The following is a 107944-nucleotide window of genomic DNA, read 5'->3' as shown; positions in this document are numbered from 1 at the left end:
TCGCAGCTAACCAAAAAAACATCCATAAGTTGCTAATGAACTGCTCGGTGTAATTATTTTTTCCCTTCAAAGGAGTATGAAACATATGCTCTTTTTGGGCACGCATCTAAGGTTTTTCTTTTTTTTTTTAAGGCATAATTTTCTAGCATCAATTAGTGGAGATAATTAGTGGAGATCATTTTAATTGATTTAAATTAGTTCTAATGTTTTACTTCTAAGGGGCATAGTGTAGCTGGTCTTAATTGGTGTGCATTAAAATGCCACATTCCCAATTCAATTTTTGTGGGTGCTATGTTTTTATGCCAAAGATGAGCAAAATTATTGTGTTTGCTAACACATATTAGGTGAACACCAAGCACCAATCCCATTTTGGGGGCCTTTGAGGCTCTTGTCCAGGAGTAGGTCATATAAAACAAAGAAAATAAAGTGACCCTCAATTATACTTACTTGCTTGCATGGTCAAATCTTATCATTTAGCAGAACAAGACGTCCTCTTCCATATTGTTCTAGGAACAACAAATCAATCGTAATCGAGGTCTAAATTGAATTTTTATTCTTCTTTTTAATGGGAGAATGTAAATTAATGAAACTCCAAGCTTTTATCCACTGTAGATGTGTTAATCACTAACCTGGTAAGAACCAATTGATTAGGCTCGTTAAACTCTCCAAAACGCAACAAATTTAAACTAGCTTTTCATGAAGGTATATGGCCAACAATTACCACTTAAATTGATGGTATTTGTAAGTGTGGTTGATAATCGAAGCTAACGCATTCAAGTAGAGTGTTTGTATTAAAAAAAAATCCATTTATTAATAACTTTAAAATTTTGAGTCAGTATTTTCAAGCTTATGCTCTTTATGATAAAGGACGTGCGTGTCTTGCAATTTATCCATAGTTACAAATAACGTTTTGGAGTTTTAAACAGTGTGGTTTGTCTATGGTATAATAAGGTGAACTTGAAAAAAACAGAAAAAAACATGAGAAAAATATGGTCAATTTTTTGAAATAAAAAAAACTAAAAATGAAAAAAAAAATAAAATAAGTGAGAATAACACAAACAAAAGATAAGTATATTTGTAACAAATAAAAAATGAAAAAAAACCTGTTTGGCATTAAAAAAAATGAAAAAAGTGAATTTTTTTTAAAGACACGTTAAAAATATTTTTAACGTTTTTTTAAACATTTTTTTAAAGTTTTAAACACCAATTTAATCTATCAGATTTTTTTTCACGTTTTTTTTAAAAAGCGTTTTTTCCGATTATGGTTTTATCCAATGGGAAATCCCAATTTATCGGGACTTTGGTTAAAATCACACAGATCACCACAAGGGGCCATAGTCTAAGGCCCAAACTATGTAATTGAATACGTCATCCTCCTCCTCTACCTGTTGTAGGACAATGAATTTTTTCTCTTTCTCCTTCATATTCCAATTCTTGTTTTTTATATAGAAATCTTTAGTCAGTGATAGGCGTAATATATAACTGATAGTTTGGACCGAAAAAGCAATCAAACTGACTGCATTCAAAATTATTCCAGAGTGTGCATGGAAATGATACAAAAAATATTAGTGTGGCACTTGCACAAGGATGACACACATTTTGAAATGATGATCTCATATATAAAATTTATTGCTTCCTACTGAGCATTTTCCATTCAAACACTAGCTAAATCAATGAAGTTGCCAGTTCGGTGAATCACTTCTGAATTAACAGAAAGTATTGAAAAAACATCTTAAAACTAAAAACATAAAAAACTAATAAAAATAATAGAACTATTAAAATACTGTTTAACACTTACAAGAAAATGCAAACAAAAGTTTGCCCCTTCGTACAACCTACAACAAATTCTCCCAATTTTGTTTGAAAAAATATGAAGAAATGAATTTATAACGTAATTACACCAAATAAAAAGTTTCCAAGAACCTCAAACATAATGTAATCATACACGTAAAATCAGACCCAACAGTAAATTAGAAATACGTAAAAACCAACTTGGATCTAACCATAGAACTAATATTTATTTATGATCATGTTCTCCCAAGAAAAGGGGATCTCTCTCTCAACAAGCCTAACGAAGCTGTGTCTCAAAAAATTCCGTCAACAAAACTCTCTGTCTCTCACTGACAACCTTTGCTCGTAGGGTCTTGTTTGGACTTTGAGATGCAATGGAAGTGCTTCGCCAACAGTGTGCTCCCTTACCAGTCAGCCTCCTGAGGTATGATCTTTCAAGCATGTTCTGCATCGTCGACCTCTCATTCATGGCTGGTGGTGTTTCCATTGCGCTTACCTCAACTTAGTTAAGACAGGTTGTTTGTTTGTTTGTTTCCTTGAGAGTTTGTTTCCCAGGTGCCCCCTGGTTTGCAGGTGCTTCAGGAGCCGTTCCTTCCCACTGTCAACTTGTCCTCGACATGCCAGGGTTATTGATATTGGTGTTGGAATTAACGACGGCAACACAAAGGAAGAACTATAAAACACAATCGCAAGAGGAAGAACAAGAGATTCACGTGGACCTATGCCCATGGTAAAATATCTCTCAAAGCTCTCAATAGTGAGCTATGTCACATGGGTGCGGATGCCATACGGGTGCGGATATGGGAATATGGGTACGAATACGGTAATTTTCAAATTTTTTGGATACGTGGACACGGCTACATTAAATATTATAAAAAATGATAAGATTAAAAAAAACATTAAATTAATAGTTCACTTTTACAATCTTGTTAGAAAATGTGTTTTATCACAAAAGTACTGAATATTTGAAATGATTGTTCATGAAAATAATGGAAATAATTGGATGCATCATAAAAAATTGATAAAATGAAAAAAAATTAAATTAATGACTTTTATTTTTTGACGTGTCCTAGCCGTGTCCTCACCCGTATCCCCGTGTCCACGTGTCAACATGGATACGTGGGCTATTTTGCCGGATCCGTGTGACATAGATCGTGAAAGATACATAACTTCATTCCATCTTTATAATGATTACAACTTTTTGATAAGGAGAGAAAGATTTTCTTACTGCAACAAATGTGAGAAGGTAACATACTATATCCTTCCAGCTTATCCTTTGTTGTCACGTAAAACAAGTATTATTCGACATATAATATTCAAGAAATAAGTCACGTGTGTAAAACAACAATTAAATGCGTCCTTTAAAAAAAAAAAGGAAATAAAAAACGTGAAAAAACCTGTATTTTAAGTGTTTTTGTTTGCATTTTTATTAATTTTTATTTTTCAATAATTTTCAAGATTTACTAAATATTTTAAATTTTTTAAAAATTTGATATACAACTATGCCATATTATACTCAAAAAAATTCCTCAACATATAATATAATACCCGTATATGACAATGCTTTGTCGTTATCTCTAACTTGATCTTTTCCGCTTTCATCGCAGCCTTCAACTTCTTCACCCTTCCAACTGATCTCTGCAAGAGTCAGCTCGTCTTTAAAATGCTGAAACTTTGCTTCTCCCACCTGTCATTTGCAATGTCATTTGCAAGTTGGATCCAATAAATTTTATTTAAATATATCATGCAGGAACTTGCCCTTTGACGAAATAAAAGTCTATTTCAATGCGTCTTGTCAGGGCGTGAAAAACAGGGTTTGCAGCTAAGTTGCACCAAGTTTTTTCTGTCTCCTTAATTCCAAGTTCTGAAAGAAGTTTAATCCATAATGCCTTGGAAACTCTTCCAACTATAGCTTTATACTACGCATTTGGATTGGATTTAGCCACCGTCTGCTTCTTACTAGACTCCCACCATATCACATTTGATCCAAAATATGTGAAGTATCCACCAATCGACTTCCTGTCATCTCGGCATCCTCCCCAGTCAGTGTCGGTATAAACATTACGACTCAAATTTGGATCCTTGAACATTCCCATGCCATAGTTCACCGCTCTTTCAAGGTAACAAAAGATTTACTTCACATATTGTCAACACTTAACATGTTAGGGGCGGAGGGAGGGGAGGACCCCTGCCTAGGCCATGGCCTCGGGCCAAAAAAAAAAAAAAAATTATATTGAAAAAAATAAAATTTTTTAATTGCAACATATATTTTTTAGATTTGAATTCAATTTGGTCATACTCGAATCTAGAAATTGGCCTGTCGGCCCACCCCTAAAAAAAATCCTGCCACCTCCACCGCTGAACATGTGAATCATGCATAAATTGGTACATTTTATTCACCATGTAAAAGATGTCGGGCCAGGTGAAAGTAGAATATGTAAGGTGCCAACAACACTGCGGTACTTGCGTGAATCTAGAATTTTTTGAGTCCCAATCTTTGAATGAATGAGTACTAGAGGCTTTGATCTACTCATGCCAGTCCTCTCAAGAACGTCAAAAATATATTTTCATTCTGAAAGCAGTCTCCATCGTGTAACAACTCTATGCCTAGAAAATGATGCATTTGTCCAAGAAACTTGATTGAAAATTCATTTTCAATTTTTTCAGCCATATTTGTGGAGCTCCCTGTGTAATCAGGATGTCATCTACATAAACAAGAATAAATACCATATTAGAACCATTGTGAAGAAAGAAGAGAGAATTATCTCGCTTGCACTCTTGGAACTCAAGAGTCAATAGATCTGCCTAATTATCTTTTATATATTTTGCCGTAGTAATTATAGGTACTATTGCATGTAACGTAGGTCTAGCGATTCTAGAGCCATCAATGATTGGTAAACCGGCAGATCCATTTGCAAGTCCTTTGAAAATATTACCTGAATGTTACTTCTTTCACACATTTCAAATACTCTGTATAGTACTGAATAAGTTATTGGGTGTTCTTTTTAATGGTTTCGGTACCAGCAAGATTATTGACAATACCGTTTTTCGAAAATGTTAATAAATTCCTAAATCTATTCTCTGTCACCTGGTAGTCACAACAGATTTTTTGATTGGTACAGCAGTATCCCTTTGGTTAGGTATTGAAGCAACATTACCTATTGATGAGTCTCTAACTTTAGGTCTTTTTCAAATTCAAATAGATCTTCAAATACTAAGGTAAGGCGGGAATGTTACATGTGCATCTAGAAAGGCATACTTCAAAATTTATCATCGTAGATACATCCTTTTGATTTTATTATGGATCTATTCTAAAGAATCCACGTATACAGACTATAAGTATGCTGAAGATTCAAAACCAACTTTGTTTCTTCTTTTTTCGGTAGTGTGCATATTTTAGTATGTATAATGATTATGTATTATAAATTATTATGCAATTCAAATTGAATAATAATTCGTAATATATAGGAAAAATAATTATAGTATGATTTTATCGTTAGCTTGGTTATAAAAAATAAAAAAATATTTTCTTCTAGTTAATAAAGTCTTTCATTAATTTTTTCATTCGAAATGAAAAAATTAATTTCAATGGGATTCAAACTGATTTGAACTTTTAAGCAAGTCTGTTGTGAAACTCTTTTGTAAAATGTTGAATATTTGTTTTACGTCTTCTATGCTAAAATGCTCAATTCTCATAAGATTTTTTTTTACTTTACTCAAAAGGTCCAGCAATGTATTTATATTAAACCTTTTGAGACAGCTATGTCCTAAGAGGCAATTCTAATTGATAAAAAAAAAAGAAAAGAAAAACGTTTCAAATTTCAATGTGATTTTTCTTTTCATATTATCCAATCCATCATCAAAGGTGAAAGAGAGCATATTAGTGCTTGTAGATTGTCCTCCACATTTCTATTTTATGTTCTGTTCCTCCGCATGTAGAAAAGGAATAAATAAATCGATCAAATTACGGGAAGCTTCATCGTGTGCATTTTCAGAAGTTAAAGTTCCATTCGTTGATATTTCAAGAAAAAGTATCTCGTTTCTCATTCTCATTCCCATAAGAATAAATATTATGGTTCACATTTCCAAAGAGGCATGGGTACAACATCTATGGTAGATTCTACCTTGATAGTTATTTGGGGTTCTCGTACAATGTCCACGACCCCTCTGGATTTTTAATTAAATGCACAAATCAATTGGTTCCGTTATGGCAGCTATATGCTGTGTAGTATCAACTATTTCTACAGAAGGTGGTGAGGTGATGTCTTGAGCAATTATGTGTCTAGGGCTCCTGACATAGATAGATGCACCGAGAGTTCCGTACAGATCACTTTTAAATACAATTTTTTTTTAAATTCAGTAAAATTTCATGGACCTACTATCGTAGAATATTCAAGTGGTACCTTATTAGATTTTGCGCGGGTAATACATGTTCCTTTTAGTTCCCCAAGTAAAGCCCTTAGCATCGCAATACCGATTGTATCGGCTTGACCCTTCATAAGTTGAGATAAAACATAACGACCACAATAAACGTGTTTGCTATGCGCGCTTGATTCAACACACTTTTACTTTAGCGTTTGAGTAGATAGTGGTACTTCCTTTCGAACCATATTAATATAATATTATTTGGTCAGAACATTTAAATATTTATTTCACGTATAAAATTTAATAGTATACCACTTCTACGAATCACTCGTAATGCTGCATCTCTCTCTCTCGAGACCAAAACCCTTTTTATGATGCATTACCGTTTCAAACGCTCAAACCATGGGCTTGTTTAATCCCTCACAAAGCTTTATGCAGATGACAAACTGAATTTTCCTTCTCTTCAAATCTAGGGGCTACGCCACTTTTATTGAAGGTCCCATGAAGGAAAACATTATTGGCATCCAACTACTAAACTTGCCAATTCATGCTCAAAGTCAAAGACAAAATTAGACGAATAGTTGTTAGGTTAACCACTGACAAAAAAGTCTCATTGTAGTCAATTCCTTCAACCAAACTAAATCCGTTAGCAACTAAGCATGCCTTAAACCTAACAACAAACCCGTCAACATGTATGTTAACCTTAAGACCCATTTACATCCAACAGTGTTATGAGTATTTTCAGCAGGAACCAAAGACCACATTTTATTTCTCTTGAGGGCTGCGATCTCTTCTAGCATAGTTGTTTCCAACGAGGGTCTCATAGAGCATCTTCATAGGACTTGTTCAACAAGTTCTTCTTTAGAGACAGCAAAGGCTTTGGCTTACCTAGTGTCCTCCATACTTCATGTAACCCTATGGTGGGTTCTAACGGGCTGATCTGGTTCATTAGGATAGATAGATAGATCAACAATGTGATCATGGCTAAATGAAGAATTTGATGATGGGGAACTAGGACTTATGTAGGGTGAGGAAGCTCAGCAGGTGACAAAACTTCAGAACTTGATGATTAATAAATTCTTCAATGGTTATTAATGGTGGTAATGGTAGAAAAATGTGCTTTTGGCCTAGCGAGTTTTGGCTATCGACTATATTGCTCTCTCTAATTTCGTACAAGGTCTTGGCTTATGACCTAACATCCTCCAATATAAGGACATGGTTTTTTTGTTGAAAAAAAAAATTATTCATAAAATATGCCTAAACATGAGTGCTCTTTGAGTTATTTATGAGATTGTAACAAATGTATCTCTTATAGTTGATCCCATATCCTATAAACACAAACTTCTTAGGGTGTCAAAAGAAGAAACAAGTACACGCAAACATTTTTAGATGATCATAACATGGGACCTTGTTAAATAGTATTTAAAAAGGGCTTTTGTCACTAAAGGTTAAACTAGGCAGCCTACTGATCAAGTAGAAGGTCATCCTAAAGGCATCGACCCAAAACTTGATATGTGAGGACACATAAAAGGAAAGAGATAGCCGTGTTTCAATCACATGTTAGTGTTTGACGTTCAACAATGTTGTTTTGTTTTGGAATATGAAGACATACAATACAACATTTTATACCATTCTCAACCAGAAATTTGAAAAATGATCTCCCAAAAAGTTCACCTCCACCATCACTATGCAAGATTTTAATTTTCTTCTCAAGTTGGTGTTCAACCACCTTTTTTAAATTGCAGGAACATTCAAAGACATCAGATTTTTATTTAGAGGGAAAAACCATGAAAAATTGGAGTATTGATCCACAGTCACAAATAAAAGGGACATCCTTGGCAAGAGGGGCTGGCTGGTGGCCCCCAGACATCCACATGCAAGACTTCAAGAGCATTTTTAGCAGTAAAATCTGATTTGCTGAAAGGGAGACGATGATGTTTATTTATAGCACAATTCCATACACATTTCAGAACTACGAAACCTATCATTGGAAATTAATTCCTATTTTTCAAGAAACTCAACAACCCTAGTATTAGCAGATCTTTAATGCAAAAACCATTCGGTCAACCAAAATCAAATTCTGAATGACTGTTAGAACATGCAAGACATGAAGTAATTTAAACCTAGACTATCTCTGTGTCAAGATATTCTTATCGGCATTAGCAATTGTCAATTGATCTCCATTGTCAACCGTGAGTCCATCATGATGGTCATGCGTCTGTCTGGAAAACAGATTAGATGCTTCTGCTATATCACATGGTGGGAGGCTCCCGTGTCAGGAATCCTTGGGACTTTGATGATCTTTCGAGCATCAATGCAGTGAATGCCTTCGGAATGTCATAGCAGGTTCTGGTTGTATGGTTCTTGCAGCCATAGAGAATTGACAAACAACAGAACCTTGGCCATTATTTTGATTCTCATTGTTCCTGCATCCACTTCCTATGAGTACACCTTCGATATGAACCTCTTCCCCTTGTTGGGAAAAGAAAGCCACCAAAGAATTTTCAGAAGCATCGGATGTGGAGTTGGTCATTGTCTTTAGGTGGAGAACATCAAGTCTTTTCTCTTGATTTATGAGCAGATCAAAAATTTCGGCAGGGTCTTCAATGTCATTACACTAGTAATGAAACTTCCATGCTCACTCGAGAGATCATTAAGAATAAAAAGAAGAATATTTAACATATTCTCCAACATCAGCTGAGGAATTAGTCAGTGACAGACTTCTCACCTCTTTTCACGTTTTGAAGGTCCCTTTTTAAATAAGGAATACAAATATTTAATTATGATGCATAAGTTTTCTCCGACGCAAACCATGCCTCACGAGCTGTGGGGATGCCAAACGGATGTGTTCAGAAATGGTGGCTTTAATCCAACTAAGTTTAAGCTGATCAGCGTGGATCCACTTAACAAATTCTGGATTAACTTTCTCCTCCTTTCCTTTTCAATATACTCAGTAGGAGCAGGAGAAGTACCGTTAACATACTTCATTATACCTTTACAGGCTATCACCAATCTGATTTAGGACCTCCATAAAGGATAATTGTTTCTGTCAAGTTTAACAGAGATGAGAGAAGCAAAAGCGTTCCACTAAATGGTGGGATGCATGATGGACAATGACTCTGATGCCATGTTGGAATTAGTATGATAACACAAAGGAAGAATGATAAAACACACTCACAAGAGGAAGAGAAAAGAGATTTACATGGTTCGGTGATCAGCACCTACATCTACAGTAATGCAACTCTCTTAACTCTCAACATGAGAACTACGTTAATTTCCATTCCATCTTTATAATGATTACAACTTTATGACAATGATGGAAGATTTTCTTAACGCTTTCAATGGACCAAATGTTAGAAGGTAAGATACTAAAATCTTCTCTCTTGCAATCTTATCCCTTGCCTTATATCTAACTTGATCCCTTTCCACTTTCATTGCAGCCTTCAACTTGTCTGGACAAACACATCATTTTGAGTTGGATTGCCGACGTCCTTAGACGTGTAAATTGTCCCGCTGTAAACTTCGTTAACAATTGGTTCCCTTTGGCTCCCTCCTATGTCTCTTCCACCGCTGCTCCCTTCTCCCCATTTTGTCATGCACTTATCCTTTTTTATTGTGCACAGTCTCTTACTCTCTCCTTCTTCCTCTTTTGTACCTCCTTCACTTTTGTCTCCTCCACCTTGGACCATTTTTTTGCTTCCTATAAGTTTTCACATGCTTATTCTCCCTCTAGCCAGTGGCAGAGCCAAAAATTTCTGGCTAAAGGGTACTAATGGTTTATATTTTAAATTTTAAGGGGCACTCCAATGTAAATCGGTAAAAGGTAGATAGGTATAACATGAAATAAAGCCCAATTTTTGTAGACTGCTGTGAGCAATGAGGCACACCAAACCACATGTGCCTTTACCACTGCCTCCAACATCTGTCTTCCTTCCCCCTCTCTTTTTCCTTGCTTTTTTGGGTTCTTTTTTTTTTCTTTCGTCCTTGTTCTTCATGTCGCTTCTTGTCCTCTCTTTTTATTTATCCTTACAGGCCTACCAAATCATCAATGATAAATTCTCCAAACCCTAATCATCACTTTGTGTCATCAATTTTCAATCACCTACATTCTCTAACATATTATGTGGAAGATTGTTTGTCAGCATTTTGACAACCATTTTGAGTAAATTCAGTCCATTTCCATGCCAAAAGCTCCCTTACTCCTATTGAAAGGATTTTCCTCTTTCTAAAGCTCTTTATCACCTCGTTCCATGCCAATGTTGCAACCTGACATTTCAAAAGGACATGAAATCCACTAATCTCCTTATTTTTGCAATTAGCCAGTGATTTTGTTGCATCTTATCCTAATTGAGAAGCTTATTCTTACACCCAGATAAACAAACCATTTTCGTCTTTCTTGTAGCTTTACTGTCCTAGATTCACTATCATCGTCTCTTCTTTGGGCCCCATTTCTAGACTTCCTATTTTCAATAATGAAATTTCACCTTTCTAACCTTTCTCAACCTCCAAACAATATGGTTAGGCACGTGCCTAGAAACCCCCACTTTCTGGTAATCATTCTTCACTTCTTTCATCAAGGAAGGACACTTCACTAACATCATATTTCTTCAACCAAAGTTCACTAATATCTCCCTCAATAATTCCACATTAAACTATTGTTGGGAATACGAGCACAAACCAAATGATTGAACTTCACAATTGAAGACGGTGACTGACAACAACTCGTAAATGAGTACTTTTATCCCATGCAAAATTTAAACAAAATACTTCTTCTACCTCCACCCTAAAAAATAGAACCCTTATCATGCAAAGGGATCTCACAATATATATATATATATACACACACACAATAATGAAACAAGTAACAAATTGATAATCTCAAGCAAGATAAGAGAGACACCGATGTTAACATGGAAAATCCCCTCAAAATAAAAGATAAATCATGGAGTTGAGAGCAAACCAACAACAAATCTACTATATAATATGAAAATGGCTATAAGAGGGTAATATATGATGCCTACACTCCCAAAGCTCATGAATCACCAAAATAGAGAAAAATGAAGAGGAAGAAGTGGAAAAATATCATCTAATTAAGAATGATAAGATTTTCACAACAAAAAACCTTCTTTGTCTTGCCCTAATTTTCACTAAATAAATAGTAGAAGAAGAACCCAAACAATAATGGAATTTTCCTCCTTCTCAATTTCTCTTTCTTTTAAATCTCTCTAATGACTTCAAAAATCAATGGAGAAAAACTCTCTCTCTCTCTCTCTCTCTCTCTCTCTCTCTTCTCAAGAAGCATCCACAAAGAAAAAGAAGCAGCCTCAAAACTCAGCTACACACAAAAATAGGGATCTTTCTTTTCTTTAAGCTCATATTTGAAACTTTTCAAATTTAGTCCATAAAATTACCTGAAATTGCTCCTTTTTTAGGTTTTGATAGAACCTCGGTGCCGAGGCACTATTGCTACCCAAGATCACGCTCAGAAGGGTGGATTGATCTCAGCTTTGTGGTCTGCCACAGCTTCTCCTCCTATCGCAGGATCACGGGAGGCAAATGTTCGTTCATCGGTAGATGGTCGTGTTGCTACTTTGGAAGTCTAACACCATATCTATTGGCGTGCTCCTTCGCTGCAGCCTTTCTGGTCGTGTTTCCGGCCTCTAAACCTTCGTGGATATGCGCCCGCTCTCTCCATGGGATCTGAACTGTCTTACCTTTTTTTGTATTCCCATGCTTCTACATTTTGGCCCTCCCTTCCAAGGCATTGGAACAAGGTCCTTCTTTGTACAGCCCGACATCTCCTTGACCGGCTCTCCATGATCAGTTATCAAACTCGTGACTATCTCCCATGTTTCTGCCCTTTGTAGACTGTTCAACAAGCACTTCAAAGTACCACTACAACCCTCCTTAAGCTTGACCATACACTGAGGAGTGAAGGACTATGGTAACAATGACCCTCTCATGGCTCTGGTGTCAGTCTCAATCGTTGAACCCATGGCGATTTCAGCTTGCTTCCATTTTGCTTGCTGCCCATCGATGACCTCAGTCATTTTCTCACAAAACTGCTGCATTGCTTGTGCCTCTGGACTTTCCACGTACGACTCTTGGTGGTTGTTGTCATGGCCTCCTTTTTGCTCGTGGTCATGATCTCCCAACAATGAGGGAGTCACCTCTAGCACCAAGCTCTGGCTTGAGTTCCCAACTTGGAGAGCCTCACCCGGATAGATCCTCATTGTTTGTTGGGGTCTTATGCTATACCCTGCCACACTTAGTTTATCTGTCTGTGTCACATTGGTCACCCAATCTTGCTTGCTCCTCTTGTCGATCTCGAGCTCAAAGTGGAACCCGTGGATGCTCGGGTGTTGGAGCACCAAGTCGCAATATGTAAATCTTCCCACAGTCCATACCTCTACTCTCGGTCCTTGATTGATCTCCGAACCAGGAATCAACACTATATCTTGTAGATGTTTGTCCTTCGCATAGATGCCAAGAACTAAGTCCATTGCATGGGCCATATGCAAGTCTTCTTATCGGCTGAAAGGTATGACTTCTTGCTGGTTGGTCCAAGATTTATGAAATTGGTGGATGTCTGAGGGAGTCCAGCGACTTCAAGTTCACTGTCTAACTCATCCCAGGTAAAAGGGATGCCTCAGACAAGGTACTCGATTGTATTTCAATTGGAACTCAGTCACAAGATGCTCTTCAAAACAGTCTGCACTCAAAATTTCACTGCACCTGGGTGGCTTCACCAAAAAATCTAAAAATTTGTGAAAAGATAGCCAAGACGAAGACGATTCCAACACATGTTTGCTCGACCCAAACGGAGGTCAGAGCTGAAAAGGTCAGTGGTTTGAAGTTGATGCAGATTCGGGATTTCCAAGCGACTAAGAAGAAGAACTCGGGTGAGAATCGATCTTGGACACGTGCTTCAGGAGGTGGGACACGATGACACGATGTCACCCCCATTGAAGAGAAACCGACACGTGTAGAGTGGGATTCGTTGGGTGCCTGGACTCGTGCAGAGCGGGACTCACAGCGGGACACGACGAGAATGCCAGATTCTGTTGCGTGAGACACGACGGGACTCGCATATCCTGGTGATTCTCGACTGCTATGGACATGGAAACACGCAACACCACCGGGGATCAAAGAACATGGCATCGGAATTTATCGGATTCGCCAGAAAATAGCCTCTGTGCCATAAAAGCAGCAGGAAACTCCAACGAACTTCTACTAACGATTCTAAGCTCGTTTTGGACGGAATTCGACGATCTTGGGCTCGATTTGTTCGAAAATTCGTCAGGAATCTTATAGAGTGATAGAACTTTGCTGCCGAGGCGCTATCGCTTCCAAGATCATGCTCAGCAAGGCGGATTGACCTCAGCTTTGTTACCTGCCACAACTTCTCCTCCTATTGTGGGGTCAGGAGAGGCAAATGTTCGCTCGTCGGTAGATGGTCGTGCTACTACTTTGGAAGTCTAACACCAGATCTACTGGCGTGCTCCTTCGGTGCAGCCTTCCCGGTCGCGTTTCCGGCCTCTAAACCTTTGTGGGTATGCAAATGCATGCACCGTGAAGCACTTCTTCGTGTTGGTTTGGGTGAAGCGTAGGCTATTGATCACTTAGACGGCTGGAAGCAGCCCCTCGCAATCTTCAACCTTGGATTCCTTCGGCCAATTGGGGAGAAGCAGAAAAGAGTATTGATTATGAAAGGATGAGGATTGACGCCATTGGATTGAAGAAAGACACTAGCCGTCACTGGTCAAGGGTAAAAAGAAATCATTCCAGCCGCCGTCAGGAAGACGAGTAGATTGGGTGGAGAAGAAGATGGGACGAAAGAGAAGGAGAAGTCCCACGTGGGGAGAAGAGAGAAAAAGTCACGAAATTCAATTCTTCATTATCAAAAGCATAGCTAGGGTTTCATGCATTTGAGTTTATATACAAGAGAGAATGTCTCGGTTTACTAACTCCTAACCCGAGACGATACAAGAATATAAGTAAAAACGATTCTAACACGTCTCAAACCGAGACAGTACAAAAGAGTAAATAAACATAAGCAAAAGGGTGCCTGGAATGGATCTGGTTGCGCCCGCTCTCTCCATGGATCTGAACCGTGTCTCACCTTTCTGAACCTTATCTGCTCCGCCTGCACCTCCCACTGCAGCCATATAAGTAATGCCCAAGGGTTCTATAAGTGTCGAACCCTGAACCATGCCTAGGTGCTGTGTGGTCCAACTCACTCGCGTGCGCTTGGTCCTACGAACATAGGCTGCAGCCTGCTGCTCTCGGCTCTCTGGCCGAGGCTAACCTCACAAGGCAACGAGGATATAAGCCTGTCGGGTGGTAATCGGCGTACTTAGCTGCTACTCACGCCACTAGTCAGCTCTGCTTTAGCGCTCTTGGCCAGGCCTTCGACCGTCCTCGATAGTGCCAAAATTAGGCACGTATTAGGTTTTTTTCAAGTACAGTCATTTCTTTTTCTTTTTGGCTCGGATATAGATCCTCTACATAGAGATAACCCAACACATCTCTTCATCATCGACTATGCGGAGGGTCTTGCCAAACCGGCGATGAAACAACATATTTTAATCTTGAATGACACAATTATTTGGTCATCATATTAGGATCATTGTCATTTGTATGAAGCTTCTCAAGTTCAAGTTGTGTTGTTTTTGACACATCACATGTCTAATAATGTCTCACATCAATATGTTTCGATCTTGCATGAAAGATAAAATTCTTGTGAATAATGATACTCTAACTATCACAAAACAAAACACACTTTTCTTTAGCAAAACCAAGTTCATGCATAAACTTTTTCATCAATAACAACTTTTTACAAACCTTTGTCACATTAACAAACTCTGTCATTGTGGTAGAAAGTCACACACATTTGAAGTCTAGACTGTTATGACACTGGATTACTGCTGAAGTGATTAAGTAACCATATATAGACATTATAGAATCAACATTGTTCGTCATAACTGAATTTGTTAACCTACCAAAATATGTTTCTATTCACCAAAACAAAAATACATATTGGTAGTGGCTCTAAAATATCTAAAACATTCATTTTATAACATTTTAATGCTCTTTTCCAAGATTTAAGAGAAACCTGCTAACAACCCCAATTGCATGAGCAATATTTGATCTCGTACACAACATAACATACATTAAACTACTAACAGCTAAAGCATATGAAACCTTATGCATGTCCTCTTTCTCTTAATCTCTAGAAGGACTCTCTTTTATATGCAGCTTCAACTATGTTCCAAGTGAAGCACTCATTGCTTTAGCCTTGTCCAGATTGAATCTTTTGGAGTATTTTTCAATGTACTTTTCTAGTGATAACCACCACTTCTCTGTTTTTCTATCATAAACAATTTTCATGCTCAAAATGAGATTTGTGGGTCTCAAATCTTTTATGGTAAATGTATTGCCTAATTCTTTTTTCAAGTTAATAATTCTTGAAGTATTCTTACCACTAATGAACATATCATCAACATAGAGCAACAAGATAACAAAGTTATCATTTGAAAATTTCTTAACAAAAACATAGTGGTTTGAAGTAGTCTTCTTGTAACCATGCTTCCCTATAAAAAGCAAAAACTTTTTATACAACTATATAAAAGCATTCTTTAAACTATGCAAGTTCTTCCTCAATGACAAACATAGTCCTCTTTTCTTTTCTTTTCAAAACCTTAAGGTTGCATTGTATGCATTTCTTGAAAGGTTGTCTTCACATCCATTTGTTCAACTTCTAAATTTAGATTTGTTGTTAAACTTAAGACAACTCTAATAAAAATGATTTTAATGACGAGTGAAAATAGTTTGTGGGTGTGAAGAGTTTTCATTTGTTTTACTCTAAAAACCCAATGACTCTTCAAGACCTCTTTTACTTTTAGGCAACTTTATAAACTCAAAGATATGGTTGTCATATAAAGTCATCTTTCATGGCTTTAATTCACCTTTTTTTCCACACAGAATAGCTTATTTATAGAGCAGGTTCTCTACCATCTATCAATAAAGCATATTCATGTGTATAGGATTCCTGGTGGATGGTCTTTTCTCTCCAATGGATCTATGAAATGACTTTGCATTTGAAGAAGAACCAACTTCAAACTATCTACTATCATCAACATCATCATCTGATTGATCAACATTTTTTGTTATATATATTCAATATACTCTTGTGTGTCATCTTCAATTGAATTTCGAAAAGAATATAAATGAACAAGATCCACATCAACTATCTTCCATTTACATTGAAATGTTTTATCAATATCTTCAATAGTCTAATTTTCAACAAAAATTACATCTATTCTTCTGACGAACTCCTTCTCAATAGGATCAGACAATGTGTACTTAAACTCATTTTCACTATATTCAACAAATATACACTGATGAGTTTTTGCTTCTAACTTAAATCTTTTATTTTTTATGACATACACAAATGTTTTGCATCCAAAAACAAGTAAATGATCATATGACACATTCTTACTGGACCAAATTATATTTGAAACAATGTCATTCAAAGAAACATGAGAAAACAAATTAGCTATATGTGCAACAATATATAAAACTTCACCACAAAAAAAAGAAAAAGAAAATTGTACCTCAAATAACATACATCTATCTCTCTCAATAAGAGTTTTGTTCATCTCAACTACACGATTCAATTGAGGAATTTTAGAAAGAGCTTTTTGATGCCTCATGCCATGCATATTTCAGTATTCATCAAAGGAACCCAAATACAACTTTATTAAATGATCATCAATGAAAGTAACAAAATAAAGTGTCACTATATGTACTAATTTCCAGTAAACCACAAATGTCTGAATGAACAAGTTCTAACAATTTCTTCTTCTTATGAAGATTAATGATTTTTAAATAAAACTCTCCTTTGCTTTTCAACTTTAGGAAGTTGATTTATTTTAATCAAACAATTAATACATTTCTCACTCATATGACCTAACCTTTTGTACCACAATTCAGTAAGTTTTTCATTCTCGGTCATATCCACTACATCTTTTGTAATTAATGTATGCATAATATACAAGTAGTTATATTTTTTCTCTCGAGCTATAATAAGTGAGCCTCTAATGAGTTTCCATTGTCCATCACTAAAGGTACTATATAAGCCATCATCGTCAAGCATTCTAGTTGAAATCAAATTGAAACGTATAACACATATTTGATATTCTTGAGCTTTAATATTGGTTAATTGTATGGATGTAAATTTATATCACTAATACCAGCTACTTGTGACAAAGCATCATTTCTCATTCTCAATACTCCACAACCACCAAAAATATAATGCATACAATCTAAAAACTCAAGAATCGCCAAATAAAGAAACAATGAAATAAATGAAGAGGAAAAGTGGCAAAATATTATCTAATTGAGAGTGATGATATTTCCACAACAAAAAGCCTTCTTTCTCTTGCCCGAATCTTTACTAAAGAAAAAAAAAGTAAAAAAACAACCCAAACATTAATGCAATCCTTTCTCTTCTCAATTTTTATATATTTTTCCTCTCTCTCTCCCTCTCTCTCTTCAAAAGGCATCTACAAAAAAGGAGAAGCAGCCTTAAACAGAGTCACACACAAAAAAATCAAGCTCTCTTTTCTTTAAGTCCTTATTTGAATTTTTTTAAATTCAGTTTATAAACTTACCTGAAATTGTTTTTCTAAGGTTTTCTTTCAGTACGTTTTTTTTTTTGGGTCGGATATGGATCCCACATAAAAAAGATCCAACCCAACACCTGTCCCTTCAAAATTTTATACGTGGGGAGATGGGAAGCGCTTGGGAGTCGCCACATTTCTCACTACATTGCATGGGAGGACCTGACGCCATGACACTCCCTTCTCCAATCTCCACCGAAGCAAGCAAAGATTTGGCGACTCTCCTGATATATGCAAACAAAATGCGCGTCACATTGATTCGGTTGAGAAGAAGCGATTTGAAACAAGATCTGACGCAGTGAATAGGACACTAATATCCTAGATGGTGAACAAAACAAATGACCTTTGGTCCTTTTGTGGCCAAAATCGGCCTCATTTTCCCCTTTTAATCGATTCGGGTGAAGATCGCCCGAAGCACGCACCACCTCGGGTTTTCTGTTATTTGGACTCGATCCGAATTTGACCTTGTATTTAAGCCCACGTTTTCGAGAAGAGAAGGGAGAGAGGGGGAAGGAAGTGAGTTCTACGGAGAAGAGAGGAGAGGTAGGGGAGAGAAAGAGATAAACCCTAAAAAAGGTGAGGAGGACGAGGAGAAGAGGGATTTGGTGAGCAAATGGCGCATCGATTGCTGAGGGACGTTGAAGCTGACGGATGGGAGCGCTCCGACTTTCCCATCATCTGCGAGTCATGCCTTGGCGACAACCCGTACGTTCGCATGGTATGTAATTGGATTCGGTATCCATTTCTTCCCTCATCAACTCTAATTTGCCGGCGTTTCGTTGGGTGACGGGTTCTTTATTAGATGATTAGGGCCACCGTTTCTTTTGTTTTGAATTTTGGTGTCGTTGGCTTTTGTGTTGCACAGAAGCTAAGCGGCTGTCTCGTATTTTCCGTGCCTTTCCTTGGCCTGTTCAACTTGGGAGTTGATCCCTCGTTTATTTGCTTGCCTTAATGTTTCTACGCTTTGATCTTTTTGATTCCTTCAGTCGGGGGTTCACCTTGGCAACGCATGAGAGTTGGATTCTTTCAAGCGACGTTTCCTTTAATTCTTACTGTCTTTAATTTTACCTTTGGGTCTGAGATGAACTTACTTTATCCACAGGATTCTGATTTTTGATATTCTTTTTCTTGTCTTTAAAAGATGGATTTCTCAGTAAATCGGTGCATATTTGAAGGAAAAAGATAAAGGTTCCCTTTTATCTTTTTCACATCATGTATGCATTATTTTGAGACCCTGGAGAACGTTAAGGAATATAAAACTGGTTTGTTCGTCCGCTCCCATCTGAAAGAGCTCGCTTAGAGCTCATTTCTACACTCAGGGCGTGTTTTTTGAAGTTATTTTTCTCTCAATAATGGTTGAACCTTTCTGTGCACAACAACTTATAGTTATCCAGCCATTGAGTATCGTGTAGGCAACAGGTTCATCCAACTGGACTTTTATGAAGACTAGAAGAATTCCCATCCGTGTGTGTGTGTAAAAGAGTGAGAGAGAGAGAGAGAGAGGTGTGAAATCTAAATCATGTACACAACTAGAAAGAATAACGAAAACTACTGGGATAGTCAGTAAACAAAGTGTGCAGGGACGATAAAAAAGCGATAACTTCATTTCAAACAATAATACCAGCTAAGATCAAAGAGAGAGCACAAATCATGTTCGTGACCACATCAAGAAGACACTACATTCTAGATGAACTTCTATGGCTTGGGTTACTGTTAAGATTTAGTATCGCAATTCGATGGCATCATGTTCAAAAGCGACAGAAAAAGAGGTATTTGACGAATGTTTAAACAATTTTAAATTATATCCCACTTCTACAATCTCTATGCCAATAATCGATATCCTTCATTGAGCCTTGGTGGAACTGCATGTAATGTCTAATTGTTATAAGTGTTTGTAAAATGTGGCTAACAGTTTGTAAAGTTGCCAATGCTTCTGCATTTGTTTTCCACAAGTATAATCATTCTCTGACTGGTTGGATTTGCTAGTTTATGTTTCTTGTACTTGGTGAAATGCAGTTTAAGGTATCAAAGATTTTTCTGAGTTATTAAATGCCTAAGGGTCAGTGAAACAGGATGTTTTTACTAATTATTGATTTTATCATCCTTCAAAAGCCTGGTGATTCTAATCATGTGAAATTCTGAATAGTAGTCTTCCAATAAGCTTTTTAAATTCGATGCACCTTGTCTGGTCTGGTCCATTATACTCCACGAATGTCCTCATGTTGAGCTGCTGCTGTCTTTGTTCTAGATAATAATCACATTCTAATTTTATATATCTTTTAAATCATGTTCTTGCCTGTGTGTTTTATTTAGATTTATTTTTTGGGTTTATGACTTTTTGTATATATTTAAAGTGGTTCTAGGAAACCTGTCAGGATTTCATCTTTAAAATGTTATTACTGCATCTCTGTTGCTCTGTTCCATCTATTGGAGCATAATTGCGTTAATGCTTCTTCTGTGTCTGTCCTCCACCTATTTATCTTCATGGCTTTGACAGTTAAGTGGATTCATGTGGGTATCATACCTTTTCTTCCCAAATACTTATGGTTGATAAAATTGTTAAGAATTTGCATTGATTACCATTTACCACGATTGGATTTGGAAAGTAGATGCTCAATTGTAATCTTGTGTATCTGCAGACAAAGGCAGACTATGATAAGGAATGCAAAATCTGTACAAGGCCTTTCACGGTTTTCAGATGGAGACCTGGCCGAGATGCAAGATATAAGAAGACTGAAATTTGTCAAACATGCAGCAAACTTAAAAATGTGTGCCAGGTGTGCCTGCTGGACCTCGAGTATGGTCTACCTGTGCAAGTTCGAGATACAGCTTTGGCTATAGGTTCAAATGATTCTATACCAAGAAGTGATGTGAATAGGGAATACTTTGCAGAGGAACATGATCGCAAGGTTTGTTTTACAAAATCTTTCACGTTTTCGTTTTGTTTCTCTTAGCAATATTGCCTAATGCTATCTGTCAAAATTAACCAAATTCACTAGTTCAGTTATCTTCTTTTCAACTTCTTATTTGAGGATCTTGTTCTTTTGTACGAGCTTAGTATGAAATGTTTAGATTACTGTTGATTAAGGATGGCTAAGTATCCATATCCCCAACCTTTTCCTTTAATGATTGTGACTTTGCACTAAACATTTTTTTATTGCTCTTTGATATAGTAGCTTGAATCTGCTAAAGTTATTAATTTTTTACTTCTTTCCATTGCTCTAATATCATTTTATTTGCAAAATCTCTTAAAGCTTGATTAGGTCATTTCAATCTTAATTAGCCTAAGTGGGCCTGATCGCATTTCTTGTGAATTCTGGTATCGTGTTTAAATAGGGTGAAGGTCTCAGACTCTCATGATTGTTAAGCTTTTGGTTGTGGACTTATGGTTACTGCAAAACTATTAAATAAGCAGATAGAAAGCTTGTTTGGCATTGATATATATGAGATTTAACCAATAAACTTGGGCTTCAAATTTCTGAACTTTGACCAATAAACCTGTCTCTGGGGGTTTTATTTATCTGTTGGGGGTGGGGAGGTGATGGACGAGGTTACATATTCCTAATATTTTTGCTACAATATATTCCATGGGATGGGAGGATGAGACTCACCGAATTAGAAAACAACTGAGCTGCTCATTATGAACATGTGTTGATGTCAAATAAGTTCCTGTAAAGGGCTAGTTGGGAGTCTTGGGACTAGGTTCAAGTTTCTCCAAGTTGATTGGCTAGAAATAAATAAATAAATTATTATGCAGAATACAAAAAATGTAACAAAGGAGTGCATATACCAATGTTGTAAAAAGCGTATCGTAAGCCGTATCGGTCTGGCTCTAAGATATGCCGTATTGTAACATATTGTAACCATATCATTTTTTTAAATAAATCAGAAAAAATAGGAAAAAATCGAAAAAATTATTAAAAAATCAGTAAAAATCAAGAATAATATGTTCTTCACAAAAAACATATTTTACAGAATAATAGACTTATTATTGCTATAAAGTTACGGTTCATCATTCGTAAACATCAAAATTCATAACAATATCAATCTAGAAATCACAAGTCAACAATTACATAATTTATATAATAATTTCATAACCATAGATTTATAATCTTCATCATATTCATTTTCATCCTCATCTCCATCTTCTTCTTCTTCTTCTTCTTCTTCATCTTCATGATTTAAAAAAAAAACCCTTTCCTCCCAATGGGAATCAGCCACCCACGCACAAATCCATGGTTTAATAGATGATTTCATGATGAAAATCGATGATTTTACGATGGAAATCGATGATTTCCCTCTAAGGCGGTACAATCTCTAGGTTAAAAATGAAGAAGGGGTGGGTTTTTATAAAAAAAAAACTCGAAAAAGGGGACTTTGAGCCCTTTTTTTTGAAATCAGCCCGTATCGTATGATACAGGGGCATGTATCGTACGTTTCATACAATATGATATGTATTGTATTTTGTAAACGATACGATACGTATCGTACGATACGGCCCCGTTTCGTACGATACGTACAACACTGGCATATACACATTACACACTCACAGAATTTCCAAATTGATTGGCTAGAAATAAATAAATAAATTATTGTACAAAAATAGATATAAAAAATGTGACAAAGGATCCACACGAACATACACACACACACACACACAGAGAGAGACACATGGACACACACCAGAAGGGGCTAGTTGGGACTAGGTTCGACTTTCTCCAAGTTGATTGGCCAGAAATAAATAAATAAATTATTATACAAAATTATAAAAATGTAACATAGGATCACACACACATATATACACATACAAAGACACACACTCACGGAGTTAATCACTGGCTTGACAATAGAGGTTGGTTGACAAGTCATCGGGGTTTTGACTACAAAGATGGCATGAAATACCGTGGAACATAAGAACTAGATAAAAAGAGAGAGATTGAAATATTTGGTTGGTCAACGATTAGGTTAACTAGTGTGACCAACTAATCACTAGCTTGACAAGAGAGGTTGGTTGACAAGAAGTAATTGGGGTTTTGACTACAAAGATGGCATGGGATACCATGGAACATAACTAGAGAAAAAAGAGAGATTGAAATATCCTCATTCTTTGATTTTAAATATAGCTAGATGGTAATACCTTGGAAATTGAAGCAAAGAGAAAGAAGTTACAAAAACTTGGGTCCTAGCAAAGAGGAAGAAAGGTAACAAAGAAAAGGAGAAAATGATAGGAACGAAGAACAAATGGAGAAGTGGGTGAAGAAGCAAGGGACCTTTGAACAATGTAGATGGTTGGTTTATCTGAGTTCTAATATGGCGAAAATAGCTATATCCCTTTCAGATCTATAAATATGTGTAAGAGAGAAGCGGAAGTAGGTGTACCCTGCCTTATGAAGTTCCAATCTCTAACATATTGATGCCATGATATGTTTATTCTGTAAGACATAGATTCCTAATAAGGGCTAATCACAAACAATGACCAGAGAATAAGTGATCACCAGGAAATAAGTGGATTGCATCTTGTATGTGTCACTACGTCCCTTGGATCCAATACAATCATGTCAGGTGGAAGTTATATATATTGATCATAAAGAACAAGGGAACAACATAAAGCTTTTATACTATCCGTGCCTTACCTTCAAGATGTTGTATCTTTAAATAAACGGTTTACATTAACTGTGCATATTCTGGAAGTATTTAGTGCTTTCATATGCAACTGTGGAGGTGATCTGCTGAGTCTGATTATTTGGATGCATTTTGTGTGGTTTTAATATCAAATGTTGTTTTGCTTAGTGTTGAGTAGTTACAGGTAAACAATTTACATTACACTGTCTACCTCCAGAAAATATTTGGTGCTTTTGAAGTTATGGAACCATTGAGGATTCATCCTGATTATGCAGATGAATTTTGTGTGTTATTGTTTACCATATATGAAATTGTCATTATATTTTTATGCTGCCAATGGGCCTTTGATTTTCAAAGCACTTGAACAACCAGCTGAATTCTTTACATCATCATCATGTAGTTCAAAGCTCATTTCCTACGAAGCAAATAATATGGATGACATCTTTAGGGTTAGTGTGAGTAATCAAATGATAGGTAAAAAGAACTTGTTTTGCTCATGGTTTCATACGTTCAACAGTATCCATATTTGTCTTTATGTGTCTTGTAGAAACATGCAACACACGAAAGAAGAAGAGAGGAACACACGATATACGTGGAAAAACCTCAGAAAGAGGAAAAAACCACGGGAAGCTCTGACCTAGGTGCACACCGCAACCCTAGGAGAGAGAAAATACTTTCACTTAATCACTCAATTACACTTAAGTGAAGATTATATAGGAGGGAGAGAAGAATGCCGCCTAGGGTACCGAGCCGGCCTCGGTACCCGTGCCACATGGGACCGGGTCCAGAAATGGACCCGGTTCCCCATTACATCTATTTTAACACTCCCCCTCAAGCTTGGCATACATGTCAAACATGCCAAGCTTGCTAACATTTTTCTCAAATTGAGATGTACATAAAGACTTAGTTAAAACATCAGCAACTTGATCTTCAGACTTCATGTAGGGCAGGATCAACTCCTTAGAATCTATGCGTTCCCGTATGAAATGGCGATCGATCTCCACATGTTTGGTTCTGTCGTGCAAGACTGGATTGTTTGCCAAGTTAATAGCCGACTTGTTGTCACAATACATCCTCATCTTCTCTTCCATTTTCACCCCAATATCTGCTAACAGAATTTTGAGCCATAGCATTTCTGTAACCCCCATGGCAACCGCCCTGTATTCAGCCTCAGCACTGGACCTGGAACAAACTTCTTGTCTTTTACTTCTCCATACCACCAGGTTACCTCCAAGAAAGATGCAGTATCCTGTGGTAGACCTTCTAGTATCTGTGCAACCTGCCCAGTCGGCGTCAGAGTATCCTTCAATACTGAGTTGACTTTGCCGAGTATAGAGCAGTCCTTTCCCTGGGTCATTCTTTAAGTATCCCAATACTCTTTCAGCACTTTTCCAATGACAATCAGTAGGAGCATGCATAAACTGACTTAACACCCCCACAGCATACGTAATATCCGGGCTGAGTAAGGGTGAGATAAATGAGTTTACCAACCAGCCGCTGATACCTCCCTTTTCCTTCCTCATCCAAGATCATCCCAGTTTTGATACTTATCCTTGTGCCAGACTCCATTGGAGTAAGAAAGGGCCTGCATCCCAGTTTACCTGTCTCTTTTAGAAGGTCCAAAGTGTATTTCCGTTGGCTCATAACAAGACCAGTCTCAGATCTAGCAATCTCAATTCCCAAAAAATACCTCAGTTTACCCAAATCTTTGAGGTCAAATTCAGCAGCTAACGTTTCTTTCATCTTCCTTTTTTCTTCTTCATCATCACCTGTGACAATCATATCATCAACATATACTAGTAGGAGGCTCACCAGACCATTTCTCTGCTTGATGAAGAGGGTGTGATCACCATTTCCCTGTTTATATCCATTAGTCTTCATCACAACCCTTAGTCTTTCAAACCACGCTCTAGGGGACTGCTTGAGGCCATACAATGCTTTCTTGAGATAACAACACTTTCCTTTCTGCGCATATCCAGGCGGCATGCTCATATAGACTTCTTCCTCAAGGTGACCATTCAAGAAGGCGTTCTTGACATCAAGTTGGTCCATGCTCCACTTCTTTTGTACTGCCAGAGCTAAGATGACCCTTACTGTCTTCAGTTTAGCAACGGGAGCGAACGTCTCAAGATAGTCAATCCCATATTTCTGGCTAAACCCCTTTGCAACAAGACGAGCTTTATAGCGTTCTACAGTGCCATCAGGTTTGTACTTCACAGTAAACACCCACTTGGAACCAACTAAGTGAGTTCCATTAGGAATATCAACAACCTCCCACGTATTGTTCTTTGCCAGGGCGTCCATCTCCTCTGTCATGGCCTGTAGCCATTTGGGATCCTCCCTGGCATCCTCCACTGACCTGGGAATAACAGCCATAGATAAAGAGGTAATAAAGCACTTGTAGTCTTTACTGAGTTTAGCATACGAGACAAATCTCTGAATAGGGTGAGAAGTACATGACCTGGTGCCTTTGCGTAGGGTTATGGGAAGATCTTCATTCATTGGACTTGGATCATTCGGGGAGCTCACAAGATCGGGATTGGTAACATCAACAACCTCCATCACATCATTCTTCTTCCTGGTGTATACCTGACCAAACAAATGATCACGGGACTGTTCTTCCACAGGGCCCCCTTCCATCTGACTGTCTCTGTCCTCACTGACTGTGTCAACCACACGCACACTCGGAGAACTAGCCGTGTAATCCAAGAAATCTGTGAACTGAATCAACTGATGCGAAGAATACTCGTCCACTCTCTCACCTAAACACTCCCCCTGAAGAGGATTCGCAGGAAAGTATGCCTCGTGTTCATGAAAGGTAACATCCCTGGAGACATAGACTCTGGAAGTGCTAGGGTCAACACACTTGTATCCCTTCTGAGTGGAGGAATACCCCAAAAAGACCGCTTTGATGGACCGAGGATCAAGTTTCTTGAGAGTGGGACTATGATCATGGACAAAACAAACACACCCAAACACCCGAGGGGTCAAAGGCCAGGGACTCTGATTAGGCCACAAAACAGAAGAAGGGGAATGACCATTCAACACACGAGTAGGCATACGGTTAATGAGATGAGCACTAGTGAGAAGTGCATCACCCCAGTACCGCTTAGGGACATGACGTTGAAACATAATGGCCCGGGTGACATTTAACAAATGACGGTTCTTCCTTTCAGCCACGCCATTCTGAGGAGGTGTATGGCTACAGGATGTTTCATGTATAATACCCTTGCTTCGCAAGAAGTCATCAAAGGATAGGGAGACATACTCTCGAGCATTGTCAGTACGAAGGGTCTGAACAGGGGTTTGGAATTGAGTTTCAACAAATGCAACGAAGTTTTTGACAATGCCGGGAACCTCACTACGTTCTTTCAACAAGTACACGAACGTACAACGAGAGTAGTCATCGATAAGAGTCATGAAATAATGAAAACCACGACCGGTGGGCACTCCCGAAGGACCCCAAACATCAGAGTGAACCAAAGCAAAAGGACGGGTGGTTTTATTGAACGAAATAGGGTACGAGGCCCTAACATGCTTAGACAACTGACACACTTCACAGGCGAAGGTGTCCAAAGAAACAGACCGAAACATCTTAGGAAACAATTGTTTAATCAGCTGAAAAGGAAGATGACCAAGTCTCTCGTGCCAGCGCATAATAGCGGATCTGTCCTCCACGTCAGATAATGTCCACTGGTGGCTGAAATCAAAGCAGAGGCAACCTGTACTGGCATTCTGTAGAGACCATCAATAGCCGAACCAATCCCAATCTTCTGCCCCGTCCCCAAGTCCTGCAGTAAACAACGATCAGCAGAGAATATTAGATTACAGTTTAGCTCTTTGGTAATACTGCTGACAGATAACAAATTCACGGGAATATTAGGAACATGCAGGGCATTATGAAGACAATATTTGTTCAGTAATGAGAAACTCCCTTTTCCAGCCACAGAAATAGAAGAACCATCAGCCATAGAAACACGCTGCTGCCCAGAAGTCAACTTGTATTCTTGAAACATCTTAGGGTCCCCGGTCATATGATGAGTAGCCCCACTGTCAACAATCCAATCACCGGGAGAGGAATTACCTTGATCACTTGTAGCAACAAGGGCCTGAGCTAATTTAGCTCCGTCAGACGTAGATGTGTCCTCTGACGTAGTAGAAAGGCGACTGATGTAAGCTTGTAGTTCCTTGATTTGATCAGGGGAAAGCCTTGATTTTTCACCACTTGAAGAACCACTCGGAGTTGAGTCCTGCACAAGAGGACCTCGCCGACTAGACGGAGGGCGACCACGAACAAGTCTCTTCTCAGGGTGAAGATCCCAACAGAAATCAACAGAATGTCCTGATTTGTGACAATGTGTACATCGCCTAACAGGGCGTGGTCCAGACACAGAAGAACGGCTAACAAAGGCCGAGGGACCAGTCTCGTGACTGGGGTCAATTTGCATCACTTGACGCCTTTGTTCCTCGGATTCCACTCTGGCATAAAGATTTTCTATTCCAGGAATATCATCACAGTTGAGAATTTGACTCCGAATGGATTCAAACTCATCACGCAAGCCTCCAAGGAAGAGGAATGTCCGGTCCATCCATTCCTTTTCCCAGTACCGAGCATGATCAGAACCACAGTCCCAGTTATCATTCACATGATAATCAAGTTCCTCCCACTTAGTTTTCAGGGCTGCATAGAAGGAGGCAACAGACAGGTCACCCTGTTTCAGAGAATAAATACTGCGTTTAATCTGATACGTACGCAGAACCCTTTTCTTGCGACCATACATCCTTGCAAGCACAGTCCACATATCAAACGAAGTCGGCTTCTGCAGAATAAGAGGCTGAATATCAGCGGACACAGAGCTGATGATCCATACCTTAACCTGACTGTCTTCCAACACCCACGTCGCCCATTGAGGATCAGTTTTGCTGGGTGCCGGTTTGTCGCCTGTGATATAGGAAAGACGACCACGGCTCGTTATCCCAATCTCGAGAGCAGCAGACCAAGAGAGATAATTGTCTTTAGTCAGACGAATGGGCGTGACCTGAACCGGCAAGATCTCGCTCTTGGGAGCGCTGCCCGCGTCAAAGGCCATATCACTTTTAGGTGCAAGCTCTTCCGCCATCACAAGCAGTCAAGTCAGACACAACCCCAGGCAGCAACAAGACAGCACGGCGGCGGCTGAAACACCAGCACCACCCGGAACCTTAGGTGTCGGCGACGGCGCTGGATTGCCCGACGGCGGCGACGCAGAGACGTGACGGCGCTGGACACCCACGGCAGCGGAAAGATGGGATGGCGCTGGATCGACCGACGGCGGAAAAGGAGACACCCACGGCAGCGGAAGTCACAAGCGGCAACAGGCGGCGGCGCTGGATCGTCTGACGGCGGCGGCGCAGAAGATCCCAATGGCGGCGGCACGGGAAACCCTAACGGCGCAGGCGGCTGCGGTGCAAGGGCGACTACGAAAAGACGAGACGAAGCCGAACGATCTCACGGCTCTGATACCATGTAGAAACATGCAACACACGAAAGAAGAAGAGAGGAACACACGATATACGTGGAAAAACCTCAGAAAGAGGAAAAAACCACGGGAAGCTCTGACCTAGGTGCACACCGCAACCCTAGGAGAGAGAAAATACTTTCACTTAATCACTCAATTACACTTAAGTGAAGATTATATAGGAGGGAGAGAAGAATGCCGCCTAGGGTACCGAGCCGGCCTCGGTACCCGTGCCCCATGGGACCGGGTCCAGAAATGGACCCGGTTCCCCATTACATCTATTTTAACATGTCTCAATACATATTTTTAGGTGTTTGCATTTAATTAAACTGTATACTGCCCTTAGTTGTTAAGGCTTGGACTAGTCCACGGCTCCACGCCTAGGTGTGAGTCCACACGTCTTTGCTTCAAATTAAATCTTGTAATTTTATTGTACACTGTTATACCGGATATTCTTATTTTATATGCAGTTATATTGTATAATTTTTGTTCTTTAAGTACAGTTTGTTGTACGTTAATTACATATTCTATACCAACTCATCAAGTGGAAGTTCCAGCGATATGTTAAGTACATATTCTATAAAACCAATGAATTTCTGTATATATCTTATGTGCTCTAAAACATATTTTGTGGAACCTATTCCAGCCTTCTTACCCATGTTAAAAACTTAAAACCTAGGTTTATGGTAAAAAGTCCACTAGTTTCTCTTGTTTAGTGCATATCTAGTAATCAGGCAAATATGTGCGGACCTCACTTTTGCAACCTGAATACATATTTATTTTTTCATTTGTGAGGGTGTTTTGTGTGTTATATGTACAATTTGTCGTAAACTTGTAATGTCTATTATATGTACTGATTTGATATGATTTTTGTTTGAAATGATTCAGATGAAATAGTCTGAGATCTATAACTGAAGCAGTCTATAAGAAATGCAGGCATTGTCCAGTATGTAAACAAGAATGACATGTTTTCTTTTGTGTATCAAACTAAGGCATCAGCTAGAACAGAACAGCAGAGTTTTCCAAGATGTAAACAAGCAGGAAACGTACTGTTAATCTGTCATGTAAACAAGAACAGAATAGTTTTTCATGTCTACTTTTTTTCTCTACTTACAAAGTATAACCATTTAGTCAAAACATAACAGAACAGTTTTTCAAGTTTTACTTGGAATGGAAGCTTACAGTTCAGTCAGTCACTACGTAATTTTATTATGTAATGGTTGACATAATTAAAAAGCCAAAAAAAGGTCACCTTTTTTGGCTAGGCGCTAGATGCTGCCTGGTGCCCAGGCCTGAGCACCTTGACAACTAAGATACTGCCTTCATCTTTATAGACAGGTCATCTTTCCTTGCATAGTTGCTTGTACTTGCCATGCACATAAGGTTACATTACATGTTTGTTGTATAATTTTTCCTCGTTCAACAGTGTTTGCCTTAAATCGACCGATTCATTTTTTCAGGCTAGAGCTGGTATTGATTATGAATCCTCCTATGGCAAAGCACGTCCAAATGACACTATATTGAAACTTCAGAGGACGACACCATATTATAAAAGGAATAGAGCACATGTTTGTAGTTTCTATGTAAGAGGTGAATGCACAAGAGGTGCTGAATGTCCTTATCGCCATGAGATGCCGATAACTGGAGAATTGTCACAGCAGAACATTAAAGACCGTTACTATGGGTGTGTATGCCTGCACTTGTTGACATTTCATTGCTAGTTGGTTTTCCTTATTAATCCAAATCAGGCCTCTATCTAATTTCTACCATATTTGTGCAGTTGTGCTTTCAGTATACATGGATAACCTTGAAAAGAGATATTGACTTGGCTGTTTCTTTTGTTTTCTATTAGTTGCACAAGATTGGGCTTTTCCTTCAACTTTTTTTCTGTGTTGCTTAATGTTGACAGAGTGAACGATCCAGTTGCACTCAAGCTTTTGAACAAGGCAGGAGAAATGCCATCTCTTGTTCCTCCTGAAGATGAGAGTATAAGGACACTATATGTTGGTGGGCTGGATCCTCGTATTTCAGAACAAGACTTGAAAGACAATTTCTACGCATTTGGTGAGATTGAATCGATAAGGTTGGTTCTTCAAAGGGCATGTGCTTTTGTTACATACACAACCAGGGAAGGTGCCGAAAAAGCAGCAGAAGAACTATCAAACAAGCTTGTCATAAAAGGGGTAAGGCTGAAGCTGATGTGGGGAAAGCCTCAGGCACCAAAGCCGGAATCAGAATCCCAAGATGATGATGCTGCAAAACAAGGAGTGGTGGCCCATGGTGGTATGCTTCCAAGATCAGTGGTATCTCAACAGCAAAATCAACAGCTTCAGCCTCCAGGTACTCAGGATCACGTTCCCTTGCCATATTTCAACATACCAGCTCCACTCCCCCCAGAAAGGACATTTTACCCATCGATGGATCCTCAGAGGATGGGGGCCCTTGTTACTTCTCAAGAAGCAAGCAGCAGCACATCAAGTGGATCGGCAGAAGGACAGGACAAACAGAAACAGCAGCATGCACCACCACAAGGATCTTTCAGGCCCCCAGATGGTTCTCATTATCCATATCAAGCGCCACCGCCTCAACATGGCCCGTACCCGCCATTCTATCCACCTTATGGCTTTATGCCGCCACCCTATCCACAATACCCTCCATACCAATCTACGCTGCCTCCCCAACCACCACCACCTCCTCCTCCTCCCCAGCAATATCAGGCCTAGCAATTCTAAATCTTCACGCACGTGTCCTTGCTTGTATTGTTGATCTTTAAATGCTTTTTACCCGACATGGTATACCAAGTCCTGGCCGAGTATCTAGTTGCCGAATGGATATCTTAATTGGACGTAATTATCTCGATCGTCATTGTGTTACTGAGAATTTTTTGCATGTTCTTTGCACTACTTTACGAGTGGAAGCTTTCCTTGTGCGAAGGCCATTATTCAGGCGGACACTCGAGAGTAATTGATTGTAAAATTCTGTGTTTGTTTTTATGTGAGCCTGTGTGTGTCAGCGGTTTAATGTTGATGTTGTGCCTCACATAACCCATAACCTGGGGCACAATTCGTGATGCAGCTCCCAATTGGAGAAACACCAATAGGTCCAAGCGTCGAATACGGTATTACGGTTGTGGTTCAGTGTAGGCGTTATCGGAATGGCCTCAATTGGTCTATTCGAATCGATGATTCGTTGCTTAGCCAATTCTAGAAGGCATGCAGGCGTCAACTTTTAACTGCTGTTAAAGTATTTGCTTTTTTTTTTGAAAAAAAAAAAGAAAGGTCGATTCACAACTCAACTCAACTCGCTTCACATGTTATCTGATTTTGATGTTACCGAAGGGGTGCTGCGATCTAAAGCAGGGTTTTATGTGGAGTAGAAGGCATTTGGCATCCATTGAAATCTATACACTAGAACTTCTCAAACGTTTACAGGGCCAAAAGTTGGTAACAATCACTGTGGTAACATCTCTAAAGACCAATAATCATAATGGCAAAGCAGCATAGAACTTGCCTGCTTAACTTATCAATTAACAGTTATTCTTTCAATCGAGAACCTGCATTTGCCACATTTTTCATTCTTCCTCATTTTCAGCAAGTTTCATAATCGTTTAAAGGCTTACCACAATCCAAATTCAGACGGAGAAAAGCAGGATGCAGCAAACCCGGTCAGAAGTCCGGTCATTTCTTTTTGTTTGATGAGCAGTGGTAGTTCGTCCCCACAAAATAATTGCTTAGAACAGATGGGACCCGAAGTAAGTCTGAAAAACAAGTTTCCTTTCATCTAACAGCCGAAAATTTCGGCATCTACACATGATTTTTAAGCTCCGGCTTAAACCAACAAAATGCTGGTCGTTCAAGTCGAGGCGACTGTAGGAATTCAAGGTAAAGAACTTCTATTTTTAATCGGCAACTAAATGTTGGCTTCTTTGACAACTTTTCCTGCTTATATATAGGACTGACTTCGTAGGCCAAAATATTTCGGAGAAAACATAATTTCTTTGACTGTTTTAAAGTTATCCTAGAGCCTTGAGACAAAAAGGATATATAGTCATCTGAAGGAAAGACAGATTATTTAGTTTGCGATATCATGGAACAGCCCACATGAAACTAAAACATTAAAGGTTTGATAAGAACATGACACTGAAAGCAAAAAATCAGCATACAAATAATTGGAAGAAGAATAATGCTTTCGAAATTTCTGCTGCCAGGATGCAGAAGTATCATTTTTGACAATATAATACAGTAAGATGGTAAAAATTAATAGACAACAGAAAACAGTGAAATAATTTTCATTCATACAGATGTGTAAATGCGCGGTGTGTGCGTGTATGTAATGCATATAGGATAGCAATTGACTGTCCAGAATCACCTAGCAGACCTATCCTAGCAATAGCTTTTTTCTACCCCAGCCCATGGCTATGAAATAGAGAACTAGAGTACCACCTAGGGTCCCAACAGTGGTTTGTAAGAACTCCTTTGTGCCAGTTTTAAAAAGACTGATTTTAATATTCATGCCAAATATGCCTGTAACAACTACAGCCATAGTTATTAACAGAGTTGCTATATTGATCAGGACGCCCATGTGCAGTAGCTGGTTCTGTTTGTCATCCAACATAATGTTGATGTAGTCCTCAGTGTCGTCAACATATTCTCTTAACTGTGGCAAAAAAAAAAAAGTGCTGTAGAACTTGATATAATATATGCAGTATTTCCATGAAATAGCATAAGAGAATGATCTAATGGTACTCCACACAGCAGCAAAGGTTACAAATATCAAAAAATTCAAAACAGCTCAATGACATTAAGAAAACAAGCAAGCTATTTTTCCATTTGATAATCACATCAGGCGTAAGACCCCTTCCTACTCTGTTCATTTAGGAATTGTATTCTATGCATCGTGATGGAAATAAAATGATTCAAGATGGGTGGTTTACCTTTCCCAATCTACTTCACAAAAGAAGCATTCAAAGATATTACTATTAAATGATAGTTAGTAAACTAAATGAGCAGATTCAATGATTACGCACGCATGTTTCACAAATGTGTTCACCACTGCTTGTGAACAACGGCGTCTTAAATATCATCTGTTTGTCTCTGTGTAGACTTTTCACGTTTACATCTCCCCACAAGAAAATATGCACTACATTTTACTTGGTAAATCTTGTCCAATTGTGCATTTTAGGTAGATCAAAGTGCATAAATAATTTTAGCATAAGCCATGTTTTTATTAAACAATTTTAGTACAAACTATTTCCTTAGTTGAATTTGGGTGCAATAAGGGTTTGCTTCTTTGAAGACCCTAATGTTCGTTTTCTCGGGGTTGGACATGGTACCTTTAAATTAAAGTCGAGGATTCTGTAGGAATTGCTTGAGAACGATCATGTGTAGAAGAAATATATAGATAATAGTGTATATACATCGCTCCAATTATTACCTTGTGTCCTGGCCATTTTAGCAGCTGAGCCAAACTGTGCTATGGCATCCACTCGTACTTCTTCAGTTTCTGGATGAGTATTTGCACAAGTTAAAGGAGAGGGGTATGTCTCTCAGCACAAACTGTTATAGGTCTGCCAAACCTTAGGCTGCCTAGCCTGGAATTATTTGGATGTTATTGATACCTAACGTGTCCACATATCCACAATTCTGCACGAGACTTATTTATGCAATTGCCATCTTCCATTTTTTCTGGAAAGGCAAGCAACTAGATGCATGAGCGAAGGCAGCTCTCTGGGTCGCTACCGATGTCAGGACTTTTTTTGAAAGGTCAAGACTCATTATGGAAAAGTCAGGATGAACCTGCTAAGAATAAAAAAGAAGAACGGCGGGGTTGGTTTGGTATGGTTAATGACATTTTGTTGTTCCTTCCTTACCAATAGAAGACAATGGAGTCCATGGTTAGCAAGCATCAACAGTCAGCCTACACAAACCTTCGATTATGAGAACTCGCAAAGCAAAGCTCTGACGGAAATGGCTTTCAATTTGATATCTCTCAGGTAGGGCACAACACAATAGTTGTTGTTCTCTTCTCCGTTGCATAAGCATGGGGTAGGCAAAAAAAGGCCCCCGGATCAATAAAGAAGGGAGAAGTCAGTTGATTCTTCTGAAGAACTGAAAGCGAAGCGCTATGCCATTGCGTTGTTGTTCAAGAACATTTGTAACACGCCGAGGGCTTCTTCTCGAACAGCTTTGCCAAGTGTTCGGTCACATAAGGAACTTGCTTTCCTAGCTTCCATCTCTCCTTGACAGCCTTCCCTCCTAACTTGCTCACGATTTGTCTGACCTGAATCAGTGACTACTCACTTGACCTTATAGAAAGGCCAGGACTCATTATTGAAAGGTCAGGACAGTAATGTCTCTGTTATCTTCTCCGGTCGAAATACGGGAAAACCCCATTCAATTATCGATGGAAACTTTGATACTAAACCGGATCGAGCTCGGGATCTGATTGGAAATAGGAAGATCTAGGATATGTGGCCAACCTCCTGGAAAGAGAGATGTGCATGGACCAGGGCCTCAAATAATGTGCTCAATGGTAGAAAGATCTCGTCGAAACTACCGACACCCCAAAGAATCGACGAGAAGCTGCAAGAATTCGACGCCAAGCAACTCGCTGGTGGGGATCGAATGCCCTAGCTCTCTCTGAAAAAAAGAGTTCCTACTGACCGGTCACCTTTAGACCTTTATCCTTCTCTGACAGCAAAGTCAGCGGTTTAGTCAACAAAAATCAAGTACAATACAAGTACGAACGAAGCTAACCAACCAAGCTCGGAAATCCATCGGGTTCCTAAAGACTCCTCTACTTGTACTTTGATTGAAAGGTGAAGACTAATTGCAATTCAATGCTCTTAGTGTTCACCATACCAAAAAAAGTGAGGACTAATTGCAATTGTATGCCATTAGTACTCCCTGTACAACAAAATGTCATTAGTACTCTCCCACCCCCAAAAAGATGTGTCTGTCAGGTTCGGTTCTTCTTAATTGGGTCGAAAATAACGAATAATGAGACAATTCATTTATTGACATTTCGTGTCCCTCTGCCTTGTTATTCCCATCATCCGGTAACCACAGGATGATCCACAAGAAAGTAGGGTCCCCACCATTCCTACCTCTTTCTCTTTGGGTTGACCGATGCGGAACTTGAGTTGTGCGGGAGACAAAAAAGGGGCTGGAAGGTTCATTCAAAGACGAAGTCAGCCTTCTTTAAGGTCTTTCTTTTGTCATTGCAATTGTATACTGTAGAAATACGAACAAGACGAAGAAGAAGAGAAACAATGATCACGATGTAACGTGGAAAACCCTCAACACGAGGGAGAAAAAACCACGAATGAGGAGGAGTTGGTGCCCACTAGCAGCCAGACTCTCTCTCTCTAAAGATTATCATTAACTCATAAGGATTAGGGTTACATGACTTAAGTAGAGCCCAAAACGGGCTACAAGGCGGGTCGGGTATGGATCCGGACCCGAAACCCACAATCTATCAACACTCCCCCTCAAGTTGGGCGTACATATCAAACATGCCCAACTTGGATACATTCCTCTCAAATGAAGCTGAAGGAAGAGCTTTCGTCAGAACATCAGCAGTTTGGTCTTCAGACTTCATGTAAGGTAAGATCAACTCTTTCGCATCAATCCTTTCCCGAATGAAGTGACGATCAATTTCAACATGTTTTGTTCTGTCGTGAAGTACAGGATTGTTGGCTAAGTTGATTGCAGACTTGTTATCACAATACATCTTCATAGGTCCTTCAATCTCTATTCCAATGTCAGTCAACAATATCTTCAACCATAATAACTCTGACACTCCCATAGCAACTGCCCTATATTCTGCCTCTGCACTGGATCTAGAGCAAACATCCTGTCTCTTGCTCCTCCATACAACAAGGTTTCCTCCCAAGTAGACACAGTACCCTGTAGTGGATCGTCTGGTATCACCACAACCTGCCCAATCCGCATCAGAATAGCCCTCGATTTCCACAGTCTCTTGTTTCACATACAGGAGTCCCTTACCAGGATTTTTCTTCAGGTAGCATAGCACTCTGTCCACAGCCTTCAGATGTGCATCGGTTGGCGCATGCATGAATTGGCTCAAAACATTCACCACAAAGGTGATATCAGGTCTCGTGAGGGTAAGATAAATTAGCTTCCCAACCAAACGTTGATATCTTCCCTTGTCTTCTTCACAGAGAGGCTCTCCATCTCTGAGACTCAACTTGTGCCCAGTGTCAAAAGGGGTAGGAGTAGGTCTACATCCCAATTTACCAGTTTCTTCCAGCAGGTCTAATGTATATTTCCTTTGGTTTAGTACAAGACCAGTACTAGACCTAGCAACCTCCATACCAAGAAAATACCTTAGTTTTCCAAGATCTTTGAGGTCGAATTCTGTAGCCAGTAACCCTTTTAGCTTGATAATCTCTTCCTCATCATCTCCAGTAACAATCATGTCATCTACGTAGACGAGCAGGAGAGTAACCTTGCTCTCCTTCTTCTTCACAAACAGAGTGTGATCTCCATTTCCTTGTTTGTATCCATGACGTATCATCACTCTTCTCAGTCGTTCAAACCACGCTCTGGGCGATTGCTTAAGGCCATACAATGCCTTTTTCAGCTTACAACACATTTCTGGTTCTTCATATCCTGGAGGCATATGCATATATACTTCTTCTTCGAGGTCACCATTGAGGAATGCATTCTTAACATCCAGTTGATACATCTTCCACTCCTTCATCACAGCTAGGGATATAACCACCCTCACAGTCTTCATTTTCGCAACAGGAGCAAAGGTTTCCAAGTAATCAATTCCATATTTCTGGCTAAATCCCTTGGCCACAAGTCGAGCTTTATATCTTTCAACACTCCCATCTGGTTTGTACTTGATGGTATACACCCATTTGGATCCAACTAGGTGAGCGGCTTCAGGAATCTTCACCACTTCCCATGTCAAGTTTCTTCTTAGGGCATCTATTTCTTCTTTCATTGCATCGGCCCACTTGGAGTCACTTTGAGCTTCAGCGACAGTCCTGGGAATCACAGCCAAAGAAAGAGTAGAAACAAAACACTTGTAATCTTTCCCAAGTCTGGAATAAGAAACAAAATTACCAATAGGGTGTTGAGTACATGACCTGACACCCTTTCTCAGGGCAATGGGAAGATCGTCATTCTTCTTTTCAACCTCATCATGGGTCTCCACGGTCTCCTCGGTAGGACTTGGTTCATCCAGGGAAGGAGTGGCATTGGGATTGGAAGTAGATCTAGCATCACAAGTCATCACCTCTGTCCGAGTACCTCGTCTAGAGTAGAACTGTCCAAACAACTGAGGGCCTTCCTTCTCAATGCTATTGTCACCCCTTTCCTCATTCTCAGGCACATCAACAGTATTAAGTGATTCTGTTTTCTTGTAGTCCAAAAAATCTATAAACTGAAGTTCCTGTCTCTGAGAATACTCTTCCCTGCCCACAGACTGCTCCCCCTGAAGAGGATTCACACCAAAGTAAGAGGCATGTTCCAAGAAGGTAACATCCCTCGTAACATAAGCTCGACCAGTAATAGGATCAATACATTTGTATCCTTTTTGCGTAGGGGAGTATCCAACAAAGACACCTTTGATAGACCTAGGATCAAGTTTCTTGACATTTGGACTGTGATCATGGATAAAACATACACAACCAAAAACACGAGGAGGAAGAGGAAATGGTGGACGACTGCCAGGAAGCAACGAGTGGGGAGTCCTACCATTCAAAACACGACTGGGCATGCGGTTAATAAGATAGGCACTAGTAAGAACTGCATCACCCCAATAGTGTTTAGGAAGATTTCTCTGAAACAAAAGAGCCCTGGTGACATTAAGAAGTTGACGATTTTTCCTTTCAGCTACCCCATTTTGAGGGGGGGTGTAACTACAGGATGTCTCGTGAACAATCCCCCGTTGTCTAAGAAACTCCTCAACAGGCCGACACATGTACTCACGGGCATTATCGGACCTGAAAGTTTTAACATTCGCACCATACTGGGTATGCACAAGAAGAATAAATGTCTCGATGATTCGAGGAACCTCGCTGCGGTCTTTTAACAAGTATATAAATGTAGCACGAGAGAAATCATCAATGAAAGTGATAAAATACTGGAAACCTTGACGGGTATGAATGCCCGAAGGTCCCCATACATCAGAGTGAATCAGAGAAAAAGCTTCATTAGCACAACTAGAAGAAAGAGGGTACGAAGCCCTCACATGTTTGGCAAACTGACAAACATCACAAGAAATGGAAGACACATCAAAGGAGGAACACAAGTCTGGAAACAAATGTTTCAAAATCCCAAAAGGTAAATGCCCAAAACGTTCATGCCAGTACATAAAAGACTGAAGACAATCTTCTCTTCTCTTATCTGTCTTGCGGATCGCTGTCAACAGAGCAGTAGCCACACGTATGGGAAGACGATATAATCCATCAGAAGCTAAACCAATCCCAATCCTCTTCCCTGTCACCAAGTCCTGCAAAACACAACGATCGGCAGAGAATATAAGTTCACAATTCAATTCTTTAGTAAGTCTACTGACTGATAAGAGATTTAAAGGAAACTGAGGAACATGTAAAGCGCCCTGCACATGAAATTTGTCCAACAAGGACAGAGTGCCTTCGCCTGCCACACAGGTAGAGGAACCATCTGCAAGAGAAACACGTTCCCTTCCCGAGGACAACTTATACTCATGAAACAATTTTGGGTTACCTGTCATGTGATGAGTAGCACCACTATCGACAATCCATTCCCCCACAGAAGAGTTACCTTGATTGCCAATAGCTGCAAGAGCATGATTAGCTGTAGTTCCCTCTGAGGTCTCAGTCTTGTTGACATCGAGCCTGCCCAAATAAGCCCTTAGTTCACGAAGCTGGTCAGCAGAAATGGAGACTTTTTCTCCACTAGAGGCTTGCACCTCAGACACGGGCGTTCTCCCAGTCAAAGATCTCCCTCTGTTCCCCTTCTTTTCTGGATGAAGATCCCAGCAATAATCCACAGTGTGACCTGTCTTCTTGCAGTGAGTGCACCGGCGAAGAGACCTAGATGGGCCGCCAGGACCACGACTCACGAGAGCAGATCTCTCGTTATAGGGCACAAGTTCCCTCTTCCCTTCTTTTGTAACAAGCCTTCGCTGTTCTTCCGCTTCAACACAGGAGTACACATCTTCAATACTGGACACCTCCCCTGAATTCAAAATCTGACTTCGAACACCTTCAAACTCATCATTTAAACCTGCTAAAAATAGGAACACCCTGTTTTCCCATTCATGAGCAACATAGAGCGCCTGATCATGGGGACAATGCCAAGGAATATCAGAATGATAGTCAAGCTCTTCCCACTTGGCTTTCAAAGCCCCATAGTACTCTGCAACAGACGAGGTCCCTTGTCGAATGCCATAGACTGTCTTCATTACTTGGTAAGTACGAATTGCGGTCTTCTTTTGGCCATACATTTGCTCGAGGACCACCCACATGTCTCTAGCAGTCTTCTTCCGAAGGATAAGGGGCTGAATATCGGCGGAAACGGAATTGACAATCCAAGTTTTCACTTGATTATCCTCAAGAAACCAAGTATGCCACACATCACTTGTTCTTGCTGGTTCGGGGTTGCTCCCATCAATATAGGCCATGCGACCACGGCCAGCAATCCCCATGGTCATAGCAGGCGACCACGAGAAATAATTATCCTTGGTGAGGCGAAGAGTGATGACCTGCATGGGAACATTCTCCGTTCTAAAAGCCCCTATTTCAGTGGGATTGGTGTTGACGGTTGACGAGGAAGAGGCTGCCATAATCACAGACCAGTAGGCAGCAAGGGCAGCAAGAAGCAATCACACGATACAACACCAAAAAACGGACAGAGAGCAGGAAACAGAACCAGGCAAAGCGGCGCGGCGCTGGGCGGGAACAGACCAGGCAGTCGGCGCGGCGCTGGGCGGAAACAGACCAGGCAGAGCGGCACGGCGCCGGAAAAGGACACGGCGTTGGGCGGAAAAAGACCGCCACTGGACAGGTCGTCGTTTGGGCAGGCCGACGCTGGGCGGAAGCAGCAGAACGGGAACGCCGCTGGGCAGGCCGACGCTGGGCGGAAGCGGCTGCGCTAACCAGGGCGTCGCTGGGCCGGTTGTCGCTAGGCGGAGACGGCGGAATCCTGATCGGCGTTGATCAGGGCGGCGCTGGGCGGAGACGGCGGCGGGGTGACAGACGACGCTCGGGCACGAGCGTCGGGCACGGGCGAGACGATGAACAGTGTCGGGCGATTCTCCTCTAACACGGGCAAAAGACAACCAAAAACGCCGGAACTTCACGGCTCTGATACCATGTAGAAATACGAACAAGACGAAGAAGAAGAGAAACAATGATCACGATGTAACGTGGAAAACCCTCAACACGAGGGAGAAAAAACCACGAATGAGGAGGAGTTGGTGCCCACTAGCAGCCAGACTCTCTCTCTCTAAAGATTATCATTAACTCATAAGGATTAGGGTTACATGACTTAAGTAGAGCCCAAAACGGGCTACAAGGCGGGTCGGGTATGGATCCGGACCCGAAACCCACAATCTATCAACATATACAATTAGTACTCACTTGACCTTTCTTTTCAAGAAATTGCCATGAATCCTAACCTTTTTGGTATGGTTAGTCCTGACCTTTTCAGAAGTTTGGTATGGTTAATGACATTTTGTTGTACAGTGAGTACTAATGACATTGAATTGTAATTAGTCCTAACAAAAGAATGAAGATCAATGACAATTTTCCATCAATATGAGTTCCCTTCTTGTCTGATAGTGAATTTTGTCTTGAGAAGCCCTACGCTTTGCGAGTATGTCATTAGTGTCCATCAATTGCAATGAGATGCCATTAGTGCTGACCATACAACAAATTGTATGTCATTAGTGTGTCCCATACAACAAATTGTATGTCATTAGTGTGTCATTGAAGATCAAAGAGAAAGACAATTCCAATTTCTCCTTTCTGTCAGAGCTTGACGAGTTTCCTTAAGAAAGCACGCACTCGCAAAGCGAAGCGTTCACGTCACGAGCCAATTTCAAAGTCAAGGTCAGCGTACATGTCATTCAAAGTTGCGAGTGTCAATCTGATTTGCTTTGCTCGTGACATTGAAAAGCCACAGCGAAGCGAGTGTGCCGCCAGGAAAGCTAGTGCTCTTGAATGCGCTCCTGACATGCATATTAAAGTACCAGTCCTGACGCCGGTCCTGAGGCCCCAGGAAAGCCTGAACGCTCCAGCATGAAAGTTCCATTTCGGAAGGACGACGTACCATGATACTTTCTGTTTCGTCTGGCATATCTTATATGCTACTAAAGTAGAGTGAGAATCCTGAGCTCTTTCATCTGAGGAAGAGAAACTCGGATCTGAATCGGAGAATCTTCTTGATCCCAAGACGCTGACGGCTTTGTTTAGTGATATTCGAATCCACTGAGGATGCAATAGGTATTTGTGATCGATCAGCTTCAAGTATGACCGAGGACTTTCTATCTGCATCCATAATTACTACACAAGATGGTGGTTGGTTCGACCCGAAATGGATCTTCTTCTTCTCGAACGGATCCTTTTCCGGAAACAAAATTCATGGAAAGGTCAGGACTTTCTTGAAAGATCAGGACTCATTATCGAAAAGTCAGGATGAACCATACCAAAAAGGTCGTTCTTTGTTCAGCAGAAAGCTTCCTGTTTCAAGTTGGAGGTGTCCATCACCTTTTTGGTATGGTTAGTCCTGACCTTTCAAGAAAGTCTTTTTCTTTCAAGAAATTGACCATCAAACTTTTCACTTCGCAAGCGAGAAAAGCGGTTTATGCTTTGTTGATTCAACCAGGATGGGTGCTCTCAAACCTGTCGAGATAATGTTGAATAACTCATTCAAAGAGTCAGCTGCAATTGGAGAATCAATGGATCGACGACAGCATTCTTTCAATCTGGCAAAGCTGGCATGGCCTATGCCGGCGTATTGCCCATATGCCTCAGAAAGGCCTCTATCCGGCTAGAAGCTTTTAAAGGACGAGGAAGGAATGTGTTGATTTCAACCGATCCGCCGGGCTTTTCATATTGATTGCGCACGGGTCTACGAGACATGGGACTGAGGGCAACTCTGACTCCAGCCTTTTCCATAATGAGTCCTCACCTTTCAAGAAAGTCCTTTTCTTTCAAGAAATTGTCCATCAAACCTTCTTTTTGGTATGGTGAACACTAAGAGCATTGAATTGCAATTAGTCCTCACCTTTCAATCAAGTCCTGTCCATCACCTTTCCGTACCTCGGCCTTCTTCGTTTTCAATGAAACTTTTAAAGCTCTATCTCCGCCTTCCCCCGCCCCTCCCCTCGTCGAGCCTTGACCTTTCAAGAAAGTCCTGACCTTTCCATTAGCAAGAATGGCATAGGACTTGATTGAAAGGTGATGACTTTTTTGAAAGGTCAGTTAGGACTGATTATGGAAAAGTCAGGACTAACCATACCAAAAAGGTGATGGACAGGACTTGATTGAAAGGAGTCATGATCTTTCTATAAGGTCAAATGAGTACTAAGGGCATACAATTGCAATGAGTCAGCGAGTGCTTTCTTAAGGGAACTCGTCAAGCGGTCCTGACTTTTCCATAATGAGTCCTAACCTTTTAAGAAAGTCCTTTTCTTTCAAGTCTACGCGTGCGCCCGGATACATAGGCCGATGGCCGCAAGGAACTCCTTGTTTCGAAAGAGATGAACCGCAGAGAGGGACACCACTATCATGTGGGCTCTGACATCACCCTCAACCGCTCCCATCTACGGGATGGTCTAGAAGCTAAAGAGCAAAAATTCCTATAACCTGCGCCACAAATACGAGTCCTTTTCTTTCAAGAAATTGTCCATCAAACCTTGATCCCTTCTTTCAGTATTCAAAGTTGCTCCCCCTCATGAGTTTCTAATTACGGCACATCGAATTGCCCCTGAATGTTAATGACCTAACTACATCAGGTTCCTTTTTGTTGCTCCCGTTCTGTGTTATATGCTACTTCATTTACAAGATCATAACAAAGGTGATGGTGAATAGAAGAACTTGTATAGAGGAGGATTTCCCGCGGCGCAACAGCGGAATGCTCTCGAAACCAATTCACTTGAGTGAGACAGAGGAGAGTGGAGGTTTCTTCCTCCTGCGCCCACCGCCGCCCGTGATGGAAAGGTCAAGACTCATTATGGAAAAGTCAGGATGAATCATACCAAAAAGGTCAGGACTTTTTGAAAGGTCGCGCTTGTCCTAATCAAGCCAAGACTTGATGCTCTGCTCTGCGCGCTATACTTTTGCTTTTGACCCGATCCCTCGCAAAGATTGCTCATGACTTTGCGAGTGCTTTGTGGGCTTTGCTCATGACGTTGGAGCGGATGACAACCTTTCCTTTCCATTATCATGGTCACGATCGGATCCATTCATAGGCCTGACCGGAAATCGTTTATCCTTTTTTGGTATGGTTAGTCCTGACTTTTCCCCTCTCACTACCAACCAGCCAGTAGACATCATCTGGCTAGGTCTTGCCGATATCAACAACGAGAAAAAAGCTCACCCTGACCATGATAATGGAAAGGAAAAGTTGTCTTTTTGGTATGGTTCATCCTGACTTTTCCATAATGGGTCCTGACCTTTCCATCACTTTTCAAGCTGCGAAGCGAGGATAGTCGCGAGCTTCCTTCTTGTTCATCAATCAGAAAGAAAAACAAACCGGGCACTACGGTTAAACCTAGGCACCGGGCCGGGCCGCCGCCGGGTACCCGGCCCGACTCGGGCCCGGGCCTTGCAAATTTGATTTCGGGCTGTTAATTACTGGGCTCGGCCCGGCCTGGTAATTAATGGGTCAGGCTCGGGCCAGCAGCTTAATCTATTATTTGCATTTCTTCCTCCTGCGCCCGAGAAGCCTGACATTTGTTTTTTTTCTGAAAAATGAACTTAGGGTTTAATGACGTTGATAATGAATTAATGATACTTCCTATTTCTCCCTGTTTCTCCCCGTCGAGAATGCCTCTACGTCGACTCGCCCATCGGCTGCCTCTTCGTTGCCTGCCTCTTCGTCAACTCGCCCATCGGCTGCCTCTTCGTGGCCCATCGTCCATCGGCAGTGCCTCTTCGTCGCCGTCGCCCATCGGCTGCCTCTTCGTGGCCCATCGTCCATCGGCAGTGCCTCTTCGTCGCCGTCGCCCATCGGCTGCCTCTTCCTGTGCTCCCAGTCGATCGTCGCCGTCGCTGTCCCTGTATCCCATCAGCTGCCTCCTCCGGTTATCCCAGTCGGCCATCGCCCATCTGCTATCTCCCCATCCGTCCTCTTGCAGGTGCGCCACTTTTCCTTTTCCCCTTTCTAGTTTCTCCCTGTCCGTCTCATTTCCCTGTTTCGCATCATTTTTTTCTTCCTTATACTTCGAGCATACTGTGATTGTTGGGGAATGTTGGTCTTACACCATTTCCAAGATGCTTCTTACATCCATTTGCATGTGCTTCACAATTATCTGCTGCTTCTCCCTTCCCAGCTTCCCTTACATGTTTCTGTGGAACGGACATGTGTTCATTATTTAAGCAAATGTGGACCCTCTCAAGGCTGCACCGTGTTCTTTCAACTTTTAGGATGCTAAGAAACAAGGTGTCCATCTCAATTATACATATCATGATATCAAACACCCACTTAAAATGGCTGAGGGAGCAGCCTAATTCTCACAACACGTCCCTTGGTTTAAACTTTTATATTGCATGCTTCTCTTATTATCTGATGCTTAATCTATTATTTGCATATGAGATTGTTTACCTCCGTAGGTTATGTCTCAACATAGTCCCATTAAACTGAACCATTTCCATTACTAGAATTAAGCAAACAATTCATTTAGGCTCATAAATGTCCAAGAAATCATATACCCAAGAAATCATATAGTGCAAAATGAGTATGACTGTTTGATGGCCAGCACACGTAAAAGTGAAATTGTGTCAGTGTTAGCAGAAGCCACCAAGGACAGATCTACTTCAGAAATTGATATTTGCTTTTTCAACAGCTAAAGAATACTTTGCAAGTTTGCAAATTGCAATCCTGGTTGCGTTCTTTTGTTTGACAGTTCTCCAGGCGTAAGAATTATCAGGCGTAAGAATTATTAAGTGTTAATGCTTTTGCGCTACTGATGTTCTTTTGTTTGCAGCACAGTTCTCCAGACATAAAAGTTATTTCTTTTGCACTACTAATATTCTTTTACGTGCACTACAAGTTCTCCAAACATAAGAATTATTGATTGATCCCAGCAGAATTGCAAGATGAATATTGATTGACATGTATCATGGTAGTAAGAAGGCAGACCCGCCCCAAGGCCCGGCCCAGCCCACCTCAAAGCCCGGCCCAACCCGCCCGACCCGTTAACAATCGGGCCGGGCCGGGCCTCGGGCATAAATTGAAGCCCGAGGCCCGATATTACATAAGCTCGGCCCAGCCCATTTATAAACGGGCCGGGTCTCGGGCCGGCCCGTTTCTAATCCCGGGCTTTGATTTTTACATTTTTATCGGATCGGGCCGGGCCGGCCCGATGCCCAGCCTTAACTACGGTGAGACGTGAAAACACCCGATCCCATTCCGACCTCGAACTGTGGAATCGTCTTTGGTCAAGACTCATTATTGAAAGGTCAGTCCGGCCAGGGCCTCGGTTTGTTTGCTGTGTGGACTTCCTATTCCATGCATTTCCTACAGAGTGAACCTACAGGCAACACCAGCGAGACCCAGGAAGGCAACCCTGGGAGAGCCGACGTTTCGTTCCATGTGTCAGCACTCCACTCATCACCACTGGTTCCCATCTATGGTGCCCACATATATAGAGTCAAGAGATATGGAGTCCGAAGGGGAGGGGGGCTTTCTTCGGCTCCGTACCGTGGAGCAGGTGGAACTGATCGTCAACAAGGCCTGCGAAGTCCTTGATACTTCAAATGTGAGAGTAGAATCAGCTCTAACCGTTTCAAAAGAGTCCTGACCTTTTTGGTATGGTAGGGCAGCTAGGCATTAGGAATGAAGAGTCCTCATATAGCACTACGAAACCAAGAAGCAAAGCATGAGAAAGCTTGACAAGTCACTTATAGAAGTTCTGCCTTGACTCTCGAATCTTTTGCTTCTCGGGTGGTGGCGAACAATGCAGCTTGCGTTGTGGGAAGTGTCATTCAGACCTTGATGCCCGCGTCTCAATCGACCCCCTACGGAAGATGAGCCTTTAGAAGTCCTACTGTGCCCAATCCCGAAGAATCAGCCGGAAAGAACAGATTGAAGAAGTCAAGTGGTTTGGTTGTTGTGCGCGCAAAAGTGCTTCCAACTTCATGGAAAGGAAATGATGGAAAGGAAAGGTTGCAATTTCTTGAAAGAAAAGGACTTTCTTGAAAGGTCAGCCCTCTCAAAGATGAACGGATTTTGGTCCGAGCACCGGTCAGACCCACCTCAGGTTTCGGAGGGGGACGGGGGAACCGCAGAGTCCTAGCGAGGTGCCCTTCAAAATGAGTGCTGACCATCAACCAATGCCATGAGTACTGACTATACAACAAATTGTATGTCATTCTTGCTAATGGAAAAGTGATGAAAAGGTCAGGACTTTCTTGAAAGGTCAGGACTCATTATGGCTTCGCTTTGCGAGTTCCCTTGTTTCAAAATCGCAACTTCAAATTGCTGAAGCTGATGAAGTGATTCAGGTCAGAGCAAAGCCCTCTTGTGAAGAGTGCTCTTAGTGTTCACCATACCAAAAAGGTAAACAAACTCCTCCAATGAAGAAAGGTAGATGGAAAGCCCTGGATAGTCAACGACTAAGTACCGGATAAGGAGCGAGCTCTGCAGGGGCTTCGTGGGTGTTTGGGGGGATGATTTCGTCCTCTCCCCACCTTTTGTATTCGGCTATGACACCTGTAGCAACCTTCATCCGAGCACACATACGGGTCAGACGGAATATGGGTTCGATGTACTCTGATCTTCCACGAATGGCCCAGCATTTCATGCTGGGCCTTTTTTCCCCTGCATCATAGGTAGATCTGATAGGTCCCTAGAAGTCACGCTTTCACCAGAACTCGTGGAGGGTGCATTTCCGCCTTTGAGTGCTCGTTGCCATGCCCTCCAGTAACTTCACTTGGATAGAGGCCAGTGGTCTGTCCCATAGTGGCATAAGGCATGGTTTCCAGTACCCCTCTCTTAAGAACGCCCACCATCTTCTATTTTGTTTCCACATCTGTAGCCATTCCACGTCTGTAAATGGAAGGGGTGATAATGTGCTCATACAAAAAATATTTGTAGAGACAAGGTTACTGCAAGGACAGAGATACTAATACTCATAAAAAGAATATGTGGCATCTATTTTAAGAAGAATAGGTAAGTACAAGACCACAAAAGACATTCCATGCCCCTTGAAAAAGTGAGGCTGTAGTAGCTGTTCCTTGAGTAAAAGATTTTATATGTTAGTAGGATTCTCTCTTCTAGCAGCAATCAATGGGATATTGGTGTTCTTGCATTAAAGCACAGTCATGCTCATTTTTCCATTGAAAAGTTCCAGTAATAAGCATCCATCAGAAGTATTTCTCTTCTGTACATTATATCCTATGTTATAAAATAAAAAATGGGGCACAAGTCAGTCAAGTTCCTACAAAGACTACTCAGTCCAATTCAGTTGATTAAAACAGAATCAACAGAGATCATATAATATATAATGACCCCTTGAATATCGGCATTGAAAATATAAGCACCAGCATGTTGTGACTTCAACCATCAGCTCTTGTTTGACTAATTCGTTATGAAGCCTGCCAAGGAGAGATAGGTGGTTGTGGGCTCAAAAGGAGACAACACACTTTCTTCATAAGTATTTTACAGGTCTTGGTCATGCGGATTGAATTCCTCGTAGCTGTAAGCACTACTCTCTCTCTGTAACTGTCACATAGGTGCAGGTACAATTGGAAAGCACTTTCAAAAAAAATTGGGTATGGGGACATATGACCATGTATACACACACACACACACATATATGAACAAAAATAAGATTTTAAACAAACAAAACAATATAGAAAGTTCTATTAAAGAAAACTAAGTCATTGGAAGATTGCCTGTTAATGGAAAATCTCACTGGACCACATAGAACATGAACAACCCCCCTTTAATGTCTGTCAAGGGCACTTCATTTCCATTGTATATACACGATGGTTTAAAAGAAAACCTAATTAGTGGACAAAAATGAACTTGGTCAACTTTGACCGAGTCCAAAAAGGATGGATACGATCATGGGTGCATTTGACTGCACCTGACACAGGTTTGATCATGTTTGGGTCGAGTCCAAGGCCATACCCGTACCCGTGTCGACACGGGTACCTCACCCAAACAAAGTACCCATGTGACAAAGCTCACAGACACACACACACATGTATATACTAGATTTACTCATAAGAAAAGAAAACTTATCTTAACACTTAACAGACTAACCTAATGTATGACTGTTCAAAAATCTACTAACCTTTCAAACAACTAGTTTGTGTTAATGACCCAGTCGGTCAACTAGTGCATGGTCCATGGCCAGGAAGGCAGGAACTAGTTGTTGGGCTACCAACTAACACAACCAGGCAGCTGACTAGCCGCTTAGGCTTAAAACACAGAATACATCTCTATTGTTTATGGTCCTTCAGCAGTAGTGTTTGGGAGCCTTCTCTTTGGTCTTGTTGTGTTCAGATTCTAACTGGCTGAATTGTTTATGACCTTTCCTTTTCTCTAGAATTTAAGTGTTTGATAAAAATCAAACATCCAAAAGACACTTGGGAATTAAAAGATAACAACAATTTTATAATCTTTAGCACATGCATTAGAAGGATCTAACATTGATTTCATCTGGTCTTAGTGGATCAGAAACCAGCTAAGCAAATGTCAGCAAACAAATAACTAAATAAATTTAAAGGAATTGGTCACTACTAAGAAATCAAAGTCTACCACCGATAATTTGTTTAAGGTGCCATCTATTTGCACGAAGTAAGCTTCCAAAAGCATCTCTAATTCCTCAATTTGAAGCTTAGTAACACTTGAGCTTTCATTGATGTTTCTCATCTCGTCGTTGGTGCTATTAGGATCTTGATCCCTGCAGTCAGTCATAGTGATACAAAGCACATCATCCAACAAGTAAAAACAGTAAAAGGCAATTTTAATTGCAGGTTCTACTGAAACCATGTGTTAATTAATACCTTAAGAGCTTGCAGGAGCCCAAGAAGGCTCTGTTTAGGAAGAGAAAAATAATAAATGAAAGGAAAAAGGAAATTGTATGGTAATATTGGCTTTTTTTAAGTTAATCTTTATTTCATATGTTTTCCACTGGCTGATGTAGTTTTAGTTTTGATACAAATAACTCAAACCTTGAGTGTCATGTCCTAAGGGTATTTTCATCATCTATCAGTTCATTTTATAGATCCTAGAGGATGCCTGTAACATGTAATTTGTTCGATGTTGTTATCAATGGTGCCTTTTTATGTGCATCAATTTGTTGCCGCGTAGCTTAAAAGATGGTTTAAGCATGAGACACTTGAAAAAGAAACTCATTAAGATGAAAAAGCTTTCTGAACTGCACGTGTAGAAGCGGTGATACAAATTCTTGCCTTTCATTATCGAGAGAATGTCCATCATTCTCTAGGTCATCATTTGAGGTCTCATCAACTTCTTGATGAATGGCCTTGTTGGTCAGATACATCTCAGCCATATGTGTATCATCATCCAATAAATGCTCAAGCTCATCCCTGACCTAATTAAACATGCAAAGAAATTTAAATTATTCATTAGACACATATGTCTATCAGAGGCAAAAGAGGTCCAATGTTTTCAAAATATAAAAACCAGTCACAAATATTGCCACTATGTTGAAAATATTGTGATATTTTTGGCATCTGAATCCAGCCAATAACATTGACAAAATCTCATGATGTTTTAACAATCTTGCCGGAAAATAATTTGTGACATTAATGTGAGATTTCATGACATTTTACTTTTTTCTGAAAATGTATTCTTTAAGGGCATACAATTTTTTTGCTTGTTTTACAATTTCAAGGAAACTTTTACAAATGTTTGTAAGTGGTTTGTAAGAGAAATAGTAGGAAATTCATAATTTCATATGTCATCCTCTACACAAATTTTAAAATTTTCTCGGATTGCCATGATTTTCTTGAGGAACACAAAATCTTTAAAACAGCTTCTGAGAGAACCTTCTTAAGAAATTCCCAAGAACAATATCAGGATGACAAAAACTATTGTCTTTCAAATTTTCCCTATTTATTAGAAACAATGCTCAACTTTCTACAGGAAAATGTAAAGTTCTGAAGCCTTTCAATACATGAAGTACTATAAAACCTAGTCAACACACTGTTGCCATAGAAGCCATCTATGATATTCTTCTGCACAGTAAAGGATGATTTGGAATTTCAACCTACCTTCTGCACACGACCAGATATGGCAACTAAACGACTTTTGATCTGTCTAACTCGCTCCAGGTTAAGTGTACTGATCTTACATGTTAGCTCATCTAATACTGGATAAGCTTCTTGCTCCAATGTGGAAGTCTGAGACAACAATGGATTTTTGTTAAATTTAGTGCTATAGAAAGAAAAAGTTAGTTACATAGCAAAATGCACTTGGACGAAGGCATCAAGCAATGACTGTAATATTTTCAATAAATAAAAAAGAAAAACAAGATTTAAGGCCAAAAATTATATATATATCTATATCTATACACACACACACACACAAATGTAAACTTTGTCACTATAAAAAGTCACTACATTGTTATTAGTGAGGTTTATGGTGCAGTAGTGGCGTCAGCAACAATTTATGGCTCTTTTTGATGCCTTTCTAAATTTTAGCTGGTCAGCAACTATTCACCTCCAGCAGTGTTGACTTTTCCTCTCTCTCTCTCTCTCTCTCTCTCTCTCTCTCTCTCTCTCTCTCTCTCTCTCTCTCTTTTCCATGGAGATAGCAAAGTCCTTAGCCAAATTCATAGGACAATTAGGAGCTCAATTGCACAAATTATGGCAAATCCCAATTACTCCATAGGTCCGGTGGCACAAACGGTGAGACTCAGTCTTGGAACTAGGATGGAAGACCCGGACCAGCTAGTATGGATGGAAGGGGAAAAAAATCCATTGGTAAGCAAGGAGATTTGGAAGAGGAAGAGGTGGAGAGAAAGAAGAACTAGAGGAAGCTTGGTACTCTAAAGCTCTGATGAGATATTTTTGGATGCTTTATATAATGTGTGAAAACCATGCAGGATAGACTTAAACGCTTGGGTTTTCAATTCCCTAACAGCCGTTTTTTTTTATGCCAGGAACAGGAATCAATTCATCATCTATCATTTAGTTGCAGAATTTCCAGGAGAATTTGGGACTGGATAGTTAGAAATTTGGCAAAAGGAAAGTCCCTTGGCAAGGTCGGGTTCAGGAATTGAAGTTTTGGTGGAGTGGTAAAGTTGCAATTTAGGTGGCTAAGACGATGCTGACTCCCATATGCTTCCATATTATATGCTGGAACAAACAGAATGCAATATGTATAAGATGCCAAAGGGCTTGAAGTGGAGGACTTTGAAAAAGAGTCAATCTAGGAAACTCATATGGAATTGACCTCTTTCTCAAGAAAGGTTTCCACTAGTGGTCAATGATCAAGGTGAGCACAAGATCGAATCTGATTGAAGAAAATTTTGAGTACCCCTTATTTTTCAAAGGCTTTCTACATCTATTATCCTGCCCATGATTTGCTACCCTTCGGCAATAAAGGAAAGGAAAGGGGATTCCCACTTGAGGCCAGTTGTGGGCAAGGAGGGATTCAAAGCCCCAATGCTGTAGCTCATAGTCACAAGCTCTAATCTTCTAGACTGCAAGCCCCAGCCTGACTCCACCAAAGGAATACCTGCCAAAAGGAACCTTTCTTCCCCTTAGCAATTTTGTTTCAAATTAAAATGTGGAAACACATTTTCGTTTACTCTATAAGAATAATGTGTTCCCATTTGGTTGGTTTTGGTGGATTAATTGACTACATATCTGAGAAGAGAATACAATCTTTCAAAAGAACAACTTGTATGATGATAGATAGGGTTCAGGTTTGGCATAAGCCCCCTCATCTCCACATAGTATTGGAGCCTTTTAGCTCATTAATCACACTCCTAAACTTCACAACACTTGCTCCACCACAGCCTGGCAAGGGCGTGATAATGCCTTTGTGCACAAGGAAAATATAATACTTAAATAATTCTACAATTTTTTGTTGATGGATGGTGTTTGTATTCATCAGACAATGTACATTGTTCAGTTTCAGACTCAGTACTTTGATGGATCATGCCACTGTCTCTTACTTGAGCAAGGACTGAAGTAGGAGGCAAGATCGAGAGCATATCTAGCAACAGATCTTCATAAGAGATCTTATTTTAGACTTCCGGAGCCATGATGTGGAACCACATGATTCTACAATTGCTCTTGTTGAAGAGGGTTTTGACAAGGAACTTAAATACCCATCCATCAGCATAGTCCATGTATTTCGAAGTATGATATGAAAAATGCTAACTTGATCAAAGATAGGGTCAGGCATCAACACAGAAGAATCTAAGTTTGTAAGCAATTTGGTTGTTCACTTCTTGCTGCTAGGTCTTTGTAATTAAATGACTTAATGTAACCATATAACCAGCAAAAGAAAATTAAGAATGTGAATATAACATATGAATTTTTTTATTGAATAGCTCATGTACAAGAAAGGACGTCCCTTACATAAATCTATGTTAAAAACTGGAAATATCCTGAAACACATCATATAGTTCTAACGATAACAAAAGGTGCACTGGTAAAACAAAAGAAAAACAACATACATGGTGAAAGCTACCCATGCACATATACAGATATACTAGAAAAAAGAACAACTGAAAATACCCCAAGTGGGTCTGGCATCAAGGCTGGGACTTAAGTTGTCATGAAAGCAATCAGAATTCAAAGCACGCAAGGGCCAATAACTGCATAAGTCAAAGTATGCATAGGCCATGGGTATGAAGGTAATAGCCACTGTGTTTTATGCTGCTCGGGATGTGACCAAGTCTCATTACTGGAGTGTGGTGTCCTTATGTAAAACGTGACAAACAAAAGAACAACTGAACAAAAGAAGAACCGGAAAAGACATACCTGTTAACAAAAATATTAGTATGGCCTAAGACGGTAACTTTGAGTAGCCATGAGAATATTTTTCGGAAGAACACCAACCATCACAAACAAGATCAACAAACATACCTCAGATTCAAGACACCTGCAGAGAGATTCAAGACAAACTTCCAGCACTCTGAACTCGAAAGGCAATATCATGCTGGTAAGATCACCACAAGTTTTGTAGGGGACTTGCAACCTCCCAGAATTTCTTGCCCTAGGAGGACTGGTTAATGTTGGCTCAACAACAGTTCTAACAGAACAGAGTGTGTGCTTGTCGATAAGGTCCAGGGTTGCACCAGCACTCTCAGTTCCCTTAAGAAAGAAAATTAATTCTTAACATCAAATTCAGAAAATTGGTTACATTCATATGCTGAGTACAAATGTACTAGAAAACTTAATGGCGCAAAAGAAAAAGAAATGACTTACTTTATATATTAATGTAAAAGTCCATCTAAGTTAGACCCTTTTATGCCATGTCAATATTTCTGATATATTGGCTTGATCAGTATAGGCATGATCCAAGGGTGGCACTTGAGGACAAATAAACGTGGAAGATAATTTTGACAAGGCATCATTTTTTTTTTAATTTATTTCCTTACATTGTGTAACATTAAATCTGTTGTAGGTTTTCTTTGTAACTGGCTGATCCCTAAAATTGTGGATCTACTTGACTGTTGTACTCGGTGTATACATGTCAAGCTACAATGCATAATGATGTGTGCAATTTCCAATTTACTAAAGATTTCTTTTCGTATCAAAGAGTGCATGGGAAAGTGCCCATCGGAAAGTGCCCATCTCCTTTCTGCTGCTTTGTCATGGCTGCCATGAACAACCCACCATCTGCTCCTTCATCTAACAGTGGGAATGATGACAGAGTCTATGCAAATTCTTCACCCTTCTGCATGCACCACTCAGATAATCCAGGTGCAGCGCTCATGTCTACTCCTTTGACCAAAGATAATTACTCCACATGGTGATGGGCCACGAACATGGCACTTAGTGCCAAGAACAAGTTTGGGTTCATGGATGGCTCTATTTCCAAACCAACATCAAGAAGTCCTGATTATCAAGCATGGGTACGTTGCAACAATCTAGCGCACTCATGGTTGATCAACTCTTTGTCCAAAGAAATCACCCATAGTGTCACCTATGCAAACGAAGCCCAGGATGTCTGGACCGATTTGCAGGAACCTTTTACTCCAGGTAATGCCGTCTGAATCTATCAATTAAAAAAGATGATTTTAGTTTTGCGTCAAGAACAATCTCCACTGGCTTCTTATTTTACCAGTCTGAAAGCATTATGGGAAGAGCTTGCATCTTATTCCACTATTGCAGCATGTACTTCTGGTGCTTTTAAAGAATTCAGTACTTGTGAAGATTGTGAAAAGGTCTATCAATTTTTCATGGGCCCTAATGAAGAGTTTAGTGGTCTCTGTAGTGAAATTCTTTCTATGGACCCACTAAGAAACATCAACAATGCCTATTATATAGTGTTACAAGAGGAGACCCAACACCTCTTGATATCTCAACTGGCACCATCAAAGAATGTAGCCCTCTTTGTGAAAACGTCATCCAATGAGTCCACCAGATATCCTTAAATGAGAGGGTCAGGATATTCTAGTGGCAACAAGAGTTTCAACAACTGACAACAACATAAGTGTGATTAAGTGCTATTATCAGCATGGTTATCCTCTGCACAGCTAACAGCCTATCCTGTGCCTCCTTCTGCTTAACTCTTATCCAAAACCACACGAAGCCCAGCTTCCCTCACGTAATGTAATTCTTCACTAGGGTTTAATTCCCTTAATCGTGCATAAATACATAATGTGATGGGTTGGGTTAATAAAAGCCTAACTGGACCCGACCTGTTACATAAAGAAATACTAAATTGGAAACACAGAAACAGGAAATAACAAAAGCAAGAAATAACAGAAATAACACTTTGTTAAATAAAAACTTTGCGCCTAACAATTTCCCCCCCTTTCAAGAACACCTAGTCCTCAAGGTGTAAAATCTGGAAATCTGAGAGTGATGTCCTCAGCCTTTTCCCAGGTTTCTGCGCTGTCGTTTGTATTGTTCCACTCAATTAACCATTCAATGGATTTTACTCTATTATGGGTGGTAGTGCGAGAACCCAGTCAGCGAAAAGGAACAGCTTGTGCTTGATCTTCTCTGATCGGTTCCAAAACGATTTCTTCCTCAGCTGGCAGTTGAGAGCAGGGTTTGAGTTTTCGAACATGGAATACTGGATGTATGTTACTCCCAGTAGGTAGTAACAACTCGTATGCGAGAGGTCCTACTTGCTTGATAATGTGGAATGGCCCAACGTATCTAGGAGCGAGTTTGTTGTATCTATAAATCAGGCCCAAACAAGACTAATGCTTCAATAATGTCACACTTGAAGCTTCCTTCAACACAACAAAGTAATACTCAAGAGGCCTCACCCAAGAGGAACAAAGAACATATATTAAATCCAATAAACACTACAAGAAGTTGCTACAAGGGCTGTACACCATATATATAATGGAGGGAACAAGAGAGAGGAGAAGGCTAGCCGTTGAAGACTAGTTCCAACGGCTAGATTTCTAGCCGTTGGGACTAGTCTGCCCTTTGTTAGATTTTGGGTGTCGAAGTATAACCCACGTCCAGATTGAGCAAAGGAAAGATAAGAGAGAGAATAGGAAAAGAGAAATGAGGAAGGGAGGTGAGTCTTTACATTCTCACACAACCCATTTATATAGTGATCCCTCTACACAATTTACAAGAATCTAGAATGAAACAATCACATTAATCTAGAGCCTAGAGTGAAGCAACATATTAATCTAGAGTCTAGAGTGAAACAACACATTAATCTAAAGTCTAGAATAAAACAATTACACAAATTACAATTATAACCCTACCTAGATAAATGCGCTCAAACATGGTTAGACATGTTGGATCTGATTCAATAGACATGTTGGATCTGGATCAGATTAAATTCAACATCTTATCGTCCTCCCTCAAGTTGTGTATGGTTTTGCACCATGTACAACTTGCCTTTTAGAAATCAGAATCGTTGCTTCGTTAGTCCTTTTGTAAATAAGTCTGCAACTTGTTCATCTGTATGAATATAAATAGGCTGAATCTTCTTGTCTTCCACCTTTTGTCTAATAAAGTGTTGATCAATCTCAATGTGCTTTGTTCGATCATGTTGTATGGGATTAAAAGCAATGTTAATAGCACTTTGATTATCGCACATTAACATTGACGTTTTAATCTTTTCTCCAATGTCTTCTAGCAAATGTCTAACTCATGTGACTTCAGCAACACCTGCAGCCATGCATCTGTATTCTGCTTCAGTGCTGGATCTTGCCACTGATAGAAATGTAGCACCAATATCTGAAACCAGAAAACAGCACTCACGCAGGAAGATAGAGAGAGAGAGAATGAAAACAAGAAGAAGCTGAGGAGAAGAAGCTGTGACCAGGATGGTCTGCCCATGCCCTATTTATAATTTCAATTTCAGAATTCAAAGAGTCTCCAATCGTAGAATCCTAGGAGACTCTTCACATAGTACAATGACATTAACTACCTCAACACATTCTACAAGAACGTAGAATCCTAAGAGACTTCACATGTTACAAGGACTTTGAACATCGTGAGAATGTGCTGGATTTTAACACCCTCCCTCAAGTTGTGCATGGTTTTGAACCATGAACAACTTGCTCTTCAAAAACCAGAAACGATACTTTGTTAATCCTTTAGTAAATATGTCAGCAGCTTGTTCATTAGTTCCAACAAAGACTGGTTCTATCTCCTTATTCTCCACCTTCTGCCTGATAAAATGCTGGTCAATCTCAATGTGTTTTGTTCGGCCATGTTGTATAGGATTGAAAGCAATGTTGATGGCGCTTTGGTTGTTACACATTAGTACTGAACTTTTAATTTTTTCTCCTATATCTTCTAGCAAGTGTCGAATCCAAGTCACTTCTGCCGTCCCTGCAGCCATACATCTATATTCAGCTTATGTGCTTGATCTTGCAACTGCTCTTTGTTTTCTACTACTCCAAGATACCAATTTTTTGCCTATAAAGATGCAAAAACCAGAGATAGATCTTCTTTCGTTTGGATCTCCAGCCCAATCAGCGTCAGTATATGTGATTAATTCATGATCAGCAACTTCATTTCCACTTTTACAATACACTAATCCATCTCCAACAGTTCCCCTGAGATACCTTAGTATCCTTTTAACTGCATTCATATGTATGTCCCTTGGTGCATGCATAAATTGAGACACTTGATTTACCGCATAGGTAATATCAGGTCTAGTAAATGTTAAATATTGCAAGGCAGCAACAATGCTGCGATATTTGGTGGGGTCTTCATATGTTTCCCCATCATTTATGCTCATTCTTTGGTTCAGAACACTCAGTGTTTCAGCAGGCTTACAACCTTTCATGCATGTTCTGTCCAATAGGTCAAGAGTATATTTTTGTTGTGTCAAGGTAAGATGATCTCCTTGCCTATCAACCCCAAGAAAATATCGCAGGCTTCCAAGGTCTTTCATCTTAAAGTTTCTCATTAACAAACCCTTTATCTCATCAAAGTGTTTTTCTGAGCTCCCTGTAATGATGATGTCGTCAACATATATAAGGAGGAGGGTAATAACATTTTCTTTCTTGAAAATGAAAAGGGAATGGTCGAGAGGACTGTTTTGAAATCCGTATTCCGTAATTTTGTTTGAAAAACTATCAAACCATGACCGCGATGCTTGCTTAAGTCCATACAAAGATTTTTTTAGTTTGCAAACTCATTCACTAGAGTCCTTTTCAACAAAGCCAAGAGGTAGCTCCATGAAAACTTCTTCCTTCAAGTCACCATGAAGGAAGACATTCTTAACGTCTAATTGATTTAGCTTCCACCCATATTTAACAGCAAGGGATATAATTATGCGAACGGTTCCCATTTTGATTATGGGACTGAACGTCTCATCATAATCATGCCCAAACTATTGAGTAAACCCTTTTGCTACTAACCTTGCTTTGTGTCTTTCTATGCTGTCGTCAGGTTTGTATTTGATTTTGTATACCCACTTGGAGCCCACTATGTTCTTTTCGTGTGGTCTTGGAACGATCTCCCATGTTCCACATTCATGCAAGGCATCCATTTCTTCTCTCCTAGCCTTTCTCCAATAATGTGATTTAGATGCTTGATCAAATGAAGTAGGTTCTTCTTCCTTGCCAACTTTTGCCATGAATAACTGAAAGTCAAGTGATAAAGAATCATAGCTAACCCACCTGTGAATAGGATGGCGAATGTGTTGGGAACTTCTAAGGTGGGGCATGTTGTCTTCTTCATTGTGAGCATCTTTGTCCCTTAGTCGTCGACTGTAGGTGAGACCCAAAAACCGATGTGAATTGTTGCTCTGTTCTTCATTATTGCTTTCGTGATGACTTGATGATTGTGTTGGACTCTCTTGATTTTCACTTTGGGCCACATCCGACGACTGTATTAATCTCTCTTGATCTTGACCCCGAGACACATCATTTTCTGAAGCAGGATCTGCATTGAATAACTGTGTACTGATCCAGAGATCATAAGATTCAAGAGTCATAGGCATTTCATTAGTGTCATCAAAACTATGTTCATCAAAAATAACATTTCTTGAAGTCTTGATGCGTTTAGTTGTTGGGTCATAGCATCGAAAACCTTTATATTCATCAGCATATCCAACAAATATACATTGAATAGTTTTGTCTTGAAACTTGTTCCCCAAGGCAACATCAATGTGAACATAGCATACATAGCCAAAAACCCTCAATTTCTTATAATCAGGTTGTTTGCCTAAGAGTGTGAAATATGACGATTTAGACATCAAGAGTGTCATAGGCAAACAATTTATTATGTATACAGCTGTATGGAAGGCTTCAGCCCATAAAGAAATGGGCACATTAGTATCATGCATCATGCTCATGGCGCTTTCAACTATATGTCGATGTTTTCGCTCAACTACACCATTTTGTTGTGGTGTATAAGGGCAGGAGATTTGTCTAGTTATCCCTTTTTCACGTAGAAATTCAATAAAATCAAGTGAGGAATATTCTCCCCCACCATCACATTGAAAATGCACCACATTGCATGAAAATTTGGTTTGAATCATGGCATAGAAGTTCCGAAATATGTGGAGTACTTCTGATTTGTGTTTCATGAAGTAAATCCACGTGAAACATGAGTAAGAGTCAATGAATAAGACATAATATCGTGAACCAGACATGGAATCAATAGAAGCTGGCCCCCAAACATCAGAAAAAATAATTTCAAAAGGTTTGGAAGCCATTTGATTTATATTATGAAAAGGTAAAACATGACCCTTACAAAGTTCACAACTTGAACATTTTTTGACACTTGGAGTAAGAGGTAAACTTGATCTTGGAATGAGACTATCTGTGACAAGTTTTTCAACAAAATGTCGGCCACAATGTCCCAACCGATTATGCCATAGATCATGCTCCAAAAATTGGTTAGAGACCCTTACTTTTGATTGGAAATGGCAAGAACTTGAAGCTGGTGACGCATTATGAGAAAGAGAAAATGTCTTCAATCCTATACCAAAGGTGGACGAATCCTTAGGTAGACATTCCTTGAGGACATACATATTCCCTTGACGCTCCCCTTTAGTGAACATTTTCTTCGTTTGGAGGTCTTTGACATAGACAGAAGAAGGTGTGAATTCAACAGAAGAGTTTGCATCATCAATGAGTTTAGAAATGGATATGATGTTCTTTTTTATATTAGGAGCAAGAACAACATTAGACAATGATAGAGAGGAAGATGACAATGGAATATGTGCATTTCCAATATGTGTAATGGGATGAGATTTTCCATCACCTGTTATAATGCAGTTTCTACCATAATGAGGGGATAAGTTAGTCAATTTACCTGCATTCCCTATCACATGAGTAGCTGCACTTGAATCCAAGAACCATTCTCCTGCTCATTTTGCTTTATAGTCATCTTTGAGAATGCGGTCATCAATAGTTGTTGCATATCTTCATCGGTGGATTTAGGATTTTGTCCTCGTTTGTAATCATGTCTTACCCCTTTGTTTTTATTTTGAGGATTAAACCAGCATTGTGCCTTCATGTGCCCTTTCTTGTTACATTGAAAACAAACTGGTATCCTTCTTGAAGTATTCAATTGAGGCATACCTTGATTATTTGGTGTCGGTAGAATGCCGCGACCACTTTGATTAAAGTTCTCATGGTTCTGACCAAATTTTACATTCATGGCCAACACATTTTGGGAGATCCCTTGATCAGTCCTTTCAATGACTCTTTTCATATTCATTTCGTGTTGGAGAAGTTTACCTTGTAATTTGTTGAAGGAAGGCAAAACAGGGAGCACCTCAAGAGCTGTAATAAAAGCATGATAATCATGCCCAAGTCCACTTAAAGTTTGTTACACTTTCTCCTTATCATAAATGTTATTCCCTGAAGCAGCAAGTTGGTCTGCGACAGCTTTAATGCGCCCCAAATAATCCATGATAGATGTTGAACCTTTGTTCAAATTCTGAAATTCTTTCTTTAAGTACATAATCCGAGCTTCTGATATTTGGGAAAAGGTATCAGCAAGGGTTTCCCATAATTCTTCTGCAGTACAGCCATCAGAAACTGAAAGTAACACTTGTTGAGATAGCGTAGATAAAATATATGCAACAAGACTTTGGTCACGTCTCATCCACACAACATGTTCAGGGTTGCTAATTTCTTGAACAGCAATGACCTCTCCTGCCTCATTCTTTATTTCCTGCAAAACAGATATTGGTGGAGCCCTTGTTGAACCATCGAGATGTCCAAAAAGGCCTTGACTTCTTATAAAAGGCATGATCTGCCTTTTCCAGGTTAGATAATTCTCATGGTTGAGTTTTTCGGTAATAAGGTGAGGAAGAAAATTTGAGGACATACCAGACTGCGAAAGGTTTTCCATGACAGCATAAAAAAAGGGTATACAAGTAAAAGATGAGAGGGAAAGAAGACACGATATAATAAGATGTGTCCTTAGGTAAGCAAGAAGAAAAAGGAACAAGAATTACGCAAGAGAAAAGTAAATTCAGGATCAAGACAAGATGAGAAAAGAGTTCTAACCAGATCAGACCTGTTTGGGCATTTTGTTAGGTAGAGATAACGTAACCTGGTGCTTTGATACCATGATAGAAATGTAGCACCAATATCTAAAACCAAAAAACAGCACTCACGCAGGAAGATAGAGAGAGAGAGAGAATGAAAACAAGAAGAAGCTGAGGAGAAGAAGCCGTAACCAAGATGGTCTGCCCAGACCCTATTTATAATTTCAATTTCAGAATTCGAAGAGTCTCCAATCGTAGAATCCTAGGAGACTCTTCACATAGTACAATGACATTAACTACCTCAACACATTCTATAAGAACGTAGAATCCTAAGAAACTTCACATATTACAAGGACTTTGAACATCGTGAGAATGTGCTGGATTTTAACAGCCACTGCCTTTTGCTTTTGACAACTCCAAGACACAAGATTACGTCCAATGAAAATACAAAAACCAGACATGGACTTTATCTCCAGCCCAATCTACATTTATGAATGTCATAAATTGATGTCCAACAGTTATATTTTCACTCTTACCATAAACTAAGCCATCTCCTACTGTCCCTTTTAGATATCTTAATATTCTTTTGACAACATCCATGTGAGTATCTCTAGGTGCATGCATAAATTGAGATACTTGATTCACAACATATATAATATCTGGTCTAGTGAATGTAAAATATTGAAGTGTCTCAACAATACTTCGATATTATGTAGGATCTTCATATAACTCTCCATCCTGAGCACTTAGCCTTTGATTTAGAACACTAGGAGTACCAACAGGCTTACAATTAGACATATATGTCTTTTTCAATAGATCTAACGTGTATTTCTGTTGTGTCAATGTGAGGCGATCATTGTGCCTATCAATCTCCACTCCAAGAAAGGATCATAAATCACCAAGCTCTCCACAGGCTTACAATCCGACATATTTGTCTTTTTCAGTAGATCCAACGTGTATTTCTGTTGTGTCAATGTGAGGCAATCATTGTGCCTATCAATCTCCACTCCAAGAAAGGATCGTAAATCATCAAGCTCTTTCATTTTGAAGTTTTGCATCATCAAACTTTAACTTCTTCTATGTGTTTTTCTGAATTGCCTGTGATAACAACATCATCAACATATATAAGAAGTAAAGTAAATATGTTTTCCTTTCGATAGATGAAAAGAGAGTGATTTAAATTTTAAAGGACATCTCTGAAAACCACATTCTTGAATCTTGCAGGAGAAACGATCAAACCACAAGCGTGAGGCCTGTTTGAGTCCATAAATAGATTTTCTTAGTTTACAAACCCATGCATGAGGATCTCCTTTCGTATATCCTGGAGGTTGTTCCATATATACTTCCTCCCTCAAATCACCATGAATAAAAGCATTCTTTACGTCCATTTGATGTAGTCTCCATCCATATTCAACTGCCAATGATATAATCACACAGATTGTTCCCATTTTGATCAAAGGTCTGAATGTTTCATCATAATCTCTGTAACATGGGTACGGCTCCAAAGAAGGAGTACCCATCCGGTACCGATACGGGTACGGCACCCGGTACGCCAATTTGAGGCGTTGACCGTACCGGGTATGGTCAACGCACTGGAGGCCGTATCCATCCATTTTTGGACACGGTCAAAGTTGACCGAGTCCAAATGTCTGTTTTTTTATTTTAATGATTATTTGATTTTATCTTTTAAAACTATGTTAACGTTAAAAAACCTTAAGTTCGAAACCCGTTTTCGTTTTTTTAAGTTTTCTCCTCTCCGGTGACGGCAGCGACAGGGAAGGTAGGGGTGGCGAACGCAGGGTCCTCTCCGGCGACGGCAGCAGCGAAACAAAGACGACAGTAGCGGCAGAACGGCAGCGGCGACGGCAACAACGACTGTGATTTTGTACACCCATTGGCAACCAATGGATTGTTTATGAGGGAGACTAGTAATTGTCCATGTGCCATTTTGCTCAAGAGCCTCAATCTCTTCAGCCATGGCATTCTGCCAATGGGAATGTTTCACTGCTTCACCAAATGTGTGGCGTTCAACATCACTTATAATGGAAGACAAGAAAACAGAGGATGAAGGAGAAAGTTTAGACTCATTTAGACACTTCTGAATAGGATATATGGTACTTGAAGATGACTGACTAGATCCTGGAGAAGCTTCATACATTGGATTATGTGAAGACATTGGGGCAAAAGTAGGCCTAGAGATAGGTTGGTGGATAGCATGTGTTGAACAAGAAAAGTTTTATGTTTTAGGAGGTTCCTTGTAATATTAAAGAGTTATAAGATCTCTTTAATATTTTCCTTATTTTCCATTGAGTTATTTTGTAAATCCCTTTTTACCCTAATCTCTTTTATAAGAGAGATGAGGGTTATCGTAAGAAGGTGTTCTCAAGGTTCAATCTCACGGCAGCTTCTCTCTCTCACTCTCTTCTTCTCCGCTGCAACATGGTATCAGAGCTACGGACGTGACTGGAGACTTGAAGCACACAGCCAGCGCGCGGACGTGACGCACACCGTCGGCGATCCTCCGTCTCCTTTCAGGCTTGATCTCTTCTACTTCCTCCGTCTTCTTTCTCCTTCATCTCTCGCCTGTTCTAGTTGCTGTTTTCCAGCAACGGAACAGTGTGGAGGAGTCTATTCACGCTAGGACAGATGCGTGAATAGACTCCAGCCGTGGATTTTTCAGAAGTATATATAGTATTGCAGCTGTGTGGGAGTCTGCGCTGATTAATCGCCTATGGTTTGATATGTTATATGATCAACGCAGCCAAGTGGAGGACTGCTATCTATGACGTCTATGGCAAGTTTATGTTGATTGTTTTATTTGCTGTCATTATTCATGATCTGTGAAGGATAAACTGTGGTACAACAGCGTTAGATGCATAAATAGATAAGTCGTTGGTCAGCGCAAACAATGCAAACAGTGGGGATTCGTTTTCAGTTGTGGGCTTGCTGGTAGCAGCGTTTTTCTGTCTTCAGATTGCAGTCTTCTTTGTTGTGGTATTGCTGTCAACAGTTGGACAGCAGGTTGATTGTTTCTGCGCATCTAACGTTGCCGTGTGGGACGTCGGTTCTTGTTGATCAGTTTCTTTCTCAATAGAAATATATATATATATATATATATATATATATATATATATATATATATATATATATATTCTCTCGCTATTGGTGGTTGATCTCTTGTGGACAGATTTATGATGGCTGAAAGTAATAAATCTGATTTTTCTCATGAAGTTAAAAGTGGAGGAAATCCATTTTCGTATGGTTCTACTGTAAAGTTAGATGGATCTAACTATGAGATTTGGTCTCGTGTGTTTATGATGTCTGTGATTGGACATCAAAAGGAGCATGTTATAGAAGAAAACGAACCTGTTGAAAAGAGTGGAAAATATAGTTCATGGAAGGGAGATAATAATATTGTCATGTCATGGATCATGAATAGTGTGCAACCCCAAATTGCATCAATTATTGCATACTACACCTCGGCTAAGCAAATGTGGGATTTCTTGAAACAGACTTACTCGAATGACAGGAATATTAGCAAAATATTGCAGGTAGAGGAGGAACTACTTAATCTGCAACAGGGTGACCAAAGTCTTGCTCAGTACTTCGCTTCCCTTAAGTCCATCTCTGAGCGACTTAAAGCATTACGTCCTCCATGTCCAACATGTTATAAGACCCATGGTGAACAGTCTATGGTTGCGAAATTCCTACAGGGTCTCTCCTCTGAATATGCAGTAGCAAAGGCTCAGATGCTGACTGGAGCAGAAATCCCTGATCTAGCTGAAGCCTACAACAGGCTTAGTCGTCTTGTTGTGACCCTCTCTTCACCTGCCAGTGATATCCATGCCTCTGCCTTAGCAGCTTCAGGAGGACGTGGACGCGGTTTATTCAGGGGAAGAGGCATGGGCCGTGGGTCAGGAGGAGGTCGGGGGAGATTTCAGTGCACTTATTGTGGGAAAATAGGTCATTTGGAAGACAGATGTTGGGATAAACATGGTCGTCCTACTGCAGCGCCATCCTTAGGCAGAAATGTTACATCAAAGCTAGGAAAGAACTCTTTACAGTCTTCTATTGGAGCGGCCCAAGCAGCGTCATCAGTAGTAGATGAGTCTTTATCTTCTTCTCAGTCTGAGACAATGACTGTGAGTATCAATAAGTCAGAGTATGAGGACTTTCTAGCACACAGATCTACTCAGCCATCGGCCTCCACAGTTATGACTGACAGCGCTATGTCTGTTGACACTATCTCACATGATACAGGTACTACTTGGATTATTGATTCTGGGGCATCGAGGCACTTTTGTAGTACGCCTTCTATGTTTACTGTGCTACACTCACTACCTCAGATACGTCATGTGAGACTTGCAGATGGTAGATTGTCACCCATTATGGGATATGGAGATATCAAGATCTCTCAATCTATGACTATTCCCAATGTGTTATATGCTCCTAAGTTTCCCACAAATTTGTTATCTGTCGGACAATTGGTTAATGATTTACATTGTCGTGTTACGTTTGACTCTGGTTTATGTTCATTTCAGGACTTGCCTACTGGGAAGACGATTGGTGGAGGCTATGAGAAAGGGGGCATCTACTTCCTGTCGGATCCCGTGGGTATTGCAGCATCATCGATCACATCGTTGTCCTCCTCGTTCCAGTGGCATCTCAGACTTGGTCATCCATCTGTCTCCAAGCTCCGTCATCTCCTTCCACATCTCTCCTTACCAGAGTAGTTCCAGTGTGAAGCTTGTCAACTTGGCAAACACACTCGTAGTAGTTATTCATCGAGTCTTAGTACGTCCAGTTGTGGACTATTTGATCTTCTTCATGTTGATGTGTGGGGTCCTAGCAGAGTTGCTAGTAGGTCAAGATTTCGTTATTTTCTTATCATCGTAGATGATTATTCTCGAGTCACCTGGGTTTTCCTTTTGAAGGAAAGGTCTGAAGTCGTATGTACTCTCAAAAACCTTATTATTGAAATAAAGACCCAGTTTGGTATTCTTGTTAAAAACATTCGCACTGATAATGCTCTTGAGTTTAAAGCATCTACCTTAATGAAGTTTTACTCAGATAATGGCATTTCTCCTTAGTTTACATGTCCCCATACTTCCCAGCAAAATGGAATAGTTGAGCGAAAACATCGTCAACTTTTAAATGTGGCTCGTTCCCTTATGCTTCATACTAATCTCCCTGCATATTTTTGGGGAGATGCTATTCTTACTGCTTGCTACTTAACCAATCGTTTACCCTCATCCTCCATTGATAACCAGATCCCCATTAAACTTGTGCACCCACAAAGATCTTTGTTTCCAGTGGCTCCCAAAGTATTTGGTTGCACATGCTTTGTTCACATTCTTGGACCCACACGTGACAAATTGGGAGCCCAAGCCATTAAATGCATTTTCATTGGCTACTCCAGAAACCATAAAGGCTACAAATGCTTTGATCCCTTGACCCAAAAAGAGTATATCAGTGCGGATGTCACTTTCTTTGAGTCTCAACCTTATTATAGCCTCACTCCTATGTCTACTGAGATGCTACGGTCTCCAGACCCACTACCTATTCCTCCTATTCCTTTGGAGTCGTTCCCTGTTGAATCTCCTTCGTCTGTTGTGTCCAAGTTTCGTGATCCACCGCTGGTCTACACACGTCGACAGGACCCTTCTCATAATCTTTTGCCAACCGTTTCTCAGGAGGTAAGTACATCTGAAGCGCATAGCCCTACTCATTCTGATCCTTGTCAAGACTTACCTATTGCTCTTCGCAAAGGCAGACGACAATGTACTTTACATCCTATATCTCATTTTGTGTCTACTGATGGGGTTAGTAAAAATATGCAACAATTCATTCATGCTTTGGCTGCTCATACAGTTCCTACGTGTCACCAGCAGGCCTTATTAGACACTCGATGGAGACGGGCTATGCAAGATGAGATGGATGCCTTAGTGCAGAGGGGCACTTGGGAACTTGTTGATCCTCCTCCTCGATGTGATATTGTTGGCTCAAAGTGGGTATTCACAGTTAAGTATAATTCTGATGGTTCTTTGGAACGATACAAAGCTCGATTGGTTGCTAAGGGCTACACGCAGACCTACGGTGTGGATTTCTTTGAGACCTTCTCTCCAGTTGCTCGGTTGGGAACCATTCGTCTTATTATTTCTGTGGCTGTCCACCATGACTGGCACATGTATCAACTGGATGTCAAAAACGCCTTTTTGTATGGTGATCTTGATGAGACTGTCTATATGCAACAACCACCGGGATTTGAACGACAGGGGGAGTGTGGAAAAGTGTGCAAGCTGAAGAAAGCTATTTATGGACTCAAACAGAGTCCTCGTGCGTGGTTTCACAAGTTTTCCGAGGTAGTCTCACAGTGTGGCTTTGTGAGATCTCCTCTTGATCATTCCTTGTTTATCAAGAAGGCTTCCCGAGGTATAACTGTTCTCGTGGTTTATGTTGATGATATTATCCTGACAGGTGATTCTGATCAAGAAATTTTTGATGCAAAGTTGTTTCTTCAAAAACACTTTGTGACGAAAGATCTAGGTCATCTACGATACTTCTTGGGAATAGAAGTTGCTCGCAATGGTGAGGGTGTTGTTCTCTCTCAACGGAAATATGTCCTTGATTTATTGCAGGACACAGGGATGCTAGGAGCTAAACCGGCAAATTTACCTATGAACCCACGTATACATCTTCATGATGACCAAACAGAATTAGTGGATTCTAGATCTTACAGATCCCTTATTGGAAAACTTCTCTATGTTACCGTGACAAGACCAGACATTAGTTTTGCAGTGGGAAAACTAAGTCAATTTATGGAAAAACCAAGGAAAGTTCATTGGGATGCTGCTTTGATGGTGGTTAAATATCTGAAATCTTCTCCTGGCAAAGCCTTTTGTTCACAAAAGGCAAGACTCTGGAAGTGGAAGCCTATAGTGATGCTGATTATGCTGGCTAAGTAGAGGACAGAAAATCTACCACAGGATTTTGTGTATTTGTGGGAGGAAACCTCATATCGTGGAGAAGCAAAAAACAAGGTGTGGTGTCAAGATCTAGTGCAGAATCCGAATACAGAGCTATGGCTCAAACAGCAGCAGAAATGACGTGGGCTAGATCCATGCTATCCAGCTTAAGTGTGTCAATCACACTTCCCATGAAGGTGTATTGTGACAATCAAGCAGCCACACACATTACAAACAATCCAGTTTTCCATGAAAGAACTAAACATATTGAGGTGGATTGCCATTACATTCGAGATCTCGTTCAAGCAGGAACCATTGCCACTGCTCATGTTCCTTCAGAAGATCAAGCTGCAGATATCTTCACCAAAGCTCTTCCTATTGGTGATTTCTCTAGATGTTGTGACATGCTGAGCATGTTTAATATGTATGCTCCAGCTTGAGGGGGAGTGTTGAACAAGAAAAGTTTTATGTTTTAGGAGGTTCCTTGTAATATTAAAGAGTTATAAGATCTCTTTAATATTTTCCTTATTTTCCATTGAGTTATTTTGTAAATCCCTTTTTACCCTAATCTCTTTTATAAGAGAGATGAGGGTTATCGTAAGAAGGTGTTCTCAAGGTTCAATCTCACGGCAGCTTCTCTCTCTCACTCTCTTCTTCTCCGTTGCAACAGCATGTACGGGTAGATCAGCACAGTTTATCAAAGGAAGAACCGGTAGTAGGGATCGGGTTTGGAAATCGTTCTAGGTTCTCAGATGATGATGGCTTGGCCCCATGGGAGTTTGGGATTGCATTGGTGAAGATGGTGGCACAACATCAATGACTGGTGCAACAAATTTCTCATAAGCAAAATCATTTTGATGTGTTGGTATGACCGGTATATTTTCCAACCGTTTCAAATGGAAATTGGTGTTCATAGAAAACATCTCTACTAGTAAAAAGAATATGATTTTCAAGATCTTACACAAGGTAACCTTTTTTATTCGAAGGGTAACCAACAATACACATTTTTGGGCTCTAGGTAAAAATATAGCCCTCTCAACACTAAGTGTTTTAGCATAAAAAAGACACCCAAAGACACATAGATCATTATAATTGGGTCCATTGTTATAAAGAACCTCAAATGGAAATTTATTATTTAAAATTTCTGAGGGGATGAGGTTAATTAAAAAAATAGCAGTTAAAATACATGCACTCCAAAATGTGATTGGTAGATTGGGTTGAAAACAAATGGCATGGGCCAGTGATAGTGCTTCCTCTCTACATGCCTGTTCTGTTTAGTAGTGGATACACATGATGTTTGGTGATCAATGTCGTGTGTAAGGAAAAAATCTTGCATATTTTGAGCAGTGAATTCAGTTCCATTATCACTACACACACCCTGAACAAAAGTCTGAAATTGATTTTCTACCATGGCACAAAAACTCTTCATGCAAGCATATCTTTCAGATTTATATCGTATTAAAACACCCATGTTGATCCCTTAAAATCATCAACTGTGGTGAGGAAAAAATGTGCACTAGTGTGTGACATAGTGGCATATCCACCCCAAATGTTACAATAGATCAAAGCAAAAGGATTAATAGCAGAATTGTTACTAATGAGAAATGGAAGATGCGTAAAGACAAGCTTTACAAATAAATTCATCTGTAGGAATAATAATAATGTTCTTGTTCAATGAAAAAGCTCTATCAAAGGAGTGATGGCCAAGCCTCATGTGCCATAGGTGGGCCTTATTGTCCTGAATGGCAGTCAAAACATGTGAAAAGATGGCAAAACAAGATGGTACAGTCCTCCATGCAGCTTACCCAGTCCAATCAGAATCTTTACCAAAAGGTCTTGAAAGACAAATGATGAGAAAAAAAAAGAAACCAACGCTATTAGACGATTGGTTAAGTTTTGGAACAGATAACAAGTCATACTTGAATTGAGGTATATATGAAACATCTGAGAACAATATGAGGTAGAGCTCAGACTTTGTCAATTTTTGAAACAGACATATGTTGGCCATTGGGTAGATTAATGACAGCCACAGGTCTGGCATCCACATTTAACCAAGAAGCCAACTTACTGAGTTGGTCTTCGGTCAGTTGAGAGAGAATGTTGGTAGATTGAACGACATTGGATCCACCACCCTGTTGCTCTTTTCCAGTTTTGGAATTATCAGAAGTTGCTCCAGCTTTGGGATAATTAGGTGGATGTTATGCGCAAAGTTTTATTTCACAAAGTGTTATTTCCTGTTTCTGCGTTTCCAGTTTAGTATTTCTTTATGTAACGGGTCGGGTCCAGTTAGGCCTTTATTTACCCAACCCATCATGCTATGTATTAAGCATGATTAAGGGAATTAAACCCTAATGAAGAATTACAATACGTGAGAGAAGCTGGGCTTTGTGTGGTTTTGGGTAAGAGTTAAGCAGAAGGAGGCGCAGGATAGGCTGTTAGCTGTGTGCAGAGGCTAACAAGGTATCAGAGCACAGTGCTGCAACAGCCATGGCCGAGAGGATCACAGCGAGAGATGCGATCGCAGCAGTGGAACAGCACCGCAACCAGGTGGAAGTGGAGATAGGCGGCCTAGAAGGGCAGATGCACGTGATGGATCAACGTTTGGATGCAGTGGATGCACGGTTGGAGGCCATGTTGGCGGAACAGCAGGCGATGGCAGCGCTATTACGCGAAAGTCTTCAACAAGGTTCTTAACAACGTTCCTCTAACTCAGATAAGACGCAGTCAGACGACCGTAGGGGACACGTGTAGCCAGAGAACAGAGCAGGAGGCACAGCCTAGAGGCCCATGAAGATGGAGTTTTTGAGGCCTTGATCAGAGCGTTTGTAGGAGGGCTTAAGGATGAAATACATGTAGAGGCCCAAGCTATGAAACCCCGAACCTTATTAGACTGCTTTGAAATTGCGCGCACGGTGGAGGAGAAAAACAAGCAGCTGCACATCACAGACAGGGGCACTATCGGTAGGAGCTGGCTACACGCTAGGAGCAGCCAGCGTGAACCGATGAAATCTGAAGCCTTTCTGTATGTAATAGGGAGAAACAAGACAGGAAACGCGCCTCGACAATTCGTGAGACATCTAACGCCTAAACAAATAAAAGAAAAGAGGCGACAAGGCATATGTTTCCACTGCGATCGTCCATGGGTGCCAGGGCATAACTGCAAGAGAGTACATATGTATCTCGTGGAAGAAGAGGACGATCCACTGGATGATGGCGAGGACTCTCCCTTAGCTGCTGAAGTAGACGCCGCTGAGGAAAGGATGACACCAGAAATATCGCTGCATGCCCAGGCTGGTGATGAAGTTCCTCACTTGATGCCCTTGGAAGGCAAGTTGTGTGGCCGAAAGGTTAGTATACTGATAGACACAGGCTCGACTCACAATTTCACTTGTGAGAAGTCAGCTCGAGCTCTAGGATACAGTATGGAGGCTCAACCGGTGTTTGACGTTGTGGTAGGCAACGACAATACATTGAAATGCAGAGGCAAATGCCATCTGGAAATGTTGGAGATACAGGGTCTTCAGTTTTCCGTGCAGTTGTACATTCTGGCATGGTAGGGGCCGACTTGGTGTTGGGCATCTAGTGGCTGCGTGAAATTGGAGAGGTCGTATGGGACTTTGTGGGCATGAAGATGCAGTTTAGAGGGCCGGCAAACAAACCGTTTACACTCGAAGCAACCCCAAGGTGACCTTGTGTAGAAGCCCTGGATGCCTGTCTGATGAAGGGACCAACTGCCTCTTTTCTTTTTGCTCCCAACCAAGTACCGTCGTATGTTGAAACAGGCAGTCAGTGTGGGTTTGAAGCATACCGAAGAATACTGAAGGAATTGTTGAACGAGTTTGAACCAGTTTTTAGCACGCCAGCGGCGCTACCACTTGCGCGTGTTCACGAGCACCAAATCGAGTTATAGCTAGGATCTGAAACAGTCAAATCCCGACCTTATCGCTACAATCGTGCGCAGCAAGAAATGCTCGAGCAGCTAGTACAGGAAATATTGAAAACATGGGTTGTTCAGTCGAATCGGAGCCCCTTTGCATCGCCGGCCTTATTGGTTAAAAGGAAAGACGTTAGTTGGTGGTTCTGTCTGGACTGTCGTGCGCTAAATGCCATCACCATCAAGGACAGATATCTGATACCCATCGTGGTGGACTTGCTAGATGAACTACGTGGGACATGCATATTTTCTAAGCTCAACTTGCGCTCAGGCTACCATCAAATCCGAGTTGTGAAGGAGGTCAATCCAAAAACTGCCTTCCATACCCACGATGGGGGACTACGAATTCAATGTCATGCCTTTTGAACTAACAAACACACCCTCCACTTTTCAGTCGTTGATGAATGATTTGTTTCGCCCCTTTTTGCGACGGTTTGTATTGGTATTTTTTGACGATACTAATTTACAGCACGGATCAACAAGAGCATCTCAAACACTTGCGCGCAGTATTAATAGTGCTGAAACGACATCAACTGCACGCCAGGCTTTTGAAGTGTGTCTTTGGTACAGTCAAGATTGCTTATCTAGGACATGTGATAAGCCATGGAAAAGTAAGTATGGAACAAGAGAAGGTGCAAGCGGTGAAAGAGTGGAGCACTCCAAGAACAGTAAGAGAACTACGCACATTCCTTGGGCTCACAGGTTACTACCGTAAGTTTGTCAAAAACTATGGTCTGGTGGCTGCACCCCTCACGGTGCTATCCAAAAAAGGTCGGTTTGCATGGAGTCCCCAGGTGGAGCAGGCGTTCCAACAACCAAAAGAGGCAGTGACAGCAGCTCCGGTTCTACAAATGCCCAATTTCCAGCTTCCTTTCACCGTCGAATCGGATGCATCAGACTTGGGGGTGGATACAATTCTTAGTCAAGGTAGCCACCCAATTGCTTATTTCAACAGGGAAATGGGCCCGACATTTGCTAGTAAGTCCACCTATGAACGAGAACTAATAGCAAATAGTTCTCGCAGTGCTAAAATGGAAACATTATCTTATGGGGCAACAATTTGTAGTGCTAACGGATCATTGCAGCCTTAAACACTGTCTTCAATAGCCGTCACTATCTCCAACACTTCAGAAATGAATACTTAAGTTAATGAGTTTTGATTTCAAGGTTTGTTATCGCAAGGGTAAGGAGAATGCTGCGGCCGATGGGCTGTCTAGAACCTTCGAACCACAGGTCAGCAGCTTGCTGTCCATCTCACAAGTCCAAGCTCACCTGTGGGACATGCGCAGGGTGAGGCAGTGTCGGTAAAAAAAGTCAGAGAAAAGTTAGAGACCAACCCTTTCAAGTATATGGGTATGAATGGAAACCACCATACTTGTATCGTAATGGATGCATATTTATTCCGCCAGAGACAGCGCTGCCACAATCACTAATACAACATTACTACAATGAGCATGCGACAGGCCATGAAGGAGTGGAGGGCACTTACCGCCGGCTGCATCCCACCTTCTACTAGCCTGGAATGAAAAGGGCCATAAGAGATTTTGTCCGGAACTGTGACCTTTGTCAAAGAAACAAATATGAAACGATGAAACCAGTGGGCCTCCTTCAGCCTCTTCCAACACCAGAACTTATATGGGAAGATACATCTATGGATTTCATAGAAGGTCTTCCATTGTCTTGAAGAAAATCTGTCATTCTGGTAGTGGTTGACTGTCTATCTAAGTATGCTCACTTTGTGCCCCTCTTGCATCCTTACACAGCAAAAATGGTAGCCCATACTTTTCAAGACCATATCGGAAAACATTATGGCATGCCCAGATCAATAACCAGCGACAAAGATCCTATCTTTATTAGTGCTTTTTGGAAGGAATATTTTCAGTTGCAGCCTGCATGGCACGAAGCTGCAATTAAGCATGACATACCACCCGCAAACAAATGGCCAAACCGAGGTTGTCAACCGCTGCCTTGAGACGTATCTACACTGCTTTGCGGGGCAACGACCTCGACTTTGGGTGGACTATTTATCATAGGCTGAATTTTTGTACAACACTAGTTGACATTCTTCCACCGGTGTCACCCCATTTGAAGCAGTTTGTGGTCGAGCTCCACCAACTATACGACGTTACCAGCCAGACACTAAAAGGGAAGAATCGGTTGATACACAACTCGGTTGTCGCGATGCCATACTTAAAGATCTCAAGGCACATCTCCTGCTGCACGCAATCGTATGGTCATTCAATACAATCGCAGGCACATAGATCAGCAATATAGTGTGGGCGATTGGGTCTACTTGCACAGGCCTACACATGCAGCAGGGTATCGACAACCAAGAGGATACTGTTAGAATGTACGTATGTCACCTATACATATGCATATATGTATGTACATTACATATACTTGTCATCTAATATATGTTTTATATATATATATATATATATATATATATACATATTATAGGTTTAGATACTTAGGATATTTATGTAATTTTTCACCTTCTTTATGTCGTTTCATTTTTTCTTATAACTTTGTATCTTTCCCCTTTTACCCCTGCCTTTTTTGTTTTTATCCAAAGGGGACCAAAAGGGGAGACTAGTCCCAACGGCTAGATTTATAGACGTTGGAACTAGTCTCCAACGGCTAGCCTTCTCCTCTCTCTTGTTCCCTCCATTATATATATGGTGTACAGCCCTTGTGTATGTTTATGGCTTTGTAGCCACTTCTTGTAGTGTTTAATGGATTTAATATATGTTCTTTGTTCCTCTTGGGTGAGGCCTCTTGAGTATTACTTTGTTGTGTTGAAGGAAGCTTCAAATGTGACGTTATTGAGGCATTGTTCAAACTAATCTTCCAAGAGACATTATAGTGTATAGGAGAAGAGATCATACTACACAAGAAATTGATCAAGCCAATCTTAGGAGGTCTCAAAGACATAGAAGGCCTCCTCAAAGATTTATTTCTTATGAGTCTTTTTCTCCTAAGTATAAAACTTGTCTTATGACACATCATTCCTTTTATGAGCCTTCATCTTATCTTGAAGCCAAGGATGACTAAAATTGGATTGATGCTATGAGCCAAAAACTTAAAGCTCTTGAAAGTAATGAGACTTGGGATATTGTTTCTCTACCTCTAGGGAAAAAGACAATAGGATGTAGATGGATTTATAAAGTTAAAACTAAGAGTGATGGGACCTTGGAAAGGTATAAAGCTAGACTTGTTGCTAAGAGTTATGCTGAAGAGTATGGGCTTGACTATGAAGAAACCTTTGCCCCTGGTATGACCTCTGTTAGAGCTCTTGTTGTTGTTGCTTCTATCAAATAGTGGCCTATCTTTCAAATGGGATGATAAAAATGCTTTTCTAAATGGGCATTTAAATGAAGAAGTTTTCACGGAGGTTTTCATCCTATCACACATATTGGAAATGCACAAATTTCTCTTCCAACATCACCATTTCCACTATCTTTGTCAAATGTCGCCCTTGCTCCAAATATCAAAAAGAATATTATTTTCATTTCTAAACTTGTAGATGATACAAACTCATCTGTTGAATTTACTTCTTCTTCTATGTATGTCAAGGATCTTCTAACGAAGAAAACATTTGGTGAAGGGGAACGCCAAGGAAATATGTATATTTTCAAGGAAAATCCTTATCTCTTCAAGTCCTCTTCAAATCCAACTCAATTGACCTGCTTTCCTTTCAAACCTTCACAAATTCCAAGTTCTAGTTGTCTCCAATCAGACATCAGTAAGTCAAATTTATGGCATGGTCGTATGGGACATTGTAGTCGTGGGTTTTTGGAAAAACTTGCATCAGATAATCTCATTGCAAAATCCAGTCTATATTTTGATTCCTATGACAAAAAATGTTCTAGTTGTGAACTATCTAAGAGGCATATACTTCCTTTCCATAATATCAATAAAAGAGCTTCAAAACCTTTTGAGATTGTCTATTCTGATGTATGGGGGCCAGCTCCCATTGATTCTTTGTCTGGCTCTCGCTATTATGTTTCGTTCATAGATTCTTATTCTCGATATACTTGGATTCACTTCATGAAACAAAAATCAGAACTGTTTAGTATCTTTCAAGAATTTCACGCCATGATCCAAACACAGTTCCCGTCTAAAGTTGTGCATTTCCATTGTGATGGTGGGGGAGAATATTCTTCACGTGACTTTATTAACTTTTTACGAGAAAATGGGATAACTCGACAGATTTCATGCCCATACACCCCACAACAAAATGGTGTAGCTGAACGGAAACATCGTCACATCGTGGAAAGTGGTATGAGTATCATGCATGATAGTAATACTCCTATTACTCTATGGACGGAGGCTTTTCACACTGCTGTTCATATAATAAACCGTCTGCCCATGACAATTTTGGATTCAAAATCTCCTCACTTCACTCTTTTTGGTCGAAATCCAAACTACAATGATTTAAGGGTTTTTGGATGTGTGTGCTATGTTCACATGGACTCGTCATTGATAAATAAATTTCAGAGCAAAGCAGTGCAGTGCAGGTTCGTTGGCTATGCAGATGAATACAAAGGTTTCAGATGTTATGACCCTACAACTAGACGCATCAAAGTATCGAGAAATGTTGTGTTTGATGAACACAATTTTAACATTTCTACTGAGAATTCTTAACCCGTGGAATCATATGATCCTTGGGTAAGTGCTGAGTTATTTGCAGGAGGCAGTCTAGAATCACATCCACATGATGAGATAGGATCTTCACGTATCACACAAACAGAAGGAAACAAAGAACTTGTTCCAGCTATGAAAGAAGGAGAAAACAATGCTTCATGTCTTCAGGACAGGTTTACACTCGTTAGAAAAAAGGGAGAGATGACAATCCAACCTCTTCCCATGTTGAAGTCTATGATCAGCCTGTCAGAAGATCGGTGCGAGTGCGACACCCCATTCATAGATGGGTAAGCTATGATAATCTCTCCTTAGATTTTCAGCTCTTTATGTCTCAAGTTATAAAAGGAGATGAACCTACTTCTTTTGAGGAAGCATCCAAGTCGTCGCATTGGATCAAAGTAATGAATAAAGAAATAGATGCATTGCATGAATGTGGGACATGGAAAGTTGTTCCTAGACCCAAAGAAAAGAATGTAGTAGGTTGAAAATTGATTTATAAAATTAAATATAAACCTGATGGCAGTGTAAAAAGATACAAGGCAAGATTGGTGACACGAGGCTTCACACAACAATATGGAGAAGATTATGATCTATGTCACATAGGTACGGATACCGATATGGGTACGAGTACGGACCATTTTCAAAAAATTTGGGAACGGGGGTACGGCCGTACACACACGAATATATATATATATATCAGAAAATTTCAAACAAAATAACATATTCACACATATATAACATAAAATTGCAAACAGGATAAAATCATGGTCCAAAACACAGTATGGAAGTAATTAACATACAATTATACAAACATGTCAGCTTTCTTGATTCTCCTCAATCGCATCATGAAGATTAGAAGGAGCAACAGGTTCTGTAAGGTCCATGTTAAAAGCATGCAAATCATGTTCTCCTTCAAGTTCCACATCAATGTCCTTTGGATTAACATCCCAATACTTGGATGATCCTGAACTGCAAGTTGCAACAATTTCTTTTACAACATGAAGAGGTTGGAGTGGACATAAACTAAATCATATATACATATCAAAGATACAAAAAGAAAGAAATACATGTAATCATTTGAAGTACGTGAAAGTAAGCATAGGTTGGAGTGGACATAAACTAAATCTTCTGCTCGCTTACTAGTTAGCTTATTTCTCTTGGTGTTGTGAATTTGAGAATAAGTGCTCCAATTTCTTTCACAACGTGAAGAGGTTGCAGGTTGAGATAATAACTTCAGCACAAGTTGTTGGAGATTTGGTGTCGATGCTCCAAAACACAACCACCAATTAACAGGATCTTCTTCATCTCTTGTCATTGCAGCTTGTATTGAATTATTTCTTCCACCAGAGAAGCTCGCAAACACATTATTTATTATCTTTAACCGATGAAAATCAGAATACAATCTTCCCAAACATATCTCCCTATTTTTTGATATTTCTGGATCTTGATTAGGAGGAACACGACAGTACCTCTTGCCAACCATATTTGTCCATAATATTTGGGATTTAAAGAGTGTGCCATACAATGCAAAGGGTTATTGCTTTTGTTCCATCTTCCTACTAAAAATCTATGCACATAATCGAAAAACTCAGAATCATCAAGTGCAACATTCTTCTGCTCATGTCTAAAAATGATGTTTTGAATTTTTTCAATCATGTTATCCCACATATCATAAACTTTATGAAGCATGGGCCCTTCTTTATCAACTTCTCTCAGCATCTGCCAAATATGCTCTATAATCTGCAGAAAATATGTAACTTTATCGCACCATTCATCTTCTAAAATGCATTTTTTAATTTTTTGAGCCTTCACGATGTCATCATTTTGATAAAACTCTCAATCATTGTCAGTCACCATAAGTGTTAATGCATGTTTCACCTGCTTTATTCTTTTTATCATTACGATAATGGATGCAAAACGAGTCTCTGCTACCTTCAACAATTTCAAATCAGAATGCCTATTAAATATAGCAAGAGCATTGTTGTGGTTTACAACAAAATTTTTGATGTTTCTGACATCATGCTCAAGCTCCTTAATCATGAACACAAGAAATTGGCATTTGGATCATCTTTTGATGGGTTGCAAATACTTTAAAGTGCTAGATTTATACTGTGTGCCACACAAGGAGTCCATAATATGTGACTATACTTGGGATCACTTGCCAAATTCATTCTTGCTCGTTGGCAAACTGGAGCATTATTAGTAATAAGTTGCACAACATTACCTTCACCCACTTCTTTGATGACTTCTATAAATAGCCCTTTTAAATACTCAACATTTTTATACTCCTCAAATGCATCAACACATTTCAAGAAGATTGGTCCATCAATCGAATAAGCAATAAAATTTATCAGTGGCCTCCTTTGTATATCAGTCCATCCGTCAGAAACAATGGATACTCCATATTGTATCCACAAAAATTTCTTCTTCTCTAACAATTTTTCAATGTTTGCCTTCTCTTCTGCAAGAATTACTGTTCTTAACTTCTCTGAACTCGGGGGTATATAACACTCAAACTGCAATTAGCCAAACCTGTAACAACATCTTTCCAATAAGGACTTCTGGCTACATTAAAATGAAGTGAACTTGCAAAAAAGAACCTTCTGATCCTTCTATCCATTTCTGCCCTTCCCATATTATTGAATGCTTGTTCTAATGTTTTTCTTTTCTTTGAATGATCTTCACCTCCTTCAGTAGCATAAAGAGGAACAGACACACTTGATCTGGATGAAGATTTCTTCGTCTCAGCTGCATCTTGTTCTTTTTTTGAATATATTAATCTCCTCGTTGGTAACTTTTGGGCATTGTCTAATTCCAACGCCAGAAATATGCAACAAACGTGCCTTGCAATGTGTATAAGAGCCCGTGAACATCATATCACAAAATTTGCAAGAAAACATTACATTCCCACCACCACTTGGTCCTTTTGATAGTTTCTTCACATAGCGCCAAAGAGGCTGAGATGGATTATCCATCTCTACTGTAGCGGTATTAACACTACCACTGCTGCTTTCTACATTTTTGCTTCCTGCAGGCATCATTTCTTTTCCTTTATCAGCCATTACAACTTATGTTTGAAAAGCACCTAGCAAAAGAGCAGCAAGATAGAACCAATAGAAACGGGGATCATTCCAAATAGACGAATCCTCTCACGAAACGATATATCACAACAATAACTAGGGAAGACGCAGAGATGATCACGAAACGATATATCTCAGAACTTGCCGTCGCCGGCTCAAGATCATGTTTGAGTGACAGTCGAGTTATTGCTGGTCGTTTTCTGATTAAGAGGTCAAATAAAGGGAACACAAACACAAACAAAGATGCATATTTCTAACAGTCGATGCATATCTCCGGCGAAACACTTGGAAAATAAAACACAAAAACAGACGCAAATGGAACACAAAAAACAGTCTGAAGAGCCGGCAGCGAAGGCAGGGATGTAAAATGAAAAAAAAAATGAAAATACCCTCACAGTCGCCGCTGCCGTCGCCGGTATGGTCCACTGCCGGCAATAACTCGACTGTTATCTCAAGATCGACGACTGTCGTTGCCGATCATCGCCGGCGGTGAAGGCAGGGGTGGAAAATGAAAAAAAAAAAATGAAAAATACCCTCACAGTCTGATAGCACCATTGAGTGCTAAGGAGCGTACCTTGTTGCTAAAGGATATACACAAGCTGAAGGGATTCACTATCATGAAACATTTGTCCCAGTCACAAAGCTTGCTACCATGTGCACTCTACTTGCTCTAGTAGTAATTTAAGAGGTTGGGTCTTGCATCGAATGGATGTCAGTAACATCTTTATTCATGGTGAGGTTGATGAAGAAGTATGCATGACTCTTTCACAGGGTTTTCGTAGTAAGGGAGCATTCTTATTCCAAGAATCAAGTATGCCGACTACACAAATCACTTTATGGATTGAAACAATCCCCACGCAATGGGTTCCATAAGTTATCACCGGCACTCAATGATGCCTACTCCATCCAATCAACTATTGATTATATGTGCACTCAGAGAGAGGGAAATTCTTTTATTGTTATTCTTGTGTATGTTGATCGTCATATTATTGCAGGCAATGATGAACAAGGAATCAACTTGCTCAAGAAATTTGTACATTCAAAATTTTATAACAAAGACCTAGAAAATCTCAAGTATTTCCTAGGTATAGAGGTTGCCAGTGCTCCATCAGTATTTCTTAGTCAAAGAAAATACACATTGGATATTCTTTCAGGCACAGGATTATTAGGAGCCAAATTAATCATATTCCCTATGGATAAAAAATAACGACTGAATCCAAATGATGGCGAGGTGTTAAAGGATCCGGCTAAGTATCGACGCCTTCTGGGCAGGTTGATTTATTTGATTATTCTTGGCCAGACAACATGTTTTCAGTACAAACCCTAAGTCAATTCATGCAAACTCCAAGGTGCACACTATGAAACTAGGGAAAAATAAAATAAATGAGAAACGAATAACACAAAGATCAAAAGGTAAGTAGATTTGCAACAAATAAAAAATAGAAAATGAAAAAAAAAACTGTTTGGCATTAAAAAATAAAAAATGAAAAAATGAAAAAAGTGGAAAAATTGCAAAAATTCGTTTTTTCGTTTTAAAAAAAAACACGTTTTTTGTAAGTTTTAAACTGCCATTTAATTTATTGTGTTTTTTCACTTTTTTTTTTTGAAAAAAAATGCATTTTTTGTGACTACGGTGCTAAGATATCTAAAGTCTTCACCGAGCAAAGGAATCTTTCTATCTTCATCAAGTGAATCTCAACTTAAGGGCTATTGTCACTCTGACTGGGCTAGTAATCCTAGTCAGGTGATCTGTGAGTGGTTACATTGTCTTCCTTGGCAAAAGTCTGATTGCATGACGTTCTAAGAAACAATCTACTGCGGCTCAATCATCTGCAGAAGTGGAATACCGACCAATGGCAACAGCGGTACGTGAAATTATATTGCTCCATTCACCATTAAACGACTCAGCCTCTTAGGTTTATATCACATTAAGTCAAGCAGCTTGTAAGTGATTATCAAGATAAGGTTTATGTCTCAGCAAACCTAATCTTTTCATGAAAAACTAAACATATATTTGTACAAGAAAAGATCCAAGAGGGCATTATCCAACCACAACATGTACCATCTCAATTACAGCTGCCCGATATGTTCACAAAGCCAATGAGTTGAAACATCTTTAACAATATTGTTGGCAAGTTGGGTGTTTTGGATCTTCATACGCAAACTTGAGCGGGAGTATTGGTGTGATCAATATAGGAACGATCCAAGGGCAGCAGTTGACGAGAAATCCGTGTGGAAGATAATTTTGACAATATATCAAATTTTGAATTTATTTCCTTATATTGTGTAACGTTAAATTTGTTGTAGATTTTCTTTGTAACTGGTCGATCCCTAAGTAATGAGTTGTGTGATTTCCTGGTCGATATATGTCAAGCTACAATGCGTAATGAGTTGTGTGATTTCCAATTTAATCAAGATTTCTGTTGATACAGAAATTATGGCAGAGAGTTGTTATCGGAAATAGGTAATGTAGACAAAGTAAACAGAACGATACCAAAGCATATCATGATTCACAAGTGAAGCGGTAAATGGAGTGCTTCTTCATTTTCATGAAAAAGCAAAACAGAAAAGAACCGAATAATTAGCACTTGCAGTTCTCACGGTAAAAGGAGAAGGCATTGGAAGTTACCTCCGGAGAAGGCGAAGAGCAACACATACTCGAAATACGGGATTGAAGATCCCGAACGAACGGAGCAACCAGAGGATCCTTTGAATTTAGCAGCAGGACCTCCGCCGCTGTGATGATGGCCTTGATGTGCTCTAGGTTGACGACGATGGCCCTTTCCCTGGCTAGGATCCTCGATGGGTAGGAGAGCAAGGGATCTAGGATTCGGAGGTCGCGAGCAGGGAGGCCGGTGCGGCGCATAATCCGGTGCTTCTCGAACTCTTCGAGCTTCGGCCGGCCGGAAGAATCGATGACAAGCCATGCCCTGATTCCGGCGCCCCTCTTCTTGGAGGAAGCGGCCGCAGAACGACCTTGGTTGTCCACTGGCGCGGTCTTGACGCTCTCCATGACCTCCGACCAACGAGGAGGAAAGGGAAGAAACGAACTTCCTTCTTTCTATTTCTTCCGGCAGCCTTGTTGCCGATGCTGATGCTCAGAATACAAACAGAATAAATCGACGAGTTCTTAACCAAAGCGAGAGAGAAGAGGAGGAACAGGAAGGAGGTCAACCCTTACCAGAATCCATAGCGGCAAGCTTCAGACTGCCTGTATGTCGGCAGGCAGGTTGTTGCCTTCGATGACGTTGATTCGTCTTCAACAAGGGAAGGCGGGAGTCGGGGAGAGAAAATCTCTCTCTCTCTCTCTCTCTCTGAGCGTAAGGAAACGGCTGTCACCTCCTTGGAGAGACGCACGATTCTTTCAAATGGGAACATTCCCGGGAAGGAGGCGATGATATAGATAAGAAGCGCATGCCATGCTGATCTAGGCGAGCACCCCGATCGATACTCGGAGGCAGGGTCAAAAGTATCGGTGCGGCGTGTCGTTTTTCTCTAAACACGCCTCACTCAACGATACGGATTGTCTGCCGATGCGTTTCGACCTATGTTGGTGATTTTGGAGGGCTTCGTATCAGTTGATATTTTGAAGCAGCCAATTTTATGTTCATTCATGTATCGTCATCCAGCCGATACGATGCATACAGGTTGATGGGAGCCGATTCACACCAATGTTAATAATTCGGAAGCTTTCTAGAAGAAATGTTTGAGGAACTTACATATAAGCAGACAACGAATCACTGCTTAACTTTTAAAAAATAAGAAATAGATGTTTAAATTTTGAAAGAAATTCTGGCAAAACCGCTTGTTAATGGAAACATTAATTTTTGGTATAAGTTAACAAAATACTCTTTTAAAGGACAAGTAATATTTCTCTGCTAAGAGATGAGCGGTTCTCCTATTGTTGCCCTTTACATGGTAAAATTAATGTTTTCTTTGATAGGCGGTCTTTTGGGACTTTTTCTTCAAAGTCAAACACCTGTTGTTAACTTTTAGAGTTTAAGTAGTGATTTGTTACTTATCTGAACATCCGATGCCTTGCTTTTATAATTTTTTATTATTTTAACATTTTAGCATAACTCAACTGAATTCCATTTATCTTTATGCCTACTTTACACTTACGTTTTTCTTAGCTAAATCTTGTATGACATCTATATCTAAAATTTTATGATTTCACAATTTTTAGAGGCGGCAAGTTAAAATTTTGAAAAGTACTTTTTCCCCCAAAATGTAAACAACATTTCAGATTGAATATGAAACTGTCAAAAACACCCACAATGTAAAAAAATATGTGCATGTGAAATAAAAAAAGAACATTTATTAAATGTTCTTGATTTACCAAAGCTCTCTAGTCCATCTACCAGATGGTGCATACCTACCCATTAAATCTCAAGGATGGGGCAAGATTGTCCATAGTTAGAGCAGTTTTAACCTTTTCCAAATGGCGGATAATTTTTTCTTGTAAGTTTGACCTTTGAAAATTCATTATTGGTCTTAAATCTTATAAAAAGGAAGCAATGACACTCTGAATCAAAAGGAACCTTCTTAATAACAATTTTGAAATAATGAAGTCTATCACATAAATCATCGACTCGGTTTATTTATTTGGCGCTTACGTTTGCTCACAAGGCATGAAGATAAAATTAAATTTACAAAAAACATTCTCTTGAAAAATATCATGTTCTTCTTTACTTTCTAACTAAGATAAGGGATTAGGATCTAGGGATGCCACAAAGGACGTCGATGAATATAAATTTAGATCGCTTATCCAATCAAATTACTTTAAATAAATCAGATACAAAAGAAATTGATATCAAGATAAAAGTTAGGATTATATTCGGTTTAAAAAATTGATATAAATATCTAATTGGATAATAACAATTAAAAAAAAAGGCACCCAAAAAGTATATATATCCAAATTTAAATGTCCAAATCCAACTCATAGCTAAAATTTAAATTTGAATACCAAATTCAAAGTTACTGCACTTAAGACGTGGCCTCTTAAACAGACCCGGTCCAGGACTAGACTAGGTTCCTAATCCAGGTCCGTTCCAAATAAGGATGCTTTCATACATCAGCTTGCTTTATGCATTTATATAGAGACGTCGTGTCACCAACTCGCACCTGCCTTTTCAATACGGGACAAAATTTGTCAACTGTCTCAACACCTTGTGTGGCCCTTCACAAAGAAAATAAAGCAAGAGACAAGCACTTATTCTATTCATTGTTTATTATAACATAAGAAATATATATACATATATTTTCAATTAGTAGATTTGTTTTCATAGCAATTTAAAAGCAACAAAAACTTCCTAATCAATGTTATATTGCTTTGAAAATTGTCATGGCGCCAACTCGATCACTTATTTGGAAGCTGACTTGTTCTTTTCTAAGAGAGAATATTAGCAGATTATGTGACTATGGACATTGTCATTTTATGTAACAATGTTGTTTGGAAAAAGATGCTTAGGTGGGCGATCAAGGGCAAATGCACTGTCTAATAATTTCCCTATGCTATCTATGGTTGATGGCATAGGATGGCGACCCTCCTGTTCACATTGTTGAAAATAATTATGCCGATGTATGGAGCCGTAATGTAGCTCATATTTTTGGTCCCGTGTTTTGTTTATATGTTCTTAGATGATAGTTCTTGTAGTTGTGAAGTGCTTGGCCGAGCTTACCTCTTTTGACTTTTTTGCAAGTTTTTGTGTAGCTCTATCAATAAAGGTTGGAAGGTCTTCCCTTTCCACAAGCTTGCATCAGAATTGCCACGAATTATTTGACACACAAAATCTCTATAATTATGTTTTGCATAGGTAAGTAAGATTGAAAACATAAAAAAAAAAGTGTTTTATTTAATAAAATAATAAAAACTTGGTGATCATTTATCTAATTAATTGAATAAATCATTTTGTGTGTCATGCACTTTGCACAAGATGTTTAACTAATTGATTAATGAAGCAAGCTTTCTTAGATAAATATCTAAAAAAAGAAAAATGGTTTAGAGAAATATTTGAAAATAGCATGAAACATGCTTTAAGAAATTGGAAATTATTTCTAATAAATAATTAGTGGCATAAAAATAACCCATTAATATGAAAAGGGTAAATATCATGCAAAATAAAATTAGTTAAAATTAAAGAACTGAAGATATGAATGTATTATGAACTAATCATGTAAAAATAAGAGGTGTGATTAGAATTGGCATGAATCAATGACAAAAAAAACTCACTTCGATGGTTGGTTTAGGAGTACTATGGCTGATTCAGGTTTAAATAATAGAAAAATTTGTTTTAGATGCTTTTTAGTTAAACACACATTCTTATGTAATCATAAAACTTATCTGACCCCGCCAGATTTGATCACTTGGTACGATTAACTAAATCTGTTTTTATTATTTGGTGTCCAGCGTTTGAAAATATTTGAATGAGATCAATGCTGTAAAACTCAGCTTGAGCCAGCCGAATGAGTACAAATTGGTAGCAATCTTTGCTCCATTGCTCCTATATATATCAGGGAAGCATTTAAAGAATCCCATGGTCGAAAATGGAAGGAAAAACTCGCTTAGAAATGAAAGGGCAACTTATTTACAAATAGAGATGTCAACGAATTAGATTCAAAGTAGATATACTTTTAACAATATCAGTCTTAGATATTCGTATTCCAGTATGACCAAAGAAAAATCATATTTAAATGTGAATTTAAAATCAATTTCACAATCTAAATCGGATTTTGACATTCATATCCAAATTGAATCCGAATTTTGAGTAGATTTCCAAAATGTAAGAGGATTGAATATAAGATATTTATTTAAAAGTAAATTCAATCTGAATTCTAATCCAAATCCGATCAGATGTCATTTCATAATTTGGAATAGGACTCAACTTCTTAATGAGATATTTATTTTTTTTTTCGTTTAAAACTGTTTGACAAAATATCCATCCAAATCAGATATATTGGTAAATAGCTGGGAGGAGGCCAGACCTTATCCAAAAGAGTTAGGTAGCTATATGTGCTACAACGGACGCTAGAACATTCGATAATTCTATTCCAACGACGTCATTGCACATGTCATAGGCGCTGCTTCTGTCCATAATCTGATGTCACATATGCGTACAAATTAGTAACTGACGTTCATCATTTGTCTGGATCCTTAATCTCTTTGGTTATAGCAGGTGGAGCCATGGATCAAAAGATGAACCTCCAAGAGGGGACGACTATGGATGATCAGATCACAGCAGAAGCTCACCTCGAGACGATTTCTCGCTCATACGTGAGATCCTACTCACTCAAGGCCGCCATTGACCTCGGAATACCGGACATCATCCACAGCCATGGACAGCCGCTCACTGCTTCTCAATTGGCCGCCAAGATCCCCATCAACCCCCCGGCGGACGCCTCATGCCTCGATCGCCTGATGCGCCTGCTGGTGCACGCCGGCGTGTTCGCCGAAGAAACAAAGCAGACCGACGCCGAAGAAGGAGAGGAAGTTTCGCATTATGGATTGACGCCGGTGTCTAGGCTCTTGCTAAGGGACGGCCGGTATAATCTGTCATCACTTGCGGTGTTGAACCTCCATCCTTTGGTTGTCTCTGCATGGGACAACTTGGCAGCTTGGTTGCGATCAGGGGAGTCTCACCCTACGGCCTTTCAGGCTAAGCATGGGGAGCCACTGTGGGTCAAGGCGAGCCTCGATCCTACGATCAACAAGCTGTTCGGTGAGGCCATGTCTAGTGTGGCCAAACTGTTCATGGGTTGCATGCTTGAAAGGTGTGGTGAAGTTTTCGAGGGAGTGAGCTCGCTTGTGGATGTTGGGGGTGGGAACGGGACGGTGGCCGCGCTCATAGCCGAGGCCTTTCCTCACATCAAGTGCATGGTGCTGGACTTGCCCCATGTTGTGGCCGCATCACCGCCGCGGCAGAACGTTGTTGCCATCGGAGGTGATATGTTGGAGTCGGTGCCACCAGCCGATGCTGTCCTTCTCAAGGTATGAACATTTGCCAGTCCTGCTTGACTTGAAAATCAAGTGGGATATTTTGTCAACCTCCTTTTTTTTTTTTTTTTTTTTTCTTTCAGTGTATATTTTGTTGCACGTCTGGGGTATGCAACTCTCAATCTCCTATTCTTATACCCATTGAAAAAACGCGAAAAAAGCGCGTTAAAAACGGGCTAAAAACACATTTTTTTCGTTTTTGATGTTTTTTTCAAAAATAAGTTTTAAACGGTCATTTAATTTATCATGTTTTTTTCATTTGAAAAAAAAAGTTTTCTGTGACTATTATTTTGACTCATGCTTGAATCTACAGTACCCATGAATAGAATCTGCCCTGACACTCGCTGTCCAGTTGATATTGACAAAATACTTCGTTGATTCTCTTTGAAGGCCGATCGCAAGTACTAAACTTCTCCCGCCCTTCAATGTAAGGCCGTCGAGCGAAGTTAGCGTAGCCAAATTGAACACGCTGTTACCTTCTTGTTTTGTCCTTTGTAAGGGTTTCGTACAGAAGCAGGTCTCCTAGTATGTAAATACTTGCATTGATAATTATATGGTTCAAATGATAATAATTTTAATGTAAATATAGTTTTAGTTTTAGATCTTAAGACCGGTGGCCTTGATTTCATTAATCGAAGTTTCTTCACTTTTTTTTTTAACTTCTACAATTTTCAAGGCTCGATCAGCGTCTGCCTGCAGCATGGTTGGATTTTTTGAAAAAGTACTTAAAGTTACTCAACCTCCCCAATTATCGAATAATATGAAATTTATTTTGATTTGAGCCCCTCATAAAATTTGAAGTGTGTGCATATGTGGGTGTATTGGGGCTCATCTTCCTTGAAATCAGTACAATAGAAGGGTTGAGCCAAAGTAAAAGAGAGAGAGAGCGAGAGAGAAACAATCAACTCATTTCATTTAGTAACAATTTGGATCATTAATGTTCAAAACGTCAGCTTGAAACTGTTGGTTCTCATCGAACAAGTGTCTTGTCATTTCCATTGACAGGCCAATGCGAGGCTTTCATGCGTTAAAAGATGTTCAGTTTGTTACTATTTTGAAATATTTATAAAAATATTGTTCTTATTTCTTATAGGGGATTTTTTTTTTGTTCATCTTACCGAGTCCTTGCCTGCGGGTAGTTACCAACAATCAGAATTCAGAAGCTCCAAATGTATTTTAACTATGATCAGTTATATATTAATGCTTATATGCAAGTAGGCAATACTGCACGACTGGGATGACAAAGACTGCGTGAAGATACTGAGGCAGTGCAGGGAGGCGATCCCAGAACCAGGAGGAAAGGTGATCGTCGTGGACGTAGTAAGGAAGAAATGGCCTCATCAAGTGTTCAACGAACTGCAACTGCTAGTTGATCTACAGATGATGGTAATGAACAACGGCAGGGAACGGACTGAAGAGGAATGGAAGAAGTTGTTTATCGATGCCGGCTTCTCCAGCTATAAGATAGTTACCAGCGTCGGCGTCCACTCTCTTATAGAGGTCCGCCCTTAGATGGTCGTTGTCGTGCACCAACTTGAATAAACTCTTTTAGTTGTACTGTGTTATTTGTACTGCAAGAGAATGAATATTTGAGCGTTTCCCATATGATCATGGATGGATAAATAAACAGCTAGTTGCGTCGGTTGCTGTGAAGTATTAGATGAACTAATTTGACAGAAACTCAGTTAACGTTTTTAAAAATTTTAATTTGGTTACAGGAAAATTTTTAGAAAAAATATATTTGACTGATAAAAAGATTTTACAAGTTCTTCCGAAACTTTCTAAAGGTCCCACAAAAAAAAAAAGAAATATGGCCCGGTGATAATATCTGGATTATTTTGAACAAGTACGAAACTGAGATTATACAACATGGAATCACAGACACATGGTAGGATGGCCGCCAATGATGGTCAATTTTTACCGACGTCTGATGCCGGACGTTGATGAAGATGGACCTTCATCGACATTAGGAAAAAGGTGTTGATGAAGATGGACATTCACCGATGCCTAGGAACAACATGTCGGTGAATTTTCATTCAACGACGGTCAGGCAAGGACCATCGGTAGAAATAATGACTTCAGCAACACCTCCTTGTATTCGTCTCGGTGAAAGAAATTTTCAGCGTATAATTATCGATGTCTAGCCTGGCCATCGGTGTAATTGATGAAAATCACTTTCACTGATGTTCTGTATGCGTGGATGAAAGTTTCCTCAGACTTTCACTGACATTTTTAAGTTTAAGTTTAATATTCATCGACATCCTTCACACGTCGATAAAAGCTAGCGCGACTTTTTTTTAACTTCACCCGTACCATTTTTTTCTCCCTCTTCTATTTTCTTCTCCCTCTTCTACAGGCGACGACTGCCGATTTCTAGCGCCTATATTGTTTTCATTTAATTTTTGGCATCCAGACAACTTTCAATAGGTTTTTTAACCTTCATATTTGTTATTTATCCATTTGTGAAATGATTTTAGGGTATATATTTTTGGTGTGCATAGGTCCGAGATTTCACCATTTTATGGTGGGGTTTGGCCATGACACTTTGTAGTTACGTTTGTTGAGCATAGTATTGCCCGATTGATGTATTAATTACATGAAAATTCTTCACATGCACAAAATCCTCAATTTTCCATCAATTTGTGACCACACCAGATTCCAGCTTTTGCTGGCCGGATTATGAAGAGATAATTTGCACATTTCTGGTTCTCCTACACATGAACTTAGTGACAAAAGATCATGTTCATTGGATTTTTTTTAAGGCATTTTTTGATATTTAAAAATTTCTAGTCCCTAGCTTTATACACACTTACCAAGTGTTAGATAAATTGTTTGGACGACTTAGGACTCATGATTTTGTTGAGCCACTTTAACTCTGTCAATGCACTGACAAACTTTTTGTTGACGTTTCCTTGTAACCTCTTTACCAATGCTTTCTAGTTGTTAGTAATATACGTATTTTTTGTAGTGTTAAAAATAGTAGTCAGATTGATCGGCCTCCAATCAATGAATATCTAGAAGCATTATTATGTTTATTTTCCAGAAACTTAGAAGTATATTAATAAAGAAAGGGATCCATCTCCCAACAAAGTTGCATTGGGAAAAAGGTAGAAATATACAAAAAAAACAACTAAAATCGAGAAACCTACATTGTTCAAAAAAGTAAAAAAAACAAGGGGTGGAGTAAGAAATTTAAGCAGAGGGATGTAGTACCCAAGTTTTAGATTTGCAGGCGACAAAATTATGTAAATGAAAAAAATGACTTTGAAGTATCAATATAGAAATAATCAATTCTTGTGGGGATGTGTGGTCAACTGCCCACACAAACCCACACCTATGACTATCCTTTATTGATTTATAAATCAAACTGGTTTGCATCTGCATCTATAACATCAGTATTACAACACTTAACGTTGGCCATAACATCAGTAGTGACTACAACACTTCTATAGTTTGGGCCATAGTAACTTTTTATAAAAGAACCTATGCAGTAGCCACATAGTGAGCCGTCACTTGGGGAGCTGTAAGCTTTGAACAAGGGATTATGCTTACAATCATTCCAAATCTTTATACCTCTATTTTGTGTGTAGGCTGCTTGCTAGAATAACAGTGAAGAGGTAGCCTGGGTGATCTTAATAAAATTTGTGCACATTCAACAAATAAAAACCTGGACTGCATGGTTTAACTCTTCCACAGTTCATTGGACTTCAGTGAAGCAGTGATGTAATTTTTAAAAATAACCTCATTGAAGAATTAAAGCAGATGGAGGAAAGCGAGTGTCTTGCTCTTCTCTACAAATTAATACGTGAAAGCCCCAAATTTATTTTTAGATATATGTATAACAAAACAAGAAAACATAAATGTTGACATGCACGTAAAGGAAAAATAAAAGACTTTAGAAAACTAAAATCTACCATCTCCACTAACATGACTCTTAGAGCTAAATAAAGACACTCCAAACACTTTGGGACAAAATGAGAAGCTCCAAAATCACCACAATCAAATATGATATAATTAGCAGAAAAAGAAAGTTGGTCATGCCTTCATAAAACACACATACAAATATTATAGTGTATGCTTGAGTAAATTTCTAAGATAGATTCAAATATTAGACACCGACACATTCATACAAAGTGTATGCTTGACAATGTAAAAATTCAATTATTTACTCCACAAGCACAAGATTATAAGATGCAAAAGTACAATTGAAACATACATGTTAATGTATTCTTACTTTTCATCTCCCTGTATGGAAATTATCTACTCCTACATGTTGATGCCAATCATCAAAATGGAATCGTATCAGGATACTATGAAAATGACACATGAATCAAGATTGTCAGACAAGAGACAACTCAATCAAGGAGAATGAGAAGAGTTCAATTTGTGGGATTCCCCATAGAATGATCAAACAAGAGAATATCTTGCTGTTGCCTTTTGGACTTTGCAGTAAGATGAATGGACATTAAAGACCAAGTACCTCTCTGTCATAAACAATATAAATTTATGAATATAATTTTAGTTATTAGGCTCATCATTGACTCATCATCGTTTTCTTCAACAAGTATAGCTATTGTGTATGTTGGCGAAAAGCAAAAAACAAATGAGAACTCATGGGACACTATTGCAAAACCTCAAGAGCAAGTTCTTTCATTAGAAAAAAATAAGATAAATTTTACAAGAACACTCAACTCATATACACATCTCAACATTATTTTGGTATACCTTGACAAACTCCAATACCTCTATTTGTAGGCCTAAGAGAACCTGTAACCTCTCTTTCACATAAATATGGAATAAAGTCGTGCCATAAACTCTACCACATTCATGGCATTAAACATAACATCAAAATAAAAAAAAAACTCCTTATAACTTAACATGTTTACAACTACATGGCTTTAAGACAAAAAAACTACCACATGACATTAACCTTTCTTCGATAACTTATTAAAAACATACATTATTATGCATTTGTTATGAACTTCTTATATGTTAAGGAGTTTTGCATCACATTTTATCACTCTCTCTTGATGCAAAATTCAATACACCAAGAGATGATCTGATCTTCATGAACATTGAATAATCGAGAGGCTTTGTAAATCCATCATCCACTTGATAATTCGTATAACAATATTTCGTTGTGATTGATCAGCCGGTGACTGTTTTACACACAAAGCTCAAGATGTTTAGTTCATCTATGGAACACTAGATTTTTCATCATAGCAATCGTCGCTTGGTTATCACAAAAAAACTCAGTTGCCTTGACTTGTTTTTGATGTAAGTTTGCCAAGATAGCTTAACATGACACAGTGGCTGCAACAGACTCTGTTTTTGAAGAAAATAGAGCCATAGTAGAGCCAAGGGTATAGATAGACCAACAACTACATTTCCCCTCATATATAAAACCAGCCCAATCACAAATTCAGTAGTTGGTTGTTCCTCGAATATAACAAAAGAATCTGCTTTGCCAATTCAAGATGATGTATTAATGGAAAATACATAAACTTTGAGGTTATACCAATTGGAAACACAATACCTGGACATGTCTGTGTGAGATACATCAATTTATCAACTAAACTCTTATAATAACTTCTAATTAATTTTCATGATAACACCATTTATAGTTAATTTCTCATTAATGTTCATGAAAGTAGAACCTGACTTCTGTGACAACATTTTAAAATTTTAAAGTATATTTAAAGCATATTTTTCTTGAGAAATAAAAAAATATCAGTAGTCTATTTAACTTGAAATTCAAGAAAATAATATAAAAATATCAGATCTAACACATCAAATTCATACATCATACTTGCCTTAAATTTTTCAATGAGGCTACTAAGAGCCTGTATAAATGATAACATCTACATAGATATAAACTATAAGAACATAATTACCTATTCTGTTCACATATAAGTGAGTTCACTTTTACTTCTATGAAAGTCATTGTGTATTAAGTATAAGTCTAATCTCTAGTACCCAACTTTTGAGGTTTGTTTAAGGCCACAAATAACACTCTTCAACTTGTGCACCTTCTCTTGTTGTCCATTGACAACAAATCCTAGAGGTTGGCAAATATAAACTTCTTCCATTAAGAAATCATTTTTCAAAAACCCATTTTACATCAAAGTGAAAAGATTAATATTTCATATGAGCTGCCAACATCAAAGTAATTCAAATAGTTAAAAAAATGCAACAAGGAAAAAAGTTTTTGAAAAATTTACTCCAGATTCTGGAATATATCATTTCAAGACAAGCCTTACATTGTATTTTTGCACGCTTCCATTAAAATTATGTTTTATTTTAGGCCCTATTTAATAGCAATGACATCTTACCCATCTAATAGGTCAACATTCAGTTTTCAAGTATCATTTATATCAATAGCTGCTATTTCTTTTTTCATGGACTTCTCTCATTCATGTTTTCTGCAAGCATCTTCATAACATGTCGTTTCTATGATCATCAAAGCAAGTGCATAATTATAAATATCAACTCTCTTTGCCTTTCTTAGAGGACTACGGCAGTCCATAATAGGTCCAACATCCTAATCTTTTTGGGCTCTCCATGAAAAAAATGTTGTTAGTGGAGGTTGGGATTTATCCCATTTTTTAGACTTTCATCTTTATTATTTCATTTTTAAAAATTGCTTCCATAAAAAACATCTTGTTGAATAATAAGTTTTTTGGAACCAGAGATATACTTTTGAAATATTTGAATATCCAACAAATATACATTTTTCACTTTTCTTGTTCAACTTACTACACTCACTTGAATCAATTAACACATAGAAATACATAAAAAAACTTACAAACTATTTACATTATCTTTGTGTTCCTACCAAGCCTCATAGGGTATATAAATGGACTGTTTATTGCCTTAGTTGGTGAGATGTTGTATGAATGGACTGTAGTGGCTATTGTTTCTACCAAAAATTTGGAAGTTGGGTTTACTTAGCATGCTTCTAGCTATTTCATCACAGTTCTATTCTTTTCCTCAGCTATACCATTTTGCTAACACATGTTCTTACTATCAACTACCTATGAATTCCATTCTTTTTGCAAAAATCAACAAAATCATTTGACAAAAATTCTCTTCACCTATCTATGTGCAAATACTTTTTGGTATGGTTGCTAACCTTTTCTACCAAAGTTTTGAAGTACTAAAATTTTTCAAGAACTTTTGACTTTTGGGCAAGAAAATATACCTAATTTAAATGTCTAAAAATGCCAATAAACAATAGAATAAATCTATTGTTGTTCAAAGAAATAGTATTCATAGCCTACGAATGTCTCCTAGACTAGTTCAAGAGGTTTCTGGGCCATGAATACCTTTTTAATAGGGAAAGACATAATCTTGCTTTCCAATTCCATCACTGCACAAGATATGAGCAAGATTCGTCTAAGCTGCTTCATTTGTTGTCCAAATAACCTCTTTTTTTCTTTGTAAGTATTAGAAATATCCCCATTCATAAGTCTGAGACCCACATCTATGAATCAAAAGGTCTGACGGATCAACTCTACAATTAGTTGGAATTAAAAGGTGTTCAAGTCATTTGTTTGAATAAATGGAAACCCTTCCTATTGAATGATAATGATACTTTCCAAATATCAAAATTCTTGATCAATAGAGGAACAATATCAGCATTTTCATTCAATAAAATACCCAAGTGGATGATTGATTCATTCCATAGTGAGGTAAACCCAAAATCATGCTCTTATTATATAATAATTTCAGCCCATTATAATGTAAATGTCCATACCTTAAATGCTAAACCTGAAAGGTTTTGTCAACCTCACTGACTAAAACAACTTAAGTTATATGTGAAAATTCAAAAGAAAACATCTTGTTTGGAGTCATTTTCATTGTAATAAAGAGCTTACTATCTGACTGCTTTCTCTTGATTTCATATGTTCCATAATGAAAAATAAAAAAATAACTATTTTCAAGCAACTGTTCAACAATCAATTAATTTTAAGTTAAATTAGGTAGATAATAAATATCATGGATTGGTTTTTTGCTATCTGATTTAATCTTAACTTCAATAGTTCCTTTGCATATAGTCTGCACTTGTTTGTTATTTCCAAGTCATACATATACTCATCAATATAATGGAAAAAATTCTTTTCACATGTCATGTGATTACTACTGCCACTATCTATAAACCACACATGATCGACTTTAGTTTTCGAATGGGCAATGAAATGTAACGTTAATTACCTTCTTCATTTTCTTCAGCAACATTGACTTCTTTTTTTGCCTTGTCCCAACACTTTGCATCAATGTACACAAGTTTCTTGCAAAAATAACATTGCTTGTCTTTGTAACTTGACCTTTGGTTGCTTTCGCTGTCAGCATTCTACAGACCTGAAGCAAATCTTCCACACGATATCTACCTCTTCATCCACCTACATATTTGCTATCTAATGTACATTCACTACTTTTTTGCTTGTTACAAATTTCTATATTTACTTGGAATGCCTATTCAGTAGACCTGTTCAACCTAGCTTCATATGTAGAAGAGAACCCATCAATTCATTAACAAAATAAGTGCTTATATCCTTAGATCCCTTTATAGCCATTACAACATGATCAAACTTTGACAACAAACTTCAAAAGATTGCTTATACTATCTTTTTTATCTTCAATTAGTTCTTCAAAGTTGTTCATTTGGTTTACATTAGTAAACATTTTAGAGGAGAAATATGGATGGATTCATGTTCTTTCATTTGCAGGGTCTCAAATTTTCTATGCTGTCTAAAGTTTTATTGTTATTACCGTGCTATCTCCATGATATGCTTTCATCAAAATATTGCAAGCAAAACCTCAAGAGCAATTCCTTTCATAAAAAAAAGAGAGACAAAATTAACATGAACACTCAACTAATCTACACATCCCACTTCTACCTTAGTACACAATGACAGATTCCAAGAGCTCTATTTATAAGTCCAAACTGGTCTCTCCCAGTGCTTATAAAATGCCAGGAAAGGTCCTCATCGACACTTACCCAGTGTCCAATATACAAGTGTTGGGACACTCCAGGCCTTGCCGACATTTAGTAAATGCCAGCTAAAATCTGCTTTTACATACCCCATCTGAATATGTCCAACTATACACAAAGTAACCATATTGCGATATATATATATATATATATATATATATATATATATATATATATATATATATATATATATATATATATATCTGAATATGTCCAACTATGCACAAAGTAACCATATTGTGATATATATATATATATATTTCAAATAATAATATGGAGAATTTTTTTGTCAAATTTAAATTTTAGTATTCCATTACATGTGAACAAGATCTTGATCTTTTGGATCCAATTACATCTTACTAGGATTTGAGATACAAATAAAGGTCCAAACCATGAAAATGCCTCAAACAATTTAAACAATACTTTTGAACACAAAATCTTCCATACGCGCTCTTGAGTCAAGAAGACTTTGGATCTGAGTTCGTTCCTGCATCATCCTCCTATAATCTCTATGTAGCTATGAACAGGCAATGCTGAACCTGCAACAACACACAAAACAATGCAATAAAGCAAAAGCACATAACAAGCAGCAATAGGAAACATGAGAGCTAATCTTGGAAACCTCCGACAAGGCATAGCAATTTTTTGTTTTTTTTTTTGCAGCGGAGGAAAGAAAAACGAGTTGGGGAAGAAAATCTGCTAGGAATGGGTATGGTCGAGAGGGCTTCGTGCGGTTTTATAAAAGCAGCCATATACTGGTGGAAACAATCATGTATATATATATATATATATATTGCAAAATCATTTTAGTGGGAAAGTCTATACCAGTGACTTTCCACAATGGTGATCCGATAGTCGTCAATAAATACACAAATATATATATATATTTGTGTATTTATTGACGACTATAGGATCACCATTATGGAAAGTCACTGATATAGACTTTCCCACTAAAATGATTTTTGATAAAAGAGTCTGTACCAGTGACAAATATATACTTGCCTCCAAAATATTTTCATTACCTGCATGTCTTATTACCCGTGAACAATGTCACTGCTACAGTTTCTTTCCTTTGCCAGATGGAAAACCCACCGGTATACGACTCTTTTTTGTAGTGTGCCCAGTTACAAGCCACACTAATACTCTTAGATGCATAAGTTTGAAATCAAGCCAAATGTCATAGACTATCCAAACTGAACCAAATATTTTGTTGTGGAATATATTATGGGCAATAATATTCAAGGAATAATTGGCGATGGGCAAAGCTAATTACTCCATGACGCATGTGCATTCTGCGTGAAATTTACATAGCAACTTAGTACAGGAGAGACTGTGATAGGCTGCAGAAAGAACATTTTGATTGGTGCCAATACCTTCAAATGCACTAAAATTTGTACCTTCAAAGAAACTAAAATTTGTCAACTGCATCTCCAAATATGCACAAATTCAGGTAAGTTTTCATGCATTTTAAATAGAATAAATTTGAAAGGGAAAACGAGAGACAAATAGAATATGTAGCATTTTTCTATTCTAACTGTATCAACCTTCCCTCCTTTATCGCAATGCTGTAAAGTTGGTTTTGGAAATTCATTAAGCATTTGTGTGATAAATATCTCCTGCAGGATGGCTTAATCGGCTTCTCCTTGTGTGTACCATGCATTATTCTCATTCACAAATGATAAGATTGAATGTGAATGCCTGATTAGAGAAAGACTATATGATGTAGCACTAGGCAATGCTTCTCTAAGAAATTTCATAACACATTTTCCCTTTTCCCTTTTAAGCTGAGTTTGGGAGTGCCTCATTGAAATGATCGAAGACATGAGAGGGGAAAGATGACAACTCCGATCCCTTTTTCATCCCTTTAATTGGCAAATTGTGGCTGGCACACCCGACCATATTATTTCAAGTGATGCCCGTCCAATATTGAATTTTTGACCTGTTTCACTTTAATGCTTGAGTCCAATCCTCGGGCGAACTGAGATTCTATTGTCCCAGTCGCCTGACCCTTGTTATTTTACTTCATAAAATATCACTCAATTTTTAATGATAGTTTCATACAAAAAGGCTATTGTGTCATGGGATCATAATAAATTCAATAAATTTAATAAAATTATTCCTGCATCTTCATTTTTCAATATTTTGAACTTGATTTGGTTAGTTATCATTGTCTTGCTGAACTATATCACATGTCTTATCATTGTCTTTGTAATAAAGAAATCAGAAGTATTGTTTAGGTTGGTGCTAAGGTACGCCCAGATATTGACTGTCAAGGGAGGAAGATTAAGTTCAAATGACATGAACCCATTTGCTCAGAGTATAGTAAACTGCTAGCCATGGTTATGGAAAGGGTTGAGTTCATCATAGAAGTATTAAATTAAGGATGAATTTTATCAGTGACATTAAAGCAAGACCAGAGGCATCAATTGTTTATTGGAGGGGAATGAAGTCAGAAGAACCCTTGCAGCAAACTAAATTAATGACAACAAGAAGACACAACAAATAAATTCTTTGACAATGTCTTGAAAGACACTCATAATTCAATCATAATCAAAATATTGAAAAAATTTGTTATTAGACTAACAATTTGAATCATACTACTTGTAGTCTTCAGCGTCATAGTTGTCTATCTCCACACAATTTTATGCTTTGAAAATTCCATGATAAATGTTTACACCATCCTATGAACGAGGAAGTCATGCAAAGCAGAAAGATTGGAATTTTGTTTGAAAAAGAATTTTAGGAAAAAGGGATCTGTTCATTAGTATGACGTCTGACCATTTCTACCACGTTTTACCGGGGTAATTGGTCTAAGGTTTGAGATTTCTTAAACTTGACAAGTCATTTCTCCCATATGCTTGTGCAAGGATTGGATTGTTCAATTTTAATTGTAATTGAAGAATCTATCCAATTGAAAGTACTGCCAGGGGTTCTAGATCATGCACCTCTTCCATGGGAACAGAGCTGGTGGAAGGTGCTTCTCTGAACCTTGTTGTTTTTTCTTTTTTCTTGACAATAGCTTGAAAAGTCCAATGGGGCTTCTTTCATGTGGGTCACCATGACTTGTTGCATGAATGGGGTAGAGACGTGTCTTACTATTGACATTGTTTGAGAGAGGATTGGTTATTATTTCTGGTTGTCTAAGAGTTACTTTGATCAACTCTTTAAGTACCAGACAATCTTCAGTGTCATGTCCACGTGCCCAATGAAATTTACAAAAAAGATTTTTGTTTCTCCCCATTATAGGGAGAGGATTAGAAACTTTTGGCAATGATAATGTGACCTTCTTTAGAAGTTGTTCAATGATTTCTTTATAAGTTTGCTACAAAGCCGTGAATTTTCTATATACTCCAGCTTGGGTGCTTGTTTTTGTTATTAATATTGTTGCTGGTGCTGGGTCAGCCATGTGATAGGAATCTTTGTCTTTTGGATGATCAATTTTCTCTTTCTTTGTTGCATTCACAATGAGATTGGTAGGAACGTACCGAGTGCAGGGGCAGAGGGAGAGGGGGGGGGGGGGGGGTGGTGTGCGGGCGGAGGGAGGGGGGGGGCCGCCCGGACCCTGGCCCGGCCTGCAAATTGTATTGGCCCAACCCTAAAAAAAATCCTGGCTCCGCCCCTGACTGACTGTTGTTCTTTTTGGAACGTACTGAGTGTTGTTCTTTTTGGCTTTTTTTTTATGCTTGGCTGGTGTGACGACATCAAATGCCTTGGCCTTTTCAATTTGAAAGGCATCACTGTGTAAGAAAAGATTTTCTATGAGGTTGTGAAGGATGTTTTAGGTTGGTCATGAGTGGCCAGTTTAATATGGTTATATTTAAAATATCTGTTTATGAAGAAGAACATTGCGTGTCTTGCTATACTGTCTATCAATAAGTCAATGTTCGAATGGATAGTGATATTTAGGAATGACTTTATTAAAATATCGGAGATAAATGCACAAATGAATTTTACTGTTTTTTTGGAAATCATTTGGGATTGTCGATTGTCCATATAAATCCAACTTGCATTAGATCTTAGAGCCCATTCTTGATGTGCCCTTTAGTCCAATTTTCTTAATTTTTATTTAATTGGTTTGCATTCCAGTGTCAAAAGAAACCGATGTTTGACCAATTTGGTGTCAATGCCCGACATGTCTTCATAGGTCCATGCGAAAGCCTCTTGATGTTTTTTAGTAATTCGATCAATTCAGTTTTTTCTTTAGAGATTTTAGGTTAATTTGTAGTATTTTTGGATTGTCTATTGTGCCTATGTGTTTGCATCCCCAAAAATCTATTCTGGTCTTTAGAGTGATTTAAATATATATATATATATTTTTTGAAATAAAAGAGAAAGGTACTCGCCCATTGGTACAAGGATTGACTGCTCTTGGTGCCTTTACTGAGGGTAACCAATCCAAAACCTATGTTTATTCTTGACGCATTTTGTTTTGGCTTAAACATTTTTTCATCAAATGCGGTGTGGTATTTGAGAAAGTATTGAAAATTCGATGTTTCAAATTTTTGAGCAAGTTTTGAAGAATCATTTTAGAGTGTAAAACATTTTGATTTGAAGAATTTTGAATTGAGAAATCTTTAGAATTATCATTTGGAAACCTTTGAAGACCACTTTTTGAAGTTCTTAAAATTTTAAATAGGTTTGGGATTTCCCTCTAATTCAGTTACTACCTAGTTAGAACTTCATCTCATCTTGCTTAAGTTCTTTTAGAGAGGTGCTTAAGATCATTCTTGATGTTAAGTGAACGTGGATACATGAATGCATTTATCTTACATGATTAAAAGAAAATCATTTATTCTTACCATAACATTTATCTAAAAACATTTCTACCATCATATACATCTAAATTTCTTATTCTTATAACTGTTATAAATATTTTTATGAAAAGAGAAAAATTTTTGAAAATGAAATGAAGTTGTAGACTATCAAACATGATTCCAATATTGGGTCATCATTTGAGTTTTGGTCTTAATGAAGACAACAAATGAAATGTTAAAACCTTATATTTTGGGAGAAAAATATTCGAAAGGATGGAGAAGTAGAAAGATTTTAATACAAAAGAAATAGAAAGAAAGAGAGAGAGAGAGAAAGAGATTTTGAAATCACAAAATAAAAGATTTTAAAAGAGAGAGAGATATGTATACGTACTTATATATATATATGAAAGCTTGTGGAAAGAAAGTATTAACTCAAATGGAGAGGGAGAAGAAGATATTAAAGAGAGAGAGAGAGAGAGAGAGAGAGAGAGAGAAAGAGAGAGAACAAGTTTTTAGAGAGGGAAAGGTAGAGGAGTAAGTATATATAGATTTACATATGTATATGAAAATTCATAAAAGAATATGTTAAATCATAAAGAGAGAAGGACAAAGAGAGATAGTTATGTGCATGTATAAGTATATAATATGTATATACGTATATGTCTTCATGAGAGTTGAAATCAAGAAATAACTTGAAAATATTCTACTTCGATTTTTCTATGTAGGCTAGAGAGGAACTTGGGCTCATGCAAGAGCTTAGGCTAAGTATCCAAGGCCTTGTTAAAGAGAGTTATTGTTTCAAAGATCTTTTGAAAAACATGATTCTAAATATTTCACATATGAACATAAAACCAAAATTATTTGGTTTATTATAATAAAATATATTTCTCCTACCATTGGGCATGGAAGAAAATCAAGCAACGTGATAAAACACTCATTGGGGTCCCTAATTGGGTGATTAAGAAAGAAACCAAACATGAGAATGACATGAATATGTATTTTAACATGTATATACTCATGAAGGGCTATCTAGGGTTGGACAAATCCCAACCTCAAAAATCTATATAAGGGAGAAGAAATATCCCAACCCAAACATTTTATTTTCACCATTCATTTGCTAATTAATTAAGAAAAATTAATCCATCATGCATGAGCATCATCTCACACATAAACAATGAGTAAAACAATATAACAATCATATTTTTGGAAATAAATGAAGAAACCAAATTTATTTCACCACACTTATACTCCCGGCGCACTCAAGAGTAACTCTCGACTCTGGATAGAAAATTTTTAGAGCTTTTGTACACAGCCATGAAGAGGTGGCAAGAGGAAATAAAAAAAATGAAAACAAGAGGAGGACAACATACCTTGAACAATGATGATATTAAGAATGAGTCTCCTCCTTTGAGTAATCTTGGGGTCGCTTCGGATAAAACTCCAAGATGATAAAGGTGTTTCCCAAGAGATCGCCTCGTGTTCACTTGAAGACTTTGAACTTGGAAAAGCTTACTCCCAAGGTTGGAGAAGAAGAAGAAGAGAGATATGAAAATAGAGAGCTAAAGAAAACTCTAGACTTTTAAGTGACAAAACACTAGAGGTTTTACAAGGGTTAGCTCATGCCCAAGAGAGAAGATTGTGAGATTATTTATAGAGATTTTTGGAGTCAAAACTCAAAATTTAATTTTTTTGAATTTAACAACATTATCATGCAAATTTCAAGTATTTTTGAATGATTGTCATTTTTTTTAGAATAGGTTTTGACTATGTGTGTTTGACCATTAGCCCTGCAAACACCCATCTGGGATGTGGGCAGGGCTAATGCCTACCCAACAGGGCCAAGGGGCGGTTTTAGCCAAGAAAAGGGCATGTGTAGTGTGCATGCTCTGTCTTGACAGCGTGCTGTGTGAGCAACGCACCGCTACACACATCATGAGACCATGTGACCGCACGACATGCGATTGCGTGAATGCATGCATGCGCGTGTGTAATCACCCCAAATTTTTCTAAAATATTATGATGTTTTATCCAAGTACGAAACTCAAATTTAAGCACAAGATTCAAATCCAAAATACAACTCTTAGATCCAAATGAAATCCAAAATACAACTTTCAAATCTAAATTAGATCCAAAACCCAAGTTCAGATCCAAATCAAGCATTTAAGACCAATTTGCCCCTCATTTTGACCAAAAACCTCCTTTTAGAGAGTGATTTTAGTCTTTTTGGGAAAACAAGACCAATTTGCCTCTCCTTTCGACCAAAAACATCCTTTTAGAGGGTGATTTTAGTCTTGTTGGATAAGCAAGACCGATTTGCCCCTCTTTTTGACCAAAAACCTCCTTTTAGAGGGTGATTTTAGTCTCTTTGGGTAAACAAGACCAATTTGCCCTTCATTGTGACCAAAAACCTCCTTTTAGAGGGTGATTTTAGTCTTTTTGGGTAAACAAGACCAATTTGCCCCTCTTTTTTACCAAAAGCCTTCATTTAGAGGGTGATTTTAGTCTTTTTGAGTCAAAAAATTCAAATTTAGGGTCTTGGCTCCAAAATCTTCTATAAATACATCTTATTCCTCCTCTTCTTGGCCAAGATTGGCCCTTGGGAGAAACTCTAGTGTATTCCCACTTGAAGACTTAGAGTTTCTCTTGAGCTCTCTCGCTCTTCCTCTTCCATTCTCCATTTTCCTCTCCAACTTGGAGCAAGCTACAACCCTCTTGGAGGCATCATCTTAGAGCTCCACTCAAAGGGGATCTTCAAGTGGAAGTGTTCATCTTCCTTAGGTCATTTCTCATTAGAGGTATGTAACCATCATCCCTCTCATTTCTCTTTCATTTTCTCTTCTCATCTTCATCTCTCTATGGCCAAAGGAGATAGCACTCAACCTCTTTTTAGAGACAAGAAGTTATGCTCAAGTGCACCGGGAGCAATGAGAAAATGAGATGATATTTTATTTTATGATTAAATCATGTTCTTTTAAGCATTCTTGTTGTTGTTGTTCTTTCTCTTCGTTAATATCTTTTTGCTCTTTCTTCTCTTCAATATATTCTTGTTGTTGTTGTTCTTTCCCTTCATGAATTTATTGTTGTTGTTATTGTTATTTCCTTTCTTCAATATAGCCTTGTTCTTGTTATTTTTCTTTTCTCTCTTCCTCCTCTTCCCATAGCCAAAGGAGATAGCACTCAATCTCTTTTTAGAGACAAGAGGCTATGCTCAGTGCATTAGGAGCATAAAAGATGAGAGGATATTTCATTTAATGATTGAATCATGTTTTCTTTTTTATTGAATATAGCATTGTCTTTCTTTCTTCGTTTTTTCATCTTCATCTTTCCATGGCCAAAGGAGATAACACTCAATCTCTTTTTATATACAAGAGTTTATGCTCAAGTGCATTGGGAGCATGAAAAGATGTGAGGATCTTTCATTTCATAATTGAATCATGTTTCCTCTTTTATTGAATATATCATGGTCTTTCTTTCTTCATTTTCTCATCTTCATCTTCCCATGGCCAAATGAGATAGCACTCAATCTCTTTTTAGAGACAAGAGGCTACGCTCAAGTGCATTGGGAGCATGAAAAGATGAGAGGATCTTTCATTTCATGATTGAATCATAGTCTCTTTTATTAAATATAGCATTGTTTTTCTTTCTACATTTTCTCCTCATCTTCATCTCCCCATGACTAAAGGAGGTAGCACTCAATCTCTTTTTAAAGACAAGAGGCTATGCTCAAGTGTACCGGAAGCATGGAAAGATGAGATGATCTTTCATTTTAATCATGTTCTTTCTTTTCATGAATACATTCTTGTTGTTCTTTTGTTTTCTTTTATTTTCCTCTATTTCTTATTTCTCCATAGCCAAAGGAGATAGCTCTCAATCTCTATTTTAGAGTCAAGAGACTATACTCAAGTGCACCGAAAACAAGAGAAAATGAGGTGACATATCATTTCATAGTTACATTATGTCCTCCATTCTAATTGAACCTTGCACTATCCATCATCATCTTTCTCTCTTTCCTTCCTTGAATGTTGTCTATATATTATCCATGCATAGTTGCTTGGTTTTGCTACTTGTATGTGAATGTATGGTGGGAATGAGAGTATGGTTTGGGGACTCTTTATTTTTATATCAATTTTTGAGGTTGGGATTTGTCCAACCCGGGATATACCCTCACGAAAATGTACATGTTAATATGCATTTGCATGTCATTTTGTGCTAGTTTTCTTCTTAATCATCCTATTAGGAACCCTAACGAGTGTCTCGTTATGTTGCTTGTTTTCTTTCATATGCAATGGTAGAAGAAATATATCCCTTACAACAAACTAAATAATAACATTCTATGCATATATAAATCCTATTTTCAAAAACATTTTCAAAAGGATCCTTCTAACATGGCCTTAGGGACTAAGCTTAAACTCTTGCATGAGTCCAAGCTCCCCTCCGGCCCACATTAAACTTGAAGTTGATAATTTTAAGTTGTTCCTTGATTTTTAATCTTGTGAAGGTATGGATGTATATACATGTTATATAGATCTATGCCAACATGATGACCACCCATCTTTCACTCTTTATGCTTTCACTTTCCATTTTATAAATTTTGATATGTGCATGAATACGTATGTACATATGCTCCATTTCCTCTCTTTCAAATATTTATTCCTCTTTTCAAGACAAATATCTTCTCTTATAAAATTTCTCATACCCATATATGCGTATGATATTTTTTTTTTCCTCTAAAATCTCTCTTTCTCTTCGAATCAATACATCTTTTTCTCTTAAGCTTTCATATATGTGTATATGTTATGGTAAGCATACATGTATGCATGTCTTTCTCTATCTCTCTCTCTTTCTTTTCATAAGAATGTTTTATCTCTTGTATTCTTTTTAACATTCTCCTCTCACGAATTTTCTATTTACCAATTTCAATAAGACCACAAACCAAGTAATGACCCAATATTGGAATCGTGCTTGATGGTCTACAATCTCTATCCCTTTTCAAAACTTTTCATTCTTATATACAATAATTATAATAACGAAATCTTAAATGTATGTTGTGGTAGGAATAACCTTAGATGAATGTTATGGCCGGAATGTTTTACATTCTTTCAATCATATATGGTAAATGCATCCATGCATTTTCATCCACTTTATTTCACTTATGATCACAAGCACCTCTCCAAAATAACTTAAGCAAGAAGGGATGAAGCTCTAGTTAGGTGGTAACCGAATTAGAGCAAAATCTCAAACCTACTTAAAGTCTTAAGAGAACACTAAAGTGATTTCAAAATGATTTCACAAGTTTTTCAAATGATATTTACTAGTTCCACTTTTTCCTCAAAAC

General features: G+C 38.9%; 3 protein-coding genes across 3 annotated transcripts; 2 read left to right on the top strand and 1 right to left on the bottom strand.

Moving 5' to 3' along the window:
• The first annotated feature begins 18323 nt into the window (after positions 1–18323).
• Positions 18324–31953, top strand: LOC116267218 (zinc finger CCCH domain-containing protein 40-like). Its single transcript, XM_031648830.2, has 4 exons — positions 18324–18558; positions 20480–20749; positions 30421–30644; positions 30870–31953. The coding sequence occupies exons 1-4, from the start codon at positions 18454–18456 to the stop codon at positions 31681–31683; spliced, it is 1413 nt and encodes a 470-aa protein (XP_031504690.1). The 5' UTR covers positions 18324–18453; the 3' UTR covers positions 31684–31953.
• A 1200-nt stretch (positions 31954–33153) lies between these two features.
• On the bottom strand, positions 33154–84200 carry LOC116267223 (magnesium transporter MRS2-F-like). The gene is made up of 7 exons (XM_031648836.2): positions 84049–84200; positions 83497–83958; positions 54222–54449; positions 51393–51521; positions 50568–50710; positions 49912–50056; positions 33154–33616 (listed from the first exon to the last, which is right to left on the bottom strand). The coding sequence occupies exons 2-7, from the start codon at positions 83878–83880 to the stop codon at positions 33338–33340; spliced, it is 1308 nt and encodes a 435-aa protein (XP_031504696.1). The 5' UTR covers positions 83881–83958; positions 84049–84200; the 3' UTR covers positions 33154–33337.
• Positions 84201–87999: 3799 nt separating this feature from the next.
• On the top strand, positions 88000–90425 carry LOC116266629 (trans-resveratrol di-O-methyltransferase-like). The gene is made up of 2 exons (XM_031647928.2): positions 88000–88854; positions 90079–90425. The coding sequence occupies exons 1-2, from the start codon at positions 88051–88053 to the stop codon at positions 90370–90372; spliced, it is 1098 nt and encodes a 365-aa protein (XP_031503788.1). The 5' UTR covers positions 88000–88050; the 3' UTR covers positions 90373–90425.
• The last annotated feature ends 17519 nt before the right edge of the window (positions 90426–107944 follow it).

This window comes from Nymphaea colorata, chromosome 13 (assembly GCF_008831285.2).
Source record: "Nymphaea colorata isolate Beijing-Zhang1983 chromosome 13, ASM883128v2, whole genome shotgun sequence".
NCBI lineage: Eukaryota > Viridiplantae > Streptophyta > Magnoliopsida > Nymphaeales > Nymphaeaceae > Nymphaea > Nymphaea colorata.
Note: the sequence above shows the minus strand (reverse complement) of the source record. Positions and strands in the feature narration are given on the sequence as shown.

Bases quoted from the DNA above. Each gene is read 5' to 3' on its own strand.
- LOC116267223 (XM_031648836.2), bottom strand. From the start codon at position 83,880: ATGGAGAGCGTCAAGACCGCGCCAGTGGACAACCAAGGTCGTTCTGCG. The intron at 54,450-83,496 runs GTAACTTCCAAT...TTCTTTCTTAAG, and splicing joins GCTCTTCGCCTTCTCCGGAG to GGAACTGAGAGTGCTGGTGC. The intron at 50,711-51,392 runs GTAGGTTGAAAT...ATGTTTAATTAG, and splicing joins TATCTGGTCGTGTGCAGAAG to GTCAGGGATGAGCTTGAGCA.
- LOC116266629 (XM_031647928.2), top strand. From the start codon at position 88,051: ATGGATCAAAAGATGAACCTCCAAGAGGGGACGACTATGGATGATCAG. The intron at 88,855-90,078 runs GTATGAACATTT...ATATGCAAGTAG, and splicing joins CCGATGCTGTCCTTCTCAAG to GCAATACTGCACGACTGGGA.
- LOC116267218 (XM_031648830.2), top strand. From the start codon at position 18,454: ATGGCGCATCGATTGCTGAGGGACGTTGAAGCTGACGGATGGGAGCGC. The intron at 20,750-30,420 runs GTTTGTTTTACA...TCATTTTTTCAG, and splicing joins CAGAGGAACATGATCGCAAG to GCTAGAGCTGGTATTGATTA. The intron at 30,645-30,869 runs GTGTGTATGCCT...TAATGTTGACAG, and splicing joins ATTAAAGACCGTTACTATGG to AGTGAACGATCCAGTTGCAC.